The sequence below is a fragment of the Danio rerio genome, chromosome 21 (assembly GCF_049306965.1).
Source record: "Danio rerio strain Tuebingen ecotype United States chromosome 21, GRCz12tu, whole genome shotgun sequence".
Lineage (NCBI taxonomy): Eukaryota > Metazoa > Chordata > Actinopteri > Cypriniformes > Danionidae > Danio > Danio rerio.
Genome location: NC_133196.1, coordinates 9518654 through 9632130, shown reverse-complemented (window position 1 = coordinate 9632130; position 113477 = coordinate 9518654). Strand labels below are relative to the sequence as shown.

Genomic DNA, 113477 nt, shown 5'->3' with positions numbered 1-113477 from the left:
ATGTGCACGCATATTTTATGCTTTCATAGTAACGTTTGCGTGGTCATATAGGTTAAAAAACGGTGCAAAACGGCCATGACGGTAAGCTTTATTGGCTAAAAACTGAAAGACTAACTTGACATTCAAAGGCTGCAATTAATAGGCTACGCTGTTGAAGGAATATTAATGACAGAGATCTGATAGCTGCGATGATTGATGCTCTTATAATAAACGGCTCGTTATTTAACTCCATTGTTTTAGACAAGATAGACTTGACCTACCAATTGACGACTTATCCGACAAAAACCTGAAGTAAACTGAAATTAATGTAGTTTTTAAGATAATTTTTTTAACCCTTTAATTGCCCAACCAAGATTTTTTTGCTTGCATTTCTATGTCGCTAGTCAACACACTCAATGCATTTGTTTTCAACACATCCCTTAATTTCTAAAATATCAACCTCCACCAGATATGTCGGATTATGGTAAAAGCGTAATTAATAGATATACTATGAAAAATCTGTAAGACCAATTTAAAATGAAACATTTTTCAACACTAATTTAAGTACGCCTATTATTCAGATTCTCGTTTAACATGCAATGCATGTTAAATGCATTACAATACAGTCAAAATTAAGTGTAGTATTGCAACATGATTAAGTTTGTTTGATTATTTTGTAAAGCACCAATGCTGTGTAGTGTAAATCATTAGTCATTCTTTAAATGACTTATTTAAAACAGCCAAAATGGTCCACCATTTGGTAGAGCAGGCGGTTAAAGAGTTAAATGTGATTATTGTTATATTTAGAATTTTCAGCTTTATATTTTCAATTTTATATTAATACTGCAGTATCCAGTTTTTCAGCATTAACCTGAAAATGAAATTGCCAACATGATTTAGTCGTAAATACTGAATGCTTTGGAGCACAATACGTTTTTGTAAAGAAAATAGCCCTATTTGACGATTTTTAATGGAATAGAAAATGTTTAAAGTTGTTTATTACGATCAATTCAAACACAAAAATACTATACGAACAAGAATACTCTAAAACCGTAATAAAATCAATGATTTAAATATGCTTCTGAAGGAAGATTGAAAAAAAGATTGTTTTCGGTGTAATACCAAACTTTTCCACTAGATGCAAATAATTTCCAATTTGTTATCAAAGTGTTCATATTTGACCGCGGACAACACAAGCATTTTTGTCATATATTCAACATACCAAAACACACATGCAGACTAACAAATATAAAACATAAAAAGGACACATGCTGCCAAAATAACAATTAAAAGAGAAGTATTTGAAATTAATTAGGCCATGTTTTACTTACACAGGCTAAATAATTTAAATCTAATATATGCCAATATAGGCTTACTTATTATAATCATAGGGACAGGTTTAATTCAAATATGGAGCAAAGTAATTGATTTCTGAATATCGCCATTACTGCATGCTTTCACATTATTCTGCCATCACCATCATACTCAATTTATCACTATAATTATTAAAATCGTATTTACTGTTATGAAGCAATCCGCATTGCTTTTCTGAACGCACACACGCTCACGCGCACAAAAGAATCCGCCATTCTGTGACTCGAGCACACGAGTGTCTCCATATGGCGCACTTCCCATCACTCATTGTGCTACTTAATCAATAAAGAAGAGCAAAGACAACGCGCAGTGGTGCTGCTGAAGACCTCTAGTGCGCGCTCCCGCTCTCTGTCAAAGGCGCGCGCAACATGTGTTCGTGCACAATAAGCACAATGGGTGACGGGCGCACTTTAATTTCACATTAGCATTTTAATTAATACACTTCTGAAGGCACAGATCAGAGACTGAGTGCCAGAACAACATCCGAACTAAAACACGGGTCATTTGTCAGCTTCTGTCAGAAATAATAATTTGACTGCAGAAACTCATTGCTTCAATTAGGCCCTGAAGGATTTTTGTAATCCAAAATATAAGTAATTTTCACACGTATAATAGCCTAAACAAATAATAATAAATACAATTAGCAAATAAAACAGCTGTAGTGTGACTGTTGAAGCTGGTATAATCATAATCACCCAACAAGCAATTTTGTGTTTAGACATCTTAGACATCTAAACAATGACTTGGCTAAAGCAAGGCTAAATTTGGTCTGTCAGTGAAAATCTAAATAGACATTAAAAATAGACCAAAACTAGACTAGTCATCAAACATAGATTAGACAGACTTTACATATGTAGTTGTTTATATTTTTATTTGCATTAATGACTAGTCTAGTTTTGGGCTTTTCTTCGATGTCTAGATGTTCACTTAGAATTAGCCTTGTTTTAACGAAGCTGTCTTTGTTAAGACGTCTATTAGACTTCTTTTCAAACACAAAATGCTTGCTGGGCAGTGTTTGAATAATACATCGACCTATGGGAGGGGGTCAACTTTTTTCGCTAGCAGTTAGGTAAAACATTCTTCAGTGAATCAAATTTATAAATTTATTTAAATTTTAACAAATTTATTAATACAATTTATACATTTTCAGTGTCTTGAGGAATATTTAGAGACTATTTTAGAGGTCAAACTATCCAAATGATGTGTCAAATTTTTTTCTTTTTTAGGCTACATGCAGATATTAACACCCATTTTACAGGAAACATCTTTTGTGAATACTTAAGATCTCTATTGGTGCTTTAAATCTGCCAGTTTCGAACTGTTTAATGATATTTTTCCTATTATTGATTGGCGCCATTATGCATTCACATTGGTATTATCCAGGGGAATCAAATGTATATTTATATTATACATTTTTAATTAATAATATTTAAGATCAAATGTCAGAGAAAGCTATTTACTATTGAGGGGGCTGACCCCCATACATCTGGTTTAGATTTTTAAAAATACTTAAGTACACTGTAAAAAAAATCTTGGTTGCGTTAATTTTTAAGCTGAACCAAATTAACCTTATGAGTCTATTTAACCTATATTATGTTAAACTGACTTAAAACAGCTTGTGTAACTTATAAAATTAAGTTAGAACATAATTAACTTACTTTAATAAGTTACAACAATTAAAAAACATGTTTTCATGACTAATTGTTAAAATAATTTTTACAGTGCAGGCTAAATATATTAAAATGTTATATTACTATTTAAGTAATATTTGAATAAATATTAATAAATGAATATTCATTAATAATGTTATTTTTCATTAACTATTTAATTATACACTATTGCATAAAATCGCTCTACTTCTATAACATGTTATCATGTATTGATATTACTGTACAGGTATTAATATGTCAGGCAGCATGGTGAAAGGGCTGGTTTTTTTTTGTGAAAGAAGCGAACCTTTTTGTAGTTTTTCGCCTCATTTTCTATTTAATTGTGAAATTTAAATACTGCATTTTAGTAACATTTTAAGCACTATTTTAGCTGGATTAGCTGTTGGGATGGCCATCAAAACCACACTTTTTATTGTAGCGACCAAACATATTTCCTAAAGATGTAGAATAAACAATAATAGCCAAATTAGTACTTAAATTCTTTTTAATATGGTGCTTCACGCCTTTTTATTGGTCATTTGTTTCAAGTATGAGGTCCAAGATTTAGAATAAAAGTTACTTGTAAAATCTTTCCTCCATTTAAAAACAATACAGTAGCAAAATAATGACTTCACTCAAGTCAGATTGTGTTTTCTTGCAGCTGGTTTTGGACTACCGAAAGATAATTGTTTAGATTGGCCAAAACTGATTAGCCACACCAAAGCAACAGCTAACAGATGATTCCGTTTGGTCTTAATGACCTTTTCTATGGGTTATTTTCACTATATCCGATGGCATAATAGTCAGAACTGAGTATGTAAAGGACAAATTTTGGACCTTTGTCAGTGAGGGGTGGGTCTTCTGAACCACCCGACAACCCTCCTCCTGGCTACAGGCCTGTACTTTTGTTTACAGAAAAATAAATTAAAAATTAATGAAAAAATTAAATGTTTCTGCCACATTAACACAATCTAGCATCGCAAAACTACAGCCAGACAAAAGCATTTGATAACACAAAACAATGTTTGTTGTTATTCAGGACTATTACATCTGAATTAGAACATAACAAGACTAGCAATATTATCATATTAGCAAATTATCATCTCAGAAAAGAGATCGGTTTAAAACAAAAACATGGTGTAAAATATATCAACAAATCCTAAAAGAATTGTTATTATTGCAACTCATTCCTTTTCACCAACATGATGAATGTTCTGACATATTATTATCTACGGTCTGTCCATCAAAATATTGTTCCAGAAAAACGAAACATCACTTTAAGTGACAAAGAGAGACTTTGTGAGCCCCAACAAAGGGACTCTGGCAAGGTCAAAACCCTGCGGAGTTGTCATCTCTAGCTCACAGAAGACCTGAACACCGCACCTGATTTTATTCTTAAAAGACAGGAGAGAAAGCGAATAAAGAGCGATTCAAAAGAGCCTTTGTCGTCTTTGACCTTCGTGGCCTTTCCACCGACACGACTCAACCAATAGTTGAATTAAAATGATATTTCGGTATAAAAGATGAATAGATGAAGAAACAGAAAAAGAATGGGAATTAAGACGTAAAGTGTGGCTATAGCAAATACCGTTTTTAGGCCCTTTCGTCTTTAAGTGCACTCTGTTAAAAGTGAGATTAGTTAATTGCTGAAGCTTGTAGAAAAAATTATCATTCTTAACCTTGTATATACAGTCTATACAGTGTACTAAATAGTGTACGAGAGTGTGTGAACATGGCGGTCTCTCATCTTATCTGTCCTTCACCCACACTCGTTCGCTACTCTACACTTCTGCAGATTGTTTCTCTAATACACACTCTTACGCGTGTCAAGTGTGTTAAGTACGCAGGTCTATAAAAGCAGGATCTTGTCACTCCGTCATGTATGTGTCTTTTACGTTGGCAAAGGATGAAAACGAACAGGATTGCGTTTGACCTTAAAATGGCTTGGTTTTGTGGACGTAACCTAATGCAGTCGGGTCAATTTGTAGACATTAAACAATTTTGTTTTTTGACTTGAGTAAAGGCAGCGCACTCAGAGATATTTCATTTTTATGTGCTTTTTGTTTTCAGGTTAGCAACATTGTTTTAATCAAGACTCCGTTAATGTTTGAAACTAGTCTAGTATCTTGGGATAATATATTTATTGATTTGAAAATTTGAATAGCATTGATTATAATGTGGTTAATGCTAATGACAAAATATATGACTTTTTTTACATTGTAATGTACACTCAACCGGCCACTTTATTAGGTACACCTGTCCAACTGCTTGTTAATGCAAATTCCTAATCAGCCAATCACTCAATGCATTTAGGCATGTTGCCATGTTCAAGACGATCTGATGCAGTGTAAACCGAGCATCAGAATGGGGAAGAAAGATGATTTAAATGACTTTGAACGTGGCATGGTTTTTGGTACCAGACAGGCTGGTTTGAGTATTTCAGAAACTGCTGATCTACTGGGATTTTCACACACAACCATCTCTAGGGTTTACAGAGAATGTTCAGAAAAAGAGAAACTATCCAGTGAGCGGCAATTCTGTGGGCGCAAATGCCTTGTTGGTGCCAGAGGTCAGAGGAGAATGGCCAGACTGGTTCGAGCTGATAAAAAGGCAACAGTAACTCAAACCCAGTTGTAACACTAGTTACAACTGGGGTCTGCAGAAGAGTATCTCTGAACGCACAACACGCCCAACCTTTAAGCAGATGGGCTACAGCAGCAGAAGACAACAAGGGGTGCCACTCCTGTCAGCTAAGAACAGGAAACTGAGGCTACATTTGGCACAGGCTCACTAAAATTGGACAATAGAAGATTGAAAAAACGTTGACTGGTCTGATGAGTCTCGATTTCTGCTGCAACATTCGGATGGTAGGGTTAGAATTTGGCGTCAAAAACATGAAAGCATGGATCCATCCTGTCTTGTATCAACGGTTCAGGCTGGTGGTGGTGGTGTAATGGTGTGGAGATATTTTTTAGGCACACTTTGGGCCCATTAGTACCAATTGAACTTTGTGTCAACGCCACAGCCGACCTGAGTTTTGTTGCTGACCATGTCCATCCCTTTATGACCACAGTGTACCCATCTTCTCATGGCTACTTCCAGCAGAATAACGCACCATGTCATGAAGCGTGAAACATTTCAGACTTGTTTTTTGAACGTGACAATGAGTTTACTGTACTCAAATGGCCTGCACAGTCACCAGATCTCAATCCAATAGAGCACCTTTGGGATGTGGTGGAACGGGAGACTTACATCATGGATTTGCAGCCGACAAATCTGCAGCAACTGTGTGATGCTATCATGTCAACATGGACCAAAATCTCAGAGGAATATTTCCAGTACCTTGTTGAATCTGTGCCATGAAGGAATAAGGCAGTTCTGAACTCAAAAGGGGGTCCAACCCGGTACTGGTAAGGTGAGTGTACACTGTTCATTGTTTTAAATCCAGGGTTACACTAAAATTATCTAATACTACATCTATTATATATATATATACATATTAGTAAATAAACCTAAATAACATCTAACAATAACTAATATATTACAATATTGTTTTGAAGAGAGGTTCCATATTTCATAAAATATCCAACAATTCTTAAATATGCTAGCTTGTATAAACAGACAGATTTGTTATATTTCAAACAGAAAATATATTACATATATTGTAATAAATGTATTGAAATATAAGATAGATATAAAGATAACTTTAAGATATATAAGATAAATAAAAGATGATAGATAGATAGATAGATAGATAGATAGATAGATAGATAGATAGATAGATAGATAGATAGATAGATAGATAGATAGATAGATAGATAGATAGAAAGATAGATAGATAGAAAGATAGATAGATAGATAGATAGATAGATAGATAGATAGATAGATAGATAGATAGATAGATAGATAGATAGATAGATAGATAGTCACTAGTCAGACAAACAGACAGACAGAGCCACAGTGAGCTAGTTGTGTGTCCTAATGTGTATGGCATTGAGCATTGCTCTAGCCCTGAGCTCTATGCCGTATGACGTATAATGTTTCACCCCGAGACCCTCAAAACCTTGAGCCTGTTACACAGATTATATCAAACGCTGTAATTTACTTACAAAAAACATGCAGTCATATAAGTAACTCTGGCCGGCACCTTATTAAAACAGCCACGAGTGCATGTGTGAGTGTGTGTGTGTGTGCGTACAGGAGTGTTTAGTGTGTGAAGGTCTCAGTGTGTTTTAGTTTCTTATCTGAGCCATCAGGAGTATTTCGAACGTTCAGCTCAGATTAGATTACTCATGTCAGAGTGAACCTGTGTGTATGTGTGTCTTAAAGAGACAACAAAACCTGCCAGTGAAATAAAGAGGTGCTATTAAATGAGAGATGTTTCGGCCAAAAATTATATCTGTAATTAAAATCATGGTAATGGTGGTAAAGATAATGTGATGCTCATTAATGCTCAATGAATATGATTTATTATTAAAAAATGTTATATTGATGAAAAATAGTCTCGTTATTTTATTTCAAGCAAAAGCCCAAATTAAATCTGAGCTAAAATTTAGTTTATCAGACGGATATTGGACTTGTAACTTCTACAGTGATTTTGGACACGTAAAACATGGCAACACTTTCTGGTTGTTCAGGAAAAAGGACACAAGGCCACAAAAACATGCGGCTGAGTTACTTTTAAAAAAATATTAGAAGCAAGGTTTGAAAGTCAAAGGATGTGAGCAAGAGCAGTAGGAAAAAATAAACAATTGGGAAAGTCATTAATAAAACATGTATGCATGTACTTCCCTTCCTATGAAAGTTAATCATGGTTTTACATAAAAAAGTGAACCTCACATTCACAAAACTGCCCATAGATTAACCATGGTATACTTAATAAAATTGCAGATATACAAAAGATATATTTACATTTCGCTAAAACAATCATTACTTAAATTTCCAAAGATATGTAAGAAGTTTTTCATGGTCATTAATAAATAAATAGGCCTATTAATTTATATTTATTATTAAGAAATAGGCTATTAACAATAAAAATTATACACATTAAAGGAGAAGCTCTCACATTTGACCTGATAGCCGATTTAGCTGGCTCACAGTTGACTTGATAGATTTCAGGTTATTTAACTGAACGTTAATACAGAAACCACCGAATTACGTGAAACTACTGGTGCTTCTCTGTAAAACATGTGACTAGTAAAATAATGAGAAATTAACTCTTAATATTTTTCCTTGTACAGTTGGATACCTGTGAATGGCTTCATCTCTGATGTTTCCATCTCAAAAAAAAAATGTGTTGTTGATGTTCACAGTTGTTGTTGTCATCTATTCCACAGACGTAGATTCTGAAAAGCGCATGCGCAGCTACGCAAATTTGCCGCGCAAATTTTTTTTTTTCTGGAATAGAAGTCTTTTTTTTATTTATTTATTGCATTATAACACAATTACAATAAGGCAGAATTCAAATAACAACTATCATCTACATTTATAGAACAGAGCACAAATAATAAAGTCAATAAAATAGTAATACAAACAGATGCACTTTAAATAGAAAAGAAACAAACACAACTAAAAGAAAGAAAAAAACAAGGTATTAATTTAAGCTATTTAAGCTTCTATTAATTAAAAAAATATATATTCAAATAATAAAAAAAAAGATTCACAGTATAGCCAAAATTCCTTTTGCAAATCTAAAAATAGTGGTTTTGTTTTAAGGCACTTGCATTTATGAATATAAAATTTCCCCAAAAATTAGAATATTGATTAATACAAATTGAATATTAACATATTTCCCGAATAAACCAAAGAAAATATAATTTTTAGAAAATTGGGAGGACAATTTGAGAGAAATCTTTAACCAATCGAATGAATCTATGTAAAATAGAATGCTATGTAAAAAAACAAAAAATAAATGTGCAGTTGTTTCAATGTCAACCTCACAGAATGTGCAATTGTTGTGATCAAAATTAAATCTATGTCTAGGAAACTCTGTAGACGGTAAATATCATAAAAAAAATTTTAAAATGTAGCCTACTTTAGCTTTGGGAGGTATTGGGAATTTGTTCTTAACTCGATAATAGAGCTCTTGGAAAAAAGAAAAGACACATTGTTTCTTTTAGCTTGTATTGAAAATTTATCTTGGGTTAATATTTATCTTATTACTTTATTAGGTATTTCACTCAGAATAAAATCTTGTCAATTTATCAACAAATAAGGCAGATAAAGTTTGTAATTTTAGTAACCACATTACTAACCATAGTTAGAAATGCCTTCGGGATAGATTTCAATACCCATGTATTGATCACATTCAAAGTTATTTTTTTCACAAATATTTCTATGACTGAGAACCTCAGCCTCTTTGTCTAATGAACAACCAACCAAATACCTCTTTCCCACCAATCTTAAAAAAAAAAAAAAAAAGTTTCTAAATAAAATGTACCTATTGTTCCAAATTGGTGAATTATGTGGGGGGAAAAAATGTAAATAAATTGCCAGTATAAAAGAACCTGTTTATGAAATTCTGATAACTGAAGAGGGAGTTTTTGTGTTGACCTACATCGGGAAAAGAGATCGCCATGCACAATTACTGATTGCTAGCTTTGTATAAAGCACAATAATATAGCTTTGTTTAACTTGGCAAGGTTTTGAAGTAAGGCTAGCCATGTCTGAAGGACGTTGCAGTAATATTTATATATGAGGTGTGTGTTTGTTATAGGAATATTTAAAACCTTTATAAAATAGTTGTGAAAATAGCATTTAATGCAAGTATTGCTGAATTTTAGAGATTCGATCTGTCAGATGATGTACCAGTTTCATGCTGCTATTTTTTATGGCAGGGCTGCCCAAACTTTTTCTTATGAAGGGCCAAAAACCAAACCTGATTAAGGGCTGACGGCCTATAAACATACCAAAATGTATTACACCAAAGTTTCCATGAGCATTTATTTCCTAATTTTATAACTAATGCAGTATTTGTAAAAAGTATAATAAATATTTTACAGTACAAACATAAACCATACCATTAATGACACAATGGAGTTCATTGCTGATTACACTAAGCTGCCACCTGCTTTTGCCTTGATTTACTCTGCGATGTCTTGTGCATTGCCCTCTATCCGTTGCGGGACAGTATTTACATTTTTTAAAAATAAGATTCATTTACAAAACAAAACAAACAAAAGGTTACATTAAATTGAAAACGACTATCTTGTCAAAGATATTCACTCCAAACACCTCCCCATCATGTGCTCTCTCTCCTCAAATTGGATGGTGGGCCAAATCAAAGGTTAGAATGAGCCAACTTTGGCCCGCGGGCCCTAGTTTGGGCATATTTGTTTTATGGTAAACGGCATACATGTCTGGAGAGGTGAAAGATATGCGTTTCTGTGTGCTTTCATAAGGATCATAAGTCACACTCACCAACCCAAATGTCATATGTAGGAAGTAAGATTTCTTTTTAGGAATGGAGTGGGAGATTTAGACTAAGGAAGAGAAGGAGAAAGGTTGTGCTAAAAACAGCCATGATTTCTGCACTCCTCGCAGGAAGAGGTGGAGCCTGACAGAGGAAACAGGAACTCGCATAGAACCCTATGATTCAGGATATCTGACTCTCTAAGTTTGCTAAATAGGTTGTATTGTTCGGTTTATACGAACTACTCAATCATAACAGATTGTGATGAAGAGAGAGAGAGAGAGAGAGAGAGAGAGGGAGAGAGAGGGAGAGAGAGAGGAAAGCTGAATGAAAAGTGAGCAAGGTCATGGGCATCTATATTAGTTCAAGTGGACACTCAAAATTCTGCTCACAAGTCAAAAAGAAACAAAGACGTGCTTCTATATTCAGAACTAAAAGGCAACTCTGCAATTTTTGACATCTGAGATCCACAGCAAGCTACAATTTACACATTAACAAACTTTTTTTTTTCTCCCTCTGTGGTCTTCCTGTAACCTCTTCGGTGATGTTATCAAGGTTATTTATAAATGTTTGTTTACTAGTTATTTACCATTAATCAAACGTTGCCAATTCACAACATTAAGAACTTTTAAGGTTTGAAGTAAATACCCGAACATCAGAAATAAATATAAATTAATTTATAAAGTACAAGATTGGGAATTTAACGTTATTTATAGACGAACTACTAGAGATTTAAAACATTGATTTAGAAAGATTTACACATACTGTAAGATATGAACTTTTCTAATAATATGTGGGTTTTTTGAGAGAACGAGGAGTTGTTCACAGTTGTTCTTAGCACTGTAGATGAATATGCTGTGCATATGCTTTTAATGTATTGTTCATGATGATGATTTTGAAAATCTGAAAACCTTTTATGCTTTTTGGCAATTTGATTATACAGCTATGTCATTTTGGGTACATAAAAACACATGACTTACATTTATTAACTTGATAATAATGACTCAACCTGCACTATGCAGATTTTTGTCCAATCAGATGCTCTCTAGACTGACAATGCCCCTCCCCATTTATCAGCTCTAATAAAACAACATCATCAAGCATTTCAATCACATATTAAAGGAACTACCTTATTTAAAATAGACTAATTTTACAACTCCTCTAAAGTTAATTAGTTATAGTTTTATCACTTTTGAATCCAATCAGCCAGTTTCTTAATCTGGCAGGAGCACTTTTAGCTTAGCTTAGCGTAAATCAGAATCCGAGAATTGTTCCTAGTCATATCCGCCTATAAACCAGCAACTTTTTTTTTTTAATTTGTTGTTAGTCTTAGTACATGATGTAACACATATAAGTCAAGCTTTAAACAAAACCTTTTTGTCATTTTGAGCTAGATGGTAATGGACTAATCCAATTCAATGATTTATGCTAAGCTAAAGGTGCTCCTGCCAAACCTAGAGATCAGCTGAATGTATTAAAAAATGGTAAAATTCAACTGTTTAACTCTTGAAGAGTCTATTTACAAAAACAAGTGGTGTTCCTTTCTGATTAATTTGCTTTAGTTTCCTTCATGGCTAACTAGTTGTGTTTTTGTAAGGATTGAGGAAGTAACCTTGGCTAATATTTCTGGATTTGAATCTGAAAATTGAATTTAGATTCCAGTTTAACTTAAACACACATTGCCATCAAATCCCACAGAGCAAAATGTATTTGGCCCAGCTCTGGCCCACACAATCAGGTTTTGTCAGAGCTGGGCCAGAGAAATTTTGCTATGTAGAATATGATGGCAATGTGTGTGAATTAAACTGGATGCTAAATTCAGTTGTCCAAAGTTGAAGAGAAAGAAATCAAGTTTACAGACTTTACAGAAATATTGGACTTCCTCAATCCTTACAATAGAGACAACTAGTTAGCCATGAAGGAGACTAAAGTAAATGAATCTAAAAGTAACACCTTTTTTTATTTTTTTGTAAATAGACTCCCCAAAAGTCAGACAGTTGGAACTAATGTTATGTTCTCTGATTAGTGGAAAGGTTTGTAAAATTATCAATAAAAATGTGTACCCCATGAAGAAAATGCATCCCAGGTAACAAAGAATTCTGGCCCAGATTTGGCATAAAGCTGGCACAGCAGGGAGCAGGCATTCATTCGGCAACGGCATACAGCATGTGGGCCAAACATGGCCCGGGTTTGGCAGAGATGCCATCTTCTTTAAGGTGGCACACAACATTTGGGCCAGATGTAAAATATAGTATTTTGCCCAGGTGTTATAAACTGATATGTGGACCTTGTAAGTTTGGCCTGTCTTGACCCAAATTTAAAATGCATTAAAATACATTTTGAGTAAAGATAATAGTTCTACCAATCAGGTTGCTTTGAGAAAAAGCACACCCACAGTGTGCAATCTTGACACACCAACCTATCTGGCCCAGTTCAGGCCCAGTTATAAGTTATTATAACTTATAACTTATTATAAGGTCCATGTTTGGCCCTTGTCTTGAAGCCAGACTTGGTCCAGTCATGTATCGTAATTCACTGCGGCATGTGGGCCAATCAAAACCTGACTGTGTGGGCCAGAGCTGGGCCAGAGATGCTATAGACATTTTTGCTCTGTGGTATTTGAAGGTAATGTGTGTTTGAATTAAACTGGATGTTAAATTCAGTTTTCCAAAGTTGACTAGCAAGAAATCGAGTTTACCAGCATGATCTCATGAGGATGTGTAAGTATTTTACATTTCGTCAGTTTGGCTAATCGTACGAAAATGTAAGATTTTAAAAAGGAGGCGTGGCACCCACCCCTAACCCCAACCATCATTGGGTGATGAGCAAATCAAAAAGTTACGTATTGCCATGAGATTGCGTTGAGGTTACAGACTCTACAGAAATATTGGCCGAGGTTACTTCCTCAATCCTTAACTAAATCCTTAATCAAAACTAGTTAGCCATGAAGGAGGCTAAAGTAAATGAATCTGAAAGGAAAACAACTTTTTTTTTTTTTTTTGTAAATAGACTCCCAAAAAGTCAAACACTTGAGTTTTACCATTTTGAATCCATTCAGCTGATCTCTAGGTTTGGTGGGAGCATCTTTAGGTTAGCTTAGCATAAATCATTGAATTGGATTAGACCATAAGCATCTAGCCCAAAATGACAAAAAAGTTTTGCTTAAAGCTTGACTTATCTGTGTTACATCATGTACTAAGACTGACAACAAATGAAAAGTTGCTATTTTATAGGCTGATATGACTAGGAACAATACTCTCATTCTGATTTATGCTAAGCTACGCTAAAACTGCTCCTGCCAGATTGAGAGTTCGGCTGATTGGATTCAAGAGTGATCAAACTAAAACTATTTAACACTACGGGAGTTATTAAATGAGCCAATTTAAAAAAAGATAGTACCTTTCCCTGCTGAAAAATCCAGCATAAACCAGCCTAGGCTGTTTGGCTGGTTTTAGCTGGTCGACCAGCCTGGTTTTAGAGGGGTTTTGGCTATTTCCAGGCTGGTTTCCAGCCATTTCCAGCCTGGTCTTAGCTGGTCAGGCTGGAAAGTGACCAGCTAAATCCAGCTAAAACCAGCTTGACCAGCCTGGTTTAAGCTGGACATTTTTTGGCTGGGCTCCCAGCCAGGCTAGGCTGGTCAAGCTGGTTTTAGCTGGTCATCTCCCAGCCTGACCAGCTAAGACCAGGCTGGAAACCAGCCTGGAAATGGCCAAAACCCCTCTAAAACCAGCCTGGTCGACCAGCTAAAACAGCCAACCAGCCTAGGCTGGTTTAAGCTGGATTTTTCAGTAGGGTTAATAAGTGCTTGAATTGCTTGATGTCATTTTAGTAGAACTGGTATTAAAGGGGGGAGGGGCATTGTCAGTTTAGAGAGCATATAATTGGACAAAAATCTAGATAGTGCAGGATGGTTCATCAAAAGTTTTTCCACAAGGTTATGGATGTAAATCGTGTTTTCAGGTCTCCAAACTGACACTGCAGTAGAAAACAAATTGCCTAAAAGCATAAAAGGTGTTCAGTTTTTGAAATCGTCATCATGAACAATACATTCTTTGAAGAGGTACAAAAACAACATTAGAAAAAAAGAAATCTCATAATCATTTGTTTATCAGGACATCTTTATGAAATGGAGAAAAAAAGTACAATGTTACTGTAAATGCTGTAAACATTCAAATCCATAGAAGAAAAGTACAATGCTAAACAGATGAGCAATGAATATAAACAGAGCGACAGACAGCGAAACAGTCCGTTTGCTGCCCGGTCTTTACATGTCATCAACTACACAGGCACTTCAAGGCCTCGGATGGTAACAAACAAAGAGAGAAACATCGCACGCACAAAGAAAATGATTACCTCCCTCTTTGCTATCTATCAGAGCGACCCTCGGCGTGCTAACCGCTATACTCTACCCGCTCATTGTCTGCCGCTGCGGCAAAAAAAACAAAACAGAAATGTAAACTTTCAAAGAAGGAATGGAAGGTTAAATCATGTGAAATTCTTCCAATGTTTCGTAATATTTGGAATGCTTCTTCACACCATCAAACTCGACCCTTCAGAGAAATGGCTCTCTTCACGTAACAGCTAAATCGCATGTTAAAAAAAGTCATATATTTCAAACAAAACACAAACACATAAACCCTGTTCACACATTCACACCTTCTTGAAGACACACGTGAGAGGAAATCACACGTAACACACACCTGGGTTAAAGAGTGTGCTTATTGCATTTTTTTTTTCACCCGGCAACTGGCTCAAACATTACCGGAAATCTCCATCTTGTTAAAAACTATGATCAACAGCATGTACACTCACCGGCCACTTTATTAGGTACAACTGCTCGTTAACGCAAATTTCTAATCAGCCAATCACATGGCAGCAACTCAATGCATTCAGGCATATAGACATGGTCAAGATGATTTGCCGCAGTTCAAACTGAGCATCAGAATGGGGAAGAAAGATGGTTTAAGTGACTTTGAACGTGGCATGGTTGTTGGCGCCAGACGGACTGGTCTGAGTATTTCAGAAACTGCTGATCTACTGGGAAAATGCCTTGTTGATGCCAGAGTTCAGAGAAGAATGGCCAGACTGGTTTAAGCTAGTAGTAAGGCAACAGCAACTCAAATAAGCACCCGTTACAACTGAGGTATGCAGAAGAGCATCTCTGAACGCACAACACGTCCAACCTTGAAGCAGATGGGCTACAGCAGCAGAAGACCATACCGGTTGAAACTCCTGTCAGCTAAGAACAGGAAACCGAGGCCCCTATTCGCACAGGTACACCAGAATTGGACAATAGAAGATTGGAAAATCGTTGCTTGGTTTGATGAGTCTCCATTTCTGCTGCAACATTCGGATAGTCTAGTCAGAATTTGCCATCAACAACATGAAAGCATGGATCCATCCTGCCTTGAATCAACGGTTCAGGCTGGCATTGGGGGTGTAATGGTGTGGGGGATATTTTCTTTGCTCACTTTGGGCCCATTAGTAATAATTGAGCATCGTGTCAAGGCCACAGCCGACCTATGTATTGTTACTCATCAAGTCCATCCCTTTATGACCACAGTGTACACATCTTCTGATGGCTACTTCCAGCAGGATAACACGCCATGTCATAAAGCGCGAATCATCTCAGACTGGTTTCTTGAACATGACAATGAGTTCACTGTACTCGGATGGCCTACACAGTCACCAGATCTCAATCCAATAGAGCACCTTTGAGATGTGGTGGAACGGAAGATTCGCATCATGGATGTGCAAATCTGTAGCAACTGTGTGATGCTATCAAGGCAATATGGACCAAAATCTCTGAGGAATATTTCCAGTAGCTTGTTGAATCTATGCCATGAAGGATTAAGGCAGTTCTGAAGGCAAAAGGGAGTCCAACCACAGTACTAGTAAGGTGTACCTAATAAAGTGGCCAGTGAGTGTATATTGTAGCACGCTTCATTTTTGGTGTTTAGCAGAACTGTGGATGGCTGAAATGTCAATCATTTTAGCTGAAAGCTCAAAACTTGGCTATCGTCTGAATGAGAAACATTGTTATCTGAATGAAATTCAGCACCCTGGCATCTTCATTATTTCAGCATCAACAGGCATATTTTATCAGTGACATCCTGTAACACAAGGACATTTTATATCATGGCTTGCATAATTCAACAACGGATTGCAGTGCGTTATTCGTTTCAGTTGCGATCATAACACAAGGGCCACTTTTCCGTCGTGTTCCTGAGGTAATTCTCGTATCCAATTTGGTCGGTCGCTACATTTGATACAGTTCGAAATCACACACGAATCTGTCAAAGAGTTTTACATTCAACTTTGTCATGTAATAAATACACTTGGGGAAGGAAAAAGTAATAAAAACAGGATTTAAAGGTGTGGTTTATGTCCTGGAGGTGGAGCTTTTGGGTAGCCATGGGTTTTGATTGGTTGTGCAGGAATACAGTACTGCCTTAAACAGCAGTGGGAGCTGCTCCAAGGGAATAGACATCATTTTACCTGCAACCAATAAATACACAAACAGTATGAATGTCAGAAAGCACATTCACTAAACTTACAGACTGTTATAGTGAAATACATGAACAACAAGGTATTTGCTGCTTTGAATATATACAATTTTAGCTGGAGTTTACTGAATTTAATTGCATGAAAATAAGCAGGATGAACAATCATTTATGTGTCATACAGGCTTGCATTGTTTGGACTTTGTTATTTGATGAGAGGGTAATATTGTGAAGTAGTAATATGATTTCAAATAGCTGTTTTCAATTTGAGAATATTTTAAGATTTAATTTATTCCTATGATGCAATTGTGTTCAGGGTCACATAATCCTTCAGAAATCATTTTAATATGATGATGTTTGGCTTAAGAAACTTTTCTTATCATTAGCATTGTTAAAAACAGTTGTGCTGCTTCACATATTTATGGAAACTGTAAAGTTTTTTTTTTAAATAAATGAATAATTCACTTTTGAAATAATTATACAGTTGAATGTCTGAATTATTAGCCCTCCTGATTTATTAGCCCCCTGTATATTTATTACCCGAATTTCTGTTTAACGGAGAGAAGATTGTTTCAACACATTTCTAAACATAATAGTTTTAATAATTTCAATCTAATAACTGATTTATTTTATCTTTGCCATGATGACAGTTAATAATATTGTACTAGATATTTTTCAACATACTAGTATTCAGCTTAAAGTGACATTTAAGGGTTAAACTAGGTTAATTAGGCAAGTCATTGTATAATGATGGTTTGCTCTGTAGGCAGCTGAAAAATAAAAATGACTAAAGGGTCTAATAATACACTGTAGTGCTTCACTTGGATTAAATGGATTCAAAATGGATTAAATGAATTCATTTTCTCAAAATTTTACATACAATACCAATGACAATATGAAAGAAAGATTTTTTGAATTCACATGTACAGAAGTATTCACAGCCTTTGCTCAATACTTTGTTGATGCACCTTTGGCAGCAATTACAGCCTCAAGTCTTTTTGAATATGATGCCACAAGCTTGGCACACCTGTCTTTGGGAATGTTTGCCCATTCCTCTTTGCAGTACCTCTCAAGCTGGTTGGATGGGAAGCGACGATTTATAGTCATTTTCAGATCTCTCCAGAGAGGTTCAAAAGGATTTAGATCTGGGCTCTGGCTGGGCCACTCGAGGATATTCACTGAGTTGTTGTGAAGCCATTCCATTGATATTTTGGCAGTGTGCTTTGGGTCACTGTCCAGCTGGAAGATGAACCGTCGCCCCAGTCTGAGGTCAAGAACACTCTGAAGCAGGTTTTCATTCAGGATGTCTCGGTACATTGCTGCATTCATCTTTCCCTCTATCCTGACTAGTCTTCCAGTTCCTGCTGTAAAACATCCCCACAGCTTGATGCTGTCACCACCATGCTTCACTGTAGGGATGGTATTAGCCTGGTGATGAGCGGTGCCTGGTTTGCTCCAAAAGTAACATCTGGCATTCACTACAAAGAGTTCAATTTTAGTCTCATCAGACCAGAAGATTTTGTTTTTTATGGTCTGAGAGTCCTTCAGATGCCTTTTAGTGTATTCCAGGTGGGGAGTGGCTTCTACCATACAGGCCTGATTGGTGGATCGCTGCACAGATGGTTGTCCTTCTGTATGATTCTCCTCTCTCCACAGAATAAAGCTGGAGCTCTGACAGAGTGACCATCGGGTTATTGATCATCTCCCTGGCTAAGGCTCTTCTCCCCCGATCACTCAGCTTAGATGGCCGGCCAGCTCTAGGAACAGTCCTGGGGCCTCATGTACGAAGACTTGCGTGGAAATCTTACTAAAACATTGCGTACGCACAAAGCTGTAAATGTGCGTACGCAGAAAAAAATTCAGATGTATGAAACACTGCGTACGCCGAATCTCACGCATATTCTTTTGTACATCTGAATGAACGTGAAACTGAGCGCAACATGCACGAGCACAAAACCCCTCCCTGCCTCCTCCCCCGTATGAATATGCTAATGACTATGCTAATGTCAAAACCCAACGAAAAAGCAATGGCAAGAGCAAGCAAAAAGAGAAACTTTGAACAGAATGTGAATTGGAGGTGCTGCTTTCGGAGGTAGACCGGAGAAAAGCGGTGTTATTTGCAAGTTTGTTCTCCGGAATTAACAACAAAAGAAAAAAATAGAGTGGGAGAGTTTAGCTGATGCGGTTAACACAGTTGGGTCTGAACATCGCACTGAGTGCATTAACGCATGCGATCATGAATTGGTACGTCCGAGCATAAACTCGGCTCGAATCCAGCGTCTGATGAACTCTTTCTTCTTTTTTCCCCCGCTACATATCAGATTTTGCCCACTATTTATCACGAGAAAGACAAGTAGGAATCATCAATAAGTTTGTGCATCATACTTTATTTGCACATTTATTGAATGGAAATGTTTCTGATTCCCGCATGCAAATTCATCTTCAGATAGTGTCTTTATAGCAATGTGCGTGCGGTAGATCGCTCAGATTACATTGGGAAAACAGGCGACCGCTGCAAATTGTGCTTTAATGTTTAGCTGGTCAAATGTATGGTATGGAAACCTTGTATACCTGCTGAACCCGTCTCATACAGCTGCCATTGCAAGGCTCAGACACTTTGTAGAGAGGAATTTAACACAACTGCCTCTAGGAGTCGCCAATGGAAATAAAACAGACACGCACAAAAAATGTGCGTACGCCTGCCAGAAAGCTGCCGTGAACCTGCGCACATTCCCAGCAAAGGCTGTCAATACTGATGTACATGTGATTTTACAGGTTTTTAAATTTTAATAAATTTGCAACAATTTCAAAAAAATATTTTTGACATTGCCATTATGGGGTATTGTGTGTAGAATTTTGAGGAAATAAACGAATTGAATTAATTTTGGAATAAGGCTGTAACATAAACAAAATGTGAAAAAAGTGAAGCGCTATGAATACTCTCCGGATGCACTGTATGAATGAATAGAAATTGAAGGTAACTTTTTGTCATTTTAATAATAATAATAATAATGCATTTTATTTAAAGCGCCTTTCAAGAAACCCAAGGTCACTGTATACATGTACACAATTCAATCATTTAAAATTGTACAACATATACACAGTTCAACCATTTAAAAGTAAGCCAACAGTATAAAAATAGAGATGATAAAATACAAGGCCATGATACAGAATGTAGTATGAAGCTATAAAAAGTAAGTTATTTTGAACAGATGAGTTTTAAGTCGGCATTTAAACAGAGGGAGAGAGTCCATGTTGCAGATGTCAGGAGGAAGAGACTTTTAAGAATCCTTGCTTAATAAAAATATTAGTGTTTACATTGTTATTGAAATAGAGAATAACTCGGTGTGCCTTTTTTTGCTTTTTAACTTTGAAGATAATTTTTCACTCACTCAAACAGCAACATTACACACTAAAGGAATTCTATCTAAAAGAGAAAAACAACAGCAATGGTGTATGTACACACAGACTTTTAATTTCAGCCAGTCAGCCCACGCACTTCCAATGTACTTTTTTCCATTATAAAATTGCCACGTTTAAGGTCTGATTTAAAAAAAAAAAAATCAGTGATCTTCTCTGTCTGATAGATATACAATATGAAGTGAGTCACAGACCGGACAAGCATTAAATTAAATTAAATTTCCCCCAAAATGTCTTTAAAATATGAGTTTATTTTTACCCCGTTTTGCGCTAGCAGTGTCTTTCATCACATTTTACACTAAAATACCTAAATTAATGCTTTTAAGTCTATTTAACTGAATGTGTTGTAATTACATTACAACATCGGTGCTGTAAAAGAAACCTTCTAAAATTGAAAACAGTCACATTAAGCTTTTACCTGAAGTTCATCATTGGCTGAAAAACACTAGCTGTGCATATAGCCCATTGACTTACATGTCTGTCCAAACTCACACAGATACACACCTGACGTGTGGCGTATCTCAGTAAGGCAGGTGATGATGTCAGAGAAGCGTTTGGGTCGCTGTGGATGAAGTCGTTCTGTCAGCTCACGACACAGCGTCCAGTAACGTTCACTTAATTGTTTCAGCATTGACGTGTTGCACAAACCTGTCGTCTCTGCAAAACACAAACTCAAATTACACACACCTGTTGTCAAAAACAAAAGGATCAGGGTTAGTGTGTGTGTGTGTTATTACCTTGATTAAGCAGCGTGATGGTCTTTAAGCAGCTGTACTCCTCATTGCTGATGTTTAGTTGATGAAACTTACGGAAGAGAAAATTTAAGCTTTCCATGACCTCCATAGCATCCTCACCAAACCTGCAGTCATGTATAAATATCATATTTAATAACTCTATATAGCATATCAGATGTTAAAATAAAAAACATTTTGGACAGATCATATTTCCCAGTGGTCAGAATGAAGTAAAAACAGACCAATTTCGAGTACAGTATAAATTACTTATATGAACTAAATGTAAACTGTAAGTTTTTTTATTATTAATTATTGTTTTTTTTGTTAAATAAAAAGCTATTAAAACTGTTGTTAAAACGTTTTTAAGCCCCAAAATACAGTTGTCATGTATATAAATAGCCAAAACGCCTAAAATGTATATATATTTCTAACATTATTATTTTTATACCATTATTATTGTAAGCAGATTTCAAACAACGTTATCTTAATTTCAAGAGTTCACACTTATAATTAATTAATAATAATAGCAGGTTTGGCATGCTGTCCAGGGAGAGAAACCTGAGCTCAGATTTAATTGAGTCCCAAGGCTCCTGCCTTGTCAATCAGCATGTGGGGGGAACAAGAAGTTCTCGAGAGCTCCCTCTGATAATGGAAGGAGGAGATGGGGTGGATGGGGGCATTCTTCAAAAACCGAATATGAGGGAGTAATGCTAGTCGAGCTACATACTGTATAGTGAGTTTGGAATGATCTGATTGGCTTACTAATGGTTACAGATGAGAGACTAGCCGCGATCAATCAATTTAGAGATCTGCGCGGGACTAAATTTTGAATCCCGCTCCCGCCCGCACCCGCCAGGTTTTAGCCGGAACCCGACCGCTCCCGCTTATATTAAGCACTTGATGTCCCGCTGCCCGACCCGCCCCGTTTTCTATCCGCCGCGCCCGATCCCGCTTAAGAGCGGGGGGAGAACAAAACCGAAAATCACCCAGTTATACAGTCCAGACAGCCTATAACAAGCTGTCTGTATAAACACACACATGCACAGCACCAAGCACACACACACAGACAAAGCTTTCTCTCTCGTTCGCGCGCCCTCTAACACACACTCATAAGCACCAAGCACAAACACAGGCAAAGCTCTATCTCTCATTCGCGCGCACGCGCACACACACACACACACACACACACACACACACACACACACACACACACACACACACACACACACACACATCTCTCATTCGCGCGTGCGCATACATACGCACACACACTGCAACAAACAAGCTAAACACAGCATAGCGCTATTTTATTTACACACATACATACGGGTGCTCACTCGGGAGTCGGGAGCGATATTGCTAGACAGCCCGCTCCCGTCCCAAATTAAACCCGTTACCGACCGCTCCCGTGATTTATTCGGAAATTTATACCCGCGCCGTAGAAATCTGGTCGGGTCAGCCGCGGGAATGCAGACCTCTAAATCAAATCTCGTGCTCCGCTTGAAATTATTCTGTGGTCACACTGAATTTTTCTCCCCATAGACTTCCATTTATACGCAGGCGGATGCGTCAGAGGCAGGTTTGTGCGTCAAGTTTCGCAGTTCACAGAGTTGCAAAGTTCAAGCTTAATGAACTCTGACCTGCAAAATCGCATCACTTGACTGCGTGAGACCATTCGAGGATCAATGATCTCTCTGGACAGAATTTTGAACATGAACTAATCGCTCGCTTATTGTAATGTCTAATCATCTTGTTTGATCCGGCCCCTTTTCGTAGTGCCGTACAACATAATAGTGTGACTGTGGCATCAGTTTGTGAATCTTCACTTATTCTGCACATAATCAATTTTTACTCTCCGACTGGTAGTAAACTTGACAAATAAATTAATATAATAAACATATTTTAATATAATAAATTTAATATAAATAAACAGTGATTTCTTGTCAAACATAGCCTATTGCAATTAACAACATTTTCAATAATATAATTACAATATAAATACAATTTCTAATCACCCCTAAAATGTTTTTGCAATTAAATAATAAATAAATAACAAATAAATAATAGTGCATAAAATGTGCTCTGAAAAAAAATCATATTATTTATAATATCACCAAACTCACCCTTATTATCATATAATCACCCAACTTACAGTAGAATGATATACACAGAATGATATTTCATTATATACACTTTAAAATATTTATTGAAATAAACACTGAAGTTATATTATCCAAGAAATTAGCTATCCTAATCCACTTAAAAAAATAAATAAATAATAAAATGTGTGAACTTGCCATTTTTTTAAAATATTTAGTAAAATTTCCTAGTATTTATTTAACAAGAATTGTAAGAGCAACAATTAACTTGACTTCTAGTTGATCATTTGGAAAAGTAGCAGATGATCGATTTTTCTGATAAATCATCTGTTGAACTGCATCCCAATCATCACAAATACTGCAGAAGACCTACTGGAACCCGCATGGACCCAAGATTCTCACAGAAATCAGTCAAGTTTGGTGAAGGAAAAATCATGGTTTGGAGTTTCATTCAATATGGGGATCTGCGAGAGATCTGCAGAGTCGATGGCAACATCAACATCTTTATATTCTTTACTGTACATTATTCATGTTAAGTGACAAGACTTCTGTCTCAGCAAAGTCAGACCTTACTGTCCTAATTAATTAATTAAAAATCAAGGCATGTTATTTTATTTTGGTAAAATAAGCGTAATCTAAAACCCTTTGCCTTTCATATTAGCCATTTCTGATGCCAAACAATTAACCAGAAGTCAAATTACTTATTATTACAATATTTGTTGTTCCTAAAACTTGGATAGGCGACAAGACTTTTGTCAGGCAGTATAAATGCACAACTAATAGTGTTGTGTTTCTCACCAATGCAGTGTATATGTGTGTGTGTGTGTGTGGACGGAGTGTAGTGTTGAGTCTCACCGTTGCAGTGTGTGTGAGGAGGGTGTGTAGTGGTGTGTGACGTTCGCCAGTTCCCCCAGTATCTGTGCGCTGTGCACTGTGATGGAGGACAGCAGGATGAGCTGATGCCATGAAGAGCCCAGCAGACGAGTGCAGTCTTTAATGGAGAGATCAGTGAAGAACGGCAGACGCTTGAGCCACACGATCTGTCTAAACAGCAGCTCGTCTGCGATACCACACAGCAGCGCCAGCAGCTCCGACTGAGTCACGCTGTACCTGAAACACACACACACACACACTGCATTATTAAAGCACAGAAATAAAACAAATACACAAAGGTTAAATGACACAGCAGAGTCACGCTGTACCTGAAACACACACACACACACACACACACACACACACACACACACACACACACACACACACACACACACACACACACACACACACACACACACACACACACACACACACACACACACACACAGCATTATTAAAGCACAGAAATAAGACAAAAACACAAAGGTTAAATGACACAGCAGAGTCACGCTGTACCTGAAACACACACAACTGCACAATTCAAATCAAATACAACACAAAGACACAGTTCATACACCCCCAACCTGACTTCACCAAGTAGCACATGTTCCTGGAGTAACACCTACAATATGTTGATCCTGGAACAACATTCCAGTCAGCCAATCAGAATTAAAGTATATGTTTATGTTAAGTTTAGGCTTACGGTTAGGTATATGCACTTCTACATGATTGTTACCCAACTATTATTCCCTTTTGATTTTGTTTTAGGGGTAGGGATTAGGTATGGATTACATTATTGAACACAAATGATGTTCCAGGATCAACATAGATGTTAATCCAGGATCGCATCATACTTGGCAAAATCATGACGTGTGTTCATACACAATTTTACTATTAAATTCCAGGACTTTCCCGTAAATATTCATGACCTAACATTTCATTTAATGTCTACGTACATGGGGTAAATAAAAAAAAAAAATGCATGTTAAAATTAATTAAAGCATATTAAAAATATATATAACGATCTATGTAGTTTGTTTATTTTTATATCTGTAAAATTGTTTTTAGAAAGTATCTTGCTTACAAAGTATTACACAGACTTCACTAGTCTAAAAAAAGTTATTTATTAATTAAGCAATTCTTTGCTAAGGTTTATGATTGTGTTTTACTCCCTGACCCAATGATAGCAATTTTTGGTTGGTTAGATTTTCTGGAGCCTTTCAGTACTTGTTCAGTAAGCTATGATTTAAGTTAGTTATCGTTTGTTTCTGGAAGAAAAATATTAGGCCTCTTTTTTTCTTGGATTTATATTTAAAAGAATTAGATATGCCACCTCTGGGAACAAAATTTGATTATATGTGGGATCTAGGAGTGTGACGCGATGCTTACTTCACTACTTCACGAGATGAGACACGAGATTGGGTTCACGAGAACAAGACGAGATTTTTACGCCATTTTTAAGAAATTGTGTTTTATTCAACTGAAAAACAAAACTAAATTGCAAAACTATTTAGGTGCTTTTTAAATTAATCTTGTAATGAAGGTTATTTTACTTCTATTTTAATGAATTCTATGGATTAAAGAGCATGCAAAACTGCTAAATAATTTGCTAATAGCCTAATGTAAATGGAAAACAGTTTTTTATAATTTTAAATACTAGCAAAATATTTGCTAATATATTAATAGAAAACTTTTATTCAACTGCAAAACAAAAATCACAAATTACAAAACAATTTAGGTGTTTAATGAAATGCAATGAAAGATATTTAATTTGTATTTTAATTAATTCTATGCCATTAAAGATACGCAAACACTATATTTAGCGAAAATAATCTACTGACTAGTTTCAATTTCATTTTAATTTAATAAATCAGTTTCACTTCCATTCAGCAAGATTTCCCTGTGACTCACTCTAAGCTACTGGATGCGATCATGTGAATATGAAGAAAGGACTGATAGGAGAGAGTTGTTTTCATGTAATTTGATAGCCCCAGCCCCAACTCAATATTCCATTTCAGTTGAAAATACAACAACATTTTATATGCTGTTGTTTTAAGTTAGTAAAGAAATCTATTTCAAATAAATCTTGTTTAAAGTGCTGAGAGGCATTTAAAAGTGCCTGAAAAATATTATGATTTTTACAAAAACTGTTTAAAATAATCATTTATGATAATAATAAATGTTAAAAACAGCATATGAGACTGATTTGTGATGGATCATGTGACACTGAAGATGGGAGTAAGTTCAGCTTTGACAAAATAAAATCAATGACAAAACATACACCCATCCTGGCTCAGTGGTTGGCACTGTCGCCTCAGCAAGACGGTCGCTGGTTCGAGTCCAAGCTGGGTCAGTTGGCGTTTCTGTGTGGAGTTTGCATGTTCTCCCCATGTTTGCGTGGGTTTCCTCCGGGTGCTCCGGTTTCCCCCAAAGTCCAAAGATATGCGTTGTAGGTGAACTGAATAAACCAAAATGGGCCGTAGTGTATGTGTGTGGATGAGTGGGTTTGGGTGTTTCCCAGTACTGGGTTGCAGCTAGAATTGCATCTGCTGAGTAAAAAACATATGCTGGAATAGTTGGCAGTTCATTCCGTTGTGGCAACCCCTGATATATAAAGAGAGTAAGCCGAAGGAAAATGAATGAATAAATTAATGAAAACATACACAACATGACAACATGAATCAAGTTAACTTTCAGTTTTTACAAACGTAAGTGGATTAAACATAAAACAATTAAGTTGTCCCCAAAAAAAAAAAAACTTAGGAATTGAATAAGTAATTTGAACAAGCGTCATTTTTTGACTCTATATACAACACAGGTGTTAAAGCCAATTCCTGGAGGGCCGCAGCTCTGCACAGTTTACTTTCAACCCTAAATAAACACAACTGATCAAACTAATTGAGTCCTTCAGCCTTGTTTGAAACCTACAGGTAAGTGTGTTGAAGCAGGGTTGGATCTAATCTGTGCAGAGCTGTGGCCCTCCAGGAACTGGCTTTGCCACCTGTCATATACAGCATTTAGCTCAAGATCTTTTGATTTTTCATAGTATGCCATGCTATCTCTGAATAAAGCTAGATTCATTTATATATACACCATCTATATAGTAGTCAACATTTGAAGTGGGCTAAAACCTTTCATCAAAGTCCTACAAATATACAACAATATCCAGCATTCTTGTCTTAGGACAATAAAAAAACATTTGGATCCACTTCAGATGTTGACTACTAATTAGAACTGGTGAAACCTGATTACTAACACACAATTTTTTTTTTACTTCCCCAAGAGTGTAAATCTCCACTATTTTGCTTTGTAATCTATTATTGTTACCACCTATAGATATGCATGTATGTTCAAACGCATTAGTGTTTGATTATATATATATATATATATATATATTTGTTTGTGTGTATCTTACCCGTCCTCAATGAGCATGGGTGTAGTGAGAGGTGTGAGGTCTTCATCAGCGAGGATCTGCCCTGTCAGTGTGTGTGTTTGCGTCTTCAGGATGCTGCCAGTAGGAGGCGGTAAAGGATATTTACACATCAGGAAAGTGTGTGTTAGTTGAGGACTGATGCACTCATCTCTACAGGACACAGAGCGGCTGCACACAACACAAAATAATAAAAGCAGAAAAAAAAATTATAGATCATAACACACATATATATGCAGAAGCAAACATTAAAAGTGTCATATGATCAATCGAAGTCTTCATGAAAATAGATTTACAACTGTTATTTTTAATGTTGATACACTATTGTGATTTATTTACTGTTTTAAATGATTAATTTCCAATTTATCTTAAATTTTATGCTTTTAATTAAAAACTGTATCAAATTTAAAATTTTAAAAATGTTGTGAATTTTTGATAAAAAAAAAAAAAAAAAAATATATATATATATATATATATRTGTGTGTGTGTGTGTGTGTGTGTGTGTGTGTGTGTACAGTACTTTTGCATTTTATATCATTAATTCATTCATTTTCTTTTCGGCCTAGTCCCTTTATTCATCAGGGGTCGCCACGGCGGAATGAACTGCCAACTTTTCCAGCATATGCTTTACACAGCGGATGCCCTTCCAGCTGCAACCCAGTACTGGGTAACATCCATGCACTCTCATTCACACACATACACTACGGTGGGGAAACCTACGCCAACACAGGGAGAACATGCAAACTCAACACAGAAATGCCAACTGGCCAAGCAGGGACTTGAAAAAGGTGCCTTCGTATTGTGAGGTAACAGTACTTACCACTGAGTCACCATTTTGCCACATTTTATTTTATAGTATCTTTTGGAATTTATTGTAAAATAATATAGTTTTCCTTTTTAGTTATGTTTACTTTAATATTTTCTTGTTTTAAGCATAAACTTGCTTTTAAGAAACCATTTTTAATATTGTAATCATTTTGCACCTCAAGTTAGAGTATTTTAATTGAACAATGCTTAGATTTTTATAATGTAAAAGAAACAATTTTTAAAAAAACTACAGTGTTTAATTTTTGGTTATTTTGATTGATTGATTGATTGATTCATTCATTCATCCATTCATTTTCCTTCAGCTTAGTTCCTTTACTTATCAGGGTTCACCACAGTGGAATGAACCACCAACTTTTCCAGCCGCAACCCAGTACTGGCATAATGCATAAAGTCACCCAAGTTTAGGTTTTATGATGTCAGCAGAAAAGTTAATTCAGAGATTGAACAAACATTAAAAAAAAAGGTGGATTACAAAACTTAAAATATACATTATTTATAGCAAAAAAAATTATAAAAAAGCATAATATTTTATAGGAAATAGTTCAATTTTTTACTTTATTTTAATATACTAAAATAAATTAGGTATAATGAAAATGTGCATTTCAGGCTTACAAACTATCATAGTTTATTGGCTCTATTTGCAGATTTTGTTCAAATCTATTTATTTTTACTCTAATAATATAGTACTATAATCTATTGCACATCTCATCCTGCAAGTACATTTAAAAAGATATTGTTCATCCAGAATATAAATTGACATTGAAAAACACAAAAGAAGATATTTTGAAAAATGTTAGTTGATGGTACCCATTGACCATAAAATTATATAGTTAATTGGCTTATTTTCTTCTAGTTTTAAGCAAAAACTCAATTTTTTATTTATTTCTGCTTTAATAATCTCATCCTACAAGCACATTTAAAGAGATAATTGAGCCCAAAATAAAAAGTTTTAATAGAATAACACAAAAGAAGATATTTTGAAAAAGTTTGATGGTCTCCATTGACTTCCATAAAATATTATTGTTCATTGGCTCTATTTCCAGATTTTGGTCTTGTTTTAAACAAAACAAGATAGTTAGACTAACAAAACTGACAAAAATGTTAGTTGATGGTACCCATTCACTTTCATTGTAATTTTTTTTTCTTAAATGGAAGTCAGTAGGTACCATCAACTAACATTTCTGTCAATTTTGTTAGTATTGCTCATCCAAAATATAAATTGACATTTAAAAACATAAAAGAAGATATTTTGAAAAATGTTAGTTAATGGTACCCATTGACTTCCATAAAATACTATAGTTAATTGGCTCATTTTGTTCTAGTTATAAGCAAAAACTATATTTTTTTTCTCCAGAAGACTCACTATTTATTTTTGCTTTAATAATCCCATCCTACAAGCACATTTAAAGAGATATTTGAGCCCAAAATAAAAAGTTTTAATAGAATAACGCAAAAGATTTTGATGGTCTCCAAAATTGACTTCCATTAATATTATTGTTAAGTGGCTCTATTTGCAGATTTTGCTTTTGCTTTAAACAAAACAAGATAGTTGGACTAACAAAATTGACATAAATGTTAGTTGATGGTACCCATTCACTTTCATTGTCATTTTTTATGGAAGGCAATAGGTACCATCAACTAACATTTCTGTCAATTTTGTTAGTTTTGCTCATCCAAAATATAAATTGACATTGAAAAACATAAAAGAAGATATTTTGAAAAATGTTAGTTGATGGTACCCATTCACTTCCATTGTCATTTTTTTGTTAGTCCAACTATCTAGTTTTGTTTAAAACAAGAACAAAATCTGCAAATAAAGCCAATAAACTACAACATTTCATGGAAGTCAATGGTTACCATCAACATTTTTCAAAATATCTTCTAATAAAGTGTGAACTATCCTTTTGAATGTACTTTAAATGTTCAACAGAAGAAAGAAACTCAAACAGGTTTTGAACAAGTGAAGGGTGAGTAAATAATGAGATATTTTCATATTTGAGTGAACTATCCCTTTAAATCAAGCGGGTCACTGCGCCCGTGTCTGAACCTCTCCATCGGGTCACACCTGCTGGAGAAAGATAAGCTCTGGCCGCCCTCAGAGAGACTGTTGCCGGGTGAACTGTGGTTACTGTAACCGTGGCTCCACGAATCCGACAGGTCCGATCCTTCTTTAAACTCCTGGCCAGACATAATTCGTTCAATCTCCTCCAGCGAGATCTGCAGAATTGGAGAGAAGATGAATGTCTGTAAGACCGGAGCGCATTCAAAACGATTGTGAATAGCTGACATTATTGACGAGAAAGCGCCCAGCTTTTTAATTCAGCGAAAAATCAATAGCGAATGATGGAAGCTCATCCTATTGCCTGTCTTGTGTCCAACCCTCGATTGTCATCTGAAAAGCAAGTGCGTGTGTTTTGTAACAGAGCGAGATGTAAACTAATGAGTGAACTCGTAAGCGAGAGTCAACAGCAATGCTAGCAAACACTTCAGGTAACAAGGACACACACACACACTGTGCATCTCATTCACGTCCGCTATACTGTATTTATATGCTGTGTACATACTCGTGAGGAAAAATGAGATGGAAAGAGAAGGAGAGGGTTTGTGTTTGCATCGAAAACAATTGATCTCCTGCATGCGTGGCCTTCAGAGTCTCTTTCAGAGGAAACAACACAAAGATGGGACGCGAGCAGTCGCACACACAGCAAGAAACACTTGAGCTTCAGTTCTGAGAGAATGTGATGAGATCGTCTACAGGAGAATGGACCATTAAATCAATGCAATCTTATATTTGTGCGCCTGTATTTGCATTGTATTGTGTGTGTGTGTGTGTGTGTGTGTGTGTGTGTGTGTGTGTGTATGTGTGTATATATATATATATATATATATATATATATATATATATATATATATATATATATATATATATATATAGGTACAGTTGCAGTCAGAATAAATCGCCCCCTGAATTTTTAGCCCCAGTTTTTTCCCTCCCCCCAACTCTGTTCATCAGAGAGCAGATTTTTTTAAACACATTTATAAACATAATAGTTTTGATACCTTTTCTTTAATAACTGATTTATTTTATATTTTCCATGATGACAATTCATAATATTTGACTAGATATTTTTCAAGACACTTCTATACAGCTTAAAGCGACATTTAAAGGCTTAACTAGTTTAATTAGGCAGGTTAGGGTAATTAGGCAGGCAAGTTATTGTATATCGATGGTTTGTTCTGTAGACTATCTGGAAAAAGCATAGCTTAAAGGAGATAATACTTTTGTCCTTAAAATGGTGTTTAAAAAATTAAAAACTACTTTTATTCTAGCCAAAATAAAACAAGACTTTCTCCAGACGAATAATAATAAAAAATATTATCAGACATACTGTGAACATTTCCTTGCTCTGTTAAACGTAATTTGGGAAATATTTAAAAAAGAAAAAGAATTCAAAGGGGGAGGGGGGTTGGGCTAATAATTCTGACTTCAACTGTATACACCATATTTAATTTCTAATAACAGATTTCTTTTCTCTTTGCCATGATGACAGTACATAATATTTTACTAGATATGTTTCAAGAGACTAGTATTCAGCTTAATTTGACATTTAAAGGTTTAATTAGGTAAATTAGATTTATAAAGATGGTTCGGTCCATAGATGATCAAAATATAGAGCTTAAAGGGGCTAACTTTGACCCTAGAATGTTTTTTAAAAAATAATAAAAAACTGCTTTTATTCTAGACTAAATAAAACACATAAGACTTTCTCCAGAAGAAAAAATATTATAGGAAATGCAGTGAAAAAAATTCTAGCTGTTAAACATGATTTCGGAAATATTTTTTAAAAATTCACAGGAGGGCGAATAATTTTGGCCATTGGTGATTTCAAAAATTATTTAATTTATTTAAATTAAAAAGATTGCTTTTATATTAACCAATGCAGAATATGTTTTACTTTTATAATGAGCTTCTTACAGTAAAAACGATCTCATCTATAACATGATGATGATACACTAGTCAAGCACTAGTCAAGTAGGACTGCATTGTCCTGTTGAGTCACTATATATATATATATATATATATATATATATATATATATATATATATATATATATATATATAAAAGATTCATTAACATTCATTTATTTTCACTGATTTATTTTCATTCATTTATTTTCACTGATTTATTTTCATTCATTTATTTTCACTCATTTATTTTCATTTATTAATTTTATTCATTTATTTTCATTTAATCGAATCCTTAATTTTCCATTTGCTATTTTGTAGCTCAGCAATAAAACAAACAAAAAAGGTTATGCTAAATTGGAAATGACAATCTCTGTTAAAAAGATTCATGCCAACCCTCTCCATCATTCTAACTCTCTTCTCAGACAGAATGGTGGGCCAAATTAAAGGTTACCAAGGGACAAATGTGGCCTGCGGGCTCTAGTATGGGCATCTCTGATGTATAGTAACCACACACAATATATAGCCTAATTCCTCTCTGAAAAATACAGCTTAAACCAACAGAGGTTGGTTGGCTGGTTTTAGCTGGTCGACCAGCCTGGTTTTAGAGGGGTTTTGGCCAATTCAGATTCAAATAAAACATTTATCCCAAAATTTAAAATAAACATTAGTCTTACATGTACAGGTCCAATCATTTTATTCCTTCCTCCTGGCATCCCGTCTTCTCTGATTGCTAAAGACAGAACAAACAATGAAGAAAAGATGCTTTACAAACAGCCTCTGAAGTATATTGACAGTGAAAATGTCACTAAATACCTAAATAAATCGGTATTACTTACAAAATAAGTGACCGAAAAAAATATTATAGCACAACTTAAAATCATTTACGTAAATGAACAGGACAATTAACATTGATTTTTACGTCTCTTTCATAACTCATTACTCTGTGAAGCTGCAAAAAATACATTAAACGTTATAACATTAGCATTTGAATAACAAAAATGACATTTAGAAATTAAAAGTAAACGTTGTCCATACATTGCGATTACTTTAAGTGAATAATTAGCTTTTAGCAAATAATTAGCTTTCAGCAAAATAGTCCAACGTCTCCCTCTGGCGGAAACTACAGGCATGTGCAATCAACACTACTTCTAAACTGTTAGTATAATGCATATATATTGTGCGTTTGAGGGAGTTTTGCCGTGAGAAACAGGCAGAAAGGGACAGCATGAAAAACATAAATCTGTTATCAGTATATATCTGCAGATTATATAAGCAGCGACTGGCAACCCAGTTCTACAATCTGATTCCAGCGCGTTTTTTCTTCAGGCATGTGATTTACACAGAAGATCAGATCTGGCTCTAATGCAGCAGCATCAAAGAGGACAAGTTAAGAGGTAAATGTGTGAAGTGTATAAATCTAGTGCATAAAAAGTTTTTGTTTTTATGAAAAAGACGTGCTGCATAATTGGGGTGAAATTGCAATGGTTGGCCTAAAAAAGCACAGGTAAGATAAGATTAAAGTAAACAAGGGCAAAGGAAAGACATCTTTATTTAGCTGACTAGCTTTAAAGATTTTAATTCATGTGTATCAAAAAATATAAAATTAAAAACAAAAACAAAGACTTTTTCTTTTGTTTGAATGATTAACAGTTTTTTTAAAATGAGATTAAAAAATGTTTTTTATATTCAGCTTTTGAAAATATTTGTATTTCTGATTGTTAACATTTCCATTTTACTTTAGGTAGATTATTTTATAAAATGTATTATTTAATAACCAAGTCATTTATTATTTTAAAATAGTTTTTATTTTAATTAATTCCATATTTAATTAAATATGATTTATTTTACTTACTTTAATAATGTAGTTACATTTAGCCTAATTTAGTAAATTAGCATTTTTACTTTCATTTAGAAAGCTTATTTGATATATTTCATTATTTAATAAATAATTTAATCTTTTTTTTTTAAACAATTAATTTTAATTAATTTAATATTTTATTAAATTGCTTTCAATCTAAATCAGGAATTTCATTCACTGTATTAAATATAACTTTCATTCATAAATTTTCTTTCCAGCTTAGTCTTTAATAATTTGGGGTCGCCATTGCGGAATGAACTGCCAACTTATCCAGCATATGTTTTACACAGTGGATGCCCTTCTAGCCAAAATATAGTACTGGAAAACACTCATACACTCTGGCATTCACACATACTCGTACACTACAGCCAATTTAGTTTACTCAATTCACCTATAGCGCATGTCTTTGGACTTGTGGGGGAAACCGGAGCACCCGGAGGAAACCCACGCCAACACAGGAGAACATGCAAACTAGGACTCGAACCAGTGACCTTCTTGCTGTGAAGCGACAGCGCTAATCACTTTACTTTAGAAAGTTTTTTTTACTAAATTCAGTATTTATTAAATAATTTATTTATTATTTTCAAGTAGTTTTTAATTTAGTTCATTCAAGATTTTAATGAAATATGATTTAATTTACTTATTTTAATAACTTAATTAATTACCATAATCCAATTGAGTAAATTAACATTTTCATTTCGACAGAATATTTCATTAATTCCCTTATTTAATCATTTATTAATTATTTTCAAACCTTTTTATTTTAACTGATTAAAAATTTAATTAACTATGATTTATTTTACTTGCATACTTTATTTTATTAATTTCATTATTTAATTAATAATAAAAAAATATATTCATTTTTAATTTGAATTCATTCAATATTAAATTGTATTAATTTTAAAATTTAATTTTTATTTTATAGATTTTTTTTGCTGTATTAAATACAAAACTTGTTAAAACTTTTATAAATAGTGTAATTACATTTAAACTATTAATTATTTTAAAACAATTCAGATTACAATATTTTATTTTACTTACTTTAGTAAATGTAATTACATTCCGCTACAATTAACTGAGTAAATTAACATTTTAATTTAGATTTAGAACAAATATTTTATTAATTGCATTATTTAATAAATATTTTATCAATTACTTTTTAATATAGTTTGTATTAAAATTCATCAAATATTTGATTAAATCTTATTTAGTTGAATAATGTAATCACATTTAGAACAATTTAGTAAATTAACTTTTCATTTGAATTTCGACAAATGATTGTATTAATTGAATTATTTAATAAATATTTATTTATTTTTCAATTTTACCTAATTCAATATGTAATAAAATTTCTTTCAATTTAAATCAGGATTTTCATTTGCAGCATTAAATATGATTTATGTAATAAAATAATGTAATTACATTAGCCTGTTAATTATTTTTAAATCATTCAGATTACTTTATTAATTAATTTTCTTTTCGGCCTAGTCCCTTTAATAATCAGGGGTCGTCACAGCAGAATGAACCACCAACCTATCTAGCAAATGTTTTGCGCAGCGAATGTTCTTCCATCTGCAACCCATCACTAGGAAACATCCATACACGCCCATTCACACTCATACACTTTGGAAAATTTAGCCTACAAAATTCACCTGTGCTACATGTCTTTGGACTTGGAAAATGTAATTACTTTAAAACTATTAATTATATTAAAACAATTGATATTATAATAATTTATTTCAGCTACTTTAGTAAATGAAATTTTAATTTAGACTAATTTTTTTTTTAATTAATTGCATTATTTAATAAATAATTTATTATTTTAATACAGTTTTTGTTTTAAAATGTATTCAATATTTACTTAAAATTATTCATTTTCATAATATAATTACATTTGGGCTAATTTAGTAAATTAACAGTTTCATTTTAATTTAGACAAATTATTTCATTAATCTGATTATTTAATCGTTATTTTAAAAACATTATTAAAATTCAATCAATATTTAAATAAATTTCTTTCCATTTAAATCAGGAATTTTTATTTGCTTTACTAAATATAAAGTATTAAATATGATTTATTTGACTTTTTATAACAATGTAATTAAATTAGACTAGTAATTATTTTAAAACAATTCATCTTATAACAATAAAATACTAATTTATTCATCAATTAATTTTCATGTTGTGTTTCATTCTCATAAGCAACCTTGATTTAAACTGATTTGTCAGTGCATTTCAATGTGTGTCCCCACAAGTATAGTAACACCAGAACATTGACCTTTTGGGGGACATTTATTTGGCCACCATGATGAAAATGCTCATAGATCACACCGAATGAAGTATATTGAATATGTAAAAATGCAGATTGTTTTCTGTGAGGGTCGGTTTAGGAGAGAAAATACAGTATGTACAATATAAATAGCATTACCTCTATAGGAAGTCCCCATAAAGACAGCTATACAAAGTGTGTGTGTCTCACCCTTGCGGTTCATGCCCATCTGTAGGCACTTCTGCAGCCGACAGTACTGGCAGCGGTTGCGCTGTTTGCGGGACATCTGGCAGTTCTTGTCTCTGTTGCAGCGATAGATGCGTTTGTTGCAGATACTGCGCTTGAAGAAGCCTTTACAGCCCTCGCAGGAAATAATACCATAGTGCAGGCCGGACGCTCGATCCCCACAGATCAGACACCAGCGCTCACCACCGTCATCTATAGAGAAACACACACACCTGCTGACTCTGTATATTTATCAATTTTCATGGACTAGGGATTATAAGGGAAGTATGCACTCTAAAAATGCTGGGTTGTTGTAACCCCTACATTGGGTCAAATGTAGCCAAACCAACCATTGGGCATATAAGAGCAATTAAAAACTTTATTAATGTTAGGTTTGTCCATATTTGATCCAAAGTTGGCTTATAACAATGCAGGATTTTAAGAGTGTAGTAAATTAGCTTCTTCAGCTTTCTATGAAAACAATGAAATGCGATGTATAGATAGCTGCACTCTAATAAATGCTGGGTTATTCATTCATTTTTCTTTAGCTTAGTCCCTTTATTCATCAGGGGTTGCCACAGCGGAATGAACCAACAACTATTCAAACATATGTTTTATGTAGCAGATGTACTTTCAATTGTAATCCAGTATTGGGAAACATTCATACACACTTGTTCACACACATACACTACGACCAATTTAACTTATTCAATTCATCTATAGCGCATGTCTTTGGACTGTGGGGGAAACCAGAGCACCCGGAGGAAACCCACACCAACATGGGGTGAACATGCAAACTCCACACAGAAACACCAACCAGCCCAGCTGGGACTCAAACCAGTGACCTTCTTGCTGTGAGGTATCAGTTCTAAGCACTGAGTAATGCTGAGTTATATGAACTCAAATTGAATAAAATATGCATGGACCAACACAAACATTGGGTTAAATTTGGTTCTAATCATTTAATTAAAGAGCCCATATTATACATGAAATAGGGTCATATCTTGGTTGTAAGGGTCTCCAACAACAGTCTAATTTGCATGCAAAGTCAAAAAACACTTTCATGGTCTTATAATCTGCATTTATTTTTACCTAATTATCCCAGCGACTCCTGTATGAATCGTCCAGTGATTCATTTGTTCCCAAACCCCTCCTTAGCGCGAAGCTAATCTGCGCTGATTGGACCGATGACAGTCTGTCACGATTGGTCGACTGCCTTCAGTCAGAGAATGAAATGCCCAATAGCTAATTAGCAATATAAAAGTAATCACAGTTCATACGCGCTCCATAGTGTAGGCGTGGATTTTAGCTGCCACGCACACACACAAACACACACACACCTCTGGACGACCGCACCCGCCAGGTTTTAGCCTGAACCCGACCGCTCCCGCTTATATTTAGAATTTCTTGTCCCGGTGCCCGAACCGCCCCGTTTTCTGCCCGCCGCGCCCGATCCCGCTAAAGAGCGGGGGAGAACATAACCGAAAATCACCCAGCAAAACAGTCCAGAGACAGCCAGACAGAGCTCTCTCTCTCTCTCTCTCATACGTGCGCACTAACACATACACACAAGCGCCAAGCAGACACACAGGCAGGCAAAGTTCTGTCTCATTCGCATAGCAATATCCACGATATTGCTAGACAGCCCGCTCCCGTCCCAAATTAAACCTGTTACCGACCGCTCCCGCGATTGATTTGGAAATTTATTCCCGCGCCACAGAAATCTGGCGCGGGGACAGCCGCGGGAATGCAGACCTCTACGTTACCACGGAGCTCCGTAAACAAACAGCACGCGTCGCGTTTTTAACGTGACTTTGCACGCGATAAGAGAATATATCCAGTTAACCTGATACAGTACACGCGGTTACAAGTAACAAATCACAACTAAATACATTTGCAAGCTAGAGTCAACGAGGCAACTTTAATCGCACGTACTTATACTTGAGAAATGGAGGAAGAAACTCATCCTGACGTCCATTAGTAAGTTAATCTTTACTGATCCTTACTTTAACAAACTCAGATGAAGGATTCTTTGTAGCCTGTAGTTTCCAGAAGTTTCCAACTGCTTGGTTATAATGCTGAGGTTTCATCTCTGGGTAGAGAATCGATAATGTCCATCTGCAGTGTGACTTCAATCGACCGGCATGTTTGTGTGCGTGTGTTTGTGAGTGTGTGTGTGTGTGTGTGTCTGGGTTTCTGCGTCAGAGGGCGGGGCCTCAGGTTTGAAATCTCCCGGGTTTGCGCGTGCACGTGAATAACTTGGTTTCGTTCGTACGTCATGGCGAAACACCTAATGAATCGGTATCAAGGCGACTCGTTTGAAGCACTATGAGTCGACTCTTTTATAGATGAATCAACAGTTTTAAACACTGTATTCTTACAGATTTAAGCCTTAGCTGGATACTTCACTTCACTTAGAGCTGTGTTACACACTACATGGAGGGGAATTTTCAAAAACCCATAATATGGGCTCTTTAAAAAAATTAACCCAGATAGTCTGCACTACACCCAAAATTGGGTTACAATAACCTGGCATTTTTTAGAGTGTATAAGTAAATGTGGAGGTATGAGGTTTTGCTCTTTATGGTGATCAGATCTGAATAAATGAATAAAACTAGATTAATAATATGAATTCAAAATGCTGGGTAATGATATTTTAATACATTATAATAATATGACATATAATAAAGTGCAAAAATGTAAAATTATATATATACAGTTGAAGTCAAAATTATCAGCCCCCCTTTCATTTTTTTATTTCTTTTTTGAATATTTCCCAAATTATGTTTAACTGAGCAAGGAAATTTTCACTGTATGTCTGATGATTTTTATTTTTTTCTGGAGAAAGTCTTATTTGTTTTAATTCGGCATGAATAAAAGCAGTTTTAAATTTCTTGAAACTAATTTAAAGGTCAATATTATTAGCCCCTTTAAGCTATTTTTTTCTCGATCGTCTACAGAACAAACCATCGTTATACAATAACTTGCCTTATTACCCTAACATGCAACCTAGCTAAGCCTTTAAATGTCTCTTTAAGCTGTATAGAAGTGTCTTGAAAATATCCAGTAAATTATTATTTATTGTCATCAAGGCAAAGATAAAAAAAAAATCAGTTATTAGAAATGAGTTATTAGAACTATTAGGTCTAGAAATGTGTTGAAAAAGTATTCTCTCAGCCGAACAAAAATTGGAGAAAAAATAAACAGAGGGGCTGATAATTCTGACTTCAACTGTGTGTGTGTGTGTGTGTGTGTGTGTGTGTGTGTGTGTGTGCGTGCTAGGGTTAGACCTTAAAATGTTTTTTTTTTTTTTTTTTTTTAATTAAAAATGCTTTTGTTCTAGCCACAATAAAATAAATAAGACTTTTATTATCACACACTGTGAAAATTTCCTTGCTCTGTTAAACATTGTTTGGGAAATATTTAAAAAAGAAAAAAGAAAATTACGGGGGGCTGATAATTCTGACTTCAACTGTATGTATATATATATATATATATATATATATATATATATATATATATATATATATATATATAAGGCAAATAGAATAAATAAAATATTTGTTAAATAAAAAAACATTCCACTCCTTATATTAAACTTACATCATGAACTTATGATAAAATAATAATTACAATGTTCCAATAATATAATATAATATAATATAATATAATATAATATAATATAATATAATATAATTTCCCAGTGGGTTGCAGCTGGAAGGGCATCTGCTGCATAAAACATGCTGGATAAGTTGGCGATTTATCCCGCTGTGGCGATCCTGGATTAATAAAGGGAATAAGCAGAAAAGAAAATGAATGTATAATAATATAATATAGGGCGACACAGTGGCGCAGTAATTAGCAGTCACTTCAGAGCAAGAAGGTCACTGGTTCGAGTACCAGCTGGGTCAGTTGGTGTTTCTATATGGAGTTTGCATGTTCTCCCAGTGTTCGTGTGGATTTCCTCCAGGTGTTCAGGTTTCCCCCACAGTCCAAAGACATGGTATAGGTGAATTGAATAAACTAAATTGTCCAAAGTGTATAAGTGTGAATGAGAGTGTATGGATGTTTCCCAGTACTATGTTGCAGCTGGAAGGGCATCCGCTGTGTAAAACATATGCTGGATAAGTTGGCGGTTCATTCCGCGGTGGTCACCCCAGATGAATAAAGGGACTAAGCCGAAGGAAAATGAATGAATGAATAAATAACATTACTTCAAAAAATAAGATCAGCAATTTGTGGAAAAAATACATTTTTAAATTCAAATAAAAATATAAAATAGCATTATTAATAAAAACAACAATGAAAAGCATCCAACAAAGTAAATTAGCAACTCTTTTTGCTAGCATTAGCAACAGGAAGATGAGAATGCCACATAAAGGTATCTCTGTGATGTCTGATAGTAGGTTAAGCAGAGTTTACAGAGCTCTTGAAAATCCTAAAGTAAAAGTAAAATAAAGTTCTACAAGATCTTATCTAAAGCTCAGCACAATAGGGAGCAGGATTACGCAATCATATTGACCGCAACACACACACACACACACACACACACACACACACACTTTAAAATCTTCTTCAGTCTCTCCATGTGTATGAAATGACTTACAGCATCATGCGGTGTGACCCAGATTTACTACAAACCAAAGATGGAAGCAAACCCAGAAAACAACATGATATTTGATACGATACACACTGCCTTTGGTATGATAGTATGATATTAATATGATATTGTGTATTTAAAGTGTATATACAGTATAGTATAATAATACAACATAATAGCCCCTTTCACACATACAGACCTTTCCGGCAAATTACCGGCAATTTTCAGGAAAGGTTGTATGTGTGAACAGGTCCTTTTTGAAAATACCGGTAAATTCGTTCTGGCTATTTTCCGGAAAGAGAAGTTGTAACATTACCGGTAATTTGCCGGAATGCTGCGCTGTGTGAACGCAGAAGGAAGATTTCCGGAATAAGCTCGTGCACGTCTAGAACGGGCTGACGTGAGACACCTGCTTTAGCCAATCAGAACAGACGCATTCACGTGCGCGCGGTTTATGAGAATAAAAGCCTTTGAATATTTTTTCCAGACACCTTTAGCTGCTAGATGTTAGTCAGATAATGTTTCTATGTTCCTTCTTAATGCTGTGTAAATAATTATCAATAAAAGGTTTATGATAATCCGTTGTTTGTTTACCTTCAAGCTTTGCGTGTGCCCGTGAGCGCCCATAGCGCCAACACACACACACATCATGAACATCTCGACATGCAAAAGTGTTTCCCTATGTTTTCATTAGAGTTGTACTCAATACTGATCCATCCGAAGAGTTTGTAATGTAGTCAAATGTTTACAAACACAAGCGCAGCCGTTTAGAAGTCATTTCTGGTTAATGATGTCAGAATTTACAGGCATTTTGCGATGGATGTGTGAATGCTCTTTTCCGGAAAAATTCTGTAACGTCCTCGCCTGTGTGAACAGCGTTTTTTTGAATATACCGTAAAGTAGTTCCGGAAATTTTCCGGATATTTACCGGTATCACTGTGTGAAAGGGGCTATAGTGTATTTTGTATTATGTTTTGTTTCTATTTTTAGGTGTGACTTTTTTTCCATTCTGTCGAGGATCTACATGAAAAATCTGGCTCTGGCACATTTTACAGTAATGTTTATTAATGCGCATTGCCTCTGTAAACAAACCAAACTAAAATTGTAGGTTTTATTGTTAGGTTTGAAATGACCTGTAGAGGGAGCAGATGAGCGCAGGGGTCACGGAAAGGTCTTCTGAAAGCCCGAGTGTCGTAAACGGTACAGAAAGCACTCAACCTAACCCTGAACTCCACAGACGTTTTACAGCCCTCAGGAAGCCAGTGTGTTGTAAGGGCACAGTATTGTTGAGGATCAGGTCAAACTCGGGTCAAACTTTATAGCGAACCAGAACTGTGGAGCACACATTTTTAAAATTGAACTGGGTGACAGACACGTAAAACACACACACATGCATTCTCTCACTAATGCAAACTGCATCTAAAAACAGGACTAAAAATATACACACCGGCTAAAAAAAACTCTGCCAGCATGATGCTACAGATTCTGATAGAGACTGATTTTAAAAAGCTCAATCTTAAAATCATTCATTCATTTTCCTTTCGGCTTAGTCCCTTTATTAATTAGGGGTCGCTACAGCGGAATGAACCGCCAACTTATCTAGCATATGTTTTATGCAGCGGATGCCCTTCCAGCTGCAACCCATTACTGAAAAACAACCATACATACTCTTTCTGGCTTGAACCAGCGACCTTCTTGTTGTGATGCGATTGTGCTACCCACTGCGCCACTGTGACGCTCAATCTTAAAATCAATGGAAAAAGTTTATACTAAAACTATGTTAAAATGCAAAAAAATAAAAAGACTATGGTATATATGATCTTAGCCCTTATGATCTTAAGTCTTAAGCAGATAGTCGACAATAAAAAAAACAAAAAAACATTGTATGGGTCAAAATGATTTAATTTTCATTCATTAATTTTCTTGTCGGCTCAGTCCCTTTATTAATCTGGGGTTGCCACAGCGGAATGAACCGCCAACTTATCCAGCATATTTTTTACGCAGTGGATGCCCTTCCAGCAGCAACCCATCACTGGGAAACATCCATACACACTCATTCACACACACACACAACGGTCAATTTTAGCCTACCCAATTCACCTGTACAGCATGTCTTTAAACTTGTGGGGGAAAGTAGAGCACCCAGAGGAACATGCGAACTCCACACAGAAATGCCAACTGACCCAGCCGAGGCTCGAACCAGCGACCTTCTTGCTGTGAGGCGAATGTGGTACCCACTGTGCTACCGCTTCCCCCTATTTAATTTAATTTTGTGCCAAAAATCACATTGACAAAGGTCATCTTCCAGAAACATATATAAAATAAATAAATAAACTTCCTACTGTAAATAGTCAAGTCAAGTTAAAGTTTATTTTTAAAGTGCTTTTTAAAAACAACAAGTGCTTACCAAAGTGCTGTACACACATATACATTATCTAAAACAAAGGACAAATACAACAGACAAATGACTCTCATATGGTATTAAAAGTATAAGAATAAAAATGGGTTTTAAGACTAGATTTAAAAAACAGAAAGAGTTGCGGCCTGCCTATCATGGAGAGGCAAATTATTCCAAAGTTTGGGGGCCACCACTGCAAAGGCACGGTCCCCCCTGGTTTTTAACCTTGCATGTGGAACAGCCAAAAATAGCTGATCAGTACATCTAAGCGCCCTTGATGGAGTGTACAATTGGATTAATGAGGACAAGTATCTTGGTGCTAGTCCATTTAGGCATTTAAACACCAAAACTAAAATCTTAAAAAGTATCCTAAATTGTACTGGATACAAGCCAATGAAGTGAAGCCAGTATGGGTGTAATGTGCTGCCGTTTGAGTATGGCACATAAATGTCGCAACTTCACCACATAAATATATCAAAACTCATTTTTTGATTAGTAATATGCACTGCTAAGAACTTAAAGGAGATTTTATCAATATCTGGATTTTTTTTAAACCCTCAGATATTATTTCAGTCAAAAATGATCCTATTCTATCAAAACATACACTGTAGAAAATGCTTTTATGTTGTCTAAATACAAATCAATTAAGTTAACTTTGATTTTACAAATTTAACTTGATTGAAGATAAAACAATTAATCCATTTATTAATTTTTGTTGTGTACATCAATAGAAAAATCAAGTACAAATATTTAGATTGACAGTGGCTTTGTGGTCAAGGGTGACTTTTTCTTTTTTTACGTTGATTTACATTCAGTTGAAGTCAGAATTATTAGCCTCCCTTTGATTTTTTTTCTTTTTTTTTATATTTTCCAAAAGATGTTTAACAGAGCAAGGAAATTTTCACAGTATGTCTGATAATATTTTTTCTTCTGAAGAAAGTCTTATTTGTTTTATTTCAACTAAAATAAAAGCAGTTATTATTTTTTAAAAACACCATTTTAAGGTCAAAATTATCAGCCCCTTTAAGCTATATATTTTTCAATAGTCTACAGAACAAACCATCATTATACAATAACTTGCCTAATTACCCTAACCTGCCTAGTTAACCTAATTAACCAAGTTAAGCCTTTAAATATCACTTTAAGCTGTATAGAAGTGTCTTGAAAAATATCTAGTCAAATATTGTTTACTGTCATCATGGCAAAGATAAAATAAATCAGTTATCAGAAATGAGTTATTAAAACTATTATGTTTAGAAATGTGTTGAACAAATCTGCTCTCCATTAAACAGAAATTGAGAAAAAAAATAAACGGGGGGGGGGGGGGGGGGGGGGGGCAATACATTTTGACTTCAACTGCATGTAAATGTAAAAATTACACTACAAAGTCTTTATTGTATAAATTCAATAAAATTATTCTTGATTAAGCAATTTTTTTACGCCTGAATATTTTAATTTCCAGGTCTTAAAAACACCCAGATTATAAAATTTCACTCCACTGTAGATAAACTCAGCATCAACATTGAAGCAACAATCCCAACTCAACATTGTATATTTACGCAATGTAACTATTGCAGATGCACACATATCGATATCGATGCTGAAACAATATATTGTGCAGCCCTACTATGGGTGTCAATGGTTGCAGGTTTCCAACATTCTTCAATATATCTTCTTTTGTTTTTCAACAGAACTAAAAAAACAAACAAAAAAAAACTCAAACTTGTTTAGAACCAACCAAGGGAGAGTACTGTAAATGATGACTGAATTTTGGGTGAACTATCCCTTTAAGAATCATTTGCCGACATATAAAATGACAATTTAAAAATTACAGTGCAGCCCCAAAATACTCAAATGACAATAACATGCTGCTGTTTTAAGGGATTTGATGTCACAGATGTCAAACAACTGAACAACAGTTCCTAATTTAATTTGATTGTATTGTTTAGTCCATGACTGCTAAAAAGGTTTATTATTGCGTAACGCATTTGACGTGCCATTTTAAAGCCCAGCAGGCTGTGTATTGTGCGTACGGTATTCGATAATCTTTGAACAAGCGTTTGATTCTGCGCATCAGAAGAAGCCGTGGTTTGACAGTCAGCATGTAATAATGATTCTGGCTCATCTAGTTCACTTCACAGCACCAGAGGAAACAGCAGAAACAGCAGATCCTCTGATTTCCCATCATCCTCCCGTCATTCGTCTTTCTGTTCATGCTGTTCTAGATCTGTCAGTGTGCGTTCTGCTTCCTGCATTCAGAGCCTTTTGCTTTGCCTTTTTGTTGTCTTTCTAGCTCTTTATTTTGTTTATATTGCTAGCAAACCACTGCAAATTGAGACAAAAATTGATGATACGAAATGTTATGCACTGATTTTTAAAAATTACACAGTATTTAGCTGTAATGGTTACTGTTTTTTTTACTGTAGTACAGTTATGCAGTATGCTACTGTATTTTAAAGTTGCATTGTGAAAATTACCATATATCAAACAGTAACGTTATACAATACTGTAAATGCATTTGTACAGCAAGAAAATTGGTGCTGTAAATGTAAATACAGTATTATTTCTGTAATTGATTTACAGTAAGTTACTAGCGAACTGCTGCCAGTAAGTTACTGTAAATTTTACAGGAAATTGTGAACAGTGTACTGTAAAAATAGATATACTTATCGCTCATTTTATTAGGTACACCTGTCCAACCACTCGTCAATGCAAATTTCTAATTAGCCAATAATATAGCAGCAACTCAAGGCATTTAGACATGTATGGTCAAGATGATCTGCTGCAGTCCAAACTGAGCATCAGAAAGGGCATTTAAGTGACTTTGAACGTGGCATGGTTGTTGGTGCCAGACAGGCTAGTGGGAGTATTTCAGAAACTGCTGATCTACTGGGATTTTCACACACAACCATCTCTAGGATTTACTGAGAATGGCCCGAAAATGAGAAAATATCCAGTGAGCGGCAGTTCTGTGGGCGCAAATGCCTTGTTGATGCCAGAGGTCAGAGGAGAATGGCCAGACTGGTTCCAACTGATAGAAAGACAACAGTAACTCACATGACCACTCGTTACAACTGGGGTATGCAGAAGAGCATCTCTGAATGCACAACATGTCCAACCTTGAGGCGGATAGGGTACAGCAGTAGAAGACCACATCGAGTGCCACTCCTGTCAGCTAAAAACAGGAAACTAAGGCTACAATTCACACAGGCTCACCAAAGTTGGACAATAGAAGATTGAAAAAACGTTGCCTGGTCTGATGAGTCTCGATTTCTGAGGCAACATTCGGATGGTAGGGTCAGAATTTGCGTCAACAACATGAAAGCATGGATCCATCCTGCCTTGTTTCAACAGTTCAGGCTGGTGGTGTAATGGTGTGGGGGATATTTTCTTAGCACACTTTGGGCCCATTAGCGCCAATTGAATGTGTCAACGCCACAACCTACCTGAGTACTGTTGCTGACCATGTCCATCCCTTAATGACAACAGTGTACACATCTTCTAATGGCTGCTTCCAGCAGGATAACACACCATGTCATTAAGCACGAATTATCTCAGACTGGTTTCTTGAACATGACAATGAGTTCACTGTACTCAAATGGCCTCCACAGTCACCAGATCTCAATCTAATAGAGCTCCTTTTGGATGTGGTGGAACGGGAGATTCGCATCATGGATGTGCGACCGACAAAAAAAGTGTATATGTAAATGTAACAATCTGAAATTTTGTGATTCACGTTTTTTCCCTCCATTTAATTTATGCACTGGAGTTGGGGTTTTTGCTTGTTTCTAGTCCAAACCTCAAAAAATTCTAAAATCAAGAAGCATTTCTAGAAAAGCAAAAAATCTTGTCTTGTTTTAAGAAAATAAGTGAGTTTTCTGCCAATGGGATAAGCAAAATAATCACGTTTTTCCTTTTGGCGTACATTTATTTTGCTTACATCTTTGGGAGATTATTTTGTTTAAGGAAAAACTAAATTACTATTGAAGACAAAGGCTTCCAACATTCTTCAAAATATCTTCTTTTGTGTTCAACCAAACTCAAACAGGTTTAAAACCACTTGAGAGAGACTTAAAAGTGAGCAAGTATAATTTTTGGGTGAGCTATCCCTTTCATTATATACCATCCCTATCATTTATTGTTCACATTAAAGATTTACACTACAAATACCACGGTGGATTTAACTCGCCTAAAATTGGATGATAGGAAGGATTTAAACCTGGAGTGAGCCGATCCAGCTTCTAGATCACTTTCAGGGGTTTAGATATGCATGCATGTTCCTATGCGTTGACCTAGTTAACACATGTTGTGCGAAAAAATCACCACAGGCAAAGAGGATTGCGAGAAACCCAACCCCAGAGTGTCTGCAGCGATTAGGAGGACAAATATCAGAAAACAAACACACACACAAAACCATCCAGACAGGTGTGTGTTTTTCTGATAGCATCTGAAAGCGAAGCGCAACTAACCGTGCAATTAAACCGTACTCCATAACTGCCCGATGGCGGTGTGCATCCATCTAACACATCTTCTTTGATCATTTTATCTTTCATCAATTATTCCCAAGAGTCTCCCGCCTACATCTCTCACTTTCTGTTTTTGTCTTTCTCTCTTTCTCAGTCTATGAAAATAGACCAATCAGAGAGCCCCAATTCTGAACATTAGGCACCTCTGCCAATCAGAATGGCACATGGCCAGATTCGTAGAGACACATCAAATGGGTCATATATAGTTCATCTGAAATACGGCAAACTCACATTGAGTGGAGACTCGTGCAGCAGTTTCAGGGATGGAGAAAAGAGGAGAGCAGACGTTCCTTAGACTTTTAGACGACAATCAGCCAGTGTTGTTGATATGACTGGGGTCGACGGAATTGGAGAGTCAAGGTAATTATCTCAAGGTAAGATTTTTTCTTTTTGTGTATTTGCAGTTGCTCTGGTTCAATTGTTCAGCTTTATGCATTGTGACCAGGGCTTGACATTATTGTGTTTAATCACCAACCACTGTGGCTGGTAGATTTCCTTTACTTTTACTAACATTACTAGCCACTCGTCATTTCCATTAGTCACAATTTTGTTGCTGGGAAAATATGCATAAATTTGACTTTGACAAGCTAAAATGACTTGATTTAGACTTTATGTTATGCCCACATGCCACAAGTTTAATTAATTAATTTTTTTTTTTTTAGCTTTTTGTGTATGAACTTGCTTAATGTGCATGAGCATATGGAACTAATATGCAATTTGTTTTATTTCACATGACTTTCAGGGCTCAAAATGAAGGATTTACCAAATGTATCTCTGACCACACACTAAACATAAATAATTATTATTTAAAATATAATTATAATTTTGAAATATGTTAAAGCATGCAAAATATAACTCTTTTTATTCAACAAAACTTTCCTTAAAAAAAAAAACTTTCAAAAAAGAATTATTGTCATGTATCTAAACCGATTCATAGGCTAAAGGTCCCAGATGAGCAGTTAATTAAACAAAAAAAATGGGAAGTTAATCTGATGTGAAAAATGATCATTAAACTGTATTAACAAAAATATAATAAGCCAAAAAAAAAAAAGCAGGCGAAAATATACTGTGTAATCAGGGCTTGACATTAACTTTTTTGATCACCAGCCACTGTGGCTAGTAGATTTCCAACATTACACTTGCCATTTTCACTAACCACAGTTTTGTTGTTTGTAAAATATATTTTATATGAATAAATGTGACTTTGACATGCTAAAATTACTTGATTTAGATGTTGTGTTGTCCACACGCCTCATTCATTTCACTGTTTGTGAGCTTGCTCACTGTGCATGAGCAAATGGGTTGTGTCGCATTGAAATTGGTTTTTATTTCTTGTAACTTTTTTTAGGGCTCAAAATGAAGGATTTATCAAATTTATCTCTGACTACACCAAAAAGATATAATTATTTTTTAGCCACACAGTTTAAATGTGTCAAAACAAGCAAATATAGAGCTGTATACATTCAATTTTTATTCAACAAAACCTTTTTTTTTAAACTGACATTTAAAAAGATCTATTGTCATGTATGTAAAATATGCACAGTAATCTGTCCTGGCTAAAGGTCCCAGACAGGCACGTGCACAGTCGTGGATAGAAAGTGCCCTTCCAAAATGATCTGAAGTGCTCCCGCGACACCCCCCCCCCCACCCCGCTCTTCAGTTTGCGCGGGATTACTCTACTTCGAAGAGAACCGATCGCACCAGTTGTACTTCCTCTACACACAGTTGTTTTGCTCAAGTAAACAGTTGCACGCATCACATCACTTGTGCGCATGAGTAATCATCCTCTCATAAGGTATTCACCTGCTTTTGCTCGCTCAAACACAGTTATTTTTGTCAGTCGCGCTGCTTCTCGATTCTAAGATCACATTTGCATGCATATTGGGCCGTCCTTATTGTCGAACCCTGCTTTAAGAAAACTACAATGTGAAAATTATTTCCAACCTGCCAAAGTGGCTAGTGGGAGCGGCTGTCTAACCCGCCAAAGCTGAAATCTACCCGCATTTGGCGGGTTGACGGGTGTTAATGTAAAGCCCTGTGTGTAATAATGAAAGGAGGATCACGAGCACACAGTTAACATACGGCCCATCATTTGTTTAAACGGCTGCCAACATTTGGTTTTAGCTTGGAGTGAAAATTTCTTCCTTGCACCCAAAATATATAGTTCATTCATTCATTCATTTTCTTGTCGGCTTAGTCCCTTTATTAATCCGGGGTCGCCACAGCGGAATGATCCGCCAACTTATCCAGCAAATTTTTACGCAGCAGAAGCCCTTCCAGCCGCAACCCATCTCTCGGAAACATCCACACACAGATACACTACGGACAATTTAGCCTACCCAATTCACCTGTACCGCATGTCTTTGGACTGTGGGGGAAACCGGAGCACCCAGAGGAAACTCACGCAAAGGCAGGGAGAACATGAAAACGACAGCACTACCTACTGCGCCACTGCCTCGCCCAAAATATATTGTTATTTACAGTTAATATTGCTTAAGTAAGTGAAGAGAGGGGATGTGCAGCATGCGTGAGAAAGTGGTTTTTAGCGTGAGAATACAGTTCAAAGAATGGTTAAAGCGAAGCAACTGCTGCTGCTTGCAAAAAGACATTTTTAAAAAACATCTGGAGCTCTTGAAAGCAGCAGGACAGTGGGTGCATGAGCATCATCTTTTGTCCAGTTTGTTTCAAAAAGGACCAATCGCAGTGGTTGTGTTTCCTCTAGGCATGGCTGCTTTACGGCACGAAACGGGAGTTCTATCCTCTCCTTCGGTATTCAACTGCTCGTACGAACACTATTTTTGTCAGCCGTGCAGCTTCTCGATTCTAAGATCACATTCGTACGCATATTGGGTCATCCTTAATGTCAAAACCTTCTTTTAAGAAAACTACAATTTAAAAATGACTTTCCACCAGCCAAAGTGGCTAGTGGGAGTGGCTGTCTAACCCGCCACAACTGAAATGTACCCGCTTTTGGTGGGTGTTAATGTCAAGCCCTGGTTGTGACTCTGCGTTAGGATCTACTTAAACATGTTTTGCATAGTTGATTTATATCATTTTTATATATTTATGTATATCATATTTATATATTTATATCATTTATTTCAAAGTTCTGTTTAATAGACAACGTTTTTTTCTTCAGTAAAATATTTTTTCTTCTGGGGAAAGTCTTATTTCTTTAAGTTTGGCTGGAATAAATGCAGTTTTTATATATAATTTTGGCCTTAACTAATATGTACGTACACTAGTCATTCTTTGCCATGTACGTCTTGTGTAAATAATGTTTTTACATAGTACTTATGGTCAATTAATTACCTGTAATTAATTTCTGAACATTTGTAATTACACTGTTGGCCATCCCTTACACACTTAACCCAGTTTATAAACCTACCCAGACCCCCAATCCTGCTCCTAATCCCACCTCAAGAGCATCAGAAGTGCAATACATTGTAAACACATCATATATTTTGGTGTAAGTATACACTAGTTATGTAATATAAAGTAGGGACCTATTTTTGAGGTCAATATTATCAGCTCTCTTAAAAGAAGTAAATGTTTTTGATTGCACACAGAGCAAACCATTGTTATCTAAATACTTGCCTACTTATCCTAACTAAATAGCACTTTAGGCTGGATACTAGTATCTTGCGAAATAAGTAGAAAAATATTGTGTACTGTCATCATGGCAAAGATAACAGAAAGTAGTTATTAGAAATTAGTTATTAATAATATAATGTTTCAAAATGTGTTAAAACTCTTATTTCCTTTAAGCAACACTAATGAAACATTAAATTGAAATTTCACAGGAGGGCTAATAATTTCAATGTCAACTTGACTTCAACTGTATGTAAATGGCCACTTATGGAAATGGTTAGAATCTTACTTTGAGTTCAAACGTATTATGGCATTGAGATATATGTGATCAAGCATGCGGGATATACATCATAGTACTGAATGTTTACCATGGTACATCAAATAATACTCAGAGTGATTGATATGATTGATCTCTTTCATGGTGTACATTATACAATATCAAAAAATCATGGTAATACTATAGTATTTAACGTATAATCTAAAGAAAATATACCACAAAAAATACCACAGTGCACTTATATTTATTATGATACCATGGTAGAAAATAAACAAATATGGTAATACCATGGTATATAAAATAAGCAATTAATATGGTAATATCACAGAATTTGAAGGATACTCTAAAAATCATGACCATGGCACATGTAAAAATCATAGTCTTACTATAGTATTTTGATATAAATCATGGTCAAAAGCCTGAAAATATGGCAATACATACTTTAACAAAATAATACCACAGTATTTTTAAATATACCATCGTGCATAACTGCAAATCATGCTAATAACATAGTATTTAATGGATTCTCTTAAAAATCCATTTATTACCATTATATTTCTATGTTTTCTAGTTGTAATATGAAGGTACATAACCTACAAATATGACACTGACAAAAAATATGGTAATACTATAGTATTTGAATGATACTCTAAAGAAAATGGTATACTGTATATAAAACCAAAAGTATAGTATTTTAAAATATATCAAGGTGAATAGGCTGAAAATATAACAAAACAATAATACCACAGTACACAAAAATATATTATAATACCATGGTAGAAAATGAAATATGGTAATTTCATGGTATATAAATTAACCAAACAATATTGTAATACCATAGTATTTGAAGGATACTCTAAAAAACCATGGTACATATAAAAATCATAGTAATACCATAGTATAGCTTTAATAAATCATGGCGAAAATCCTGAAAAATTGCAGTATATAACAAAATAATACCACAGTATTTTTTAAATACCATGGTGGTAACTACAAACATGGTAAAACCTTAGAATTTGCTGAATTCTCTTAAAGAAATCATGATACATGTACAACTCATGGTAATACCAAAACATTATTTTTATATACCAGTGTAAATGACCGAAGAATATTGTAATATGATACATAACCAACAAATATGACAATGCTAAAGAATAAGGTAATACCATAGTATTGGAAGGACACTCTAAAGAAAATGATGGTATTTCTATAAAAATAAAACACCATAGTATTTTAAAATACATCATGGTAAATAAGCTGAAATATATATGTAGCAAATACAATTGAAGTCAGAATTATTAGCCCCCCTTTGAATTTATTATTATTTTTTATTATTATTTTCCAAATTATGTTTAACAGATTCAGGAAATTTCCACAGTATGTCTGATAATATTTTTTTCGTCTGGAAAGAGTCTTATTTTTTTATTTTGGCTAGAATAAAAGCAGTTTTTAATTTTTTAAACACCATTTTAAGGACAATATTTTAAGCCCCTTTAGGCTAATTTTTTTTTTCAGTAGTCAACAGAACAAACTATCATTATACTATAACTTGCCTAATTACCTTAACCTGCCTAGTTGACCTATAAGCTAGTTAAAACTTTAAATGTCACATTAGGCTTATAGAAGTGTCAAGAAAAATATATAGTAAAATATTGTTTACTGTCATCATGGCAATGAGTTATTAAAACTATTATGTTTAGAAATGTGTCAAAAAATCTTCTCTCCATTAAACAGAAATTGTGGGAAAAAAAATAAACAGGGGGGCTAATAATTCAGGGGGGTTAATAATTCTGACATACATACACAAATAAATAATGTACATAAATAAATAATAATATTTTGAAATAAAACGGCAAAATATGATAATATCATAGCATTTAATGCATTCTCTGAAGAAAGTCATGGTGCATATAGTGTGATACTCGTGGTAATAGCAAAATATTTTGAGAAATAAATTAATAAATGTAGTAATACCATGGTAAAGCTTATTATACCATGGTATTATACACAAAGAGAAGCCTTTCAGTGATAATAAAGCTCTTATACATGATGATAATATATCATTATTTATTTTTTCAATGAAAATCAAATCAAATAAAAGCATATTATTTTCATTCTCAAGCCAGGCTAGCATAAATCAGAGTGCTTGTGATGAGCAGCTATGTACTCCTTTGCATTTTTAATTTGAATGAATGCCACGAAAGTCCCTAAACAATAGCAGATGATTGCAAGCACATACTCTAGCTCTAAACATTAATATAAGCCTTCTCTGAGCATCTAATAATAATTACAGGCTATAACAGCAGCGTATAATCACACAATCTCTCAGTGATCTAAGATACAAGCGCTATTTATTACAACCATGTTTCTTCACTGTTAAAGAATAACATATCAACCTTAGAAACATTTTTAGCAAATCTAACAGCAAAAGTCTGCATTTTTTACACAGGTTTGTGGCTTTACTAATACCCATCTGGTGCATTCTGGGAACATTCAACGCTGTCGGTGAGTTTGGATGCATAATAAACCATCGACCGTTGGCTGTGCCCTGAGATTACCACATACTTCGCGCATCAACACTAGCACTTTCTACCCAGCAGTGCTTTTCCTGCTTTTTTTTTACGGCTGCAATATACATTCATTGATGTCGTTGGGTTTCACATGTGAGCGACTCACTGACCAATGAGTGCAAACTGCAGTAGGAACAATGAAACGGCATCTGGTTAATTATCTGATGATATGATGGCATAAAAAACCTCTCGGATCTTCAATGAACTGGCACAGGATGGTGTAAAATGTACAGTAAGTGATGCAGTATTGTTATTCAGTTTGAGTTCATAATGTTGATTCAGATCAGATCAATAACAATGTTGATGTTGTGATGTTCGGCTGTGTTGTGCTCATTACTGAATATTAGTTTTAACACCTAGAGAGTGGAGGAAAAGCTAATATTCAGCAATGAATAGAACAAAGCCAAACTTTACAACATCTGTTATTGATCTGATGTGAATCAACAGTCAAAACTGAATTGGTTTCATTATTTTCATGACATATACATCATGTAAAAACTAATTTTCTTGTTGTTATTGTTGTGATCCTGCTTTAAAACAATTTTTACAAAAGCACTATAATAGATAAACATAATATGTACTGTATATTAAAGTTGCAACCAATTTTTGGCTGCCGAAAATGATCAATATATTATTAATGTGTTTCATTCAGTGTGCTGCACCATAGCTATTTTTTTGCCTCATATTTTTGGCCATTTTTCTTTTTTATCTAAAAACTAAATACGACATCTTCGTATTGAAAAAAATGGCCAAAAATATATGATAAAAAAAGGACACTTGATAAAACCCATTCATTTTCATGGCTTATTGCATACAAGATAGTTTGTTGCTAGTTTACTAGTTTGCTAGTTCAAAATGGCTCAAAATTCTGCTCTGTGGACATTCCAGTCTGAGCATGAGCCATGGATGCTCATCAGAAAAACAAAGTCCACTCTAATAACGCGCTGACAGGAGATTTCTATGTAGTATACTTAGGAACAAGTGTTTGTAATAGTACTACTGCGATGTCAAGGCAACACTGGTAAAATGAAGCCTTTCGACTTGTTCACTGTTAATAAAATGTGGTTATTTTAATGGCTTGTGTTTCTAAAATATGCATGATTTAGGTTAATAAAGGATTAAAGAGATAGTTCACACATAAATTATAATTTACTCACATACACATGGTTTTTAAAGCTTTATGAGTTTCTTTTTTTTGTTAAACACTAAAGAAGAAGGAGAATGCTGAAAACCTGTAACCATTGACTTCCTTAGAAGGAAAAACAACCAGTTTGGATGTCAATGGCTACAGATTTCCAGCTTACATACATACATATACATACATACATATACACACACACACACATATATATATATATATATATATATATATATATATATATATATATATATATATATATATGTAATGTATGTATATATATATATATATATATATATATATATATATATATATATATATATATATATATATATATATATATATATATATATATATATATATATATGGTAAAATATGTATGGTATGTATATGTATGGAAACCCACCGTGTTTCAACAAAAACAAAAAACAATTTATTACCATGTTTTTGATTATTTACCATGATGTACAGTTTTGGAAATATTATGGCATTAACAGGGTTAGTATTTAAACATAAAATGCATATGCATGTAATATATATATATATATATATATATATATATATATATATATATATATATATATATATATATATATATATATATATATATATTATGCATAATAATTTTATAACCAGTATGATATTGTTTATCATATCAATATACCCTAATATTAATAAAAAAAACATTTCATGACACATACAAAAATATAATAACAGATTTGTAATATCTAAACGTGATTAATACACTACTACATATATTTATAATACTACAGTAAGCTGAAAAAAGGGGAATAACCAAAATACCTTCAGCCAATCAGAGCCCAGCAAGTCCTGCCTATTTACATATTGTGCCTGACTGCTGACCTAACTTTGACTCCTCTGCCACAGAGAGTGAAGGTGAAGTCAGCAGTGTGTATGCGTGTGTGTGTGTGTGTGTTTGTGTGTGTGTGTGTGTGTGTGTGTGTGTGAGAGAGAGAGAGAGAGAGAGAGAGAAATGCTCTTCCGCTGCTTTTACAGCTTAATTGGCCTCCACATAAATCAAGGGCTTCCTCTAACAATGTTCGGCCCTGACTTGTTCAGCTTTTACAACATCATGTATGCATGTATCACAGAAGGACAACATAAAATCAGGAGCTCCTGAACTGATCCTGACCTCTACAGCGAACACGTCCTGAACCAGAGAGAATAAAGCTGCTCTACTGGCCAACATGAAGAACTGCAGGTGTTGTAATTCCTTCAGTCTTTGAGATTTCTTCAGGATTGCAGAAGTAGAACTCTTTTAAAGGGATAGTTCACCCATTATTGAAAATGTAGCCATTATTTATTCTCCCTTAAGTGGTTTCAAACCATGTTGAACACAAAAGATGATATTCTAAGGAAAGCTGAAAACCTGTAACCATTGACTTTAATAGTCGGAATAATAAATACTATGAAAGTCAATGGTTACATGTTGCCAGCTTTCTTTAAAATAACATCTTTTGTGTTCAACATAAGAAAAAAACTCTTTGTAGCATGTAATGGGTGAGTAAATTATCGTTTTCTTAAGGTTTTTTCCTCTTTCGTCAATTGGTGAAGTTTGTTCCTGGCCACTGGCTTGCTTGGTTTGGGACCTGGGGTCTGTTCTTCGTAACTCGCTTAAATGATCTAAGATTATTTGGCAGATCCCGGATCTTTTAATCTTGATAACTGATCTCTCGCTAATTTGGTTCTTCAAATGAGTTCGCGAATCAGATTAGAATATCTGGATAAACTGTTCTGAGATCGCTGCGTGTGTTGTGAAGGACAGATCTATCGATCCTCGAAATCATGATCAGCAATGCAACGATTGGCTGACGGCACAGCAGCATAATGACATCATCTGATTAATATTCAATTATCCATGTGAGCAAAATTACATCAAATTAGCAGTAAACGGCTTGTTAAATAAGACACGCAATAACCTTCCACATTTGTTGTGAGCTGCAGGCTTTCCACTTTCATGTGTCAAGAGTATTCATCATGTATTTCAATGCATATCAGTGTATTTAGTTCTACATTTAGAACATTTTTTCTGTATTATAGTAGCCGTTTTTTAATCGGTGTAAAGAATACTGGTTGTTTACAAAAGCGGTTTTATATTGGTAAAGGCGTCTGCAACTTTTGTGAAGCATCAAATTCACCGGCATAACTATCAAAACATGTTTATGACTGCTGAAATGTATTATTGCTTTAAAAAAAGTCACATATTGTGCATTTCTATTATACACAATTTGTACTAAAGCGATCTAAAAAGTTCATATCAATAAGTTTTCTCTTTGCACGACCAGGTGGCAATCTTTGTACTTTCATTTCGAGGGTGCAGATTGCATACGTTTTATTAATATGTATAACTTTATTTATTTTATTAATGACTATAACTTTATATATATAGTTTAAAAATATGTACCATTTTCCCAAGTGTATATAACTACTACTGTAAGAAAATATCAGAATTCGGAACATACTTTCTGTATTATCTTTGCTTGAACTGAGCCGATCTAATCCTGTTTATATGAATTGAACCTGCTCCCGATCAGGTTTGACCTAGCAGAACTGTTGCTATGACAACAACTCTCGGATCAGCTTTGAAGAACGAAATGATCCTGGATCGTGTCAAATCGTCAATATCCAAATCCAGCTAACTGAGTAATCCACGTACAAAGAACGGACCCCTGGTCTGTGCATTGATGGATTTGCTCTTCAGTGTTTGGACTTTCAGCAGTGAAAATTAAACCACACTGAACCAAACTAAACTGAACTTCACCTCTGAAAACTGGACTGAAGCAGTTTCTGTTTACTAGATCTCTATGTTAAGCTTTTTTGACACAATCTACACTGTAAAAGCGCTAAAAAAAATAAAGATGAATTGAACTGTCTCTTTAAGAAGGCTCAAGAGAAAGCACAGCCTATAATATTCAGGATTTAGTATAAAGTGAATTTGAGACACAGAGCGCAGGAATGAAGTGATTTGGCCATCAGGGGGCAGGATGGAGATTATTGAGTTTTTCTTACCCGTTTCGTCCTGCAGGGAGTTTTCTTCATAGAAACCTAAAGAGGAGAGGGGAAGAGAAAAACAGACTATTAGATATTATTTATGTGGAATTACTACTAGAAAACATGTACTTATTTTGTAGACACTTATCCAAAGTGACTTACACGTGAGGATAAAAAGAGCACTTAAGATATTCAGAGAGTAGCAGAATATGATGCCATAACAAGTCTATTTATTTGATTTATTCATTTAGCACGCTCGGATAATACTAAAAGGAGAACGTGTGTCCGACAAGTGCTTTGCAAAAGCATAATGATTTTCCTATTCAAAGTCAAATCAGAATTTATTTTAAAAATAAGATATTTCTAATAATTCAAAATCTACACTGAAAAAACTTTCATTCAGAAATTGCAAATAAATTTTACAAATAAAATTAATTCAGCCATTAACAAATTAAATTTTATTGTAAAACGTACAGACTCCAATGATGTTTGTTTTATTTACAATGTCAGAAAATACTTTGTGCATTTTTAAAATACAATACTATTATTTTTAAACAATATAAATTAATATATATTTACTTTACACTACGTTCTCGATGAATGAATGAATGTTTAGCTGTGCTGAGTTTCCTTGAGATAGCATATTTTCCATTACAATAAAAAATAATTTACATTAAACTATTTGCTTACAAGAAATGCACTGTTTAAAATATTATTTACAGGATATACAAGACTTATTTTATTTAGAAGAGATGCTGCTTGTTTTCCACTTTTAATATGAAAAACATTGAATATTATTTATTTTGTTTTCAAAAGTGCAAGTTATTTATTTGGTAAGACTTTATTTTGATGGGCCATAAGAGTATTAGTTGACTGTCTGCTTAATATCTGCTGATACTGCTCCTTCAACAGACATTTGACTGACTATAAGAACTTACACTAACCCCAACCCCAACCTAACATTCATTCATTCATTTTCTTGTCGGCTTTGTCCCTTCATTAATCCGGGGTTGCCACAACGGAATGAACCGCCAACTTATCCAGCAAGTTTTTACGCAGTGGATGCCCTTCCAGCCAACACACACATCCACACACACATTCACACTCATACACTACGGACAATTTAGCCTACCCAATTCACCTGTACCGCATGTCTTTGGACTGTGGGGGAAACCGGAGCACCCGGATAAAACCCACGCAAACGCATAGAGAACATGCAAACTCCACACAGAAACGCCAACAGAGCCGAGGCTCGAACCAGCGACCTTCTTGCTGTAAGACGACAGCACTACCTACTGCGCCACTGCTTCGCCCCCCCAACCTAACAGTCTACTTATAATCTACTGAGAATTAGTTGGCATGTAGATGCAGTGTAACTTAATTCAACAAACGGACCATTAAAATAAAGTGTGACCATTTATTTTGACTTTTATTATTTTTTTTAAGAAAGAGTGACTGTTTGTTTTGGGCAATGTGTGTTTTAATTTCAGTCGTTCAGCCTTGATGTTCAATAAATAAACAAAGATAGTAGATAGCGTGTGTTTCCTTCAATTATCTTAAAGTCAAGTAATGCACCCTTCATTCAAGCATCTCTCACTTGTAACATGTGAAAATACTTACTGTACAAAACCTGTCAGTAAACCATGAGGGCCAAAAAAATAAATAAATAAAATAATCGTTCATTAATTGTAATCGAGTTTAAATGCTCAAATAATTGAGATTTTGATTTTATGCCAAATCGTCCAGCCATAATTCAAATCTTATTTTGTATTTAGCCGAAGAACGACACGCATATGTTTGGAAACACTTGAGCATGAGTAAATAGTGAGTCAATTTAATTTTTGCGTGAACTATCCCCTTAAATTCCTCCAAATAAACGTGTTTGCAGGCATTTGATCATGATGTTTCTGGTAAATGTTTCTAGAATGAACACACACTCATCAGTTTCCCATCAGATCAAGAGGAACTTTGAAACAAAGGCTCTTCTCTGTCTTCAGATGACTCTTCTTCTGTTATCTATCGCTCAGATCCATCTGTCCACTCGTCTCACTCCTGTCCCTCAGGACAGGGCCCCTGCGACCCCTCAGCAGGCGACACGTGTGTGAGTGTGTTTGTGTGTGGGTTTGCTGAGTGTGAATGTGTGTGTGCGAGTGTATGTGTGTGTGAACGAGTATGAATGTTCATGAGTTAGTGTATGTGTGTGTGTGTATGCATGTGTGAGTGTGTGTATAAGAGTAAGTGTGTGTATGAGTATGTACTTGTGTCAGTGTCAGATTGTGTTTGTGTGCGAGTATGAATGTGTGTGTGTATTGATGTGTGTAAAAGTGTGTATGAGTGTTTGTGTGTGTGTGTGTTTGAGTGAATGTGAATGTGTTTGCGTTTGTGTGTTTGTATGACTTTGTGTTAGTGTGTGTGAGTGTGCGCTTGCATGAGTGTATGACTGTGCGCGAGTGTAAATTGGATCTGTTTGTGTGTATGTCTGTGTGGGAGTGTATGAGTGTGTGTATGTATGTGTGTGTGTGTGTTTGGTTGTGTTTCTGTGTGTGTGGGTGTGAATATGACTGTGTTAGTGTGTGTAATTGGGTAAGTGAGTGTGCTCTTGCGTTTGTTTGAGTGTATGAGTGTGTGTGTGCGAGTGTAAATTGGTTGTGTTAGTGTGTGTGGGAGTTTATGAGTGTGTGTATGTATATGTGTGTTTGGTTGCGTTTCTGTGTGTGTGTGTGTGTGTGTGTGTGTGTGTGTGTGTGTGTGTGTGTGTGTGTGTGAGTATGACTGTGTTAGTGTGTGTGATTGGGTAAGTGAGTGTGCTCTTGCGTTTGTTTGAGTGTATGAGTGTGTGTGTGCGAGTGTAAATTGGTTGTGTTTGTGTGTGTGGGAGTTTATGAGTGTGTGTATGTATATGTGTGTTTGGTTGTGTTTCTGTGTGTGTGTGTGTGAGAGTATGACTGTGTTAGTGTGTGTTTGATTGGGTGAGTGTGCTCTTGCGTTTGTTTGAGTGTATGAGTATGTGTGTGCGAGTGTAAATTGGTTGTTTTTGTGTGTGTGGGAGTGTAAGGGTGTGTATGTATGTGTGTGTGTGGTTGTGTTTCTGTGTGTGTGTGCGCGCGAGTATGACTGTCCTAGTGTGTTTAAATGTGTGTGTGTGTGTGTGTGTGTGTGTGTGTGTGTGCACTTGCGTTTGTATGTGTGTATGACTGTGTGCGGGAGTGTAAATTTTGTTTGTGTGTATGTGTGTGTGGGAGTGTATGAGTGTGTGTGTATGAGTATGACTGTGTGTTAGTGTGTGAGTGTGCGCAAGTGTAAATTGGTTGTGTATGTGTGTGTGGGAGTGTGTGTGTATGAGTGTGTTAGTGTTTGGTTGCGTTTCTGTGTGTGAGTGTGACAGTGTATTAGTGTGTGTGAGTGTGTGTGTGAAGGTGCGCTTGCATTTCTGTGTGTGTGTGTGTGTGTGTGTGTGTGTGACTGTGTGTGCATATGAGTGTGCATCATGCCTGTGTGTTTGTGTGTGTGAATGTGTGAGCGTGGGTTTGAGTGTGCTTGTATGTGTGTGTGCATTTCTGAAAGTGTGTATTTGTATGCATGTTTGTGTGTGCATGTCTAAGAATGTACAGTATATGAGTCTGCATGGCAGTGAGTATGTGTGCACGTGTGTGTGTCTGAGAGTGTGTATGAGTCTGCATAGTTGTGTATACATGTGCACATGTTAGTGTGTGAGTGTGTGTGTATGTTTGAGAATGTGTATGTGTCTGCATGGTTGTGTGCACATGTTTTCGGTGTGTGTCGAGTATGTGTGTGTGCGAGTGTGATCTGCTGTAGTCTCTGACAGCTGTGGGGTTTTGATCTGCCACACGCAGGGCTGCTTTATGGCATATGGTGGATCTGGACACACACACTCCTGCAGCATCATCTAACAGCAGCCAGTGCTCGCCGTCTGCTTCTGGACCACACACACATTTCTTCACAGCACTCGTTGGACCAGTAAGCGACGGTATTTAGATAACGGCTGATGTTAAACAGGTTTAGATATATTCAGTTCTGCTCAATGTACAGCGGCTGACATTGGCTGTAATCATCTTTAGCAGTTCACTGAAGAGGGCTTTTAGATATTTATACTACATGGGCTGCTGAATAGGGCAGTGCGGTGGGTAGCGTTGTCGCCTCAGAGCAAGAAGGTCGCTGGTTCGAGCCTCGGTTGGGACTAGTTGGCATTTCTGTGTGGAGTTTGCATGTTCTCCACGTGTTGGTGTGGGTTTCCTCCGGGTGCTCTGATTTCCCCCACAAGTCAATCGAGTCTGGCTAAAGATTTGCACTTGCACCTCCAGGCTTGCACACTCGGACTTGCACGCTCAGGCAACCATGCTTCCTCTGCGAGTGACGTCATTTACAATCGCCACCTGTGGCCGCTTGCATGAAAGTCCTTCGGTAATTTAACTTAAGGGTGTCTCTGAGGCGGAAAAATCTCTAAGGTAACGGATTTCATTAAGATCGTTGCAACAAACTTGTTATCTGTCACCCTTACTCAAGTGCCTTTTTTCAAAGTGTTTCACTACTGTAGTTTCTGGCAACATACGGCGACAGGTGCCAGAGCTGCTATAGTTACGTAAACAGATTGTAACGAACCACGAATGCTTGCCTTACAACAGCTCTGCAGTAATGTTACACATCATCAGTGCCAATTTCTTTCCGCTAAGCGAGTTGAGTTCCGTTATTCAGTCGATCTCGACATTATGTTTGGAGGACCTATAAAACTGGGCTGGGATCATGTAGAGACTATTGAAGCTGTGCTGCAACTGTGATTTCATATTGATGCACTCCTGAGCAGACGTGCTAACTTACAAGGAATAGTTATAAAGAATAGTTTCCCAAGTCGTTCAAGAATCATTGCTGTAAGTCCATAAAGTGCATCTGTTACTACAAAATGAATGTTGAAATGTTTAAAATAAAAACTAAAATTCAAATTTGCCCGGTGTTTTTTTATTCATAACTGTGGAAGAATACCTTGTGTGTATATTTAGACCTGATAGTTGATATAAATAAATAATAAGCTTTCCTGGTATGAATGTTAATAGCAGCCTGCTTTGGTAAATTTACAGCAAAGCATACAAAGCATATGATCATATGAATATACTAACTGGGGGGTGGGGGGGGGGGTCACTGGCACGCAAACGACCTGGAAACTTACTTTTGATTTATTTGTGTTGATTTCAAGTGACGTGATAGGTGCAGGTGACGTCACTTGCACATGAAGCGTGGGTGCCTGAGCGTGCACTCCCGAGAGTGCAAGCCTGAAGATGCAAGTGCAACTCTGCAGCCAGACCCTTCTCCCACAAGTCCAAAAACATGTGGTATACAGTAGGTGAATTGGGTACGCTAAACTATCCGTAGAGTATGAGCGTGAATAGGAGTGTATGGGTGTTTCCCAGTGATGGGTTGCAGCTGGAAGAGCATCAGCTGTATAAAACATATGCTTGATAAGTTGGCGGTTCTTTCCGTTGTGGTGACCCCAGATTAATGAGGGACTAAGCCGAAAAGAAAATGAATGAATGAATGAATCTTTGATTCTGATCGAAGCTTAACTAGAGCTGCACAATTAATGGTTAAAAGATCGCGATCTCGATTCGACCCCCTAGACGATCTTAATCCAGCATTTCTACGATTCTGTCAATCATATTTTCAAATTTAGGAGAGAAGAAAAGGTGGCTACACGAGTCTTTTCATTGTTTCACACACGATGCTCAGTGACATTAACACCTACCAAATGATGTTGAATGAATCACATAAGGAACTTGTAAGGTATAATTCACCTAATAATGGCATTTTTGTTGTTATATAATGATGTTTTCGCGGCCGGGAAAATCACATGTGACGTGAGCTGCTGACCGTAAGCTGTTATAGAGAGGGCACGCGCGCTCTACTTAATAATAGACGCGTGCGTCTACTTTAGTGAACAGAACCTGCATATGTTGCGAGTAACAGGTAATACAGTTGTATATAATTTTCTGTTTGTGGCACAGAGTGATCATTTGGGAGCCGTGTGCGAAGTATAAACAAGCGCTTAGCAGTCAAAATGAAACCAAAAGTGTGCACTTTATTTAAATGATCATATCGCATTATGATTACGGCAAGCATTTGAAATGTTTTTTCTTTCATAGCGAACCCACAGTTGTGAATGAAAATAAATGTTTACAATGTCAGTATAACTACTCTAGCTTATATATTGCTGAATATAATCTGATAATGGCAAATGTCTGATTTTACCAGTGAATAAATTTGTCTAATATGACAGACAGCAAGCATATATCTCAAACATAATAATTCAACATCAGAATTATTATAAGTAGAATAGAATTATTTATAAAACCAGTAGACCTACACATAATATTATTATCGATGTTGTGCCATATGTTTGTTTTTGCCATACTTTTATTTAATACGGAACCCCGGAAGGGACGTAGTGGGGGAGAAAAAAATGGGTGGGTGAAAAAAAAATAATGGGTGAAAGAAAAAAAAATGGGTGGGAGGAAAATATATATTTCTAAGTTTTTTGCGTTCTCTCGCAAAGATGTTTTGCGTTCCCTCGCAAAGATGTTTTGCGTTCTCTCGCAAAGATGTTTTGCGTTCCCTCGCAAAGTTGTTTTGCGTTCTCTCGCAAAGTTGTTTTGCGTTCTCTCGCAAAGTTGTTTTGCGTTCCCTCGCAAAACTGTTTCTCCACAAACACTTCCTGTTCACTGCACTCACGTAAACCCTTTTGCTGAAATTCTCCCATATTTTACCATTCTATCCCACTTTCTTTACATTACTGTGCGCTGATTGTCGCCTTTCACTTTGCAACCTCTGAACCAGTGAATGCATGTTTAAGCACTGACTGACAGACGCGCTTCGTACAATAAACTGATCCCAGATCAGCGTCTGTACGCGCCATTTAAAGGGACACTTCTGTTATCAAACAAGTGCGCAGCAAATGAATCTCATGTTTTGTTTAGTTTGATAACAGAGGTGTCTCTGTAAGAATGCACAGATCTATAATGAAAGCAGTCCATTACTTTAGAAACTGTTTGTGCTCATTTAAGAGAAAATAAGCTGTTTAAAATAAAACATGCAGGACGGAGATGTTTCATATTATTCAGTGTATTTGTCTGTTTAAACATACACCCGCTCCTCTGTAAATGGCGTGTACAGACGCTGATCTGGGATCAGTTTATTGTACGAAGCGCGTCTGTCAGTCAGCGCTTATACATGCATTCACTGGTTCATAGGTACCATACGCACAGTAATGTAAAAAAAGTGGGACAAAATGGTAAAATACGGGAGAATTTCGGCAAAAACGGGAGGGTTTACGTGAGTGCAGTGAACAGGAAGTGTTTGTGGAGAAACAGTTTTGCGAGAGAACGCAAAACATCTTTGCGAGGGAACGCAAAACATCTTTGCGAGATAACGCAAAACATCTTTGCGAGGGAACGCAAAACATCTTTGCGAGGGAACGCAAAACATCTTTGCGAGAGAACGCAAAAAACTTAGAAATATATATTTTCCTCCCACCCATTTTTTTTCTTTCACCCATTATTTTTTTTTCACCCACCCATTTTTTTCTCCCCCACTACATCCCTTCCGGGGTTCCGTAATTTTACATATACAGTTGTGAGAAAATTGTGATCTTTATTTTAAGCAAAAAAAAATCGCGATTCTCATTTTAGCCAGAATCGTGCAGCTCTAAGCTGAACACATAAACACAACTATTTTCTCAACAAAATAAATGATAGCCATTTAGCATCGAAGCTAGAGTCACTGGGCAGAGAGACGCCCTGCCCATGGAGTGAATTTGCTTCTAATGTGATGTGAATTTGATGTGCGAATGAAGCGGATTTGATGCACAAATGAAGCGAGTAAACTCAAAATGTATACTCAATGTAAATGTAAAATAGCATGATTACTTCTCGTGTTCCGCATCTGTTGTGAACACAGCACAAGAAACTACAAACAGGAGCTTGTTTTTATGACTAAAACAACAAATGTTTTGAAATACAACATATTATAACCATTGTAAAAATGAGATAAATTACTCTGCTCCATTGAAGGCCCTTTAAAAAAATCAATGAAATTTTTTACTTCCACAAAAGGTCATTTACAGTGGAAAAAGATGGTTCTTTAATTAACCCTTCACTAAAAGGATCTTGGGGTAAGCAAACAACAAAAGAAGAAGTTATTTTAACATGGTGAAAACCTTATTTTGTCTCTTCCTGCACGTTTATAAAGAGTCTACTGTTCTACATTAGTATGCGTATAGGACAAACACACACTCAGGCATGCATATAGGCAGGTATAGATCCACACAAACACACACACACCCCTCCCCCTGTCCAGATGCCTTCTGTTCCCCTCGGCTGAGTGAGCATGAGGAGCTGTACAGATGTAGTGCTGAAATGTAACCTGAATATCCATTTATTTTCCATTTTCCAGAGCTTCATCATTCAGATCCAAGGACACAGGATCCCAGCCGACCCCCATCACCTCTGCCCATCACAATCTGTGTGTGTGCGTGTGTGTGTGTGTAAATCTACACTCAAAAGGTATTTAAGCCTATAATCAAGATCGGTACAGTACGTGTAAAATAATGAAGACTAAAAGTTGGATTTACTCTTAATGATTTAAGAATTTTTACTGAGTAATTTCAATATTACAAATAATTGAAAAAAAATTGCAAAAAGGAAAAAAGTGTTTTTTGGTACTCATTTTTTTGTTTACTTTTTATGGAGTAAATATTATAGTTTTAATTTATAGTTTATTACAGTATTTTTTATAATAATGTATTTATAATAGTTCATTATTTTTTTAATTGATCATTTTCTGTTTTAATTTTGAATTGAATGTTTTATCCTTCTTTATTGTATTTGAATTATACCTTTCATCATATATATATATATATATATATATATATATATATATATATATATATATATATATATATATATATATATATATCCGGGGGTGATATAAGTGCGTGACTTATTTGAGGACTTTGACAAAGATGTGCAATTTCCAGGAGATTAGCACTCGTTTGCAGGCATTATGAGTCCCACAAATGCATACAGACTCCCGGAACTTCCGGGAGACTAAGGATGTCTGAATATCAGTCCAACAACTGTAGTGAGACGCGATCCAGCGGAACAGCCTAGATAAAGACGTGCACTTCTCTCTGTCTCTGGAGCTCTGAGAGAGAAGCGCGTGGCTGTGTGTGCATGTGGCTCTGCAGTGAACACCACTTGTGTGTGTGTGTGTGTGTGTGTGTTCGGTCATGTGATGTGCGTTTTCAGCGGACGTAGGGCTGTTCAGAAATGCTAGGTAAAACACGGTGTGGATGTAGATTATTTTCGTTCTACAATGCCATTTTAACACTAAGACGTATTACGTGGTAATACGTGGTAGTAGGGGCCTAAGTGTGTATTTTTCGCAAGCGCCTTTGCGATGGGGCGGAGCATCGGCGATGCCAGCTCAGCATGGTGTTGTCTATAGGCCATCGGTGATGGACGATGGCATTGTCTATTGTATCAGCAGGAGTCCTAATGCCCCAGTATAGTAAAGGTGACACTATACGCTTGTTAAGTGGTGACGTATGTAATACTGTTTCCGGGTCCAAGCCGCCACTCATTTGAGTTGAGAAATCATTAGTTTATGATCACTTTTTATTCCTATCACACATTAAAGTTGATTTTATATAAAGTCATCGTTTACACAACAATCTCTGGGCTTGCTGCATCACAAATACCAAAATTTTAACAATTTATAAAACAATTTATCACTTTCTTGCCATTGGATATCAGGCATGGACATATATATTGCGATCGTGATTTTCGAATGTATTAAATCGTTTTGTAAACGTTTATTATTACCATTTCACAAGTCTCCCTGTTCAGTTGAATAGAGCGCTTGGACCTGGAAGAGGCTTCGCGTGACGTCACACTTAACAAGCGGATACTGTCAGTGAGCGGCATCTTTCGGATGAGACGTTAAATTGAGGTCCTGACTCTCTGTGGTCCTTAAAAATCACTTCTCGTAAAGACCAACGGCCAACCTCCTTCCATTCGCCATTACCCATCAATATTGCGCATCCACCGAATTGGCTCTATCACCGTCTCTCCACTCCACCTATAGCTGATGTGTGGTGAAAACACTGGCGCCGCTGTCCTGTGGCTGCCATCGCATCATCCAAGTGGATGCTGCACAACGGTAGGGGTGCGGAGAGACCCCCGCCCACATCTTCTTTTATATTCTTTGAATTTTCTTTAAAACGCAATAAATAACAATTAAATTATAATGATAAAATGATTAAATAATAAACTATAAAGATTTTTAAAAGCGAGCAATGCATGACACTTCTTCCATCGAGTCCTAGTTTTTTAGCAGTGTTATTTAAAAAATGCAGTAAATGCGTGTTCTAATGTAAAACTGATGTAAAAGCTAAACAGTTGGGGTCAAGCCAGTCTACCTGTTCAACATGGTCAGTCATCATGGTATCCATGGCAACAGGAGGGTCAAAACAAGGGGTCATGGAATGGCCAGCAGCGAGAGGGGTTTATGAGCCCTCTGTGTGTGTGTGTGTGTGTGTGGGTGGACAGGAAGTTTATCTGCAGTGTTTATAACGTGTGTTTGTGTGATTGTTTATTTGTGGGGGAAGGGTGATAAAGCTTCAAGACTAAATCTCAATTAAGCGTGTGCATACACACACACCCACATTCACTTAATTGTGCAATCAGCTTGATTCTTTTGTTTAATATTTAAGGTCACATTAACACTAAAACCTTTTAGTTTTAAAGAGCATAAGTTTTGCTAAACTTTCTGTCAACACTACGTCGGAGTTATCAAGTGCCAAAAACTGAGCTCTTTGGAAACACTAAAGAGGCCATTTTCATTTTAACACACTGCTCCTGCGCTGGGTCAGTGTGCATGGGGGAAAACGGAAATATCTGAAAACAGAGGCGGGCTGCAGACGTTCGCCTATTTGATTGGGGCTTTTTTCACAATATTAAGTAGCCTAAACATGGTTCAGATCTGCATCCTCTCCTTGTAAGTCCAGACTTCGTAAGTTTGATATGGAAAACAAACTCCTGAGGACATGTCAGGTAGGCTAAATCTTCAAAGGGAACAGTGTACTTTATAACCTCATTCACATCTCCCTGGCTATGTTGTTTCACTTTCTTAACAAAAAAGTGAAAACATGATATAAGGAACTGCCTATTTTCATTTCGATATAAACTTAACAGGCACCAAAAATGTTGAGGCGTCGTGTAGCAATATTTATATGAGCATCATCTTCTTTGTATGCATATTTATAACAAAATGGAGCCTATAACATAACTGCCTCCTATCATTTTCATTGAAAATACGAAACATACCGTCTCTTTTGCTGAATATCAGTTTTAATAATCAATAATGGTCATTATAAAAGTATACCATACAATAGCCCCTTTCACACATACAGACCTTTCCGGAAAATTGCTGGCAATTTTCCGGAAAGGTTGTATGTGTGAACAGGTCCTTTTTGAAAATACCGGTAAATTCGTTCTGGCTATTTTCCGGAAAAAGAAGTTGTAACATTACCGGCAATTTGCCGGAATGCTGCGCTGTGTGAATGCAGAAGGAAGATTGTCGTAATAAGCGCGTGCACGTCTAGACCGTGCTGACGTGAAACGTCTGCTTTAGCCAATCACAACAGTCAGACGCATTTACGTCCGCGCGGTTTGTGAGAATAAAATCCTTTGAATATTTTTCCAGACACATTTAGCCAGGCACTTATGATAAGCCGTTGTTTGTTTACCTTCAAGCTTTGCATGTGCCTGTGAAACAGCCTGTGAGCGCCTGCACATGCACATATTATGAACATCTCAACATGCGAAAGTGATCCTGCGAAAGTAGTTCACAATATTGATCATCCACAGAGTCTGTAATTTAGTCAAATGTTTACAAATACAAGCGCAGCCGTTTAAAGCTCATTTGTGGTGAATGATGTCAGAATTTACCGGTATTTTGGAATGGATGTGTGAATGCTCTTTTCCGGAAAATTTCCGTAACGTCCTCGCCTGTGTGAACAGCGCTTTTTTTGAATATACCGGTAAAGTCGTTCCGGAAATTTTCCAGATATTTACCGGTATCACTGTGTGAGAGGGGCTAATAAGTTTATACATTATAGGAAATAAATGCAAGCAATTAGTTAATGAGCAGAATCAGTGTACGTGTCTACATTAATTAACATATTACTTCATCTTCCCAGCCAAAACACACAACCTGAGAACAAGTAATAAATTCAAAAGACCAAAGTCAGGGAATGTGTCGTTAGATATAGACAATAAGATAAACTAAATGTGTTTTGAAAGCTCAAAAGCAGTTTTGTCCATGAACAAAGGAAATCGGCGCGTGAGCAGAGATTCACTCTCTCGTATTACAGCGCTCCCAACTTATAAAACTGCGCTTGCGACATTTGTCAGTGAAATAACGGCATACTCTGCCAGCCGAAATCATGTCGCGCGCACTCAAAGCGAACTTCCGCAAACACAGCGATGATGTCACATTCGTCGCGCGCACTGAGTTTAATATCAGAAAGCTGATTGGCTATTGCAAGTTGACCTTTTTGTAGTTATCATAGTGCAAATTACAATTGGACTAGTGAAATAAAGAACTACAACACCCCAAAAACCTAGCAACAACAACAACAAAAAGAATTTAAATGAGCATTAGATGTAGCGTTACATGGACATCGCAAAAATAAGACCTGTGCAAAAATATTTAAGACCTAGAACAGCAAATTTAAGACTTTTTAAAGCCATAAATTTCGATTTTTTTTAATTAAGACTTTTAAACACTTTTTAAGACCCCACGGGGACCCTGAGATATGTCTAATGTGTACAACTCTCACCTGGGGAGGTGTGCTCAAAGCACTCACTGACTGCCTGGAGCTCAGACGCGTGTATACACTGCAGCGCAATCCAGAGTGTGTGTGGTCACGTGATGTGCGTTTTCAGAAGTGTAGTGTGGACGGAGAGTTTTTCGGAAATGCTAGATGAAACGCCAGTGTGGACACGGATCATTTTCAATCTAAAACGCTGTTTTAAAACTAAAACGCATTACGCCCCATTCACACGGGGCGTCAGCTTCAACTCTTCCCATTCACTTTGAATGGGTGTCGGCAGGCGTTACCGAACTGCATTGTTGATCCGTCGGCGCCGCTTCAGAGGTGTTGCTCGCTGCGGAAGTTGAGACTTGCTCAATTTTTCAAGTGCCGACGGAAGCGCCAGCCAATCAGATCGCTGTATGCAAATACACCAGCTCAGACAGTGGCCTATTGCTGACTAATTTCATTGGCTGATGCTGCTATGACGATTACGTCAGCCCCAACTTCAGACGTGCCCTCTGTCAAGCATTGACACTGAAGCCTCGTGTGAATGGGGCGTTAGTGTAAACGGGGCTTAAAGCTGTTTAGTCATACTTGTAATACTCCTTTTTACATTTAAAGTGCACAACGTTATTAGTTAACTAAAGATAAAACCATAAACCAAAATAATGTTTGTTACTTGAAATTATTTATTTAAAAGTTACTATTACGAATTGATTTTTTCACAAAGAAAAAAGGTTTTATTTTTCAAATAATTAAATGTTTTACTTAATGTGCTGTTTTAAAATACCTAAGACTAAAACTTCACAAATAAAAACCAAACAAAAAAACATTTAAATAAAAATGTAATCAATGTAATAAAAATCAAACCTAAACTAAAAAAATACCCTGCAAACAAGATACATGTTGGCATCTCCTCTCTCTCTCTCTCTCTCTCTCTCTCTCTCTCTCTCTCTCTCTGTGTCTTTTTCCGCTCTGTAAGGTCAGCAAGAGGAGAAGGGTCACTCAGAAGTGAAAGGTCAAGGCTGCTGATTACAGTTGTATTCTGGTATGTGCAGTGACCAGTCCGGCGCTGCTATGGTAACACTGATCATCTAGATTTAAATTGCCTCCCAAATGACACACAATACACTAGTATGCACTAGGGCTGCACAATATTGGAAAAGTCTGACATTGCCATATTTTGCTTTGCTGTGATATACGGTTGAAGCCAAAATTATTAGCCCCCCCTTTGATTTTTTTTTTTCTTTTTTAAATATTTCCCAAATGATGTTTAACAGAGCAAGGAAATGTTCACAGTATGTCTTATAATATGTTTTCTTCTGGAGAAAGTCTTATTTGTTTTATTTCGGCTAGAATAAAAGCAGTTTTTAATTTTTTTAAATTAAAATTATATTATTTATTAAAATTATTAGCCCTTTTAAGCTATATTTTTTTCGATAGTCTACAGCAATGGTTCCCAAATTTTTTCATTCCTGGACCCACCTAGGCAAGTAATTCAATCCCAAGACCCACAATAATATTTTTATATTGAAAAATGGGTAAAAATTGTATCCATTCAAAGCAGTCAAAAGCATATGGTGTGCGGCTTTTTGGATTTTGCGATTTGATATGCGCAAAATGAGGCTTGATGTGCTTTTAGTGGCATACTGACTGTAACTGTGATAATTTTTTGTTGGCGAAGATACGCTTCTTTTTTAAAAAAAAGAGAATATGATCAACCTTTGTTGACATTTGCAAAATGTGTTGTTGTCAGGTGCCGTTTAAGTTTTAAGAGTTTCATGCTAGCACTTGCAAGCTTTTCTAAGCATAAAAGACAATGCAGGACTTCCTTACCCTCTAGACCTCTGCCGGCAATAAAACTAAGATCGAGGTAGGACTGATCATATTTTCTGTGTGGCTCTTTTTTTAGATTTGGTTTGATCTGAACATGTTTCAGAAGTCTGCGACACCTTTAGTTTTAAAACCTTTTCCATTTTACCAAACACTTCACGGGTGCGATCATGAGTGCTGCACGCTACTGACGTAGACACGTGACAGTTCAACACAAATGAATCTGACTCAGTCATTCAATAAATGCTGATTCACATTGTTTCAGCTCATGTGTTATAACCTAAATAATTCATTCGAAAAACTGAATCATCTCTAAATAGTCATTATCAAACTGGTTTTGATTCTCTGCAACATAAACATAGCTGCAGCTATAGTGACATTGCGCGACCCACCTTTCCTCACTGTGCGACCAACAGTTTGAAAACCCCTGGTCTACAGAACAAACCATCCTTATACAATAACTTGCCTAATTACCCTAACCTGCCTACTTAACTTAATTAACCTAGTTAAGCCTTATGTACTGTCATCAAGGCAAAAATAAAATAAATCAGTTATTAGAAATGAGTTATTAAAACTATTATGTTTAGAAATGTGTTGAAAATATCTTCTCACCATTAAGCAGAAATTGGGGAGAAAAATAAACAGTGGGGCTAATAATTTTGACTACAACTGTATATTGCGATATGAAAATATGTTCACCAGTTTGGAAAAATTTCATTAATTTAGACGAGCTGGAGTGAGCAAGTCTTTTTCTATGTAGTGACATCTCCATAAACTCCATAAATTACAAGCAAACAAAAATAAACAAACAGTGCTTGCTGATTTTCCAAGAAGTCAAACTAAGAAATTGAACAATAAAATGTAAAATAACATTTTAATTTTCAAAAATTATATTTAATATTATCTTTATCTTTAATCTTTAAAGAGCCATTTTTAATGGGTTTTTGAAAATGACAGTCCATGTAGTGTGTAACGCAGCTCTAAGTGAAGTGAAATATCCAGCTAAGGCTTAAATCTGAAAGTGCCCTGTGTTTAAAACTATTGATTCATCTATAAAAGAGTCAGCTCAAAGTAGTCCAAATGAATCGTGGAGGTAATGAATCTTTAGCTGTGACGACGTGGCGTCGATTTGGAACTCAAGCCCCACCTATTTGTTGCACGTGCAGACCAAAGAAAATTTAAACCCCCCAGCCACTATAGCACTACACACTATAGCAAAAAAGAAGACAAGACAAACACTGTAGCAGATCCCAGTTGAATCATGTCGCAGAGACGCTGCGCTCTGAAGTGTGAGGGAAACTTAGTGTCAGTGTCCCTACCCAAAGATGAGGATGTGAAGAGTCAGTGGTTGAAGTTTATATTTGCAAAAATACCTCAGCATTATAGCCCCAGCCTTGTGCTGCGTTCCTGTCATTTTTCTAATGAGTGCTTCAGCAATCGACATGCTTACAACAGGGCATTCGTCAGCCGTTTGTTAAAGGACTATTGGTGTGTGGGACTTTGATCCATAAACTGTGTACTGTAAAGTTCCTGTCAAGCTCTGACAGGAACTTCACAGTAACATTTCATGGATCAGTTTCTTCCTCCATTTCACAACTGTACGTAACTTAAGTGCAATTAAAATGGTCGTGTCCTTGTTTTCTCTAGCTTGCAAATTATGTAATTATTTTTGTTGTTACTTGTAACTGCTCCACGCGGCTTGTACTGTATCTGGTTATCTCTTTATATTCTCATATCGTGTCTAAAACCACATTGAAGGCGCATACCGCTTTGTTTACGAATTTAAATTTGTCAGCTCGTGATCTACTGTCGTTTGTTGATGCTATGGCCACCATCAGCTGTTTCTACACATGTGCGGTGGTCAAGTTTTAAAATAGTTCAGTTTCTGCCACTGTGTGGATTAATACTGAATGTGTGTCATGGTTAAGAATAGATGAAAAGTGTTTAACTGTTTAACTGCATTGCTTTAATGCACTCCTGCCTTGGGCTCACACATACACTCTGCACTCTGACTACTTGTTGAGAAGCCTTGCTGGGCATTTCTCTCTGTCTTGCTGATCGCAGTCGGCCAATCCCAATAGACTGGGTCATCGGACCAATCAGCACAGATTAGCATTGCGCTAAGGAGGGGTTTGGGAACAAATGAATCGCTGAACGAATCATATGGAAGTCGCTGGGATAATTCGATAAAAATAAATGTATATAATAAAAACAATGAAAGAGTTTTTGACCTTGCATGCACATCAACCTGTTGTTGGAGACCCATATAACCAAAATATGACCTTTTTTAATGCATAATAAGGGCTCTTAATAAATAAACTAATCCTGTGATGTTCAATGCTCAAATTGTTTAGCCCTAGTATGCACTTACACTATAAAGTCTAATATCACACCATATACTCAATCATTCAGTGTATGAATCTTAGAAGATTATTTTGCTATTCATTATCATAATCTGAATGTCCTGCACCCTCAATTTAAGCTGTTAAATGGATAGTTCACTTAAAAAAGATATTTCGGTCATCATTTACTCGCCCACTTGTTCCAAACCTGTTTTTCTATTCAACACAAATATACTGAAGATTGTTAGAGGGAAAACAAAGCCACTGACTTCCATAGTATTTTCTGTTCCTACTATGGATGTAAATGGCTGCTTATTTTACTAACATTCTTCAAAATATCTTCTTTGGGTGAACTGTCCCTTTAAGGTTTCCCAGAGATGGGTTGTGGCTGGAAGGGCATCCACTGCGTGAAAATGTGCTGGATAAGTTGGTGGTTCATTCCGCTGTGGCGACCCTAGATTAATAAAGAGACTAAGCCAACAAGAAAATGAACGAATGAATAAATGAATGTCCCTTTAGGTTATAAGATTTAACACTTTGATATCTCATTTTAGGGTGGCTCAGTGGTTAGCACTGTTGCCTTACAGCAAGAAGGTTGCTGGTTAGAGGTCAGTTGGCATTTCTGTGTGGAGTTTGCATGTTCTCCCTGTGTTGGCATGGGTTTCCTCAGGGTGCTCCGGTTTCCGTCACAGTCCAAAGACATGTGATATAGGTGAATTGAATAAACTAAATTTGGCAGTAGAGTATGTGTGTGAATGAGTGTGGATGTTTCCCAGTACTGGGTGCAGCTGGAAGGGCAACTGTTGTTTATAACATATGCTGGAATAGTTGGCAGTTCATTCCGCTGTGGCGACCCCTGATAAATAAGACAACTAATTTTGTCCTAAATGAGCTTAAAAAGTTAGGAAAGCAATGGAATGTTTTCATTATAACTTTAGATGTGTGCAGTTTTTAACATTACACCTCTGTTATTTAATGTAATCAAATTAAGTCTAAATAAACGAATCTTTTGTTGCTCTTTAATCAGAATGTGTAAGTTATACAGTGAAGAAAAGATTTATGAGATTTGATAACTTGATTCTATTTCTTTAATAATAATAATAAAACATATGACTGACCATTTAATAGTTTATTTACAATGAAACAGTCCCAGTTGAACGTATTTAGGGGGGTGGGGGTGATTATGGTAGGCATATCACTTATTTTCACATCCCAGTGTTGACAGGTATGGGTAGTACCATGACTTCCGATAATTACAGCACATGTTGGAGTTAATACAGCAAAAATTATATTCAAACAAAATAAAATACAAAATTTCACGTAAACCTCGGAAAAATTTGTTATTATTATTTTTATTATTATTGTAATTGTTTAAATGTTATTATTTATTAAAAACGTATTGTGTAAAATGTATTTACATAAATAATCCGTCACTTTACCTACATTGATTTTCCCCCAAGAAAAAAAAACACCCTGATTAAAAATACTACAGCTGGCTGTTTGTTGTCATTGACGTGTTTTTGTGGCGCTCGAGGGTGATTCGCTCAAGTTCAAAAGTTCATCTTTTACGATTCCTCGCGGACGTGCATATAAAAAACATTCCTCAGCAGCGCTTTAAAAGACCTATCTGTCCCCAAAACTCCAGCTCTATGCACCCATTCACCACATTACACACACATTTACTCCGTACGAGTGGAAAAAACACAGACTGCATTAACGCTACCCATAGAACTGCATTGAGAGAGCTCAAAAATAATTGAGGTGAAGTTGGTTTTATATTCACACATTTGGATTATTTCCTTAATAACATATTTTCAGAACTCTAAATAGACAAATCACATCAGCAGACAATGTTTATCAATGCACAAGATTTATCACAGTCAAATAAATAGTGCTAATGTTGTATTGAAGTCATATTTACATGTGATTTCAGTCCGAATATTCACAATAGCATAGTAAACATGTTAAGTTGACACTGAACAAATGTGCGAATATAAAAAAAAACTTTACCTCAATTCTAAAATGCAATATATTAATAATATTTACAAAAAACCCAAGCTAATTCAAGAGACAAACAGCAAAACAAAACCTAAGCGCTCCATACGAATGACCTCATGTATGCAAATTCAGATGATTGTAAATGATTGAGCATCATTACTTTCATGTGAATAACTAACTGTAGATTATAAACTCACGGTTGCTCAGTAATTTGTCGCGCTTGGAGAAGTCGTATGTGTTGGGTCTGTTCTCCACCTCCATCCTCCCTGCAGATGAGTGTCTCTCCTCGGTCCGCTTGCTGTCTGAGCTCTGACCTCTGCAAGCCCTCTGCACTCCGCGCTCCCGTGTCAAGCTCTGATGATAGCGGCAAACACCTTGCCCTGGTCACGTGACGACACGCCCCCGTGTGGCCTTCTGGGATTTGAAGTTCTTCGGATAGATAGATAGATAGATAGATAGATAGATAGATAGATAGATAGATAGATAGATAGATAGATAGATAGATAGATAGATAGATAGATAGATAGATAGATAGATAGATAGATAGATAGATAGATAGATAGATAGATAGGGATGGATGAATTGATTAAAAGATGATGGACCTTTCTGTAGCTTGATAGCAATGCTAATGTCGGTTGAACTCCCAGCGAAAGCAAGAACTGATAAAAGCCCGCATCTTCAGTGCAATATATATATATATATATATATATATATATATATATATATATATATATATATATATATATATAAATATATATATATGTGTGTGTGTGTGAATATCTTTTTATGTAATTTATAACTCTTATTGGATTTTTTGTAACAGTTGGCTAATGATTATTGGTGTCTTAAATCACGATTTATTTTCCTTTTGAACAACGTTGGGATGACAACATAAACCAGTGAATACAACGTTTCCATCTCATACTCGTTGGCATTCAAGTTGTATATATTGTGCTCTGCTGCCGTCTTGTGGACATTTACTACAACACGCCTGCGTCAATTACATTTTGTAGATCTATCTATCTATCTATCTATCTATCTATCTATCTATCTATCTATCTATCTATCTATCTATCTATCTGTCTGTCTGTCTGTCTGTCTGTCTGTCTGTCTGTCTGTCTGTCTGTCTGTCTGTCTGTCTGTCTGTCTGTCTGTCAGTCTGTCTGTCTGTCAGTCAGTCAGTCAGTCAGTCAGTCAGTCAGTCTGTCTGTCTGTCCGTCCGAGCTTTCATTCTAGTGTCACTGACACAGCTAGCTTGTCATAAATACACTTAACGTTAAAATACAATACACAAAAACTGCTGTAGAATAATATGAAAAACATAAACAGATTTTTTTAATTAAGTAAAACATTGAAAAAAAAAACCTAGGCTACCGCAGTTATTAGGCTACATGAAGATATGTAAATCTGTAAAGATATGTAAATTTGGGGTCATTTTTAAGCTAATAAAGATATTGTCACCTTGGAATTATAAGGTTCTAACTGCATTCTGACTGATTTTGAGATATTGAGTTTCAAAGTTTTTGCATTCCACAGCAAACAGTATGTGTCTAACATTTGTTTTTTTAAATAAAAAGTCTTAAAATGTAAATAACTTATATAAAAAAAACATCCCTAATGTAAATAAGCCATCAATTAATAAGAATATGTCAATAACTGAATTTTGACAAAAAAATGTCAGAACCTTATAATAGTCTAGTCTGTTCAATTGTCAAAATTAGTCAAGACCATATTGAATACCATACTGTATAGGTGAATCCTTAGAACATTTGATTACAATTCATTACAGCTATTTATTATTTTGCTCTGATATGTGGAAGTTACTTTGTGTGTGGTTGATCATTACAATGAAAAAGGAGTTACCATATTCCTTGGCAATATGAGTGCAGTGTGTGACGTCAAACCTTGGAGGCTACTCTTACCCTAAAATTCTATTTCCTTTTTTCAATTTTACACACAATTGTATTCTGTTAGCTTGACAAAAACAGTTCAAAAACCATTGTCAATGAAGGGCTAAGACAGTTAGGTGGACATGAGGGTTATTTTAGTGGTCCTGTGCCATAACGACAAAACATCTAAACATTTTGACTTGCAGTGCTTACACAATGCTAAAGGGACGAAGCATTTTGGAGGCACTGACTGTTTAAATGAGAAAAAAAATTTGTTTTGACATACAAGTGAACTGTTTTGGGAAAGGTATGAGATGTTGTAAGTGAGCTATAGTGTTGTGCTAAACTGTAACACTGTTTTGCCAAATGATGTTATAATTTTGAGAATGTAATTACTGTTTCAAGAAAAGAGTCAAACCAATGGAGAAAAACTGTATTAAAGCTTGAACAATAACAGAACAGCATTTTTACTTTTAAATCTAAACAAAAGACTGAGATTACAATTAATTTGGATTCACAATATTTCCATCTAAACTAATAATAATAACAACAATTCAAAATTAGGCTATATAATTAATATTAAGGCACAAACTCATTAATTCAACGAGTTGTTAAAATCACATTCATCTTTTGTTGCCGCTGTTGTCCAGCAGGTGGAGGCATTGCTATAAGAGAGAGAGAGAGAGAGAGAGAGAGAGAGAGAGAGAGAGAGAGAGAGAGAGGTCATGATGATGATGATGATGGTGAGTCTGTAGTCTTTACAGTCGCATGAACGCGCATCTCACACACTCGCACAGAGGAGCTTCACAGTCACACACCGCCGAGATGTGGAGGATTGTGGAGCTCGTGGCGTGCTTGCTCATGATGTCCAGTCATGTTTCATCTCAGAGCAAGGTAAGAAAAAGTTCAAGATGAAAAACTAGCCTTGCATTCGTGCGCATTTACTATATAAGCTTGCAACAATGTTTATTCGCTTACTGTAATATCACTCGTTAATTCTAAATCAGTTATTTGTTTCATGCATACTTTACTATAAACCTGCATGTAATAATTCATAAGAACAGTATCTATTTTAGTGAGTTTAATATTAATTAATTTAGATTTTTTCTTAAATAAAAGTTGTAATTAGTCTCTGAATGAGTTAGCCTAAACATTGTCTGCTGGAAGTTTAGTCTATGCAATGGCTTGTTTTCAGGGTTGTACTGTAGATAACAGCGGATATATGTGATCATGTGCACCTCCGTTCAGTGCATGCTCTGTTTATACTCCGTTGAAATGATTATAAGCACGGGTGGTTTCTTTGAAAGAGCGGGGATTAAACTCTTCAGTGGGGCACACACACTGCGCACAACGCACCGCTGGCACGAGTTCAAAGCTCTCGGGTTTATGACTGAAAATATGATAACACTACTGTCTAAAATCTCAGGTGCTCTGTTTTAATGCACCTGCACTGAAGATGGCGATTTTTTTCCGATGGCGGCGTTTTTATTTCATATTATACATTAACACAGCATGTTCAAATTAGGTGCACAGTATATATGTTGCCTACAGGTTTTCCAATTCATATACAGTGCCACTCAGCATATTGCGCATTTTGAAAATTAATATTGTTTATCAATTTCTTAGTGAATACTTGTAATACATAGGTACATTTAAATGCATGCAAAATTTTGGAAAAACAAAATTACAAACTGCAAAAATTTTTTAAATCTTTTTTTTTTCTTCTCTTGATTTTTGCTAATTTTTTAAAAATTGTATTTCTTATTTTTCCTAAATACATAATTTGGGTGTACTAGTGTTTGGACTGGTAAGTTATTTTGTTAGATTAGCTCCATATTTGGCTTTACTACTAATTAACCTAATGCAGTGGTCTAATGCAAGTACCATCTCAGAAAAAAAATAGTCTTGCCAAGAACCACCATGAAGACCAGTATTAAAATGCAGTAGCGTATAGCAGGCCTAAGTAAGCAGCTAAAGCTCTGCACAGTTGAAAAATGAGGCAGATTAATTTGAAATTAATAATTTCTATTATTAAGAATATTTATTATTGTCAGCCACTTTAAACATAAGAAATAGCTTAAACATTAACACTGCCCTGTGCTTACAGGTAAAAAATAAATAAATAATAATGTTTAGATTAAAATGTGCTTCTAAAAATTAATTAGAAACGACACTGTACTTAAAAGTAAAAAGTAAACTGCTGTACTTCAATGTAAAGTTTTAACATATAGTAGCCTATTCATAAAATCCTGGAAATGTTCCTTGGACCTCGTAAATAAAGACTATTTGTCATCATATTCATATTTAAAATGTTTTTGAAAAAAATTGAAACAGATATTGCATGTGACTTGTTTGTATATCTGTGAAATCAAAACATTAACCTTAAATGTATGTTTTGGATTTACATATTTAGTTTAGAAATTAGATCTGCTTACTGCCTGTTATAGGCTTCGTGCAAAAAAAGCATGTCAAAAGCATGTCATTTGACAAAAGCACGTCATTAAACCATACCTGTCAACATTGAGATATGAAAATACAGCATACTCCCCCAACAGCCGATACAAATATGGGGAGGAGATTAGCTTCAAATGATAGAATACATAACAAACATTGAAAATAAAATAAAAGGTTTAGCCTATTAAAATCAATTTACTGATCACATTGGTGTTATCGTACACGTCAAAGGGTTAAAAGTGTGTTCTTTTTGTTTTTTACTTGAATTATTCAGCAATTCCTCCGAGTACCACTAGAAGAAAGGCTGCGTACCACTAGTGGTACATGTACCACAGTTTGAGAACCACTGATCTAATGTATATGCACAAATATAATATTGTAGCACATTGAAAATATGAATTTAAATGAAAGATTTGTGAGAGGTATACTCATATATGTACTGCATATAATATTTGTATAACATTTTAATGAAAAGTTTTTGCTATCACTCATTTTTATGTTATGGCTGAAATGTTGCTTTTAAATATTTGCTAAATATTAAAATAAATCAGTGAATGATGAAGATAAGTGGTTGCAAAAAATTTATATGGGGTCAATTTAAACAAACAAATTAAGTTGAACCTTAAAATTTTTTATTTGCTTCTTTAAATTTAGCCCATATAAATTGTTTGCAACCACTTACAATAAAATGTAATAAATCAGATGAATATTTTCTTTCAGTGTTCTGTTATCATAAATAATACATTTGTGTTGTCTGAATTGGAAAAATTAGTCTAAATTTAAATCAGATTAGATCAAATTTTCTTCCAAGATTGTCTCTGATCATTTTTCATTTGTTCTCGATTTTAGTACTAACTTTATGATGTTATCTACAGTTGAAGTCAAAATTATTAGCCCCTTTTGAAAAAAAAATAAAATAAAATATATATATATATATATATATATATATATGTATATATATATATATATATATATATATATATATATATATATATATATATATATATATATATATATATATATATATATATATATATATATATATATTTTATTTATTTTTTTTTTAAATATTTCCCAAATTGTTTAACAGAGCAAAGAAATTTTCACAGCATGTCTGATATTATTTTTTCTTCTGGAGAAAGTCTTTTTTGTTTTATTTTGGCTAGAATGAAAGCTATTTTAAAATTTTTTTAAACACCTTTTCAATGTCAAAATTATTAGCCCCTTCAAGCTATAAACTTTTTTCGATAGTCTACAGAACAAACCATTGATATACAATGACTTGCCTAATTACCCTAACCTGCCGAGTTAACCTAATTAATCTAGTTAAGCCTTTAAATGTCACTTTAAGCTGTGTAGAAGTGTCTTGAAAAATATCTAGTCAAATATTATTTACTGTCATCATTGCAAAGATAAAATAAATCAGATATTAGAGATGAGTCATTAAAATGATTATGTTTAGAAATTTGTTGAAAAAAAATCTTCTCTACGTTAAACAGAAATTCGGGAAAAAAATAAACAGGGGGGTAATAATTCTGGCTTCAACTGTATTTATGGGTTCTCAAACTTGGTCCTGGAGGGCCAGTGTCCTGCAGATTTTAGCTCAAACTTGCCAACTCTCAACACACCTGCAAGGAGAGTAAGAGAGCTTGATTTGCTAGTTTAGGTGGGTCTGATTGTGGTTGGAACTAAACTTTGCAGGACACCGGCCCTCCAGGACTGAGAACCCATGATCTAGGAGGTAAAATCAATAGTTTCTGTAGATTATCTATTTGACTGATTGAATGCCTTACTGATCTGTAGCATAATGGTTTGCTTTTTAAAATATAATTTAAACAGAAAGATCAAAAGAAAGATTTTAATTTAAGTGCCCTTTGATACAGAGATTTGCCTTAAAATAGTAGTATTTTTCATAAATAAAGAACCCATAAACCCATAACAAACCCATTAAAAAACATCTTGTTTTGCTGAGTCTGATTGGTTAAGTTATGGCTCACAGTGTTTTAAAGACATTTAAAAAAAAATCGCTATTTTCCTTCAGCTTAGTCCCTTTATTCATCAAGGGTCGCCACAGCGGAATGAACCACCAACTTATCCAGCATATGTTTTACATAGTAGATGCCCTTCCAGCTGCAACCCAGTACTGGGAAACATCCATACACACTCATTCACAGACACACACACACACCGGTCAATGTTAGTTTATTTAATTCACCTGTACCACATGTCTTTGGACTGTGGGGGAAACCGGAGCACCCGGAGGAAACCCACACCAACATGGGGAGAACATACAAACTCCACACAGAAATGTCAAATGACCCAGCCGAGACTCGAACCAGCGACCTTCTTGCTGTGAGGCGACAGTGCTAACTACTGAGCAACCGTGCGCCCCCCCCCCTGCCCCCACGCCTCCACCCCCACCCCTCATGAGAAAAATGAATGGGGAAAATACTTCTACACTAATACAAGTTGTCCTAACAACAATCAATTAAGTTAACTTAATAGTTTTTTTTAATTTTAAGTTGATGGAACATAAAACAATCAAGTTGTCCCAAAAGAACTGTAATATTTCAGCTCATTTAATTTTTTTTTTTGTGCAAGAACCTTTTGTGAATTTTTATTGCTGCTTCAGGTTCTTTATGGAAGCATCAATGCCAGAAAATAACATGTTTTAAAAATACTGTGAAGGTTTTTCTTAAAATGTGTTTTTTGGTAAATCATAAAGCATTGAGCTGCAGACGTATTTGATTAGAGCTGCAACTGAACTCAGGATAGAAGCTCACACGAGCAGACCTGAGCATCCTAAATCATAACAGTACAATGAAGTGCAAGGATTAAAAAAACTAAATCCAGCAAGCAGAAAGACAGAAGCGTTCTAATCCATCATGCAGATTTCCCGTATCGTTCCACTACAATCTCCATTTCAAATTCCACATGAAATTTAAAGGTGAGACTTTCACACTTTCTTCACCCCAAACGGCATGGATGGAGAAGTGTTTACTGCCTCATTGGTAGCCCTCCAGCTGTGGCGGACACATGAAAGGCTGATGTGAGCACGGCCAAAGTCACTTCAGCTAAAACGGTTGATTTGCCGAGAATAAAACCACACATGAGAAAACGACACTGAGACGTCACGACGCATCAGGAGCCGCACTTATCACAGGTCACGGCTCACTGGAGACCAGGACCGGGCCCCAATCCTCCTTTTTTTGTGTGTTTCTTTCATTTCACTAAATTATTACCTGAGCTGAGCATTAATTAAATACTACAAGAGAGTATGATGGCTGAAAAAAGGTGATTTGGACTTAAACTGCTAATAAAATTACACAAGTCATATTAGGTATTCAAGCAAGTCTTTGTCTAATGACCAAATGATTATAATAAGCACAATAATATTAAAACTTCTAACTGGCCATTTGTAAAATACATATTTTACATCAGCACATGCATTTTCCACAGTTTCAAATGTGAAAAGAACAGTTCATTAGTAATTGTAAAATAAATAAAATAAAATAAATAAAAGTCTTTACAAAAGTGTGGTTAATCTGTTCCAACATCCTAGTATTGGTAGAATATAAATTTTGCAGAGTAAAATATTTTACACAAATATAATATAATAGTCACGCGGCCTTAGTGCCCCCACCAGTGCCGATATACAGCCATATCGCACTGCTACGAGTGTGATATTGCATTTATACAACGGTTTGACGGCATAATTGTGTATAAAAACAGTCTCAAAAACCCTTTTGTATGAGGAACTACTTTCTTCCGCCTTGGATTCAAATCATAAGCTGACAGATAAACAGCTGAGCAAGCATCTTTTAAACTTTAGATCTGTAGTGTCTGCTTTTTGCTGGTTGTATGTGTGCGGAGTAATACATTAAGGTTAAAGAGGCTGTACGGGTGCTGATATTACTTAAATATATCACGGCTATCAGCCAATCAGATTCGAGAACCAGACAGAACTGTTGTATAAAATATAATATAATATAATATAATATAATATAATATAATATAATATAATATAATATAATATAATATAATGTAACATATAGTTAATTAATATATAATATAATACAATTATTTAATATTTAATATTATATTATATTAAATATAAAATACATAAATATAATTAATGCAATATGTCACATATTTAACTGTGGCATGCGGTTAAATGTAGCCCAATTATGTGCGGAAAACACAGACTTGGCAACCCTGGGTTAGAACGTTGGGTGGGACTTGATCTTATCAATAGGGCTTTGTTTGGATGGTTGTGGTTTGTGATTGGTGGCTCTCGTGTGAGTGACAGGTCTTTAAGTAAGTAAAAGCTGAAGAGAGGGGGGAATTTATTTTATTTGATGAAATTTTAAGGGCACACACAAAAAATACGAGTATGCGTATGAAAAAAGATTTGATAGTAATACTGCAACGTTCCAGAAAAAAACAATATCAATTGTTCACATTCATGGAAAAATTAAATGTAATATTCTTTATTTTATTCCCTTACTTTGTATTTATATATTTAAAACAGTCTTATTGTGGATACGTACCCCTGTCTACATTTATAATGTTGTGTGCCTACTGGGTATGGTAACACAAAAACTACAATAATATAAACAAATGAGCCAAAACCTTTTACAAGTTTAGAATATTTTATACAACAATACACCACCATTTACTGTAGTAAAAAAATAAAGTATACTACAGTATTTAACAGTTTATCACTACAGCATTCACTAACATAGAGTCATAAATACTACAATATATACAGCAACATATCCGCTTGTTAAGTGGTGACGTGTTGGTGATGTATGTAATACTGTTTCCGGGTCCAAGCCGCCACTCATTTCAGTTGAGAAATCATTTGTTTATGGTCACTTTTTATTCATATCACACATTAAAGTTGATTTTATATAAAGTCATAGTTTACACAACAATCTCTGGGCTTGTTGCATCACAAATACCAAAATTTTAACAATTTATAAAAAAATGAATCACTTTCTGGCCATTGGATATTAGGCATGGACGTATATATTGCGATTTCGTGATTTTCGAAAGTATTAAATCGCTTTGTAAACGTTTACTATTACCATTTCAAAAGTCTCCCCATTCAGCTGAATATAGCACTCAGACCCGGAAGCCGCTTTGTGTGACGTCACACTTAACAAGCAGATACTATTGTAAAGCTAAAAAATACATTATAGTATTTACTTGTATTGTTTCATGTTGGATTAAAGTGGGTCAGTATGATTTTACAAAATGTCTCAAGGGTTGACAAAGGAGGGGCAGGATCGAGAAGAGCAGGACTTTGTGAAACAGTGATGGATGTTGATGATCTGTTCAGAGAAAAACCCACACGCTTCTGTTGTCTCTGTGGTCCTGGCTCAAAGATTGACTCGTAGCTTAACTGCTAATTATCTGAAAGTGGACAAAAGCCAGTGGAGGATTCTCTCGTGGGATTACAGAGGATTGACCCATAAGGAGTATTACTCATGTGCTTGCACTTTTATCCCGAAGGTTACATTTGAGAGTTTCTCACAGATGTTCTGTCAGCTGCTGTGTGATTCACAGTTTGAGCGTTTAGCGAAGTATTTGTGCTACTTGTGTTAGCGTTGATCATCGTTTGGTCACTCTTTGTGGTCACAAAGAGAGATGGAATAATAAAATCCTCCATGGACAGATGTAGAAGAGTTCAATTAAACGGCAAAACTTAAAAAGGCAAATTAATTTGATTAAAGTGACAGTAAAGACTTTTGTAATGCTGTTTTGAATTTACATTGAACGCCTTGGTGTATTTCTTTGGGGTGTGTAATACTTTATTTTCATATGCATTCTAGTCTGTTTTACAAACTATTATGGACATATAATTTCTTAGCATTTGTTCCCACATAAGTAAAACTGAGTTGCTTTTTATTACATTAAATAGGCCATTAAAAGTCTGACGTTTCAATAGCCTAAAAAAAATGTATTTATTAAAATTGTAATTATGAAAGTTAAATAAATAATATAATATAACAAAAATATTTTTAAAAAATAAAACAATTTTAAAATAAAAAAAATTTAATTAAATATTACAAAACAAAATAAAAAGAATACATTTTTGAGGTTTATTAAAATTTGAATTATAAAAATAAACACTTTTAGTCACTCCTTTATTAAAATGTTAGGGGAAACACTGCTGAAATATATGTCGCAAACATTATATATGTCATAATATAATATATGTATGAATATATGTCGCAAACTGAACTGAGAATTGAATTAGCATTTTTGAAGAATCACTGGGTTGCAGCAAACATATGCCGGAATGGTTGGTGGTTCATCACGCTGTGGTGACCCCTGATAAATAAGGGATCAATCCGAAGGAAAATGGATGAATGACTAAATGAGGATTTATCCATTGAAACTCCTCAACAGAACACATGGTTCGATATGTCTCGCCAATCGTAGAATCAGATGCCCACTGTTTTCTAACTATCATGACTATAAGATGAAAGCACTGTGTTGTTATGCATACTGCATGTCTCATTGCATGTTAATAGTAAACTGCATTAGCTTATTTCACAATATTAAATCAGAGAAATCATTATAAAAACTTGTTTAAATACTTTCTCCTCAAAGTAATCAAAAAAGTGGACTACAGATTAAAACAACACATGCAAACTCACCTAATTGTCATTTAAATGAACCAAAAAGCCTCCTAATTTCAGATGTAAACATGGGCAAAGTTATCATGTGACCACAGGAGACTTTAAGCCTTGTTGGGGATGTTTTCATCTACTCTGGGATGATTTTGAGGCTTAAATTGGCCACGACTTTCTCTGTGTTTCAGCAAATGGAAGGATTTTTGTTGACAAATGTTATGTTGATACATATTTTGGAAAAATGCTTTGAAAATTACACTTAGTACACATTTACCACCCTTTTTTATGTTTTTGCCCATTTGACTTTCATTATAACCAATTTCTTTTTCTATTGCAAAGCCATAACATCATATGTTATGTCTTACTGTTCACAAGAGGATAAACCATCAACAATGAAAAATGCATGATTATTTGGTGTCAAGGCTTTGCAATAAAAAATGTGGTTATAATGGAAGTCAATGGGGTAAAAACAGCCACCAACATAACAAAAGTGTATTCAATTTGAACAGTACACCAGTGTTAAAGATAGCACATGGGTTTTTTTATCATGCTGTCTGCATGTTTATGTAGTCCAAGTGTACAATATTGCTACAGTAGTTATGTCTGTTTAACTCAGTTTAGCTATTAATTCGTCTGGATTTGTCACCCTGCCAGAATCCCAGTGGAAGAAATTCATCCCTGCTCTGGAAATCAGAGTGGATTTGCTTATTTTAGCACAACACAGCTGACACTTGCCCTCTGTTTGTTTGGAGATTTCGGTTGCTATCTTAAACATGCCAATTTATATCTGGGAAAGGGTGACTGTTCATCCGTGATGACATGACATTGGCAAACTGCTTATAATCTTAATAAATCAGCATGTACAGATGAAACCCTCCTGAATTATTAGCGCCCAGTATATTTTCCCTCCAATTTCTGTTTAACTGAGATGTTTTTCAACACATTTCTAAAAATAATAGTTTTAGTAACTAATTTCTTTTATTTTAGCCATGATGACAGTACATAATGTTTTAGATTCAAGATACTAGTATTTAGCTTAAAGTGCAATTTAAAGCAGGGTTCCTACATGTTCTTTCAAGTCAAATTTAAGCGCTTTTCATGCACTTTCCCAACGCTTTTTCAAACTTTGCCAGCACTTTACAAGTGCATTCAAAATCATGTTTGTTGCTTTTTCAAAGTACTTTTGGGACAACTTAATTGTTTCTTCTTCAATCCATTTAAATTTGTAAAATAAATTACATTAACTTAATTTGTTTTGGGACAACATGAAGGGATTGTGTGAAACCCAGCATTTTTCAGTGTGTGGCAAATTACGTTTTTAGATATATAAACTTCATACTACAATATATCAGATGCTATTTCTTACAGTCTAGTATGGTAAAGTGTTCCAAGGAACCATTTTGATGGCATGTTTGCCTTAAGCCCAACATTATACTATCTTAAATGTCATTTACTAACATCTTCGATGTAAAAATGACAGCTAGTTCATGCAAAAGCAACATACTTATTTTATTTTAAATAGTTAATTATCACACATTTAAGCACATTTATCGCCTATTTAAGCTAGGCATGGGCCGGTATAAGATTCTGACAGTATGATAACCTTGGATGAAAATATCATAGTTTCGGGGTATTGTGATTACTGCTCTAAAATATCATCTTTTTAAATGTTTGGGTAAAAAAACTAAAGCTTTTTCCCGTTTGAACTCTGTATATTTCATTTTGTGAAACATTTGAAATATTTTGGAGCAGTAAACGTGTCAGGCTAAATGAATTATTGACTTCTGCTGTCTTCATTTGTTTCAAAAACAGATTTTACTATTTAAATCAGCATATTTTATCCTGGAGATACTGTTGTCCTAAAAAACAACAACAACAAAAACAAAACAAAAAATGTAAATAAAAAATATTACACTTACTTTAGGAACAGTATAGCAGAACATTTTAATGGTTTTAAAACCTTGCCTTTTCCAAACTGCGGTATACCTTGAAACGGTTATCGTCCCATGCCAAATTTCAGCACTATTCAAACTCTTTTCAAACATTGAAAACACTAGATCATAATTATTATTATTATTATTATTATTATTATTATAATTATAACCTTTATTTTACCAGTAAAGACACATTGAGATTAAAAATCTCATTTACAAGATAGTCCTGGACAAAAAATTAGGCAGTACACGTCATATGGGTCTAACAAACAACAAACAAAAAACAATTGACATTTAACATGAATCACACATTGATAAACAAACCATTCAAAACATCTACAGGTCTGTGTTTCAATTTCTAAATCATTTCTGCTATTTTTAAAAGCATCTAGTGAAATCAATTTTTTAAACTGCAACATGTAGTTTATTCCATGCAAAAGGTGCTGCATATTTAAAAGCCTTTTCCCCATCTCAGTCCACACTTTAAGAAAAGACTGAAATAAATTCTATAATAAATATACTCTGATCGAAGGCCATTAAAATGAATGCATTTTCAAGGATTTTCAGCACTTGCAAGAACCCTGTTAAAGGCATAACTAGATTAATTAGGCAAGTTAGGGAAATTAGGAAATTCATTGCATAATAGTAGTTTGTCCTGTAGACAATAACAAAAAAAAAAAAAATTATATATATATTTTTAAATTATATATATATATATATATTTTTATGTGTGTATATATATATATATATATATATATATATATATAATTTTTTTTTATACATATATATATACATACATACATATATATATATATATATATATATATATATATATATATATATATATATATATATATATATATATATATATACATATACATACATACATATATATATATATATATATATATATATATATATATATATATATACATACACACATATATATATATGTATATATATATATATATATATATATATATATATATATATATATATATATATGTATATATATATATATGTATATATATATATATATATATATATATATATATATATATATATATATATATATGTATGTATATATATATATATATATATATATGTATGTGTATATATATATATATATATATATATATATATATATATATGTATGTGTATATATATATATATATATATATATATATATATATATATATATATGTATATATGTATATATATATTAATACATGTATATATATATATATATATATATATATATATATATATATATATATATATACATATATATACATATATATACATATATATATATATATACATATATATACATATATATACATATATATACATATATACATATATATATATATATATATATATATATATATATATATATATATATATATATATATATATATATATATATATACACATTGTTGCAAAAAAAAAAGCTTTTATTCTAGTCGAAATAATATTATAGGAAATACTGTGAAAAATTTCCTGCTCTGTTAAACATCATTTGTCAAATATTTAAAAAAAAAATTCACTGGAGGGCGAATAAATCTGACTTCAACTGTGAACAACCTGATTTCCACTTAGATACAAACACACAAAGAATTGTGGGGCAATCGAATAAAAAACATGTTTAAACAGCTTGCTGCTTCATAAATCACACACCAGTCACCCACATTCCCTTCTCACACACACATCAGACCTGCAGATCAAGCAAAAAGATCTTTCTCACGCTTTAAATTACCAAAGTTGGCAGGGAGTGTTGATGTGTGTGTTTCCATTTGTTTTTCGAGAAGGTCTGAGTATCGCTGAAGGGGATAGAAGTAATCAGAGATGTTTCTTTCTTTCTCTGACACATACTGTATACCTGTCGGAATCCAAATAAATGCATTACTTCTCGTATCTAATTTGACGTGAATAAGGACACATGCTGTATGATGCTGTTTTGTGTCATCAGAGGTCAAAGGTCACTCCGCTAAAACCATCTGTTAGCTATCCACTTAGTCCATTGACAAGAATGGGCAAGAAGACAGATAAATGTTTACGCCGTAACTCTACAGATGTTGTGTTTGATGGCTCGTGCCACTGATTTAAAAGCTAATGATAACAAACAGTTCTTAAAATGTTTTGATCATAACTGGAATCCCTTTGAAAATGTTTTAGAACCCGCTAATGAATGAAAAAATAAACACTTTTAGCATTCAGAATGTAATCTGTTTACAGAAGCTTGTTAACAATTGTCTGCTGGTGTGAATGCTAATGTGGTATGTTTGCTAATGCTAATAACAGTACACTGCTACAACAGCACAATAATAATCAAAATGACACTGAGGAACTATATTATCAGATTTACATTGAATGATAAACATATTGACGACAAATCCGAATCCATCATGATTGAAAACTACAGTGCATATCAATAAACAGTTATTGTCCACTGGTGTCGATGCTAATATTGTTATAGTTGTGAACAGGGCTTTTACTAATGTTAATAGTAAATTTAGCCAAATAATATTGGATATTTGAAAGCACCAAAACATCTCGGACAACTACAAAACAAACATTTTATATCTCTGCTGTCCGCTTGTTAAAAGTGACGTCCCGCGAATCAGCTTTCAGGTCCAAGCGCTATATCAAACTGTATGGGGAGACTCATCAAATGGTAATATTAAACCTTTACAAAACACTGTAATACTTTTGAAAGTCACGATCACAATATATATACACAATATATATACCAAGTCAAAATCGGGGCTAAAATCATGCAGTCTGAACTAGAGGTCTGCATTCCCGACCAGATTTCTACGGCGCGGGTATAAATTTCCGAATAAATCACGGGAGCGGTCGGTAACGGGTTTAATTTGGGACGGGAGCGGGCTGTCTAGCAATATCGCTCCCGACTCCCGAGTGAGCACGCGTATGTATGTGTGTAAATGAAATAGCGCGATGCTGTGTTTAGCTTGTTTGTTGCAGTGTGTGTGTGTATGTATGCGCACGCGCGAATGAGAGATATGTGTGTGTGTGTGTTTGTGTGTGTGTGTGTGTGTGTGTGTGTGTGTGTGTGTGTGTGTGTGTGTGTGTGTGTGTGTGTGTGCGCGCGAATGAGAGATAGAGCTTTGCCTGTGTTTGTGCTTGGTGCTAATGAGTGTGTGTTAGGGGGCGCGCGCGCGCGAACGAGAGAGAAAGCTTTGTCTGTGTGTGTGTGCTTGGTGCTGTGCATGTGTGTGTTTATACAGACAGCTTGTTATAGGCTGTCTGGACTGTATAACTGGGTGATTTTCGTTTTTTTTCTCCCCCCGCTCTTAAGCGGGATCGGGCGCGGCGGATAGAAAACAGGGCGGGTCGGGCAGCGGGACATCAAGTACTTAATATAAGCGGGAGCGGTCGGGTTCCGGCTAAAACCTGGCGGGTGCAGGCGGGAGCGGGATTCAAAATTTAGTCCCGCGCAGATCTCTAGTCTGAACTCAGCATTAGTCTTTCGGATGAGACGTTAAAACAAGGTCCTGACTCTCTGTGGTTGTGAAAAATCCCAGGATGTCCTTCAAGAAAGAGTAGGGGTTTAACCCTGGCATCCTGGCTAAAGTTGCCCGCTGGCCTCTGTCCATCATGGCCCCCTAACCATTCTCATATCACAATTGGCTTGGTCTCCTCTCCACCAATCAGCTGGTGTGTGGTGTGCGGTCTGGCGCAATATGACTGCTGTCGCATCATCCAGGTGGATGCTGCACACTGGTAGTGGATGAGGAGATTCCCCCCTATGTGTATAGCGTGTCTGTATATGTATATAGAGTGTCTAGAAAAGGGCTATTGTAAGGAATTAATATTATTATTATTATTATTATTATTAGTTGTAATATGCATTGCTAAACTGTAAAAATAAAAAGATGACTAATTAAAAAATTGTAAGGCAACTTGCTGCACAGATTTTCTGAGTTGGCTCAACTTTTAAGCACTGTAGTTGACTTGATTTGGTTAAAAATGAGTCCACTCAAAAAAAGCTGTGCAGCATGTTTTATTACAATTTTAAGTTGAGCCAATGCTTTTTTTTTACAGTGCAAGAACTTAATTGTGACATCTTTAAAGGCAATTTTCTCAGTGTTTTAGTGTTGAATCCTCAGATTCCAGATTTTCAAATAATCTCTGTCCTATCCTAACATACATACATAGATGGAAATATTGTACATCAATTTTTAAAAATGAGAAAATAAGGCTGGTTTTGTGGTCGAAGGTCACAAATGCATGTTTCAAATATTGCTTAGTCCACCTTTAATATTGATTAGTTGATTTGTATATGCTAACAGGCAGGAAAAAGCCTCAGTTTTGAAAAAGAACACTGGCTAAGTCACTTGACATTAATGAGATTTTAGTAATTGAGTAACGATGGACACGTGGAGTTGGGCAGGAGGTAAGGTTAAAGGTCACCATGGTTGAATCCTGTTGTGTGTCACTGGTGACCTCTTGACCTCAAACATTCATATCTGATGTCAAAAAGACAGCTTGACAAACCACTGATCAATAATCTTTTTTGTTGCCAGATTGTGCAATATTTTATTCCAATAAGGACATGCTGATATTGCATGATGTCACTATATTGAACCTATAATGAAGTAAGTCATGAGGTTTGTGGTAGGGCTGAACAATATATCAATTCAGCATCGATATCACAATGTCACATTGCAGTTTCTATAGACTTTAGACGGGAGAGCGCATGACACAGAGACAACACAAGCCATGCGCTCGCATAAAACGAGACTAGAACACGCAGCCAATGAGAACTCATTAACCACATGTTCATGACAACAAAAGCACAACACTTAAGCACACGACAAAAGCACGTCACCACAATGTGAGCACATAGCCACGTGCTTTGACAACAGACGCAAGACACGAGCACACAATGAATGAAAACACTCACCGTGCGCTCACACACGCAGCGTGCATGCTTCATCCCAGCGCGGACCAAAACCGAAACCAACTAGACTGAGACGCTGGAAATGAAATACCATGCTGCAGACAGACGAAAACACAAACACGAGCACAAGAGCGCGCGCGTCCGAGGCACGCAAAGCCCGTGCGGCCGCATCAAGCGGGAGCGTGCACACTCTGCGCACACCCATGACGGCGCGTGCGCACACAGAGACAGAAACAAGTACTCGACCCAAGAAAACTCGAGCCGAGCACAACAGGACTAGACATGACAAGTGTCCGGATTCTGCCACCAAAACAAGAATTTACAAGACCAGAGTGGCAGAACCCTGACACGCACTGCTTATTACACTTTTATCTTTGCTCTACCTTGTTTATGCAAAATTATTCCAATCTAAATGAAGAATTTCATTTAAAATAGAGCTATTCAAGCCTGAAATCTGCTGAAATTGTATTCATATTGCAATATATATTTGTTTGGACTTTCAGCAGTGCAAATTAAACCACACTGAACTGAACTCAACTCATCAACTCTGAAAACTAGACTGACACAGTTTCAATCTACTGAAACTTGAGCTGCTTTGACACAATCTACATTGTAAAAACACTATAGACATAAATATCAATTGAATTAAAATTAATATTGCAGAACAACAAAATATCACAACAGCAGATCTTTCCAATATCGTGCAGTCCTAGTCTGTGGGTATGTTAAAGATATAATACTTAACTCCACTTTCCATCCACTTCTTTTGTACTGTAGATATTTGGGGAGGAACAGGTCCGCATGACCTCTGAGGGATCTGACTGCCGTTGCAAGTGCATCATGCGGCCTCTGACTCGAGACGCCTGCGCCCGCTTGCGTACCGGAAGTGTGCGCGTGGAGGATTTTTACACGGTGGAGACGGTGAGCTCCGGGGCGGACTGTAAATGCTCCTGCACAGCTCCACCTTCCTCACTCAATCCCTGCGAGAATGAATGGAAGAGGGAGAAACTGAAGAAACAGGCTCCAGAGCTGCTGAAGGTAAGTTATTTTGTGCAGTGCTTAAAAAAATATTGAAGATTGTGAATATGAATAATAGGGGTGTCAAAATTATTTGTTTGTTCGATGCACCGCGATGCAGATGCAGACAATTCGGTATTGGGTCAGTAATAGATCATAATCCATAATCTATAATAGATCATAATCGGCTATTATGTACTGACGTCATTTATCTCTTATGCACTATGTTGAGGTAGAATACGGTGAATGAGGAAGCAAGGGTGAGTAAAATGCTCCAACTACTTAAAAACAGCTGTGAAAAATTCACTGCTTGTGAGTTTGCTGGACAGTGATTGTGAGTTTCTCTACACTGAAGATACAGCAGAACCCAGAAACCCTTTTTCACTGTGGTGGAGAAAAGCTGTAAAACTCAGTACCAGAGGGTTAATCAAATTCTGCATGATTGATGATCATTTTCTACTGGTCTGCATTACAAATATAGGCACATCTTTGTGTTTCAACAATTTACTATTGTGTTTGGATGACACATAAATACAACCTAGCTAGCAAAAATCATGTGGCTCAAATCCGGCCACACCAGAGACTTACATCCGGCCCACATACTGCATGGAATGATGGCACTTGGGCGGTCCACTCCTGTTTGCCTGATCTGGGCCACAATTAAGCCATAGCAATATCACATATCAGCCAGAATTCAACCAAATGAACCAGAACTGACCCGACTCTGGGCCACAATTTTTGCTTTTATTCTGGCCCAGATCCGGCCCACACCAGACACTTACATCTGGACCACATACTGAATGGAACGGTGGCTCTATGGCGGTCCGCTCCTGTTTGTCAGATCTGGGCTACGAATAAGTCAAAGCAATATCGCATATTATTCAGAATTCAACCAAATGAACCAGAACTGACCCTATTCTGGGGCACAGTTTGCTTTTATCTTGACCCATATCTGGCTTAAATCTTACACTTGCTGGGTGTGGCAAAGTACAAAATTCCTAGCATGCATTGCAGTATGAATACATTTTACCGGCTGGAGCATCACAGTTTTCATTATTGGCTTGTGATTCTGCTGTTTATATTTGCGTTGTTGATTTTGTCACTTTTAGTCTCCTGTTTGTGATGTTTGTGAGTTTTCTTCATTTTGTTAATTGTCACCGTTGTTGAGGTTCATCCGAATATTCACAAAAAGTGTCCCACACATGTTTAAAGATAACTGGGCCAAATTTGCCATATCTTTTCTGGGCCACTATAGGCTAATGGCTGCATTAGCCTGAGTTTACTGTGCCGAATATTTGCCAAAAGTGGCCCACATATGTTTTAAAATAACTGGGCCACATTTGCCATATTTTCTCTGGGCCACATTAGGCTCACAGCCACAATAGCCAGAGCTTACTGTGCCAAATTTCTGCCAAAAGTTTCCCACATATGTCTTAAAATAACTGGGCCACATTTGCCATATATTTTCTGGGCCACTATAGGCTAACGGCTGCATTAGTCTGAGTTTACTGTGCCGAATATTTGCCAAAAGTGGCCCACATATGTTTTAAAATAACTGGGCCACATTTGCCATATTTTCTCTGGGCCACATTAGGTTCCCAGCCGCAATAGTCAGAGCTTACTGTGCAAAACATTTGCAAAAGTGGCCCAAAAGTGGCCCACATATGTTTTAAAATAACTGGGCCACATTTGCCATATTTTCTCTGGGCCACATTAGGTTCACAGCTGCAATAGTCAGAGCTTACTGTGCCAAACATTTGCCAAAAGTGGCCCACATATGTCTTAAAATAACTGGGCCACATTTGCCATATTTTCTCTGGACCACATTAGGTTCACAGCCGCAATAGTCAGAGCTTACTGTGCAAAACATTTGCAAAAGTGGCCCAAAAGTGGCCCACATATGTTTTAAAATAACTGGGCCACATTAGGTTCACAGCCGCAATATTCAGAGCTTACTGTGCCAAATATTTGCCAAAAGTGGCAGACTTATGTCTTAAAATAACTGGGCCACATTTGCCATATTTTCTCTGGACCACATTAGGTTCACAGCCGCAATAGTCAGAGCTTACTGTGCAAAACATTTGCAAAAGTGGCCCAAAAGTGGCCCACATATGTTTTAAAATAACTGGGCCACATTAGGTTCACAGCCGCAATATTCAGAGCTTACTGTGCCAAATATTTGCCAAAAGTGGCCCACATATGTCTTAAAATAACTGGGCCACATTTGCCATATTTTCTCTGGACCACATTAGGTTCACAGCCGCAATAGTCAGAGCTTACTGTGCAAAACATTTGCAAAAGTGGCCCAAAAGTGGCCCACATATGTTTTAAAATAACTGGGCCACATAAGGTTCACAGCCGCAATAGTCAGAGCTTACTGTGCCAAACATTTGCCAAAAGTGGCAGACTTATGTCTTAAAATAACTGGGCCACATTTGCCATATTTCTCTGGGCCACATTAGGCTCACAGCCACAATAGCCAGAGCTTACTGTGCCAAATATTTGCCAAATGTGGCACACATATGTCTTAAGATAACTGGGCCACATTTGCACTTACTCATGTGAGCCACTTTTGGTTTAGACCCAGATTACTCTTAAATGACTATGCCACATTTTTACCAACTGTAGCCCACATTGTTCCTCCATCATTTGGGCCAAATTTATTATTTTCAACATGGGCCACATTAGGCTCACATTCAGATTACATTTTGCCATAAGGGCCAAATCTTTGCCTTAAATAACCCATATATGAATTCGAATCTTTTGCTCCTCTTTGCCATTGTACAGGTGGGCCACTTTAGGCTCACATTGATTTTGTATGGGCCGAAAGAATACCACCAGTGCTGCAAAACTGCCTAAAGTGGCCCACAATCATATGCTATCTGGGAAGGCCAATCTAAAACTTCAAAAAAGAAGACGAAAGTGCTCGTCTCGATTTGAGCAGCACAGAGCCCGACTAGAGTATTTTGGACAGCAGGATTCTGGGCTTGTATGCGGCGCACATGTTCACAAGTGTTTTTTCAGCACCTGTCCTATTTCCTCCTCACCATTCCTGTCTGCCTCCCTCTTTCCATCTTTTCTTCTCCTGTATTCATCAGTCAGTCCATATCTCTACAATAAACACACAGACACACATATACAGTTAAAGTCAGAATTATTAGCCCCCCTCTATATTTTTTCAGACACACATATACAGTTAAAGAGCCCATATTATACATGAAATAAGGTCATATCTTGGTTGTAAGGGTCTCCAACAACAGTCTAATATGCATGCAAGGTCAAAAAACACTTTCATGGTCTTATAATCTGCATTTATTTTTATCTAATTATCCCAGCGACTCCTGTATGAATCGTCCAGTGATTCATTTGTTCCCAAACCCCTCCTTAGCGCGGAGCTAATCTGCGCTGATTGGACCGATGACAGTCTGTCGCGATTGGTCGACTGCCTTCAGTCAGAGAGGGAAATGGCCAATAGCTAATCAGCAATTTAAAAAGTAATCACAGTTCATACACGCTCGATAGTGTAGGCGTGGATTTTAGCTGCCACACTATGGCGAGTGGATAGTGCCACGGATAACCGAACGAAGGAGACAGTCGTGTACTCGCCATACCACACACACACAAAAACACACACACACCTCCGGATGACAACGCTCCCGCTTCAGCCCGCACCCGCCAGGTTTTAGCCTGAGAACCCGCTCCGTTTTCTGCCCGCCGCGCCCGGTCCCGCTAGAGCGGAGAACACAACCAAATATCACCCAGTATACAGTCCAGACAGCCAAGCTGTCTGTACACACACAGCACAAAGTACACAGAGCTCGTTCGTTCGCTCTCTCTCTCGCTCTCTCTCTCCCCGCGCCAGATTTCTGCGGCGCGGGAATACATTTCCGAATAAATCGCGGGAGCAGAACTCTAGCACGGAGCTCCATAAACAAACAGCACGCGTCGCGTTTTTAACGTGACTTTGCACGCGATAAGATAATATATCCAGTTAACCTGATACAGTACACGCGGTTACAAGTAACAAATCACAACTAAATACATTTGCAAGCTAGAGTCAACGAGGCAACAACTTTAACCGCACGTACTTACACTTGAGAAATGTAGGAAGAAACCCATCCTGACGTCCATCAGTTACTCTTTACTGATCCTTCCTTTAACAAACTCAGATGAAGTATTCTTTGTAGCATGTAGCTTCCAGAAGTTTCCAACTGCTTGGTTATAATGCTGATGTTTCATCTTTGGGTAGAGACTCAATATATCCATCTGCAGTGTGACTTCAATCGACCGGCATGTTTGTGGGTGTGCGTGTGTTTGTGGGTGTGTGTGTGTGTGTGTGTCTGGGTTACTGCGTCAGAGGGCGGGGCCTCAGGTTTGAAATCTCCCGGGTTTGCGCGTGCACGTGAAAAACTTTGTTTCGTTCGTACGTCATGGCGAAACACCTAATGAGTCGGTATCAAGGCGACTCGTTTGAAGCACTATGATTCGACTCTTTTATAGATGAATCAACAGTTTTAAACACTGTATTCTTACAGATTTAAGCCTTAGCTGGATACTTCACTTCACTTAGAGCTGTGTTACACACTACATGGAGGGGAATTTTCAAAAACCCATAATATGGGCTCTTTAAAGTCAGAATTATTAGCCCCCGTCTATATTTTTTCCTCCAATTTTTCTTTAATGGAAAGAATATTTTTTTTCCAAAACATTTATAAAACATAATAGTTTTAATAACTCATTTCTAATTTTATCTTTGACATGATGACATTAGACAAGTTAGGGTAATTAGGCAAGTCATTGTTAAACGATGGTTTGTTCTGTAGACAATTGGAAAAATATAGCTTAAAGGGGCTAATGATTTTGACCTTAAAATAGTTTTTAAAAAGCTAAAAACTGCTTTTATTCTAGCCGAAATAAAACAAATAAGACTTTTTCCAGAGGAAAAAATATTATAGGAAATACTATGAAAAATTCCTTGCTCTGTTAAACATCATTCGGGAATTATTTAAAAAAAGAAAGAAAAATTCCCAGGAAGGTGAATAATTTTGACTTCAATTGCACCCTGCTTGAAAACTGCAAATAGGTTCTGCATTATTGCCAAAAATCATTAATCAGCAGCCTTTAGTCAGTAGTCAGACACAATGGTTTTAATATTTGCACCTCAAACATTTGCTGATCTTGTGGTGTTTAGCTCCAAACATGTGGCTCTGTTTTACCCTGCTGCAGTTTCTTCATATCTGCTGATGGCGCAGTAAATCACCACCACAGTCAAGCTGTTAGACGACTGAACTCGGCACAACAATAAGCAGATAAGGAATTCACATATATGCAACAAAATAAAAATAAATGAAAAAGAAAACTGCTGTTTATCTTTTTCCATTAAAAGACCAACTTAATACAAATTTTAGGCATGCAGAATCTTTTAAAGTGTCCCTAAAGACTCACTTTTTTTAGACTTGACTATTTGTGAGGTGTATGTTCTGGCAAAAATGCTGGGTTCCACACAATTCCTTCATGTTGTCTCAACACAAATTGATTAAGTTAACTAAATCCTTTTTAAAAATTTAAGTGGATTGAACATAAAACAATTATGTCTCAAAAAACTCAAGAATTGATTTAATTCAGCTCTTATTAAATAAATAGTTTGAACAAACAGCAGAAATGTTTTTTTCGGTTTCATATTTACAATGTTTCTGACTTGTTTCAATTTTTATATCATTTTTATCCTCTACATAATGTTTTTTTCTGCTATTCTTGCAACTTTTCTTAAGTGCAAAGCACAGTGCTTGACAGTTTTTCAAAGTTACTAGCAACTCTGCATTTTCACTAGCCACAATTTTGTTCTTAGTCAAATACATTTCAAGAGTTCACACTTAGCTGATGATTGATTATAAAGCGTGTTTGCCATGCTGCCCCGGGAAAGACTTTTCTGTGTGGAGTTTGCATGTTCTCCCCGTGTTGGCATGCACTTAAAAAAATCTCTAGTTTTACAGTTTATTTCCGGCAGCTGGGGTACTGGAAAAAAAAAACATTAAATAATGGGCGGTAAATTACAGAAATTTACTGTAAAATGACCGAGGTTAAATTACAGAAATTTACTATAAAATGACAGAGGTTGAATTACAGAAATTCACTGTAAAATGACAGCGGTTGAATTACAGAAATTTACTGTAAAATGACAGAGGTTAAATTACAGAAATTTACTGTAAAATGACAGAGGTTAAATTACAGAAATTTACTGTAAAATGACAGAGGTTAAATTACAGAAATTTACTGTAAAATGACAGAGGTTAAATTACAGAAATTTACTGTAAAATTACAGCGGTTGAATTACAGAAATTTACTGTAAAATGACAGAGGTTAAATTGCAGAAATTTACTGTAAAATGACAGAGGTTAAATTACAGAAATTTACTGTAAAATGACAGAGGTTAAATTACAGAAATTCACTGTAAAATGACAGCGGTTGAATTACAGAAATTTACTGTAAAATGACAGAGGTTAAATTACAGAAATTTACTGTAAAATGACAGCGGTTGAATTACAGAAATTCACTGTAAAATGACAGCGGTTGAATTACAGAAATTTACTGTAAAATGACAGAGGTTAAATTACAGAAATTTACTGTAAAATGACAGAGGTTGAATTACAGAAATTTACTGTAAAATGACAGAGGTTAAATTACAATAATTTACTGTAAAATGACAGAGGTTAAATTACAGAAATTTACTGTAAAATGACAGAGGTTAAATTACAGAAATTTACTGTAAAATGACAGAGGTTAAATTACAGAAATTCACTGTAAAATGACAGCGGTTGAATTACAGAAATTTACTGTAAAATGACAGAGGTTAAATTACAGAAATTTACTGTAAAATGACAGCGGTTAAATTACAGAAATTTACTGTAAAATGACAGCGGTTGAATTACAGAAATTTACTGTAAAATGACAGCGGTTGAATTACAGAAATTTACTGTAAAATGACAGAGGTTAAATTACAGAAATTTACTGTAAAATGACAGAGGTTGATTTACAGAAATTTACTGTAAAATGACAGGTTAAATTACAGAAATTTACTGTAAAATGACAGAGGTTGAACTACAAAAATTTACCAGAAATTTTTATTTTAGGAAATTTCTTTAATTTAATGTCCGTTATTTTATGGTAATTTTCTGTAATTTAACGGCCGTTGTTTATGTTTTTTACAGCACCCTAGCTGCCGAAAATAAACCGTAAAATTACAGATTTGTTTTACAGTGTGGGTTTCCTCCAGGAGCCCTGATAAATAAAGAACTAAGTTTCACACACTTTAAATTATTGAAATAAAAACTGTCAAACAATACCGCACTCATATTCCAGTGAATCACATGACATTTGAATTGAACTGAACGGAATCACTGAATAGAACTGAATGTGACTAATGAACTCATTTCACACTAATACAACTTTACAAGTTTTTTAATACTAATTACAATTAATTACAATTTAATTACAAGTTTTCTTTGTAAAACTTTGAAACAGTTTCCATTGTTTAAAGGGCACCTAGTTTACCCCTTTGTAAAGATTTAATATTAATATTATTCTGAGTGTGCCAGTTTCAAGTTCAGTTCAAAACACAATTCAGATTTTTTATTATAAGGTGTTAAAAAGTGTCATGTTGGGGGTGTGAACACAGGTCGTTTTTTTAGGGGTGTGTTGCTTTACATGAAAATTACTTTAGACTTCCTGCCCTACTTAACAAGGGGGCGGAGCCAAGAGCTCCCCTGCTTTGTGTATGGCAACAGACAAGCAGACAGAGAGAAGCAACCTGTGTGAGGGGACCAGCTTGTATTCTGAGACATATAACCACACACACTGGATTACCTTTGACTGAGGCTATAACTAAGGCAAGTACGTTACTTCCAATGGAGGGATGCGCATGCAAGACAATCAATGACTGGGAGGCAACGCGCCCACACTTTCCAGCCGCACCTAGTTGATGACAGGAAGCTTCTGTGACCACGGGAAATGCAAACGGCTGAAGTTTAAGGAAGACACAATGAAAAGTACACATGTTTGCAAACCCAAGTTACAAACAATGACGCCGATGAGCGATCATGTGGTGATTGTTGATCCGCCAGCCGAAATTAATCACGTTCACTGCGTGTTCGCAAATGGCGGCTAAATGTAAATTCTCTGTTGCTCATTCGCAGGAAGACGATGAAGGGTCTTGTGTTGAGTCCAATGATTCTTACATACAAAAATAGAGCAAGGGTGTTTTTTTTGGTGACATCGCTTTGACTTACATGCTGAAAATGGCAGACGTGCAACACAAACTGAGAATATGCCCCTATAGCAAAAATTCTCTGGCCCAGACCTGGCCCACATCATCAGCATTTGCTTGGCCCACATGCCGCAGTGAATTATGGTACATGACTGAACCAGGTCTTGCTTCCATACAAGTGGCAAACATTGACTACATCTGGGCCAAGTCTCAGCCAAGTTAAAAACACATAACTGGGCCTGAATTGGGCCAGATTGGCCTGTTGGTGTTTCACGACTGCAATGTTTTTCATAAACCCATGAAGCATTTTGCTTTATGGCTGTGCTTTTTCTTGAAGCGACCTGATTGATAGAATTTTTTCTTTGCTCAAAAATAACTTAAATGTACTTTAAAAGTGGGTCAAACTTACGTGGCCCACAAAAACATTTAAACATTTGGCCCAAATACTACATTTGATATCTGGCCCAAGTCTTGAGTGCCGCCTGTAAGACGGTGCCACCTCAGCCAAACCTAGGCCATGTTTGGCCCACATGCTCCATGCCAGTGCCAGATGAATGCCTGCTGTGCCAGCTTTATGCCAAATCTGGGCCAGAATTCTTTGCTACCTGGGTGGTAATGTGCACCTGTCAATCAATATTGGTGGGCGGAAGGACTGCACTCCTACATCAAGTTGCGTTCTGTATCAAAACTGCTCCAATTGTTCCACCATTTTTATGTTGTTAAATAAAATAAAAAAAGAACTGATTGTGTTTATATCACCCCAATATGACGATCTACACACATGTCTGTCCAAACAGCTTGAAAAGTAGATTTTTAAACATAGGTGCCCTTTAAAGTGTCTGTAGTAACTTGACTTGATTGATGCTTCCAAAATAAAATTTCCCCTCGTGTCTGCAACTCACCTGATTTATTTATTCATCTGTGTGTGTTTAGCTGCAGTCAATGGTGGATCTTCTGGAAGGAACTCTCTTCAGCATGGACCTTCTGAAAGTTCACTCGTATATCAACAAGGTGGTGTCTCAAATGAACAACCTGGAGGAGGTGAGTGTGTGTGCGTGTGAACATACACATGCAGATATTAATGAGCCGTGGCTGGATTTAACTGGACTCTGTGGTTACTCACAAACTCTGGCTGAATTATTGCCCATTATACTGTTCTGTCTTGGCCTGAGGGATGGGAAAATCTTATGTGTAAAAGAAAGAACAGGACTGAGGAAGGAAATGTCCAAGCAGAGAAAACCACAGTCATGTAATGGTCACACTTATGTGCCCTGTTTTTATTTCCAATTAAATTTTGCTCATTATCGGAAAGATTGGGACAGAAATTGGAACCGCAAAAAATTCCCGCATGTCATTATCGAATACCTCGGTCATATAAACTGAGGACAATAGTGAAAATGCATCGATTTTGTCATTTTTAAACATTATTATATTTTTTATAACATTCTATTATTTAAAAAAATAAATTATTATTTTTTTCAGCATTAATGCCTAAAATTGATTCAAAATAGCAGAAAATACTGTACATTTAGAACATAAAAATTTTATTTTAAAATATATTAAAATATTAAACAGTTGTATTATTGTAACTGTATTATGGTATTATAGTAAGAAAGTTGATTTAAATTACAATATTATTTCACTGTAAAACTGATTAAAAATAGCAGTAAATACATTTAGAAAATGGTTAAAGATGATATATATTCTTCTGCAGTTAATACTAAATATATATATATATATATATATATATATATATATATATATATATATATATATATATATATATATATATATATATATATATATATATATAAAGCACCAAATCAATGGTTTATGAAGGAATGTGACATGTAATGCTCAAAATAACAGGTATAGATTTTATTTCAAAGTATATTAAAAAAGTAAACAGTTGTTGTAAAATTGCAATAATATTTCATGGTAAGATTGATTGCAAATAACAGTAAATACATTTAGAATGTTGTTTAAGATTTGTGTTATTTCTTCTGCAATTAATGTTTATAAAACATAAATATTTTTAGCACCAAATCAATGATTTATGAAGGAATTTGACATGTCATGTAGAAAAAAAAATATTGTTAATATTGTGTAAATTTAATTTCAAAACATTAAAATATTAAACCGTAGATTTTTTTATTTAATTAAAATTTTTATCTTTTTTATTTAAACCATGTACTCTATATTGAAAGACTTTTAATAGTTTATATTTGCATTTATTTTGTATTGTTAACTTCTATTTCTCCACTTAGATTCTTATTGTTATTATTATTATTATTTTGGTAATTGTTGTGATTATTTTAAAGGTCACGAATGGTTATGTAAGCATTTAACTGCATATCATACTGTGCATAGGGTTGCACAATAAATCGTTTCAGCATCAATATCGCAGCGTGCGCATCCACAATAGTCAGATCGCAAAGATATGCAATGTTGAGTCTGGATTATAGTTAAACTGGAGCTACAGAGTTATATTTGGTCACTTTATTTATATGGAATTTATATGATTTATGCAAAAACAAAAAAAACTATTCTTTGAATTTTTGTCTAGTAAAAATATCTACATTTCAAAGTGAAAACGATTATTTCATTTACCCCACTGGGAGATATTTTCCTTAAAACAAGCAAAAAACTTTTCATTTTTATTTATTTCTTTTGACGCTAAAAACTAAACTAGATTTTTACTTGGTCTAAGATTTTTTTTATATATATTTGAACTAGAAACAGGACAAAACTCCACCAAAAATCAAATAGAGCTATTCAAACCATCTTCTGAAATTGCACATCGCAATATTTATTGCAGAAAAACAAAACATTGCAATATCAGTTTTTCCAATATCATGCAGCCCTACTGTGCATGACTCTGTATGTAACAAATAAATTAGCATTTGATTTAAATTGGAATAATATTTCACTGGTTTTTGATCAAATAAAAGATTCTTCATTGCAAATCCTTAACTTTTCAATATCATTTTGTGAGGACATATCAGCTTTATGTAAAGTTAAGTGATTTAAAGTTGTTTACCACTTCCAGGTGATAAAGAGTAACCTCTCCAGAGAGAATGACTTCGTGCGGGACAGTGTGGCGACTCTGACCAATCAGTTGCGGCAATATGAGAATCACTCTGACATCATGATGAGCATAAAGAAAGAGCTGTCCAATCTGGGCCTTCAGCTGCTGCAGAAAGACTCCTCCCCCTCGAGCCCTAAAAGCAAAGCACAGGTAAAAATACTCAGACAAATAATTCACCAAATGAATGCAAAACTGCATATGGTTCAGTATATAGTGTTTACTGCATACCATTTATTAAAAGGAAAGTTCACCAAAACATGAAAATGTCCTCATCATCTGCTTAAACTTCAGTGGTTCTACACCTTTATGACTAACTCTCTTCTCTTCAGGTGAAGTTTTTTTTCCCTCTCCGCTGTCGCCACTGCCTCGCATGGTTCAGGATTGGTAGAGCTACGCATCGATGAATTGGCTCTTCAGTGTTTGAACTCTCAGTAATGATTAAATCACACTGAACTGAGCTAAACTGAACTGAACTTAAACATTAAAAACTGAACTACACTGTTCCAGTTACTGAACCACACTGTTCCAGTTACTATGACCATTTATGTGAAGCTGCTTTGACACAATCTACATTGTAAAAGCGCTATACAAATAAAGCTGAATTGAATTGAATTGAATTTTGAACCCAAAGGAAGATATTCTAAAGAAAAAACAGCCATTGACTTCCATAGTATTTTAATAATCCATAGCAGTTTTCAACAAAAGAAAGAAACTCAAATGGGTTAATGACGGAGTTTTCATTTTTGGGTGAACTTGCCATATAAAACAAGAATTGGAAACTGTATGTAATATTAAAGATCATAGTAAAGGTCTGCTTCTCTGAATAAATCGCTGAAGCGGTCTGTAACTCTAGGTGTAAATTGAACTGGAGCAGGTGGTCTAACAATATCGCTCCCGACTCCTGAGCGAGCGAGCACGAGTATGTTTGTGTGTGAATGAGAGAGAACGTGATGCTGTGTTTAGCTTGTTTGTTGCTGTCTATATGTGTGTGTGTGTGTGTGTGTGTGTGTGTGTGTGTGTGTGTGTGTGTGTGTGTGTGTGTAAATGAGAGAGAGAGAGCTTCGTGCTGTCTATGTGTGAGTGTGTGAATGAGAGGGAGAGCAAGATGTTGTCTGTGTCACTTGCTTGGTGCTGTGTGTCTGTGTGCTTATGCTTATCACCAAGCACCACCGTCACTCAAAAATATTAAAAAAAACAAAAGTGTGTACTAACACCAACAAGAAATGAAAAGTTGCTATTTTCTAGGCCATGTCAAGGAACTATACTCTCATTCTGCCGTAAAAATCAAGGAAGTTTGCTGCCCGTAGCATGGCTGCACCAGGTCCAACGATATACACAATGATAGATTGATAGATCCTTTAAATTGGAAATTTATCAAGAACTCTCTTTTTTTATATATTTTTGGAGTATAATGCTAACGGTCTACTCCGATACAATGATCTATGCTAAGCTAAGCTAAAATTTCCCCCAACAAATCTGGAGATCTGCTGAATGGATTAAAAATTATGAAACTGAGCCGTTAAAACTCTTAGAGATTGTTAAAATGAGCCTATTTTAAAAAGTGAAGAGTTTCTTTAACATCAAAAGTTGTAGTCTATTACATTTAATATTTATAAATTAGTAATGACCATTTAATTTCTGATACATGCTGTACTTGGTAGACCAATAACATCGGACCAATCAGAGGGAATTAGGCTCTCATAAAGGCATTGCAGAGGTGCCCAAAGTAGGGCCTACAGGCCAAAGTTAGCCCATGGTAACCTTTGGTTTGGCCAATCATCGAATCTGGGAAAGAGATGGAAAATGATGGGGAGTTGGCTGGGGCGAATGCCTTCGACAGAGATGTCATTTCGAATTGAATATAACCTTTTGATTCTTTGTTTAATTGAGGAGCTACAAAAAAGCCAACAAAAATTAAATGTTTTATTTAAACATTGTAAATGAATCAGACTTTTAAAATGTAAACAATGTCACTGATAGATGTGCAAGACATCGGCGAGCAAATCAAGGCAAAAGCAGGATCAGCTCGACTAGTACACTCAGCATTGAACTCCATTGTGTTATAAATGGGATTGTTTGCCGGCGCCAGTAGCCTAGTGGTTAGTGCGTCGACACATAGCACTGAGGTGCTCGCAGCGACCTGAGTTTGATTCCCGTCTCGAGGTCATTTGCTGATCCTTCCCCTATCTCTGCTCCCCATACTTTCCTGTCTCTATATCTCCACTGTCCTATCAATAAAGATGAAAACCCCTAAAAAAAATAAATAAATGGGATTGTTTATCTTTTTTTTTAATTCCCAGGTTCTGCTGGTTGCAATGTCCCGTATTTTGCTAGCCAATCTTTAGCCAATTGTAATGGTTTGTTTTGGTTCAATCTGGAATTTCCCCAACCAGCACAGAGCCCGGGGGACCGGAGTGAGTTTTCCAACTTGGCCCCCCCTAGTCCGAGATTGTTTATGTTTTTACTAAAATAAGTTCATTATAAAATGTTCATTATAAAATATAAAATTATCCTGCATATTTATTGAGTATGTTTTAAGGCAACGTTTTCTAAGTATTTCTCAACAATACACAAATAAATTATAAAGTACCCATGGCTAGGGCCAGACGGAATCTGCGGACATTTTTTGCTATTTCTGCGCAGAATTGTGTTAAAAATCTGCAGGTTTATCCAGAATTATTTTGGGAGAATCATAACTAAAACCTTAATATGAAATAAAAATAATACCTTTTTAACTTTTATTTAATGTTTACAGTGCAAATTCAATTAGATCCACTTAATTTGGTAAACAAAGCAAGTCTCTCAAATAATATCTCTACTAAAAGACAGAAAATATTACTTTACAAACTGTATTGTAAATAAATCATATGAATAGTTTTATATTAGTCAATAATATTACTGTAATTAATTTAAAAACTGAACAAATATAAATGTACACACATTTACTCAAGTAAGTACAAGTACAGAATCAATGATGGGCTATAAATCAGCGGCCTACCCATGGCAAATTTAATGTAATACAGTTTGGTATGTTTAAGTTTGGCCCACAGCCCTCAATCAAGTTTAGTGTTTGGCCCTTTATAAGAAAAAGTTTGGCTACCCCTAGTTTAAGGAGACAGGATATTTAATTTGATGCTGTACTGCATATTATGAGAAAAATTCAGCATTGACCGTGTGTTTTTTGGATGAGATCTCTAACATCTGTGGAGTTGGATATGTTGTTGTGTTTGCAGGACACATTAGGGACAAATATCAAAGATGCGTCAAAGTTTCCAGCAAAGAGTCCTGAAAAAGGGAAACCTCCTCCAAAGCAAGTGAAGGAAAAGCCAACCAAGCCTAAAAAAGAGACCACAAAACCAAACAAACCCAGTAAAACAGAGCAAACAGAGCAGCCCGGTAAAACCAAAACATCACAGAACCAGCCAGGACTCATCCGAGGAATCACATATTACAAATCCACTAAAACTGATGAGGCGGAAAACCACAACCAGAAAGGTAAGACGCATCTAATTTACACATTGACTATGCTGTTCATTCATTTCTTACACTTAAAGACCCCAAAATGAAAATGTTGTCATCATTTAGTCATTCTCCACCTGTTGCTGAACTTTGAGTCTATTTCCTATGTTGAACACAACAGACGATATTTAGAAAAATGTTGGAAACTGCTATCCTTTTGTTTTTCCTACTATGCATATCAGTTTTCAACATTTTTCTAATTATCTTTTTTTTGTGTGTTTAACAGTATACTTGACTTTTTTAAACTTTTTAAATAACTTTTTATCCTATTTTACCAAACATTTAACACTGTTCCCAAATTATCTGACACTGATTAGATACTTTTTTTCCCCCTAAGGTACTTCATAATCCACATAGTCCACATTTATAGTCTACAAATGCTTAGATGGGTCAGAAAGACACACACACGGATGCACACGCACACAAACACTTATAGAGACAGTCTTGTTTCCTTTGTGTTCCCCATAGAAGCACAGCTGCTTGTATCCATGCCAATCACACACACACACACACACACTTAGATATTTGCACTGACAATTTCATAACCCAAGACACATGTGAGCAAATTCACACACAGTCATTCATTTCAGACCACCTACTGTATTCTAGCGATTCTGTTATCTGATATATGACTATAATTGCTTATAATATAGATCTATTTAACATTTAGCAATATGCAGACTCACATGCACTAACCTGCATGCCTACAATTGCAGTTCATGCTAAGAGCATAATAAAATATGAATTACGCTGTCTGTATGATAATAGCCACACTAACAGAGACAAGACATCCTCTGTTCCCTTCGCGCATTTAAATCTGACAAATGCAAAAAAAAAAAAAAAATGGAATATTGCATACACACAGATACTTGTGCTCTTTGTTATTTAAAGGTGCAGTAGGTGATTGTCTTCAGAAACATTTTTTGTTGTGCTGGTTGAAAGTCTCTTCACATTCCAATAGTAGTGATTAAAGTAAATGATCTAAATGTATTTAAATGTATCTTTAAATTGTACAGTTACAGTTTTTCCATATTTCAAAACACAGGTGTATCATATTTTCTCATTTTACTCTAGGACTTCCCCATTCTAATGATCACCCCCCTCTGTGGACTTTTTCGGTACCTATTAATCTGTTGGACGTCTCCAACAGATTCGATTTTTCACCTACAATCGAAAAGTAAAGCTTTACAGCTCTAATTACTTGCCCCCCAATTTCAACTTCCTTGTGGAAGTAAATCGCACAGCCCCTGATTTCTACCCCCTCCTGTGAGTAGATTGCTTTTAGCTAGCGAAACATAATAAAACATATTAACGCAATATAAAATTATGGCACCAACTGATACATCCCATTCCCAAAACAAATCTGTGTGGGAAGACGATCCGGGAATCACAATTTCAGATGAGGATTGGGAATCAGTCTTATACACAATTCACAAGTCCTCTGTCTGTGACATGGACTTCTGCAGTAGAAAATTGTGCATCATGTACACCTGGACAAACCAAAATCTCTCAAAGCACTTTCAGCATATAGATCAGGCCTGTTATCGCTGTAATTCCACCCCAGCCACTCATGCGCATATGTCTTGTATAAAGCTTAACTACTTTTGGGATACTATTTTTAAAACTATATCTGCTTTTTTGGGTATGTCTATCTTCCCTAGCCCACTTATTGCCATTTTTAGGATTTTGCCTATGCCATATAATCTTACAAAAATACAATCTGATTGCATAGCTTTTATTGTGCTCCTGACCTCCAACCCCAACACGGTGGATCCGTGAGGTCCTCTCCTTTGTAAAGTTGTTAAAAATTAGACTGTCTAGAGGTTCATCTAACCAAATTTAGATTATTTTAGACTAATTTGGGACCCATTTAGGAAATATATCCAAAAACATGTTTTATTGTAAAATACAGACCAAGTCCTTGTTCCAGAATTTTTTTTTTTTTTTTT

At 35.6% G+C, this 113477-nt stretch overlaps 2 protein-coding genes and 2 non-coding genes across 6 annotated transcripts in view; 3 read left to right on the top strand and 1 right to left on the bottom strand.

The window, feature by feature from the left end:
* Positions 1-16746: 16746 nt before the first annotated feature.
* On the bottom strand, positions 16747-78139 carry nr6a1b (nuclear receptor subfamily 6, group A, member 1b). Its single transcript, NM_001033720.1, is given in 10 exon segments — positions 16747-16911; positions 20841-20993; positions 21074-21195; positions 24025-24279; positions 27461-27646; positions 30369-30520; positions 32948-33003; positions 36611-36838; positions 58756-58791; positions 77991-78139. Coding segments are annotated over 10 exon segments (1368 nt in total). The 5' UTR covers positions 78055-78139; the 3' UTR covers positions 16747-16795.
* mir181a-4 (microRNA mir-181a-4) lies at positions 54493-54576 on the top strand. The gene has a single exon (NR_161920.1). It is a non-coding gene; the product is annotated as a microRNA mir-181a-4 (primary transcript).
* Positions 54638-54721, top strand: mir181d (microRNA mir-181d). The gene has a single exon (NR_161924.1). It is a non-coding gene; the product is annotated as a microRNA mir-181d (primary transcript).
* A 2328-nt stretch (positions 78140-80467) lies between the features above and the next one.
* LOC100330530 (olfactomedin-like protein 2A) overlaps positions 80468-113477 on the top strand; it is a 53221-nt gene continuing 20211 nt past the window's right edge. Inside the window, exons 1-5 of one of the 3 annotated variants that reach the window (XM_002667279.8) lie at positions 80468-80576; positions 96419-96679; positions 105855-105962; positions 107971-108159; positions 111243-111504. In XM_002667279.8, coding sequence (XP_002667325.2) covers positions 80508-80576; positions 96419-96679; positions 105855-105962; positions 107971-108159; positions 111243-111504 — 889 coding nt within the window. In that variant the 5' untranslated portion in view covers positions 80468-80507. Of the gene's footprint in view, positions 80577-96418; positions 96680-101884; positions 105963-107970; positions 108160-108338; positions 108441-111218; positions 111505-113477 lie in introns of those variants that run through there. The other 2 variants (XM_073935781.1, XM_073935782.1) reach the window with 2 other exon arrangements.